At 36.9% G+C, this 127,523-nt stretch overlaps 12 protein-coding genes, 2 long non-coding RNA genes and 6 pseudogenes across 21 annotated transcripts; 8 read left to right on the top strand and 12 right to left on the bottom strand.

Moving 5' to 3' along the window:
- Positions 1-444: 444 nt before the first annotated feature.
- On the bottom strand, positions 445-2,152 carry LOC147500839 (uncharacterized). Its single transcript, XM_086559437.1, has 2 exons — positions 1,931-2,152; positions 445-1,819 (listed from the first exon to the last, which is right to left on the bottom strand). Exons 1-2 carry the CDS (start codon positions 2,057-2,059, stop codon positions 740-742), a joined length of 1,209 nt encoding a protein of 402 aa, XP_086415563.1. The 5' UTR covers positions 2,060-2,152; the 3' UTR covers positions 445-739.
- A 2,405-nt stretch (positions 2,153-4,557) lies between these two features.
- Positions 4,558-8,218, top strand: LOC147500838 (protein disulfide isomerase pTAC5, chloroplastic-like; annotated as a pseudogene). The gene is made up of 6 exons (XR_015196533.1): positions 4,558-5,205; positions 6,062-6,157; positions 6,315-6,407; positions 7,321-7,566; positions 7,841-7,878; positions 7,960-8,218. The product of XR_015196533.1 is annotated as a protein disulfide isomerase pTAC5, chloroplastic-like (transcript).
- A 1,961-nt stretch (positions 8,219-10,179) lies between these two features.
- On the bottom strand, positions 10,180-11,285 carry LOC147500837 (rust resistance kinase Lr10-like; the record flags this gene model as incomplete). Its single annotated transcript, XM_086560904.1, is given in 2 exon segments — positions 10,180-10,643; positions 10,645-11,285. Coding segments are annotated over 2 exon segments (855 nt in total), but the record flags the coding sequence as incomplete, so codon positions are not given.
- Positions 11,286-14,820: 3,535 nt separating this feature from the next.
- Positions 14,821-17,966, bottom strand: LOC147500836 (LEAF RUST 10 DISEASE-RESISTANCE LOCUS RECEPTOR-LIKE PROTEIN KINASE-like 2.1). The gene is made up of 3 exons (XM_086562410.1): positions 17,090-17,966; positions 16,248-16,289; positions 14,821-16,157 (listed from the first exon to the last, which is right to left on the bottom strand). The coding sequence occupies exons 1-3, from the start codon at positions 17,805-17,807 to the stop codon at positions 15,076-15,078; spliced, it is 1,842 nt and encodes a 613-aa protein (XP_086418536.1). The 5' UTR covers positions 17,808-17,966; the 3' UTR covers positions 14,821-15,075.
- Positions 17,967-18,387: 421 nt separating this feature from the next.
- Positions 18,388-89,889, top strand: LOC147500830 (protein disulfide isomerase pTAC5, chloroplastic-like). Of its 3 annotated transcripts, none has more exons than XM_086562412.1 (7): positions 18,388-18,552; positions 40,321-40,416; positions 40,599-40,691; positions 41,603-41,849; positions 44,648-44,685; positions 44,771-44,816; positions 89,851-89,889. In XM_086562412.1, exons 1-5 carry the CDS (start codon positions 18,508-18,510, stop codon positions 44,683-44,685), a joined length of 519 nt encoding a protein of 172 aa, XP_086418538.1. In that variant the 5' UTR covers positions 18,388-18,507; the 3' UTR covers positions 44,771-44,816; positions 89,851-89,889. The 3 variants fall into 3 exon arrangements, with proteins under 3 accessions (XP_086418538.1, XP_086418540.1, XP_086418539.1); XM_086562414.1 differs by having other exon boundaries at positions 18,392-18,520; XM_086562413.1 differs by lacking the exon at positions 18,388-18,552 and adding an exon at positions 37,981-39,319.
- On the bottom strand, positions 24,912-28,180 carry LOC147500835 (PR5-like receptor kinase; annotated as a pseudogene). Its single transcript, XR_015196531.1, has 4 exons — positions 27,693-28,180; positions 27,480-27,590; positions 26,377-26,412; positions 24,912-26,286 (listed from the first exon to the last, which is right to left on the bottom strand). The product of XR_015196531.1 is annotated as a PR5-like receptor kinase (transcript).
- On the bottom strand, positions 35,290-36,860 carry LOC147500834 (PR5-like receptor kinase pseudogene; annotated as a pseudogene).
- On the bottom strand, positions 45,681-47,496 carry LOC147500833 (uncharacterized). Its single transcript, XR_015194766.1, has 3 exons — positions 47,360-47,496; positions 46,993-47,281; positions 45,681-46,540 (listed from the first exon to the last, which is right to left on the bottom strand). It is a non-coding gene; the product is annotated as an uncharacterized LOC147500833 (long non-coding RNA).
- On the bottom strand, positions 79,174-86,796 carry LOC147500831 (LEAF RUST 10 DISEASE-RESISTANCE LOCUS RECEPTOR-LIKE PROTEIN KINASE-like 2.4). 2 transcript variants are annotated; one of them, XM_086562408.1, is made up of 7 exons: positions 85,700-86,796; positions 85,218-85,262; positions 85,073-85,125; positions 80,439-80,663; positions 80,080-80,146; positions 79,898-79,993; positions 79,174-79,785 (listed from the first exon to the last, which is right to left on the bottom strand). In XM_086562408.1, the coding sequence occupies exons 1-7, from the start codon at positions 86,535-86,537 to the stop codon at positions 79,346-79,348; spliced, it is 1,764 nt and encodes a 587-aa protein (XP_086418534.1). In that variant the 5' UTR covers positions 86,538-86,796; the 3' UTR covers positions 79,174-79,345. The 2 variants fall into 2 exon arrangements, with proteins under 2 accessions (XP_086418534.1, XP_086418533.1); XM_086562407.1 differs by lacking the exons at positions 79,174-79,785; positions 79,898-79,993; positions 80,080-80,146; positions 80,439-80,663 and having other exon boundaries at positions 83,823-85,125; positions 85,700-86,727.
- LOC147500832 (uncharacterized) lies at positions 80,786-83,611 on the top strand. Its single transcript, XM_086562409.1, has one exon. The coding sequence runs from the start codon at positions 80,801-80,803 to the stop codon at positions 81,971-81,973; it is 1,173 nt and encodes a 390-aa protein (XP_086418535.1). The 5' UTR covers positions 80,786-80,800; the 3' UTR covers positions 81,974-83,611.
- Positions 87,627-90,235, top strand: LOC147500829 (protein disulfide isomerase pTAC5, chloroplastic-like; annotated as a pseudogene). The gene is made up of 6 exons (XR_015197089.1): positions 87,627-87,632; positions 88,324-88,424; positions 88,765-88,912; positions 89,197-89,401; positions 89,640-89,690; positions 89,805-90,235. The product of XR_015197089.1 is annotated as a protein disulfide isomerase pTAC5, chloroplastic-like (transcript).
- A 158-nt stretch (positions 90,236-90,393) lies between these two features.
- On the bottom strand, positions 90,394-92,708 carry LOC147500828 (LEAF RUST 10 DISEASE-RESISTANCE LOCUS RECEPTOR-LIKE PROTEIN KINASE-like 2.4). Its single transcript, XM_086562411.1, has 3 exons — positions 92,304-92,708; positions 91,917-91,946; positions 90,394-91,830 (listed from the first exon to the last, which is right to left on the bottom strand). Exons 2-3 carry the CDS (start codon positions 91,921-91,923, stop codon positions 90,743-90,745), a joined length of 1,095 nt encoding a protein of 364 aa, XP_086418537.1. The 5' UTR covers positions 91,924-91,946; positions 92,304-92,708; the 3' UTR covers positions 90,394-90,742.
- Positions 92,709-94,435: 1,727 nt separating this feature from the next.
- Positions 94,436-96,328, bottom strand: LOC147500827 (PR5-like receptor kinase pseudogene; annotated as a pseudogene).
- Positions 96,329-97,390: 1,062 nt separating this feature from the next.
- Positions 97,391-105,779, bottom strand: LOC147500826 (uncharacterized; annotated as a pseudogene). Its single transcript, XR_015196530.1, has 18 exons — positions 105,545-105,779; positions 105,338-105,448; positions 105,206-105,262; positions 105,038-105,114; positions 104,860-104,959; positions 104,134-104,207; positions 103,394-103,494; positions 103,163-103,267; positions 102,939-102,992; positions 102,789-102,844; positions 102,656-102,694; positions 102,182-102,324; positions 101,242-101,426; positions 100,536-100,603; positions 100,254-100,326; positions 99,809-99,870; positions 98,238-99,552; positions 97,391-97,907 (listed from the first exon to the last, which is right to left on the bottom strand). The product of XR_015196530.1 is annotated as an uncharacterized LOC147500826 (transcript).
- Positions 105,780-106,944: 1,165 nt separating this feature from the next.
- Positions 106,945-109,734, top strand: LOC147500825 (uncharacterized). The gene is made up of 5 exons (XM_086562406.1): positions 106,945-107,069; positions 107,807-107,875; positions 108,008-108,105; positions 108,339-108,655; positions 109,026-109,734. Exons 2-5 carry the CDS (start codon positions 107,867-107,869, stop codon positions 109,511-109,513), a joined length of 912 nt encoding a protein of 303 aa, XP_086418532.1. The 5' UTR covers positions 106,945-107,069; positions 107,807-107,866; the 3' UTR covers positions 109,514-109,734.
- Positions 109,735-112,668: 2,934 nt separating this feature from the next.
- Positions 112,669-114,491, bottom strand: LOC147500824 (uncharacterized). The gene is made up of 2 exons (XM_086563689.1): positions 114,470-114,491; positions 112,669-113,772 (listed from the first exon to the last, which is right to left on the bottom strand). Exons 1-2 carry the CDS (start codon positions 114,489-114,491, stop codon positions 112,772-112,774), a joined length of 1,023 nt encoding a protein of 340 aa, XP_086419815.1. The 3' UTR covers positions 112,669-112,771.
- Positions 114,492-114,702: 211 nt separating this feature from the next.
- LOC147500823 (putative vacuolar membrane protein YML018C) lies at positions 114,703-118,034 on the bottom strand. Its single transcript, XM_086562405.1, has 3 exons — positions 117,257-118,034; positions 116,727-117,147; positions 114,703-115,999 (listed from the first exon to the last, which is right to left on the bottom strand). The coding sequence occupies exons 1-3, from the start codon at positions 117,821-117,823 to the stop codon at positions 115,716-115,718; spliced, it is 1,272 nt and encodes a 423-aa protein (XP_086418531.1). The 5' UTR covers positions 117,824-118,034; the 3' UTR covers positions 114,703-115,715.
- A 420-nt stretch (positions 118,035-118,454) lies between these two features.
- On the top strand, positions 118,455-120,445 carry LOC147500822 (uncharacterized). Its single transcript, XR_015194765.1, has 3 exons — positions 118,455-119,111; positions 119,588-120,174; positions 120,394-120,445. It is a non-coding gene; the product is annotated as an uncharacterized LOC147500822 (long non-coding RNA).
- A 2,558-nt stretch (positions 120,446-123,003) lies between these two features.
- On the top strand, positions 123,004-124,251 carry LOC147500821 (uncharacterized). Its single transcript, XM_086563688.1, has one exon. It carries the CDS (start codon positions 123,004-123,006, stop codon positions 124,249-124,251), a length of 1,248 nt encoding a protein of 415 aa, XP_086419814.1.
- A 90-nt stretch (positions 124,252-124,341) lies between these two features.
- On the top strand, positions 124,342-124,803 carry LOC147500820 (uncharacterized). The gene has a single exon (XM_086563687.1). It carries the CDS (start codon positions 124,342-124,344, stop codon positions 124,801-124,803), a length of 462 nt encoding a protein of 153 aa, XP_086419813.1.
- Positions 124,804-127,523: the final 2,720 nt, after the last annotated feature.

Below are 127,523 nucleotides of genomic sequence, written 5' to 3'. Positions count from 1 at the left end.
AGTCTAGTTTCTGCTTGTCACCCTCATTCTCAAATGCAACCTTATATCATGTCTCTGTAAATTAAAAGAAGCATAAACCGAATTCAGAATCCCGTTAAGAACAAAACTGTCACACACTAGTCATCTCAGTGTGATCCAGATTTTGTCAGAGAAGTTTAGTATACACGAGAGTGTATATTCGGTTAATCCACCATGTACTGAAGTCTTGTAAATCGGGTGCAGATTATAGGCAACAATAAGTAAGTAAGACTGCCACGGGTTTGTACCACATGGTATGTATAACACTATAATCACAACCCAACTGCATATAGTTCGGGACACATCTAATATATACGTTGCACCTTCAAGTAAGGGTAGTAATCAAAATCAACATTGAGACTAGTACAGAATGCTAGATGTATAGATTGAAGGAAAGATTAAGGGTACGATATAGAGAAAATTGCATCTGAAGATTAGCCGCTTCTGAATTCATACAGGCAAAAGTTCTAGCATCTGAAGTGACTACAACATAGAAGTGCATCTACTAAAAAAAGCTCGTCGGAGACCTGATTATACACACACATAAGTATCTATCAGAATACAACAGATATAACACCAGCCATTACAAAATAATTTGTCCCCGTGAGAGTGAAAACAACATCTAAACGGCGTACTATTAGTCTATTACATACCTAGACACATTTCCAACAGAAAAAAAACGTAAAAGAGCACAGAGTTACTTAAACCAACATTGAATTTCCTACTTCTTGGCCTTTCTAGAAGGCATCACTCTCGTGGGAACCTTAGCTGGTTTCGGGTTTGGTTTCTTTCCAGCCTTGGGCTTGGCAACCTGCTTGACCGGTTTAGCTTTGTGCTTTGTTGCTTGCTTTGGCTTTGGAGTCGACTTTGCCACAGTCTTTGGTGGCTCTGCCTTTCCCTTCCTAGCAGGCATTACCCTAGTCGGTTTCGGCTTTGGCTTCATTGCAGCTTTTGGTTGAGCAACCTTCTTCATACCTTTAGCTTTAGGCTTCAAAGCTGGACTTGGCTTTGATTTAGGCATAGTCTTTGGTTGCTTCATCTTTGCCTTTCTATCAAGCATTACTCTCTTCCTTGGAGCTGCTGGCACATATGTCTCCTTCTTCCTTGGAGCTGCTCGCGCCACTGTCTCAACAACCTTAGCTCGTTTAGCCACCTTTGGCTTCACCGCAGATTCTGGTTTCTTCACAACCTTCTTTACTTGGTTGGCTTTTGGCTTAGCAATTGCTTTTGCCTTCAATCCAGCCCTAGGCTGCGACGCTGCCTTCTTTACTTGCTTAGCTTTCAGCTTAGCAACTTCTTTTCCCTTCAATCCAGCTCTAGATTTCGTCGCTACCTTGGACTTCGCCTTAGCCACAGTCTTCTTCGGCTCAGATACTAACTTAGTTTTCTTTGCAGCTGGTTTCGCCTTAGCTACATTCATCGTTTTATTCGCAACTGATCCCGGTTTTTTCTTTATCACTGACCTAGTAGTAACCCTCTTCCTCACATCAACCGGCTTCCCCTTCTTCTTCTTATTCTTCGCAGCAACGGGTTTCTTCATTGGCATGTCCCTAAGAACAGAAACAACAGACTGACTGGAAGAAGACGGTTGATTACTCAGCATCGGAGCAAGCACATACCCACCATTCTTAAGCTTAACAACTTCCTCAGAAGCAACAAGTGTCTTAAGATAATAACAAACAAGACCTCTGTAATTTGGCGGGAGTTTAATACCTATGTATGTGTCTTCAAAGTGCTTCAAGATCATCTTTTGAGTTGAACCATTTTTGTCTTTCAAACAAACAATTGCAGTGATGATCATCTAATATTTGACCATGGTTATAAAAACACACATCATGGTATCAGAAAAAAAAAAATTAACATGATAAAACTTTAAAAGAAGTAAAAAGATGAAAACGTTATTTTATTTTACCTCCTTGTATGGTGGATGAGAGAAATAGCCTTTGTCTTTTGGAAATTCACGTTTTTTCTTAACAGTTTTGGGCTTCTCTTCTTCCCCTGCTTCAAGTTTTGGTACTTGGCTGCCTGTAATTCCCGACATTCTCTCTCAAACAAGATGAAAATGGTTTGGGTTTTTTGTGAGTGTGTGTGTGTGTGAGAGAGAGAGAGAGAGAGTAGATGAGAGTTTTAAGGTAAAGAAGAGTGAGTGAGAGAGTGAGAGAGAGTATGTGAGAGTGTATAAAGTGAAGAGTGAGAGAGAGTTGTGAGAAAGCAGGTTTTTGGTTGTGTTGGCGGGTACTGTCTGACTGACATTTGAATATGCTAAATATGGTAATTAGTCTGACTCAAATTAAGTGAAGAACCCTTGTTGTGTTGGACTGTTGGATTTTCAGTCACTTGAAATTTTGAATTTTGAATTGGTTTTTTTAAGAGAGAAAAAAAAAAGTTTAACTTGCATAGTTGCATTTTAGACGAAAAATTATTGAAATTTTAACAGATTTCAATGGCGTTCTGTTGAAATCGCTTTGAATATTTCATCATACACATACACGGTGTATAGAATTAGTGAAAGGTGATGAAAACGGGCAATATAAAAACTAGATATAGTATGGTGTATTTAGAGCATTTGCAATGCAGGCATAGTTCGGGATTTCGGAATTCTCGGAATTCCGGTAAATCCAAAAACCGAAATCCAGTAAATTTCGATCCTATAGAATTCGGAATTTCGATTATTTCGACACTATGTTTAAAATTTCGATTTTTTGAAAAACCGAAATTCCGAACGGAATTCCGGAGTTTCGTTCGGAATCACGAACTATGAATGCAGGTGAATATCAGGGGTTTGCGACTATAGTCACCAGTTTTTGGCCAAAAAGGCTGTGCAATGCAGGGATGAATAAGCCGTGACTTTATTCCCCAGTTCAAAACAAGGTGAAACCTTCCACCGAGATAGTGGCTGACTTGTTAATTTCCAACGGGATGTTGGATTCCGTCTGGTGTGTTTTTTTTCGATTTTTTTTTCGGACGGAATGTTTCATCCCGACTTCGAAAGTGTTTTTTAACTTCGGACAAAAATATGGGGACGGGATGTTACATTCCGTCTCAATCAAAATCCCGACCGAATTTTTTTTTTCACCTTGCATTGCACCGCTTCACTTTGCTTTTCACCGTTTTGATAAAATGAGGGGGAATAAGTGCCTACGTGGAGGTGAATTTGCATTGCAAATGCTCTTAGTGAACTGCGACAAAATTCGAAAACAAGTTTGCCAATAATTTTATAGATTATAAAGAATACAATTTTATTGAAAAGAATAGAGTTCTTGTCGGGCCACAAATATCTGCATAGACAAGTTCCAGTGTAACCGGTGCTGCTTCCCGTATATACAACTTTCACATACACCATCAACACAATCAATAAATTAGGCAAACCCAACCACCAATTTTTTCTGTCTTAATAACTTTAGTCCATTAGAATGCAAATGGCCATAATGTAAATGCCAAAGCCTTAACTTTCATTACAGAGCTCAAGAGAAAACGTACATCTTGTTTTTCGTCATCTGAAGATTAACAAGAGGCAAACCAGATTTGGGTTTTCTGATTTCAAATGCATCACCATTAAATAAAACTTGAAAACCTTTTTGAATCAATTGACCGACACTTAGCAAGTTATGAGCCAAACCAGGAACATAATAAACATCATTTATCAGACTTTTAATACCTGCACATGTTTATCATCACCAAGTCGGACTTGCAACTAACTTCCCAGACTCATCAATACAACGAAAAGAGTCTGTCCAAATGCCTGGTTGGGTTTTATTTTTTTTCTTTCTTGTTTTTTTTCTCGTGTGATGGTTCAAAAAATTGAGAGAGCGGAAGGTTAGAGAGGGGTGGAACTCGGGCGGGGTGGATCGGGTTGAGGCCTAATCCGAGCCCAACCCGAATTACAAATGTTTCAACCCGAGCCCGAGACCACGCTCTAGTCGGTCCTTAAATTTTCAACTCAAATTCAACTCGGGTTGGTCAAGTTTCTCGGGTTTCAATGTTAAACAGTATGGAACTGAACGTCTTTTTACTGTTAAATAAATAAATTAAGAAATAAATAACACTGAAATTCAATATTTTAACTAAATTAAAGGGATTTGATTATTTGAAAGAGAAATTAACCTGATTGATTCAATTATTCTCTCTAAAATTGATATTCTCAATCTTATTTTTGACAAAAATAAATCTTTATAAGAAAACAATATAACAGAATATAAGGAATGAAATATACACGTACATATATGCAGACGGGATCGGGCTTTTCAGTTATTTGATATTCTAACCCAAACCCAACTCGAAATTGATTCGGGTTTTGATTTTACAAGACCAACCCCGGACAAATGTTCGCCTAAAACCAACAAAAATCGGGTTTTAGCCCATTAGACTTGGACTAACCCGACCCAAATTCCACCCCTGGGTTAGACTGGGCAGATTTCATTGATATATTGGCAGTCAAAAAATTTTGACAGAGAAAATATCGGCAGATTATATTATGGTAACTTGCAGAACTTTCGCGTTGAAAGTTGAAATATGTGGAGCGCATTTCCTCATTTCAGAATTAACACTATCTTATCTCTCAATACACTTGACTCACTCTCCGTCCCTCTCACCATGGCAACTTCTTCTTCTCTTCTTCTCCTACATGCTCCATCACCACCACCTTCTCATTCCATGCTCTTTCACAGACTTCACACCCCTTCACAACTAAACTCACTTTCATTCCATATTCACAAACCAAGATGCTTCTCACTAGTTTCTGCTTCTTCTTCGAATAATCCATCTTCTTCTTGGGAAAGAGAAGAAATACGTTGGTTAAGAGAAGAACAAAGATGGATACGCGAAGAACAAAGATGGGTACGTGAAGAAACACGTTGGAGTGCCGAGAGAGAATCACTTCTTCAAGAGATTGATCATTTGAAAAAACAAGTACAAGCGTTAGAAAGACAGAAGTCGAGTTCAGTTTCGGAGAATGTATCGAGTGTAGATAACATTCTTAAGGTTTTGAAGGAAGTGGATTTGAGTACTGTGAATAAGAATATGATTTCGGAGAGTGGGTCAGGTCCTATTCCTATGATGTTGGAGTCAGAGAAGGAGGAAGTGAGGGCTTTCGATAGCGGCGTAAATGAAGAGATGAAAAAGACGAAGAATAAGAGGATTTCGTCTCTGAGGAAAGGCTCGGAAGGCGTGGAGGTTCATGCAATGCAGGTCTGCTTGCATTTCCGCTAAGAAATTTCAAGGCGAGTTTGGTTGATTGACTTTATTTATATATAATTTGAATTGAATAATTCCATATAAATTTTTTATGACACTTATAAGAACTGTTACAGATGAAAAAGAATTGCGCAAACAGTTTCATGAGTGAATTTTGCTATAGATGAGAAGTACATTGGAATGTAGCATGCAGTTATGAATTAAAATCTAAGGACAATTAACATAACCACAGAAATGAGGCTAGTCAAGACAGATTGACATGATGCTTTGTGACCATAGTGTTATTACTAGTTACCTGGTGCTCTGCACTTCTGCAGTAGTCAGATCTCTGTAGCTGCTTATAAACTTTTTTTTGCCTTTTATATGTAGAAAGTAGCGAACTATCTGAAACTTTCATAATCACATATCTTCTTATAGCCAGCTATTTAAGAGCATCGCTCACTGTTGAAGGATTTAGAATATTAAATGTAAAGGTGATGCTTAGCGCATTTTACTATTTGAACCAGCCAGAAGAGGTCTCATATAATGTAAATCGTGAGGATGAAAAGTTGGAGACGTTTTTTTGGACAAGAACTTGATTGTGACCAACTATGCAAGAGGGAAAATGCGCTTGATAATATGTATAAAACAAATATCCTTAATCGTCTGTGCTTACACTTTGTACTGGATGGCATCTCAGTTAGGATAGAGTTAAAATGTCATAGTAATGGGTGTATACTCGACAGGAGTAACCCAAGTTTGTTATGGTGGTAGCATGAATTTCTTTGGTTTCTCACCTATGAGTTGAAAGTGTTCAAACATAAATCTCTGAAGCAAAATTTGGATTCTAATAGGGGTGTGATCGTGACAGGAAGCATTACAAAACCTGGGATTTTATTCAGGTGAGGAAGATATGGAGTTTTCTAGCTTCTCGAGTGGGACTGAACGTGCTGTAAAAACTTGGCAAGTGAGTGGTGTCTTTGTTGCTTGCTCTGTCATTTTTCTTTATAAAATCAAAATGGTGGGAACTCAATCCTGTTTTTCACAAAAGAAAAAAAAAAGGGGCAAAAAGGAATGATATTAGTAACCAATATGTAACTTAACTACTTCGAAAACAATGACAGGCCTCATTAGGTGCTTGTGAGGATGGAATTATGACAGCTGAACTCTTGGAAAAGTTATTTATGGAGCAAGGAGCAGTTGATCCTAACTTTCATGTAAGTGCAGATCAGAGTTGGAAAGGTTTGTTTAGTTAATCTATTGTGGAGACCTTGTTAGTGGCGTCTTCATGGTTTGTTAGATAGTTGGCCTACAATGTCTTGCTGCCTGCTGTTGGATACTATTACCTATACTGTTGGAATGTCGTTTATTAGTACTTGTTCCACTGCAATGTAGCAAAGTATCTCCATATATGTCTCTTTTACCTTTCAAGATATTGTTGGAGGTTTTAAGATAGTAAGTAGAAAACAAGAATAGCCTAATCTTTCAATGGATAGTTTAAGAGGAAACATAACTTCACATACAGATATGTATAAATGCGACATGAATTGTCCATTTTGAAGTCTTTTTTAGTGAATAGTAACCCTTGGAACACCCAAAACCTGCGCTCGTTTTGCAGCAAACAAGAACTACTATACTTTGATGCTCAAGAAGTGAAGATTTGTACAAACCCATTGCCTCACGTACCAAGTTCAGGACCCTCAACCAATGCATCCTGCTAAGATTAAGATGGTTTCGATGGTGGCATTTGTATGGTGTGCTTTGGAAACGTATACAGCTAAGTCAGCAATGACGTTGAATACAACATTAGGGCGACATCATTTTACATAGTTTTTTGACACTGATGTAAAAGTAGAAGGAAATCCTTTTGTCGGTCCAACTAGTTGATTGAAAATTTCCGTAGTTCTTCCCATGAACAACATAATTGTTTCTACTACTGAAAATGTTAATGTACGTCTCATGGAATCCAATGGCTTTGAGTATCTACTTTTGGCTTGTAATTCGGATGTATTCACTGACATAACATAACTAACCCTTATGCACTAAAGCTGAAGAATATCACTGTTAATCTATGGTGGTGCATTGCTCAATTTCTATGTCACGATTGAAGAGGTTTTCTTTTTCTGCCAGGAAAGTACAAATGGAGCTTCAGTTGCTTCTGTGACAGAAGTTTTGGAGATAAAGCAGAACTTTATAAAGGAAAATGAAGTTGCAGAATTTGAGGCATCTCACCACCGTGTCTTCCTTCTTGGAGAGAATCGGTGGGAAGATTCATCCAGACTTGTGGGCAGAAACAAAGAGGTTTCAGCAAGCATGGTGGGGATTTCAACAACAAAGTGTATTGCTTGTCGTGGGAGGGGCGCGTATTATGCACTGGTATGTCTGTTATCTATTTGCTCAAGAATTAGACTCGTTAAGGCCGAAAGGCATTATATCCCCGTAAACTTTGCATTTTTGTGCCAGCATGCTGATGTTTTCATAGCATTATCCCTCTCTTTTGGAATAAATATCCATATCGATTGTACTAGGGATCAGACTGACTATATCTTACATATTAATAAGTGAGGAAGAAGCTAGATACAGATTCCTAAACCAGACTTTGGTTATAACTTATAACTTGAAACTAATAATGGTCATTATTCTGTTTCAGAATGTGATGGAACTGGCGAACCAAATATCGAGCCGCAGGTGAGTAGTATTTCAAAATGAATATATATTTGGTACACTAAATAATTTTTCCTCACACGCACATTTTCAATGTGTTAGCAGTTTCTGGAATGGGTTGACGAGGGAACAAAATGTCCGTACTGTGAAGGCCTTGGCTACAACATTTGCGATGTATGTGAAGGGAAAACACATCTCCGTGCCTGATTAATGACTACAAACATCTATATACATGCTGGATTTTAATATGTTAATTCACATGGGTGTTATTATGAGGACATCTTACCTTGACACAGTAATTATGGGATAGAGAAAATGGATGTATTTTTCAATAAAACGACACCAAAGATGCTCTTATTTTGAAGCATGGTTATGCCCCCGTTTTGTTTTCAAGAATGGGAAATGGCTTTGATGGAACCTCTCCAGAAGAAAGATTATTGTAAACCAGCTCCTCTATTTCATGAGCCAATTTTTTCGTTGATTTGTCATGACTCATGAGATTGAATCCTTTGAAGCTGCAGTTACAGACTTACAGCTTAAGTTTACCACGGGCAGTTTTTATTTTTAACTACAGATTTATAGTTTTGCTTTCTTAAAATTAGTCTAATTTGTCATTGAAGTAGTGATGTTGAGATGAACAATAATCATATGAAGTCACTACTGGGCCTTCACGACGGTATTTGAGTGGGGTTTGCGGGGATGGTTTAAAGCTGTGCAAGTTGTGCAAGTACTTCTTGCAGAATCAAGATCTAGAATTCAACCTTGGATCGCAAATTTACACGGGAACGATGAGACGCTACACAAATTCGTGTTAAGTACATCATATTATGAAAACAAAAATAGAAGAGATAATCTCTGCCACTATTTGGTCTCGATAAGTTGGCAATAACTTCAGAAGTAGAACATCTAGTGTAGTCACACTAAATCTACTACAGATCCAAATTTGGCGGTACACCAACTCTTACAACGACAAAGAAGAAAATAGTGAAGATAGATCAAGAAAAGGATTTGGAGGCATTACCAAGTGTCCAAGTCATCATTGTTTCCTTACAACATGTCTACCACCTTACTCATTGAAGGCCGATTTGTAGAGTTTGTTTGTATGCACCAAAGAGCCACTACGATCATCTTTTTGGTTGTTTCTTCCTCAAACATCTCATTGGATTCTTCTATATTAAAGTCTGGTTTAAGATGATTATATATCCACTGCAGAAAATATATCTCACTCATGTTCACTGCTGCTGCATCGATGTTCTTTCTTCCCCCAATCATTTCTAACACCATCATTCCATAACTATAAACATCCAACTTGTGAGAAACCCCACCACTGTCCGCCAGATCGCTCCCAATCCTCACAGTCACTAGGCGTCAAACAGTACCTCCATGCTCTACTCACAGTTTCTGTACCAGTTAAATCCTTTTGGAATGTTATCTCGAACGAAAGCATAAGAACGTTTACTGGTATTGTTGTTGTTGTAGTTGTTGTTCTCTAGACAAGGAAGACCCTTAATGTTTGTGCAATTATAGAAAATGATCACGTTGGCATGTTCATTATAGTAGTCTGACGGCATGGATTCTAATGAGACGTTCCTTCTTGGTAGAGGGCATTCTTGTTCTTCTATAACTATGTCCATCACAGTTATAATTTTCCCTTCATAATATATGCGATGCACATGATTGGTGTGGTTTGAGATCTCTACACTATATGATAGCCGGGTTTTCCATGATAGCCGGGTTTTCCGGAACTAACTCTCACCATCGAACAGGCAAATTTTAATCTCTATATTTATCTAATTGAGAAGTACCTCCCTCACTGAAATTATAACCAGCTCCTCTTTTATTAATAATTTAGAAACCACTCCCCCCCCTCCCTTTTTCAATTAGCCCCCCACTGTTTTTATTCCACACAATCAGAATCCATTGAAACCATGCTACGTATCAATCTTGAAAGACCGGTTTGAAGATTGAACAACTGATGTGTAGCTCAGTTTGCATACTTGTATTAATAAACAGACGATACTCTGAACATTTGATCAGTAATAACGCTGTATATCCATCATCACCGACAATAGCCCCATCATTATTTTAATACCGAAGTGGATATCGAATATTAGTCACTTCCGGGCAATAATTGGATGTCTCGCAAGAACTCCATTGACCGATAATCTTTGAGCGTAAGGAGTTGAAGCAACCGAAAAATTGACAACTTGGAATGTTGAGCACATACTACTTCCTTAATCTTCTTTTAATTCTTGGTCACCAACTCAGTTGACACAATGTTCTCAGTATTTCTAAGTCATCGTATACAAATCTAAGTAACAAGTGAAACAACAAAGTCAACTAGAAATTTCATTTAGCTTTACATGTCATTGGATAGTTTAATAAAACCCGGTAGCACCAAAGAGTTATATGGAGCTTGAAGATCGATCTTGCCATTGGAGGATAACAGGTTGAAAAAGGAACTATAATATATCTTTTATTGTTGCAGAAAATTAGTACGGTGAGACCCTTCCCTATCTAAATTTAAAGAGCGTGTTGTTGCACAAATCCCACTTTGGTCGTAGAGAGTAAACTCCTATGACGATGAGGAAGAAGATAGTGTAGGGTTTGGAGGCATTTGCAACTCTTCATTGTTTCCTTCTAACATCTCCACCACTTTGCTCATTGAAGGCCTATTTGATGGGTGTGTTTGTATGCACCATAGAGCCACTATGATCATCTTTTTGGTCGACTCCTCCTCAAACATCTCAGAAGATCCTTCTATGTTGAAGTCCGGGTTTAAGATGATTATATATCCTTTCGGGAAAGTAAATCTCACTCAAGTTCTCCACTGTTGCATCAATGTTCTTTCTCCCACCAATCATTTCTAACACCATCATTCCATAACTATAAACATCCGACTTGTGAGACACCCCTCCAAAGTTTCTAAACGAGACTTCAGGTGCAATGTAACCTGGAGTTCCTCGAGCTCCAAACCATGACAAAATACTGATATCTCTTGTTGGACAGAGTTTGGCCATCCCAAAATCAGAAATTTTTGGGCAGAAGTCTTCATCTAGAAGGATATTATGAGGTTTTATATCGAAATGCAAAATGCGAGTGTTACAACCACGATGCAAGTATTCCAACTCTCTAGCAATACCAAGTGCTATTTGGTAAAGCTTTTCCCATCCTAGAGGAGGCGTGATACTTGATTCCTTGTCTTTGTAAATAAATTGTTCGAGGGATCCATTCGGCGTGAACTCGTACACAAGAGCTCGTTTAGTTTTCTCAGTACAAAAGCCGAGGAGGTTGACCACATTGACATGGTTAGTCTTGCCAATGGTAACAACTTCATTAACAAAATCTTCTCCATTACCCTTTGACTCATTCAATACCTTAACTGCCACTAAACGCCCATCACGAAGCTGTCCTCTGAACACGCAACCATATTATAACACCCCGTGTTTTATCTCTTATTTTTCCTAGTACAATAAATAATAATAGATAATAATAGATAATAGATAAAATAAAATAGGATAAATGTTAATGGAAATAGGAGACGTGGGTTTATGGGATAAACCCTCTTCCTTATTTCGGGGGTTTTTAAAAGCAGAAAAGAAAGAAATAGGGTTACTAAAAAAAACACAGAGAGTTTTACAGAAAATAGAGTTTCACATAAAGGAAATGGAGAAGAGAAGTTTCTTGCTGGAGATTTTGCTGGCAACAGGAGCGTATCACGGTGAGTGAATTTTATCTCTCACGGACTACTATAACGATGATTTTTTTTCATCAATTTCAAATCTACGGATTTATTATCAAAATATATAAGTTTTATGTTTATTCTTCCCTGTTTCATTACGTTTCGCGTCCGTAATTTTTCGATCGGGCCGTCGAAACTCTTTAGTGGTTGTTCATGGAAGCGCGAGCCCTAAACACCATCACCTCCTTTATACTTTTGATACTGTGATATTGTGGTGGTGTAGATTTTGTTTCTTTTGAACTGTTAATTTGTGTTTTTGTTGGATGATGTTGGAATCGAGTTTGTTAGTATAGTACAGTGTTGGGTTTTGTTGGGGATCAAAACCCAACTGTTTCGATGGGTGGTACGGTGCTGTTGAAGCTTGACTGTCTATTAATGGCGTCAAGAATCCAGATCTATAGTTGGGGAAGTGTTTTTGAAACTTGTATTTGGAGTTTATTGGTGAGTTAAAGTTGTTTGGTTTTTGAAACTTGTATTTGGTCGGTTGGGCTTGTATTGGGCCAAAATCTATTTCTGTTTTGGGCCGAAATCTATTTTTGTTTTGGGCCTTAGATTGTTTAGTTGTTGGGCCGAGACATTAATTTTCTTTGGGCCGAAATCTATTGGTTTGGGTTGGGCCAGGTTCTATTTTATTCTTGGGTCAGACCACATTAGTTTTCTTTGGGCCGAACCAATTAAAGTTTTGGGCCAGTTTAAGTTTTTTTTTTAGTTGGCTTGGGCCGAAACCAATTAGCTTTCTTTGGGCTAGTTTCAAGTTTGTTTTGGGGGCGGTCCATACAACTTAATATAGATCCAAATAGAGTCTTTAAATATTTAGACTTTTGGCATGGGTTTTGGTTTTGAGCTTTGATTGTGGACTTTTGACTGTTTAATTGTGCTACGTTTTATGTTGTAAATTGTATGGACAAATCCAATGCTAAAATATTGCGAAAGCATGTATAAATTGGTTCGTCATTTTCTAAGAGAGAATTGACGTTGATATTATCAATTTTAGACACGTGACAAGATTTATATTTTAAGAGACATAGACATAAAGACCTTTGACTTGGCTATGATTAGGTCTATTGGGATAGGTATTTGGCTTTAGGCTAAGACCTATATATATATATATATATATATATATATATATATATATATATATATACGCACGTAATGATGTATTAACTACTATGTGAGATTTCTGTCTTTTATATATATGACGCTATGATACTTAGACATCGATATATTAATAATACATGAAACAAGATACTTTTCCGTTCTCTGAAATAATATATGCAATAAAGTTCAATAATGCATAAACAATTTACCGCACCCTTTTAGAACTCTCCACGCCTCAAGTTTTGGAAATGAGTTTTATGACTGAAGATGTCATGTGATAGGTGGGTATTTATTGAATGTGCCATAAATGGCCCGTTAGTGTTATAAAGGGGTATTCATTGACTGTGTCATGAATGACCCGGGTATTCATTGAATGTGCATGAATGACCAGATTATTTGGACTGTCCTAGAGAGGAACTAAGGTATTCGCCTTGCGGGTTAGTTGTATTCCTTGAGTATGCGGGAATATAGAATTGGGTATTCCTTGAAGGTGGCGGGAATGACCTAAGATACATAGGTTGTGAAATATGTGTATAAGAAAAGTAATTGATTTATTAATAAGATAAATTAATTTGCTTATGCGAGTATGTTTGGGCTTACATGTGAATACCTATAGGATATCTACATATGTTATATAAAAGTTTTAACTTTCTTTTGCAGGAGGGTAGGACTTAATAATATTTTGTGCAGAGACGCGGTCCTACCCTTAGACAGAAGTGGATATCGGTAAGTTTTAATTCAATTACTTAGTCATTAAAACGAGTTATTATAATGAGTTATATAATAGAAGTCTTGCTTGGGAAGAAATTATGTCGGTTAAAATGACGGAACTACCTGTCTTCCAAGCTGTGAATGATTAAGTTATAGGAAAATATAAAGTGATTGTTTGGATAATTAAAGTATGATAATGTTTATATGTGGTTAGTTTACTCATACCAGCAAATTCCATTTTGCTGACCCATGTTTGCTTTGTTTTGGCAACGAGGGTGTGTTCTTGGGAACATAAGTGGAATGCGGTGGAACCACGGCGTGTGATTTGGATTCTTGCCTGGAGCAGTCCGTTAGTTTTTATTAGGTCTGATCTTTTTGAAAGTATGTAATAACGTATTATCATATTCATATGACATGAGAATACGATATTGAAGACTATTATTCTTAGAGTTTATATTGATGTTTTATTGGGACGGAAGATAGTATTTTAATAAAGTGATGGTTGAGGAATTTTGGAGATTATTGTGGTTAAGTTGATTCTTTATGATGTGGGTTTTCGGGTTTTGACATGTGTTGTATCCACCCCGTCATAGCCTGGGTTTTTAGACAATTGAACATAGTGTTGTTTGAGATATTTATATTTCAAATATTCACTTTATAATTGTTTAGAAAATCGAGTTGTGACACATATACTCCTTTGCCTAATGTATCTTCGAAGGAATTAGTCATCTTCTTGACTTCTGAATATTTGTACCTTTGTAGACCAAAACATTCATAGTTCTCCAAAAACATTTCCACATCTGTTGAACTCTCCGTTTTACTCCTCCAACAAGAGCATAATGAGAAAATAATCTTCCTGTAAAGTACCAATAAGATTAGAAGTACTACTCCTCCAACTCCAGTGGATACACCTATAAACAGAGAGATAACTTTTAAATTCGCAAATGTTTTTATAAAGAGTTGATAAAGTGATATGTATGTATACAGTAAGCTCACCAATTATGACCTTTCGCCCAATAGTTAAGGATGAGCCTGCAATGCAAATATGTGGTTGACGTTAACATATACATGGCATGACCATAGTTACAAGCCCATTTTATTGAATTGCACAATCATTTTATTGATTATCTTCATCAACAAAATATGCGTCAGACCAGTTTAAATTTGGTCCTGACAAATGTACGTGTTGTAAAATGTCTAACAATTTGAGGCAGAATAGTCTACACTTTCAGTTTAACCAACCTCAGCATATAGAAATACAAAAATGTAAAGTAAATACTCCTTCGCATAAAGTTAAAACAATCGGGCTAAAGATGTCAAACACAGGAACCTGCAAGAGTTACCTCAAAAACAGGACAGGGTTGAGAAGAAATAGTTTATAGTCTAATACTTATTCAACTAAAAAAAATAAAACAAAAAACAAACACTTCTAAGTTTGCCATTGACAATGAGAGAAATAGCCATTATTGGATAATTTAATAAAGCTATGTAGCACCAAAGAGTCATATGGAGCTTAGAGATCGATCTTGCCATTGGAGGATAACAATCGAAAGAAGGAGCTAGAATATATCTTTTACAGTTGCTCAAAAATAGTACAATGAAACCCTTCCCTATCTAAATTTAAAGAGCAATGTCGTAGCACAAATCCAAATTTGGTGGTAGAGTAACCCTTATGACGATGAAGTAGAAGAGTGTATAGTTAGATGAAGAAAAGGATTTGGAGGCATTTCCAACTCTACACTGTTTCCTTCTAACATCTCTACCACCTTAGTCATAGAAGGCCGATATGTTGGGTGTGTTTGTATGCACCAAAGGGCCACTACAATCATCTTTTTGGTCGTTTCCTCCTTAAACACCTCACATAATGGTCCTTCTATATTGAAGTCTGGTTTAAGATGATTATATACCCACTGCGGAAAATATATCTCACTCATGTTCTCCACTTTTGTGTTAATGTTTTTTCTTTCCCCAATCATTTCAAACACCATCATTCCATAACTATATACATCCGACTTGTGAGACACCCTTCCAAAATTTCTGAAGCAAAATTCAGGTGCAATGTAACCTATAGTTCCTCGAGCTCCAGTCATAGACATGACACTGACATCTCTTGTTGGACAGAGTTTGGCCAGCCCAAAGTCGGAGATTTTTGGGCAGAAGTCTTCGTCTAGAAGGATGTTGTGAGGTTTTATGTCAAAATGTAAAATGCGTGTGTTACAACCACGATGAAGGTACTCCAAACCTTTGGCAATGCCAAGTGCTATTTGGTAAAGTTTTTTCGATCCCAAAGGAGGCGTGAAGCTTGATTCTTTCTCTTTGTAAATAAATCTTTCAAGTGATCCATTCGGCATGAACTCATACACAAGAGCTTGTTTAGTTTTCTCGGTACAAAAGCCTAGAAGGCTAACCACATTGACATGGTTAGTCCTGCCAATGGTAGAAACTTCATTGACAAAATCTTCTCCATTACCCTTGGACTCATTCAATACCTTAACTGCCACTAAACGACCATCACGAAGTTGTCCTTTGAACACGCAGCCATATCCTCCTTTGCCTAATGTATCTTTAAAGGAATTGGTCATCTTCTTAACTTCTGAATACTTGTACCTTTGTAGACCAAGACATCCAAGAACACTTGAAACATTTGTTGAAGTCTCCTTTTTATTCCACCAACAAGAGACAAATGAGAAAATTATCTTTCTGTAAAGTACCAATAAGATTGTAAGAACTATTCCAACTCCACAGGGTACACCTGTAAACAAAGAGGTAGCTTTTAAATTAAAAAACTGCAAATGTTTTTGTAAAGAGCCAATACATGATATATAGTATATAGTAAGCTCACCAATAGTAATTATCTTGCGTGCTATAATGGGTAAGCCGTGGCCTGCAATGGAAACATGTGGTTATCGTTAACATATACATGGCATGACCATAGTCACAAGCTCATTTTATTGAATCGTACAATCATTTTGTTGTTCTTTTTTTTCTTAGAATTCCAAGTGCATTACAAGCTCTATCTCCATATGTTCCTAATACCAACAACATTTGAACTGTTATCTGAAAAATGATTTTTCATACTAAATTCGCATTAGAATCACTTATAAACAATATGGATAATTACTTAAAAGAATGAATAACTTGTTTGATAATAGTGTAGAATTAAGAAAATATGATTAACAGGCTACTATAATCAAAGCAATAGAAATACACACTTATGGATTGAGGATGAATTTTGCTCCTGACCAAGTGCTAACAGTTATTCAAGCGTTGTCTAACCAGGATACAACAATCTATCTCTCTGTAACACATTCTTTTATTCGTAATACTACTCCTTACCCCCGTGCAAAAAAAAAAGGATACAACAATCATGAACTCAAAATTGTAGCACTACAAGTTCTGAGTCCTAATGAACCTTTTATTCTATTAATTGTCGGGCAGAAAATACACAAAAAACTATTTGATAGGAAAAAGTAATCAGGAAACGAGCTCTGGTGTTGAGACAATATATTTCCAAGAACGAATGCCAAAAACACCCTCCAGAATGATGGAACAAATAATTGGAACGGGTAATAGATAGAATATTGCAATAGCAAACCCAGAATTACATGATGTAGGCACACAAGTTTTTAAACTCGGGATTATTTGTAAGGATTAGAAATTAGAAATTAGAAATTAGAAACATACCTCTATCAGTATAGTAGATGCAACTACGAAAACTTGTACTATTAAACTGGCACCTCCTTCCTGATTTCTCGCAGTCCTGACATTCAGTAGGCGTAGACCAGGCGAGCTTAAACCCTTGTTTTATTTCCATTGTTAATTGTGGTGTCTGGTAACTAAACTTTGCCACTACACTCTCCGAACAGTTTTTGTACCCGCCAAATCCTATTGGAATGTTCCCTTCAGTGAAAGCATAAGAACGTTCATTTGTGGTGTTGTCTAGACAAGGAAGAAGATGCCCGACATTTTGGGTATTGTTGGTGCAATTGTAGAAAACAATAACACTGGTATATTCATCGAAGTAGCGCAAATACGGTGTGGATTGTAACGAGAAATTTCTTCGTGGTTGAGGACAATCTTGATCTATATCCACGTCCACTATTCTTACAAACTTATGATCGTAATTTATCTCTCGCACAAGATAGTGGTGGTTGGAGATATTAATGACCGGACGGGAGTCTAAACATTTTATCACTAATCCTGGATATCCACTATCATTCAAAGTATTATACCCAGAATCGATGATAGACCCGCCGTCATCCACAATCTGGTCACCTGAATTAAGTCGAAACGGGTATCCAACAGAAAAACCGGCTGTACAATTCTCGGAAGTGACTAGAAGAATTCCATTGAGGCCGATGAGAACTAGGACGAAAGAGAGGTACTGAAGCAATTGAAACATTATGACAACTCCAATCTCACACACACATACTATACTTTTGATCTGTTTACAACTCTTGAGCAGCTCAATGGAACAACAGGGACAAGATTTTAAATAATAGAGCTCATCTCCATAGACGACTTCATCAAGTCTTCTGCCGTTCAATTCCACATCTAATCTAACTTTTTTATATAATATATATCTAATCTAATCTAATCTAATTTTTTTAAAGAAAACGGTAGGAGGAACAGTGAAATTCATCACGCCATTAATTTTTTTTTTCAATTTTGTCTCTTTCCAAACACGAATATTACAGCTCATGCCATTTGTTTGTTTTATTTTTTTATTTTGTTTTTTACATAGGTAAAATAATAGTTTCACGTCTATAAATTAATGAAAAATAAAATAAAATCAGAAATTGTTAAAAAAAAAAGAGTTTTAACAGTAAATTCATCACACTATTATTTTTTTTTTCCGATTTTGCCCCTTGCCAAATCCGAATATTACATGTCATGCCATTTTTTTTTGTTTACGTGGCAGAGACACGTACAAAGAGGCTAGTAATCATAATTGTTTTAGGCCCACTTGGTACAAAGAGACCAAGTTATATTTCACAAACTTGACAAACCAAGAAATAAGTGACACGTTGGAATGCCGAAAGAGAATTCACTTCTTCAAGAGATTGGTCATTTGAGGAAAGGCTCAGAAGGCGTGGAGGTTCATGGGCAATGCAGGTCTGCTTGCATTTCCTCTAAGAAATTTCAAGGTGAGTTTGGTTGATTGATTTTATTTATATATAATTTGAATTGAATAAGTCCATATAATTTTTTTTCTGACACTTATGTATAAGATCTGTTACTGATGAAAAAGAATTGCGCAGACAGTTTCATGTTTTGGTGAATTTTGCTATAGATGAGAAGTCGGACATTGGAATGTAGCATGTACTTATGAATAATAATAATTAAAGGACAGTTAACATAACCACAGAAATGAGGCTAGTCAAGACAGACTGACATGATGCTTTGTGACCATAGTGTTATTACTGGTTTTAATATAGTAAGTCGAAAACAAGAATAGCCTTCCCTTTCAATGGATAGATTAAGAGGAAACATAACTTGACACACAGATATGTATAAATCCGACATGGATTGTCCATTTTGAAGTCTTATATTAAGGAATGGCAACCCTTGGAACACCCAAGACCTGCTCGTTTTGCAGCAAGCAAGAACTATTGTATTTTTGATGCTCAAGAAGTGAAGATTTGTACAAACCCATTGCCTCACGTACCAAGTTCAGGATCCTCAACCAATCCATGCTGCTAAGATTAAGATGGTTTTGATGGGGCCATTTGTATGGTGTGCTTTGGAAACGTGTACAGCCAAGTCAGCAATGACATTGAATACAACGTTAGGGCGACGCCAGTTTTCATAGTGTTTTGACACTGATATAAAAGTAGACGGAAATCCTTTTGTCGGTTGAACTAGTTGATTGAAAATTTCTGTAGTTCTTCCCATGAACAACATAATTGTTTCTACTACTGAAAATGTGAATGGTACTTCTCATGGAACCCAATGGATTTGAGTATCTACTTTTGGCTTGTAATTCGGATGTATTCCCTGACATAACATAACCATATGTGCTAAATCTGAAGAATATCACTGTTAAGCTATGGTGCATTACTCAATTTCTATGTCACAATTGAAGAGCTTTTCCTTTTCTGCCAGGAGAGTGCAAATGGAGCTTCAGTTGCTTCTGTGACAGAAGTCTTGGAGATCAAGCAGAATGTTATAAAGGAAAGTGAAGACGCATAATTTGAGGCATCTCACCACCGCGTCTTCCTTCTTGGAGAGAATCGGTGGGAAGATTCATCCAGACTTGTGGGCAGAAACAAAGAGGTTTCAGCAAGCAAGGTGGGAATTTCAACAACAAAGTGTATTGCTTGTCGTGGGGAGGGGCGCGTATTATGCACTGGTATGTCTGTTGTCTATTTGCTCAAGAATTTGACTTGTTAAGGCCGAAGGGAATTTATCTATTATAAATATTTTAAAGCATAGTTATGTCCTTCTCCGTTTTGTTCTCAAGAATGGGAATTGGCTTTGATGGAACCTCTCCAGAAGGAAGATTACCGTATATCTCCCGTGTTTCTACTACATGTGTTTACATTGCCATTTGAAAGCAACCTAGTTTTCATTGATTTGTCATGAGATTGAATCCTTTGACGTTGCAGTTACAGATATAGTTTTGTGCAATTTTTATTTTTAACTACAGAGCTAAAGTTTTGCTTTCTAAAAATTAGTCTAATTTGTCATTGAAGTAGTGACGTTGAGATGAACAATAATCGTAGGAAGTCATTGCTGGGACTTCAAGATGGTATCTGAAGTGAAGTTAGCAAGACTTCAAGAGTGGGGTTCACGGGGAGGGTTTCATGTCCTGTAAGTCTCCACAATGACTTCTTGCAGAATCAAAGTCTAGAATTGAGAACTTGGATCATACATTTATACGTTAACCACAACACACTACAAAAATTTGTGTAACAACGTTAAGGTTTTGTAGATCGTATTATGAAAACAGAAATAGAACAGATAACTTTTGCCAAACTTAATTGGTTTTGAATAAGTTGGCAATAACTTCATAAGTAGAACATCTAATGTAGTGACAGTGTGACACTATATCTTCCTACAAATCCAAAGTTGGCAGTAGACCAACTCTTATAACGACAAAGAAGAAAAATAGTGAAGATGGATCAAGAAAAGGATTAGGAAGCATTACCAAGTCATCAGTGTTCCTTCCAACATGTCTAGATGACATAATCTCGTGAAGATTCTAGATGACATAATCTGTGTATAAAGAAAGAAAATATACTAGGAATATACACAGATTATATCATCTAGAATCTTCACGAGATGAGCTGGAATTGCCATCTAGAATCTTCATTCAATGGGCTGGAGTGTCATCTCTTTCATTTTGATGCTCAAGAAGTGAAGATTTGTACAAACCCATTGCCTCACGTACCAAGTTCAGGATCCTCAACCAATGCATGCTGCTAAGAATAAGATAATTTTGATGGGGCCATTTGTATGGTGTGCTTTGGAAATGTATACAGCCAAGTCAGCAATGGCGTTGAATACAACGTTAGGGCGAAATCAGTGTACACAATTTTTTTACACTGATATATAAAAGTAGAAGGAAATCCTTTTGTTGGTTGAACTAGTTGATTGAAAATTTCCATAGTTCTTCCCATGATCAACATAATTGTTTCTACTACTGAAAATGTGAATGGCTTCTCATGGAATCCAATGGATTTGAGTATCTACTTTTGGCTTGTAATGCGGATGTATTCACTAACATAACATAACCATATGCGCTAAAACTGAAGAACATCACTGTTAAAACATGGTGCATTACTCAATTTCTATGTCACGATTGAAGAGGTTTTCCTTTTCTGTCAGGAGAATGCAAATAGGGCTTCAGTTGCTTCTGTGACAGAAGTCTTGGAGATCAAGCAGAATGTTATTAAGGAAAGTGAAGATGCAGAATTTGAGGCATCTCACCAATGTGTCTTCCTTCTTGAGAGAATGGGTGGGAAGATTCATCCAGACTTGTGGGCAGAAACAAAGAGGTTTCAGCAAGCAAGGTGGAATTTCAACAACAAAGTGTATTGATTGTCGTGGGGAGGGGTGTATTATGTACAGGTATGTCTGTTATCTATTTGCTCAAGAATTCGACTTGTTAAGGCCGAAGAGCATTTGCCTTCTTATAAATATCCCCGTAAGCTTTGCATTTTGAATGAGTGTTATCCCTCTCTTCTGGAAATAAATGTCCTTTGTACTAGTGATCAGACTGTCTATATCTAGCATATTTAGAAGTTAACAAGGAAGAAGCTAGATACAGATTCCCAAACTAGACTTTGGTTATAACTTGAAACTAATAATGGTCATTATTCTGTTTCAGAATGTGATGGAACTGGCGAACCAATATATATGTGGTACACTAAATAATTTTGCCTCACAGGCACATTTTCAATTTGTTTGCAGTTTCTGGAATGGGTTGACAAGGGAACAAAATGTCCATACTGTGAAGGCCTTGGTTACAACATTTGCGATGTATGTGAAGGGAAAACACTTATCCGTGCATGATTAGTGACTACAAACATGTATATGCATGCTGGATTTTAAAATGTATAATTCACATGGATGTTATTATGAGGACATCTTACCTTGTCACAGTAATTACGGTGGCATAGGAACAGTAGTCTATGCATTACAATAAGATTTCGGATAGAGAAAATGGATGCATTTTTCAATAATATCCACACCAAAGATGCTCTTTTTAAAGCATGGGTATGTCCCCGTTTTGTTTTCAAGAATGGGAAATGGCTTTGATGGAACCTCTCCAGAAGAACGATTATTGTGATTATTGTATACCTCCTCTGTTTCCACTACATATGTTTACATTGCTATTTGAGAAACTAAATTGAGGTTCATGAGCCAATTATTTTTCATTGATTTGTCATGAGATTGAATCCTTTGAAGTTGCAGTCAGAGACTTATTACAGCCAAAGATTACCATGGGCAGTTTTTATTTTTAACTACAGATTTATAGTTTTACTTTCTAAAAATTTGTCTAATTTGTAAAGTAGTAATATTGAGATGAACAATAATCATATGAAGTTCCTGCTGGGACTTCATGACGGTATTTGCCGTTAAGTTAGCAAAAGTGGGGTTTCAAGCTGTGCAAGCTGTACAAGGACTTCTTGCAAAATCAAGGTCTAGAATTCAACCTCAGATCACAAATTTACACGGGAACCACGACACACTACATAAATTTGTGCTACAACGTTAAGGTTCTGTACATCGTATTATGAAAACAAAAATAGAAGAGATAATCTTTGCCACTTATTTGGTTTCGATAAGTTGGCAATAACTTCAGAAGTAGAACATCTAATGTAGTCACACTAAATCTACTACAAATCCAAATTTGGCTGTACACCAACTCTTATAACGACGAAGAAGAAAATAGTGAAGATAGATCAAGAAAAGGATTTGGAGGCATTACCAAGTCATCATTGTTTCCTTCCAACAGGTCTACCACTTTACTCATTGAAGGCCGATTTGTTGGGTGTGTTTGTAAGCACCAAAGAGCCACTACAATCATCTTTTTGGTCGTTTCTTCCTCAAACATCCCATTGGATTCTTCTATATTAAAGTCTAATTTAAGATGATTATATATCCACTGCGGAAAATATATCTCATTCATGTTCTCTGCGGATGCATCGATGTTCTTTCTTCCCCCAATCATTTCTAACACCATCATTCCATAACTATAAACGTCCAACTTGTGAGAAACCCCACCAAAGTTCCTCGAGCTCCAACCATGGACACAACACTAATTTCTCTAGTTGGATAGAGCTTAGCCATCCCAAAGTCGGAGATTTTAAGGCAGAAGTCTTCGTCTAGAAGGATATTGTGAGGCTATATATCGAAATGCAAAATGCAGGTGTTACAACCTTGATGCAAGTACTCCAACCCTCTAGCAATGCCAAGTGCTATTCGGTAAAACTTTTCCCATCCCAAAGGAGGAGTTGTGGTGCTTGAGTTCTTCTCATAGATAAATCTTTCGAGAGACCCATTTGACATGAATTAATACACAAGCGCTCTTTTGCTCCCCTCGTTACTAAAGGCCAACGACATTAACATGGTTAGTCCTGCCAATTGTAGCGACTTCATTGATAAATTCTTCTCCATTCTACTTGGAATCTTTGAACACCTTAACTGCCACTAGGCGGCCATCACAAAGCTTGCCTTTGAGAATACACAGCCATAACCTCCTTGGCCCAATGTGTCCTTGAAAGAATTCGTCATCTTCTTAATATTTGAATATCTGAATGTCTGTAGACCAACACATCCATAGTTCTCCAAGAACACTTCCACATTTGTTGAACTTTTGCATCCGTTCCTCCAATGAGAGACTACTAAGTATAATGATGAGGAAACATTTCTCCCATAAAGAGTAAGATGAGACATAATACTCCAACTCCAGTAGAGACACCTATAAGTAGAAAAGGCACACTAAGCTACATCTTAAAAGTATCAAAGAAAGTAGGACTCTGTGAAGCATATACATAGTACGATCACCGATCATGACCTTTGATCCACTATTTTTTTTTTTCAGAAGTAATGATACTGAATTTAATACTGAAACTAGTTTGTTGAGGTAAGAACCATAGGAAAACAAATCCACCACTCTATCAAGTGAAACTTTAAAAAAAGATGAATCCTCCCTTCTATGATAGAAGTATGAATATTTGGGTTTACCTTTCGGTAAACTGCAACGGTCAAGAGGGAAAGAAGTTGGACGTATACCCAGACGCGTCTGTGGACAAGTTCTATCTCTGAACTCTCCATTGTTGCAGTGGAAACGAGAAGCACAAGCACCGTACCAGTAGTATTGTACTGGCACTGTCCACCAGATCGCTCCCAATCCTCAGTCACTAGCTAGGCGTCAAAGTAGAAGGCGTCAAACAGTACCTCCATGCTCTCCTCACAGTTTCTGTACCAGTTAAATCCTTTTGGAATGTTATCTCGAACGAAAGCACAAGAACATTTACTGGTATTGTTGTGTCGTCGTTGTTGTTCTCTGTCGTTGTTGTTCTCTAGACAAGGAAGACCCTTAATGTTTGTGCAATTATAGAAATTGATCACGCTGGCATGTTCATTATAGTAGTCTGACGGCATGGATTCTAATGAGACGTTCCTTCTTGGTAGAGGGCATTCTTCTTCTTCTATAACTATGTCCATCACAGTTATAATTTTCCCTTCATAATATATGCGATGCACATGATTGGTGTGGTTTGAGATATTAATAAACAGACGATACTCTGAACATTTGATCAGTAATAATCCTGGATATCCATCATCACCGACAATAGCCCCATCATTATTTTAATACCGAAGTGGATATCGAATATTAGTCACTTCCGGGCAATAATTGGATGTCTCTGCAAGAACTCCATTCAGACTGATAATGCTGAACGTAAGGAGTTGAAGCAACTGAAAATTGACAACTTGGAATGTTGAGCACATACTACTCCCTTAATCTTCTTTTAATTCTTGGTCACCAACTCAGTTGACACAATGTTCTGTATTTCTAAGTCATCTGTATACAAATCTAAGTAACAAGTGAAACAACAAAGTCAACTAGAAATTTCATTTAGCTTTACATGTCATTGGATAGTTTAATAAAACCCGGTAGCACCAAAGAGTCATATGGAGCTTGAAGATCGATCTTGCCATTGGAGGATAACAGTTGAAAAAGGAACTATAATATATCTTTTACTGTTGCAGAAAATTAGTACAGTGAGACCCTTCCCTATCTAAATTTAAAGAGCGTGTTGTTGCACAAATCCCACTTTGGTCGTAGAGTAACTCCTATGACGATGAGGAAGAAGATAGTGTAGGGTTTGGAGGCATTTGCAACTCTTCATTGTTTCCTTCTAACATCTCCACCACTTTGCTCATTGAAGGCCTATTTGATGGGTGTGTTTGTATGCACCATAGAGCCACTATGATCATCTTTTTGGTCGACTCCTCCTCAAACATCTCAGAAGATCCTTCTATGTTGAAGTCTGGTTTAAGATGATTATATATCCACTGCGGAAAGTAAATCTCACTCAAGTTCTCCACTGTTGCATCAATGTTCTTTCTCCCACCAATCATTTCTAACACCATCATTCCATAACTATAAACATCCGACTTGTGAGACACCCCTCCAAAGTTTTTAAACGAGACTTGGGTGCAATGTAAACCGGAGTTCCTCGAGCTCAAACCATGACAAAATCTTGATATCTCTTGTTGGGATGAGTTTGGCCATCCCAAAATCAGAAATTTTTGGGCAGTAAGTCTTCATCTAGAAGGATATTATGAGGTTTTATATCGAAATGCAAAATCGAAAGTGTTACAACCACGATGCAAGTATTCCAACCCTCTAGCAATACCAAGTGCTATTTGGTAAAGCTTTTCCCATCCTAGAGGAGGCGTGATACTTGATTCCTTGTCTTTGTAAATAAACTGTTCGAGGGATCCATTCGGCATGAACTCGTACACAAGAGCTCGTTTAGTTTTCTCAGTACAAAAGCCGAGGAGGTTGACCACATTAACATGGTTAGTCTTGCCAATGGTAGCAACTTCATTAACAAAATCTTCTCCATTACCCTTTGACTCATTCAATACCTTAACTGCCACTAAACGGCCATCACGAAGCTGTCCTTTGAACACGCAACCATATCCTCCTTTGCCTAATGTATCTTTAAAGGAATTGGTCATCTTCTTGACTTCTGAATACTTGTACCTTTGTAGACCAAGACATCCATAGTTCTCCAAGAACACTTTCACATTTGTTGAAGTCTCCTTTTTATTCCACCAACAAAAGACAAATGAGAAAATTATCTTTCTGTAAAGTACCAATAAAATTGTAAGAACTATTCCAACTCCACAGGGTACACCTGTAAACAAAGAGGTAGTTTTTAAATTAAAAAACTGCAAATGTTTTTGTAAAGAATCGACACATGATATATAGTATATAGTAAGCTCACCAATAGTAATTATCTTGCGTGCTATAATGGGTAAGCCTGCAATGCAAACATGTGGTTATCGTTAACATATACATGGCATGACCATAGTCACAAGCTCATTTTATTGAATCGTACAATCATTTTATTGTTCATTATTTTCTTAGAATTCCGAGTGCATTACAAGCTCTATCTCCATTCCTAAATCCTAATACCAACAATATTTGAACTGTTATTTGAAAAATGATTTTTCATACTAAATTCGCGTTAGAAATTAGAATCACTTAAAAACAATATGGATAATTACTTAAAAGAATGAATAACTTGTTTGATAATAGTGTAGAATTAAGAAAATATGATTAACAGACTACTATAATCAAAGTAATAGAAATACACACTTATGGATTGAGGATGAATTTTGCTCTGACCCGAAGTGCTACTTGGTTCTTCAAGTGTTGTCTAATCAGGATAAAACAATCAGACACTCAAAATTGTAGCACTACAAGTTCTGAGTCCTAGTGAACCTTTTAATGTTTTGCTTGTTTCTTACAACCTTTTATTCTATTAATTGCGTTCCGGGCAGAAAATACACAAAAAGCTATTTGACAGGAAAAATTAATTAGGAAACGAGCTATGGTGTATTCATAAACTATGTGGTGCTTGGTAATGAGTTTCCATCAAATCAAATGTATCTATATTTTTCTTTTTCAATTTGTCTGTTCGAAAATAATATAGTATAAGTACGAAGGACCATTCTCTTCTATATAAAATTCAATCACTCTACCTGACAGTTGAGACAATATATTTACTAGAACAAATGCCAAAAACACCCTCCAGAATGGTGGAACAAATAATTGGAACGTGATAATAGATAGACAATATGGCAACAAGAAATTGGTCCCATTTTCAAGTGAAAATCACTCTCAAAACTAGTGATTTTTTTTAATCACTCTCAAAGACAAATTTCGGATGAAAATAAGTCGGAAAACCAATTTTCGAGTAAAAATAACCCTTAAGGACAAATTGCCCGGATTTGAAATAAATATTTTCCAATTTTACCTTTTGTTATAAACAATGAGTATTCATTGATGTATGAACAATTTGTTATAAACAATGAGTATTCATACCTTTTCCCCCTGTCGGTGGTCCTGGAGAGTCAGCCCCTTTTCCCCCTGTCGGTCCTGGAGAGTCAGCCCCTGATATTGCTTTACCCCCTGTCGGTCCTGTAGAGTTATGAACTGGTAGTGCAATAGCAAACCCAACATTACATGATGTATACACACAATTTGTTAAAATCGGGATTATTTGTAGGGATTAGAAATTAGAAATTAGAAACATACCTATAACATAACCATAGGAATCCTGGTTGCAACTACGAAAACTTGTACTATTAAACTGGCACCGGCCATATGATTTCTCGCAGTACTGACAGTCAGTAGTAGGCGCAGACCAGTCGAGCTTAACCCCTAGTTTTAATTCCTGTGTTATGTTTGTAGTTGCCGGGTAACTAAACGTTGCCACTACACTCTCCGAACAGGTTTTGTACCCGTCAAATCCTATTGGAATCTTACCTTCAGCGAAAGCATAAGAACGTTCATTTGTGTGGCTGCTGTTGTTGTATATGTCTAGACAAGGAAGAAGCTGCTGGACATTTTGGGTATTGTTGGTGCAATTGTAGAAAAAGGTCATATTGGTATATCCACCGTAGTAGCGCAAATACGGTGTGGATTGTAACGAGAAATTTCTTCGTGGTTGAGGACAATCTTGGTCTACTATATCCACGTCCACTATTGTTAACTAGTGAATGCCCGTGCCAGTCGGCACTCTAGACACATTGCTTTTGAACAACACCCCAAGAGAGACCATCTCTATGGTAGCATTGTATCGATGATATAACCATTTCCAACAGTTTTATACTTCATAATCATTTCATACGCATACTCAAGTGAGTTTAATTATTGCAATTCTATGCATTTCATTTCTCACAAACCAACTCATTACACATACTCTTATACATTCATTAATTTAATACATATCAGAATGAGAATGATGAAAATAAAGGGAGAGAGTCTTAATATCATCATTTTTTTAAAAAAATAAAAAAATCCAGCAGAGTCTCCTTTGTATTTTCAACATTTCAAAAACCTAAATCCTGTCATAACCTGAAAATCAAACAATACAATTCTCATAGATCAACCATACCAAAATATATAACTTCATATTTATACATAACACAAATTACTTCTAAAACTAAAAGACAACTCATTAAACATTAAAGAAGACTTTGCATAATTTTTTCACCGGGGCTAATTCTAGTAACGAAAGGGGAAAAATAAAATAAAATAAATACTCCATTTCCACTTATCGAAGTTCCTCATTTCTCTCATTCTCCTCTCTATGCATAATCGTTCACACCATTCTCGCTACCATATGGATAAATCCGCCATGGAGCAAAGACTACAATCATGTTCTTTGAAAAATTATGGCAATTTAACTTGGTACCGCAAAACAAACCACATACACATGATTTTTTTAGACTTGATACATTTAGCATATTGTTTGCAAAAGAGATGGTTTTCAAAATAAAATAATATCTATTCTTATTTTTAAGTATCCACGCTTATCATCAAAAAAAACTATCATAAAACTTACATAGCATATATATGGATACAATATATTCTTTATTTTCTAAACCAATAAAAGTAACATTCTTTAATTTCTCACTTGCCTTTTCTCATTGGTATCAATGTCCTTAGAGAAGAACTTACGGGTATCGACATTTGTAGTACAATTTCTTGCATTAGGTGGAAGAAAACGGATATTCTTTTTGAAGAAGTACATCCGGACATGGCCACATAGAGTTGCCCATGGTGAAAACCGGTGTCCTCAAATCAATGCCAACATATTTCATCGACCGCCTTGCGACTTATTAATTGTCATGGCATAAGCTAGTCGAGCAGGGGAATTGTCGTCTTGATAGTTTGAAAGGCAACTCTGCATTTGAGGGAGCGAGATATTCTTGGGATGAGTACCGGATTTCCGACTTTCTCTCGGTCAAAAATTTTAGCTTGAAGGACTTTATCAAGCACATTGAAGCACCATAAGTCGTGGTCCCATTGCAAAGGCCATCTTTAGGTGCTATGTTCCCGAAAGCAACATTATAGGGCATCCGGGTTTTAACTTGAGATTGAAAGGTGGTAAGCTAGAAGGGTCGAGGAGTTCGTAAACTTCGGTGGGATAGTGAGCCCCACTTGGACTATCAATATCATCTTCGATGATTTTATCTGCCGCCAAATACTCAAGCCGCTTCACGGGAAACAAATTCAGTGCAACCTCATTAATTGCACTCACATCATCATTACGGGCGCAAGAATAGTGCGTCGGTTAAGAAATTTGGAGGCGGTGTGTCCATAACATCCAATTGGGGATAGACAGAGAAGATGAGTTCTTGGATATTGGTACATTTGGCGTATTCCATTCGGCAATTATGCGCATTCTTTGGGATTCGAACCAATCTAAATGAATCAAAGCAAAAATGAATTCATTAGTTTCTAAAATAGTTCGTTTATATATGGAACTAATGGAGAAAAAACATTCTAATTAGAAGGCATTAGTAGCACACCTCCAACAAAAATCGGGCGAATTCGACATTCTCGGACTCTGCCATTTCAAGCCGCATGTTACGTACCAAGTGCAAAACTTCTAAATAACTCCAAAGAAAAGAGTGCGTAGTGATGCACCAACAAATTGCTCTCTCGACCTAAGCGTATAATAGCAGGGTGTTTGTCGAAAATCACCACCAAGAAGCGTAGTGATACCACCAAATATCTTCTTGTTTCCACAAATATCTTGAAGTGTTCTATCCACGGCCTCAACACGGTATCTATGTTGCATGGGCACCTCGTCCCAAACAATTAGTTTTGTTTCTTTAAATAGGTCGACAAGGTCGGAATGTTTAGTGAAGCAAAAAAGTGGTATCCATCACATCAATTGGAATTTTAAATGTAGAATGAAGCGGTCGTCCACCGCATAATAATGTGAGATGCAATTCGATGATGCCACCGTGATGACAATAAGACCCGTCTTTCGCGGTGCCTTTGCAATTGTATTATACAAAAAGTTTTCCACGTACCCAATTTGCTCCATTCAAAAAGAAAAGTTTGCCCTTGTCACCATATCTTGAATCGATCCGCGATGGTATAAGCATGAAGTTGTTCGGCATTAAAGGCGACTCACATCAACTATGACCTCTTCTCCTATGCCTTCATCTTTGAAGTTGGCGTTGCTCCCAAATGAGCCTATTGCCAACAATTTTGCTCCAATCCTCCTTTTTGCTTTGGCATGGGCGGAAATCTTCCAATGTCTTCCCGATTCTAAAAGGATTTGTTCCACCGGATATAAGCCGTGTCGTTATTTGCTCATCGGTTGGATCCGGGATGTCGTGCTTTGTTGAAGCCGATTGTCAAAGATCATCACATATACTTTCGATGCAAATTTGCTCCAAAGTAGATCCGGTCGTAACGGATGACACTCTAAAAGAATTACACAAAACAACCTCCGTAGTTGATATCCGGTTTTCATTATCGCCGCCTCTTCTAGGCATTGTATCCACTTATCATCGACTTCCAACAGCCCGGGCAATACATGCTTCTTTTGTAATGTTTGTACACGGTATCACCAACTTTATAAAGATATGCAAAGGAGGTAGGCCCTTTTACAATGATAAGTAGCAAACGTAGATAAAACCTCTCCCGACATTGGGGCTTGCAAAATACATCCTACCAATGGAAGGTCCCGAGTCCTAGGAGTCCACTCTTGAGAGTCTTTGTGAAAAACATAGTGTCTTGGAAATTCTTGATAGGTAAATGCTCGTGCATTTGGATCTTCAAAGACAACACTTAAAGAAAGTCGGTGTTGAGGTTTGGTCTCGGCTCGGGCAAGAATTGCATCCATGGGCTCTTTGCTATTGAAAACAACCCTATGCATGCCTTCTAAATGAAGCGCCAATCGTTGGACACTTGGAAACTCTTTATGCATTGGATTACGAAATAGATGCCATGCACCGGTCACGGTCCAATGTACCTTGCATCGATATATTCTTTGAATCTCATCATTTGTTCCTGCCACCACCGCATTTGCTTTGTCATAGCCTTTGTAGATGTACTTGTTAATATATTTAACGACTTGACACGATGCACAAACTTCAACATTGATATGGCGGTCAAACATTTCGCACGGATATGCATTGTAGGGAACAACATCTCCATTATCAACTTTAACCATTTTATTCCTCCTCTTCACAAAATATTTCTTGCCGATTAATTTCCGGTAAATGGAGTACCCTTTTTATCCATAATTGTTTCCTCCACAAACTCTTTTGGATAGGCTTTGGTGCATCGACCATTTTCCATACATGAAGCACTTTCGGATCTTGATCACCACGGGGCCATGAACCATGCACTTCTTCATTGCTTCAAACAATGCAGGGGTGGGTGTGGTGCGGGAATTCGCACATACAAATTTATCCACTTGCTCATTTGTTTGGGGGATCTTGTCATCATCATGCGCGAGAAATAAAAGGCAATGCATGTGTGGAAGACCGCTTCGAAATTCAATGGTATAGACATATGCAACCACCGGCCGAAGATATCATTCTTCAAGATTTCTTTCATAATTGCTTTTTCGTTTTATTTCGAATACCGTGCAACTATTTCAGGGTCAAGTGTCGAAGTCTAGTGTTCCTTGAGCGCATCTTTAATTTCCTGCCAATTAGGGTTTGCATTGGAAATTTTCATGAAATAATCTACTCCGTTCATGAAAATGACACTTAATGAATTTACTACCACAATTACATGCAATGTGGCTAATTAGCACTCGTCCAATGGTCGACATTATTCGTACTGTTCTCCCTTTGGGATTGGTACGGTGAAAAAGTGAGCAAATCATATGTTGCATGCGAAATTAATAATGAATAAAGATATTTAGGAAATGAAAATGAGGATGACGTCGTAGGAGGTAGGTCCACGTCCACCCACTGGCCAATTATTCAACATTCAAAAATGAAGACAGAGAATAGATTTCTCCGCCAAATTCCTCGCGAAAAAATTGAATTTTTTCTTCTTCTCTTCTTCAAAGGTAATAAGAAATAGAAATGGCCACGTTGGCATTCAAATCGACTACCAAGAGGAGCAGTAATTCCAACTCTTCATCTTCTCAATCTTCTTCTAGAAACAACACTAATAATAATTCAAGCCGTCTACTCCGCTCATTAAGTGTCGAAACTCGGGGGATTTCCTGCTTCATCGAATGATGATCTTGAAGCTGTTAAGATTATTGCCAAAGAAGTCGGTAATGCTATTGATGATGATGGGCATGTTCCTGTTATTTGTGGTCTTGCTAGATGTAATAAAGCTGATATTGATGCTGCTTGGGAAGCTGTTAAGTATGCCAAGAGGCCTAGGATTTATACTTTTATTCATACTTTTACTTGCATTGGAAACCCGCATCTCTACCATTAGATCTTGGTCAAACAGATCTGGACCGTTCTTTATTATAGTTTTGTCTTTTAGTGAAAAAAAAAAAACCCTATCTTATTATTAGATAGATAATTTCTGAACATAATCTATATCTCGCACATGATAGTGGTGGTTGGAGATATTAATGACCGGACGGGAGTCTAAACATTTTATCACTAATCCTGGATATCCACTATCATTGGGAGTATACACGGGATCGATGGACCCGCCATATTTCACAATCTCGTCACCCGAATTAAGTCGAAACGGGTATCGAACAAAAAAATCGCCTGGACACATCTCGGAAGTGACTAGAAGAATTCCATTGAGGCCGATGAGAACTAGGACGAAAGAGAGGTACTGAAGCAATTGAAACATTATGACAACTTCTGATCTGTTTACAACTCTTGAGCAGGTCAGTGGAACAACAGGGACAAGATTTTTAATAATAGAGCTCATCTCCATAGACGACTTCATCAAGTCTTCTGCCATTCAATTCCACATAATGAATGTGTGGTCATAATTGTTTTAGGCCCACTTGGTTTGAACCTTGTGCTCTCGTGGTAAAACCCAGCGGCTGAGACCAAGTTATATTTCACGAACTTCACAAACCAAGAAATAAGTGACACGTTGGAATGCTGAAAGAGAATTCACTTCTTCAAGAGATTGGTCAGTTTCGGAGAAATGAAGAGATGAAAAAGCCGAAGAATAAGAGGGTTTCGTCTTTGAGGAAAGGCTCAGAAGCCGATCTAGGTTTGAAAACTCAGTTATGCAGTTCTGGGATGTTAGCCCTAGAGAAAAGTGTGCACCAAAGATTAAATCATGTATTTGGATTCCCCCTGAACCTGATGTACTCAAACTAAATACTGATGGCGCGGCTTCTGGCAATCCAGGCCCTGCGGGCATTGGTGTCTCTTATAGAGGAAGAATGGGGGATTTCAAGATGACAATGTGGAAAAGTATTGGAGTGGCAACAAGCTTCTGGGCAGAATGTATAGCTATCCTTGAAGGTGTAGAAATGGCTATATCTAGAGGTTGGTTAAGGCTTTGGGTAGAGACAGACTCAGAAGCTGCATCAAAAGCGTTTACTGGTGGCAGTGTGCCATGGCAACTTGAAGCAAGATGGACAAGTTGCACTGCTGCCACCCAGCAACTCAAGATAACCACTATCTTCAGGGAAGGAAATATCACTGCTGACGCCCTAGCAAAGGTTGGTACAACCCTTGCAGCCAATGGCAGAACTGTTTTTGAAGGCAAACCAGACTGGATTCACAAATGGGAAGGCCCTTTCCAAACATTCTACAGATTCCAGTGAAATGTATTTTACTCCATCGTAATAAATGGAAGTAATAGCTTGATAGATTGAGTTTGACCTTAGAGAGTGCAGCATGTTGCCTCCCTAAACACCTTTTACTACTTTTTTTAATACAATTAAATTAAACTCAGCAAAAAAAAAAAAAAAAAAGGCGTGGAGGTTCATGGGCAATGCAGGTCTGCTTGCATTAATTTCCTCTAAGAAATTTCAAGGCGAGTTTGGTTGATTGATTTTATTTATATATAATTTGAATTAAATAAGCTGACCACATTGACATGGTTAGTCCTGCCAATGGTAGCAACTTCATTAACAAAATCTTCTCCATTACCCTTGGACTCATTCAATACCTTAATTGCCACTAAACGACCATCACGGAGCTGTCCTTTGAACACACAGCCATAGACTCCTTTGCCTAATGTATCCTTGAAGGAATTGGTAATCTTCTTGACTTCTGAATACTTGTACCTTTGTAGACCAAAACATTCATAGTTCTCCAAGAACATTTCCACATCTGTTGAACTCTCCGTTTTACTCCTCCAACAAGAGCATAATGAGAAAATAATCTTCTTGTAAAGTACCAATAAGATTAGAAGTACTACTCCAACTCCAGTAGATACACCTATAAACAGAGAGATAACTTTTAAATTCGCAAATGTTTTTATAAAGAGTTGATCAAGTGATATGTATGTATACAGTAAATTATGACCTTTCGCTCAATAGTTAAGGATGAGCCTGCAATGCAAATATGTGGTTGACGTTAACATATATTTTATTGAATTGCACAATCATTTTGTTGATTATCTTCATCAACAAAATATGCGTCAGACCAGTTTAAATTTGGTCCTGACAAATGTACGTGTTGTAAAATGTCTAACAGTTTGAGGCAGAATAGTCTACACTTTCAGTTTCACCAACCTCAGCATATAGAAATACAAAAATGTAAAGTAAATACTCCTTCACATAAAGTTAAAACAATCGGGCTAAAGATGTCAAACACAGAACCTGCAAGAGTTGCCTCAAAAACAGGACGGGTTGAGAAGAAATAATTTATAGTCTAATACTTATCCAACTAAAAAAAATAAAACAAAAAACAAACACTTTTAAGTTTGCTATTAACAATGAGAGAAATAGCCATTATTGGATAATTTAATAAAGCCATGTAGCACCAAAGAGTCATATGGAACTTAGAGATCGATCTTGACATTGGAGGATAACAATCGAAAGAAGGAGCTAGAATATATCTTTTACAGTTGCTCAAAAATAGTTCAATGAGACCCTTCCCTATCTAAATTTAAAGAGCAATGTCATAGCACAAATCCAAATTTGGTGGTAGAGTAACCTTTATGACGATGAAGTAGAAGAGTGTATAGTTGGATGAAGAAAAGGATTTGGAGGCATTTCCAACTCTGCATTGTTTCCTTCTAACATCTCTACCACCTTAGTCATAGAAGGCCGATCTGTTGGGTGCGTTTGTATGCACCAAAGGGCCACTACAATCATCTTTTTGATCGTTTCCTCCTTAAACACCTCACATAATGGTCCTTCTATATTGAAGTCTGTTTAAGATGATTATATACCCACTGCGGAAAATATATCTCACTCATGTTCTCCACTTTTGTGTTAATGTTTTTTCTTTCCCCAATCATTTCAAACACCATCATTCCATAACTATAGACATCCGACTTGTGAGACACCCCTCCAAAGTTTCTGAAGCAAAATTCAGGTGCAATGTAACCTATAGTTCCTCGAGCTCTAGTCATAGACATGACACTGACATCTCTTGTTGGACAGAGTTTGGCCAGCCCAAAGTCGGAGATTTTTGGGCAGAAGTCTTCGTCTAGAAGGATGTTGTGAGGTTTTATGTCGAAATGTAAAATGCGTGTGTTACAACCACGATGAAGGTACTCCAAACCTCTGGCAATGCCAAGTGCTATTTGGTAAAGTTTTTCCGATCCCAAAGGAGGCGTGAAGCTTGATTCTTTCTCTTTGTAAATAAATCTTTCAAGTGATCCATTCGGCATGAACTCATACACAAGAGCTCATTTAGTTTTCTCGGTACAAAAGCCTAGAAGGCTAACCACATTGACATGGTTAGTCCTGCCAATGGTAGAAACTTCATTGACAAAATCTTCTCCATTACCCTTGGACTCATTCAATACCTTAACTGCCACTAAACGACCATCACGAAGTTGTCCTTTGAACACACATCCATATCCTCCTTTGCCTAATGTATATTTGAAGGAATTGGTCATCTCCTTGACTTCTGAATACTTGTACTTTTGTAGACCAAGACATCCATAGTTGTCCAAGAACACTTCCACATCTGTTGAACTCTCCGTTTTACTCTTCCAACAAGAGCATAATGAGAAAATTAAATAATCTTCCTGTAAATTACCAGTAAGATTAGAAGTACTACTCCTCCAACTGCAGTGGGTACACCTATAAACAGAGCGATAACTTTTAAATTTGCAAATGTTTTTATAAAGAGTTGATAAAGTGATATGTATGTATACAGTAAGCTCACCAATTATGAAGTTTCGCTCAGTAGTTGAGGATGAGCCTGCAATGCAAACATGTAGTTGACGTTAACATGTAGTTGAGAGCATATCATTACAAGCTCCATCTCCATTCCTAATACCAACGATAATTGCACGGCTGAATGAAAAGTGATTTTTCATATTAAGCACGTGTTGGAACCACTTTTAAACAATATGGAAAATTACATAAACAAAATGAATAACTTGTTTGATAAGAATTAAGAAAAGATGATTAACAGGCTACTATAATCAAAGTAATAGAAATACACACATATCGATTGAGGATTGCAGAGCAATGCCCTAGAGACAAATTTCGCACTACTTCAATACCAAAAATTAAGAAAACAAAAAGGGAAAGACAAACGGTGTGACCACTCTATGTTTTCCAAACCCAAAAAACTAGAGGTAGCTATGACCCTCGACCTGCGATTTAAACGATTTAAGATGGAAAACAAATATACACGTATATGTAAAATGTTTCTGACCATCCATAAAGACTTCAAGAGTATTTGTTAGAAAGATAACAAATTCTTATTGGCCAATATTTACCAATGGATTTACCAATAGCTAAACAGTCATCAACGAAGACGAAGCAAAATAATTATGCCAAAATAATTGATTTCTACGGTGTTGAGATGTTGATTAAATGTTTCTATGCTCATGGCAAGCTTTAATACAAAATCCACCACTATAAAACTTGTTTCTTATTGTCGGGAAGACCACTCTATCATGTTAGTTTTACAATGAAAAAAGAAATGCTCCCTTGGATGATAATCTAGTAGAAATATGAATGTTGGAGTTGCCTACAATGCAAGCATGAGATTTTCATTAGTAATGCATAGCAAACAACAGACCATGATTAACATCCCACAAAAGATTTTTCTTTGAAAAATATTGTACCCTTCCGTAGAAAGATGATAAAGGTCTAGAAGTCTAGCTAGGTTCATTGGCATGTAAGCTTTGCTTGTTTCCTACAACATCGTTATTAATGTGACAAAGTAAGACGCCTAACGTCGTCTGGGGCAGAAAATACACAAAAATGTACTTGACAGGAAACAATTCACATCGATCACAAGAATCAAGAAACAAGCTATGGTATATTCATAAACTATTTGGTGCATGGCAGTAATTACTTTCCATCAAATGTATCTATATTTTTCTTTTTCAATTTGTATGTTCAATAAACTAGAGTTGAGAACTTGAGACAATAATATATTTACTAGAACGAATAGTTTCCAGAATGAATATATTTCCAGAATGAAGGAACAAATAATTGGAACGGGGTAATCGATAGACAATATTGGGCAATAGCAAACCCAGCATTACATGATGTATACACGCAAGTAAGAATTCTACTCCACCATACTATGGAGTTGCTGTAAACACACAAGTTGTTAAAATCAGGATTATGTCTATGGATTAAGTTGAAACAAGAGAGTAAGCGGGGAAGAAATTAGAAACATACATATTCCATGCTCGAACAGTCCTCCATTTTGGCAGTGGCAACCAAGAAAATCATCCTGTTTTATGGCAGTTCTCACATTCACGGAAAGAAAAGCCGACCTTAAACCCTTTTTTTAATTCCTCTGCTAAGTTTATATCGGTATAATTGGGAAAGAATGTACATGAATACGGTACCTCCACACTCTCCGCACAGGTACTGTACCCATTAAAACCTTCTGGAATGAGGTTCCTTGTATCGAAACTGAAAGCATAAGAACGTAGTTTAGTATTGTTGTTGTCTTTGTCTAGACAAGGGAGAGACTGATTCACATTTTGGGTATTTGTTGGTGCAATTGTAGAATATGGTAGCCTCGGACAAAACACCGGTTAAGAAATAAAGTGTGGACGAATAATTTTTTCGTGGTTGAGGACAATCTGGTTTTTCTACTATATCCAAATCCACTATATCAAAATCTTTCTGGGCGTAATCTATGCCTAGCACAACATAGTAATGGTTGGAGATATTAATGACCAGACGGGAGTTTAAACACTTCAGCACTAAGCCTGGATATCCATCATCAGTATTTGAATTACCAAAATTGTTAACCCTGTCACCTGAATTAAGTTGAAATGGGTAATTAACATTAAAATTGGCTGAACAATTCTCGGAAGTGACTAGAAGAATTCCATTCAGGTCGATGAGAACTAGGACGAAAGTGAGGAACTGAAGCAATTGAAACATGACAACTATACTTCTGATCGATCACCAAAGCACCGTCTGAGCAGCTGAAGTGGACACGATTTTCAAATAATAGAGCTCATCTATCATCAAACATAGACGACTTCATCAAAGCAAATCCATATAATGTGTGGTCAGAGGTATTTTAGGCCCACTTTGTTTGAACCTTGTGCTCTCGTGGTCAAACCCAGCGGCTGAGATCAATAAGTGACACGTTGGAGTGCCGTAAGAGAATTCACTTTGTTCAAGAGATTGGTCATTTGAATTTTGAAAGACAGAACTCGAGTTCAGTTTTGGAGAATGTATCGAGTGTAGATAACATTCTTAAGGTTTTGAAGGAAGTGGATTTGAGTACTGTGAATAAGAATTTGATTTCGGAGAAGGAGGTTCAGAAGGCGTGGAGGTTCATGCAATGCAGGTCTGCTTGCATTTCCGCTAAGAAATTTCAAGGGCGAGTTTGGTTGATTGATTGATTTTATTTATATATGATTTGAATTGAATAATTCCATATAAATTTTTTATGACACTTATAAGAACTGTTACAGATGAAAAAGAATTGCGCAGACAGTGTCATGTTTTGGCGAATTTTGTTATAGATGAGAAGTCGTACATTGGAATGTAGCATGCACTTGTGAATAATAATAATCTAAAGACAATTAACATAACCACAGAAATGAAGCTAGTGAAGAAAGACCGAAATGATGCTTTGTGACCATTGTGTTATTACTAATTACCTAGTATTCTGAGTTGCGTAAGCTCTGCTTATAACCAATTTTTGCCTGTTTTTACATGTAGAAAGGAGCGAACTAGCTGAAACTCTCATAATCACATGTGGTCTTATAATTAGATATTTAAAAACATTCTGCACTTTCGAAGGATTTAGGATATTAGATGTAAAGGTGATGCTTAGCGCATTTTACTATTTGAACCGGTCAGAAGGGGTCTCATATATTGTAAATTGCGAGGATGAAAAGTTGGAGACAAGAACTTGATTATGACCCATTATGCAAGAGGGAAAATGCGCTTGATAAAATTTATAAAACAAATATACTTAATTGTCTGTACTTGCACTTTATACCGGATAGCATCTCAGTTACGATAGAGCTAAAATGTCATAGTAATGGGTGTATACTCGATAGGAGTAACCCAAGTTTGTTATGGTGGTAACATGAATTTCTTTGGTTTCTCACCTATAATTGTCTGTACTTGCAGTCTTGCACTTTATACCGGATAGCATCTCAGTTAGGATAGAGCTAAAATGTCATAGTAATGGGTGTATACTTGACAGGAGTAACCCAATTTTGTTATGGTGGTAACATGAATTTCTTTGGTTTCTCACCTATAAGTTGAAACTTGCAAGTGTTAAACCTAAATCTCTGAAGTGAAATTTGGATTCTAATAGGGATGTGATCATGACAGGAAGCATTACAAAAACTGGGATTTTATTCAGGTGAGGAAGATATGGAGTTCTCTAGCTTCTCGAGTGAGACTGAACGTGCTGTAAAAACTTGGCAAGTGAGTGGTGTATTTGTTGCTTGCTCAGTCATTTTTCTCTATAAAATCATCAAAATGGTGGGAACTCAATCCTGTTTTTCACAAAAGGAACAAAAAAAGGAGAGAAGAAAGAAAATGAAAAGGAAGAATAGTATTATAGTAATAACCAATATATAACTTAACTACTTCAAAAACGATGACAGGCCTCATTAGGTGCTTGTGAAGATGGAATTATGACAGATGAACTCTTGGAAAAGTTATTTATGGTGCAGGGAGCAGTTGTCCCTAACTTTCATGTAAGTGCAGATAAGAGCCGGAAAGGTTTGTTTAGTTAATCTATAGTGGAAACCTTGTTAATGCTTATGCTTCATGGTTTGTTAGATAGTTGGCCTATAATGTCTTGCTGCCTGCTGTTAGATACTATTACTTATACTGTTGGGATGTCGTCTATTAGACCTATTCCAGTGCAATGTAGCAAAGTATCTTCATGTGGCTCTTTTACTTTTCAAGATATTCTTGGAGGTTTTAAGATAGTAAGTAGAAAACAACAATAGCCTTACCTTTCAACGGATAGTTTAAGAGGAAACATAACTTGACACACAGATACGTATAATCTGACATGGCCATGGGTTGTCCATTTTGAAGTCCTATGTTAATGAATGGTAACCCTAGGACACCCAAGACCTGTTCATTTTGCAGCAAACAAGAACTATTGTATTTTGATGCTCCAGAAATGAAGATTTGTCCAAACCCATTGCCTCACGTACCAAGTTCAGGATCCTCAACCAATGCATGCTGTTAAGATTAAGATGGTTTTGATGAACACATTTGTACGGTGTGCTACGGAAACGTATACAGCCAAGTCAGCAATGATGTTGAAAACAACGTTAGGGCGACATCAGTTAGTTTACATAATTTTTCGACACTGATATAAAAGTAGAAGGAATCCTTTTTTCGGTTGAACTAGTTGATTGAAAATTTCCATAGTTCTTCCCATGAACAACATAATTGTTTTTACTACTGAAAATGTGAATGGTACTTCTCATGGAATCCAATGGATTTGGGTATCTACTTTTGGCTTGTAATGCGGTTGTATTCACTGACATAACACAACCATATGCACTAAAGCTGAAGAATATCACTGTTAAGATATGGTTCAATGCTCAATTTCTATGTCACGATTGAAGAGGTTTTCCTTTTCTGCTAGGAGAATGCAAATGGAGCTTCAGTTGCTTCTGTGACAGAAGTCTTGGAGATAAAGCAGAATGTTATAAAGGAAAGTGAAGTTGCAGAATTTGAGGCATCTCACCACCGTGTCTTTCTTCTTGGAGAGAATCGGTGGGAAGATTCATCCAGGCTTGTGGGCGGAAACAAGGAGGTTTCAGCAAGCAAGGTGGGAATTTCAACAACAAAGTGTATTGCTTGTCGTGGGGAGGGGCGCATATTATGCACAGGTATGTATGTTATCTATTCGCTCAAGAATTCAACTTGTTAAGGCCTTGCATTTTTGTGCCAGCGTGGTGATGTTTTTTTAGCATTAATGAGCATTATCCCTTTCTTCTAAAAGAAATATCCATATTGATTGTACTAGTGATAAGCCTCATTATCAATCTAACATAATAGAAGAGACTGATCTCGAGGTATTCTATTCTTAAGTGGTGGTTCAGATTTAATATGAGATAAAGTAATTTGTGACTGAGATCAAATATATTGTGAGAAAAGTTGCTTCTAATAAAAAAAAGAATGGGGTCACTCTTTGAGGCGATTCTAAGGCGACTAGCTGTTAGATAGGATATCTTGCAACCTGTGATCCAGTGCTCTAAAAGTTTCCTTTTCTAGCAAAAGTTAGTAGGTAAGAAACTCGTATCTTCTTCTTCGCTCTTCTTTTTTCCTTTTATGGTATCTCTCAAGACCGCGCAGGTTGAAGAAGATCCGAATTTTCTCTTCCAATATTCTGTTTGATCATGGGGGATTCTACCTCTCAACCGGTTTCAAGACAACCTATGTCTTGGAGCTCTCTTTTTAGTAATTCTTGTATTTCTAAAAATACTACACCTTTGAGAATTTATACACCTGAACTTACCGATGGAGTAGTTGTAGTACCTCAAGACCTCATTGATGAGGGCGTTGAGGAGTGGAAAGATACCTTGGTAGGGTATTTTCTAGAAAAAAGACTAGCTTTTCCTTATGTGAAAGCTTCACTTGAGAAAGCTTGGAAATTGAAGGGTTCGATGGAGCTAACTACTGAGATAGGGACTTGTTTTATTTTACCTTTCTTGTTGATGAGGATAGGAAGATGGCTCTAGAGGGGGTCAATCTTTATTCTTTGGGAGAATTTTCATTATCGGACCTTGGAATGTTGATTTTGAAAGGATGAGAAACAAAATCTCTCTTGTTCGGTATGGATTAAGATGTCGAATGTTCGAAAGAGTTGTGGACGAAAAATGGGTATCTTTTCTTGCAAGTTTGGTAGCGAAACCCATGTGTATGGATGAAGCCACATTAAAAAAAGCAAAGACTATCGCGTTTTGAGGGTATGTGTTGAGATTCCATTACTCTTTCACTACCCAAAATCTGTTAGTATTGAAGTTGGTGAGAGGGAAATGAGCATTGGTGTCCGGTATCCATGGAAACCTTCCTCTGCTCCCACGTATGAAGTTTGGACCACAGTACAAACAAATGCAATAGCTTGTAGTTAATACTTGGATTCGAGAAGAAATGTAAATGGTCGAGTAGTAATCTTTGGTGCTTTCGAAGAAACAACAACAAGGATTGGTCGACTTCCTACTCAAGTGGTGGTCCAAACCATTCTGAGAGAATGTTACTGCGGTTGCGAACTCTCCTCTTGCAGAGTCGGGTACCAATAGTTTGTGTGGGTCCTTCCAGCATTGTTAGAAGAAGAATCTAGCCGTAGTAGTGGTGCTCGGGGAATGGAGCAAGTGGTTGAAGAGCTCAATACTAGTGGACATGATCTTTGGAGCCGATCCTTCCATTGGACTTCAATTAGCACTTTATGTGCCTCTTGAGATAACAACTCCTATAGTAAATATGATTGGTGAAACTATGGATACTCCTCAATCGCAAAGAGGAGCTTCAAATAACCGTGAGAGATAAGAGTAATCTTGTTACACCAACACAAAGTCATCGACCTAGAGTTATTCCGATTAACCAACCGCCAAGTAGTAGAGAACGAAAACATGTATGAAGGGCTAGTTCTTTGGATATGAGGATGAAAGATGATGATCTCTCGGAGAATGAGGCTCGAGTTTTTTACGGATCTTTTGCTGATAGCCCCAACAATTGGCTTGCATAAGAGCTCAGCCTTCTAAGGATCAAAATCAATGGACTCTTGTGAAGCCAAAAAGAAGCAAAAGGATCCAAGAGCGTTCTTCAGGGAGAAATAGAGCCTACGCTTGCTATGATGAAGAAGGTAAAGTCGCTAATGAAAAACAAGAAGATGAGAAATCTTGAAGACTACACCAAAGAGTTTTGGGATGATACTTTGGGACTTACTTATGTGTGTTGTGCTTGCGAAGGTTTCTTTTGCATCTATGAGAAAGCACAGACTCATCTTAGAAAGGATCATTCTAAGATTATTAAAGAAATCATGACTAGAAAGTAGGATTATCATCTCTACTTTCTTAAGTTCGATTGTAGGATGACTAATATGTTATCTTATGTATGTTAGGTTTGAAGCCTGTCGATATAGTGTCTTTGTGCTCCTCCTTTCTATGATCTAACTCTTAGGGAGGCTTAGATTGTAAGGTTTAATCTTTTGCAATAATATCAGGTGGGGGTATACCTTAACCCCAGCTTACTTTTTCAAAAAAAATATATATATATTGCGAGATATGTGTTCTAACAAAGTCTTCAGAGTTTAAGTAGGAAACAAGTCCTACTTATCCAAATAACCGAATTATTAGGAAACAGTGCAACAAATAACTGAATTATTAGGAATTTATAATTCTTTACATATCACATACCTTACTTGAACGGACCACAAGATTTAATCTGAAATGCATGTATATTGCTTTTACTTTAGTAATTAGTAGTTTTTTTTTTTTTTTTTTTTTTTTTCGATAAACCAGTAATTAGTAGTTGAAAGAAACCAACGCCTCAAAAGAATAGTGACGAACGGGTAATTTCTAGTATCTAACATATTAAAAAGTTAACGAGGAAGAAACTAGATACAGATTCCCTAACTAGAATTTGGTTATAACTTGAAACTAGTAATGTCATTATTCTGTTTCAGAATGTGATGGAACTGGCGAACCAAACTTTGAGCCGTAGGTGAGTAGTATTTCAAAATCAATATATATTTGGTACATACGCTGAATAATTTTGCCTCACATCCACATTTTCAATGTGTTTGCAGTTTCTGGAATGGGTTGACGAGGGAACAAAATGTCCATACTGTGAAGGTCTTGGCTACAACATTTGCGATGTATGTCAAGGGAAAACACTTATCCGTGCATGATTAGTGACTACAAACATGTACATGCTGGATTTTGATATGTATAGTTCACATGGATGTTATTATGAGGACATCTTAACTTGTTTATGGTATGGGAACAGTAATCTATGCACTACAATAAGATTTTGGATAGAGAAAATGGATGTATTTATACAAAAAAAATTCCGTAATACCCACCCACACCAAAGGTGCTCTTATTTTAAAGCATAGTTATACCCTTTTCCGTTTTGTTTTCAAGAGTGGGAATTGGATTTGATCTCTCCAGAAGGAAGATTACTGTATACCTCCCCTGTTTCCACTACATATCTTTATGCCATTAGAAAGCAACCTACTTTTCATTGATTTGTCATGAAATTTTTTTTGATAGGTCATGAGATTGAATCCTTTGAAGTTGCAGTTACAGTTTTGTGCAATTTTTATTTTTAACTACAGATCTAAAGTTTTGCTTTCTAAAAACTAGTCTAATTTGTCATTGAAGTGGTGACGTCGAGATGAATAATAATCGTAGTAAGTCGTTGCTGGGACTTCAAGATGGTATCTGAAATGAAGTTAGCAAGACTTGAAGAGTGGGTTTCATGTCCTCGAAGAAAAACTACAAGTCTCCGCAATGACTTCTTGCATAATCAAAGTCTAGAATTGAGAACTTGGATCATAAATTTATACGTTAATTACAACACACTACAAAAATTTGTGCAACAACATTAAGGTTCTGTAGATCGTATTATGAAAACAGAAATAGAACAGATAATTTTTGCCACACTTATTTAGTTTTGAATAAGTTGACAATAACTCCATAAGTAGAACATCTAATGTAGTGACAGTGTGACACTATATCTTACTGCAAATCCAAATTTGGCAGTAGACTAACTCTTATAACGACGAAGAAGAAAATAGTGAAGATGGATCAAGAAAAGGATTAGGAGGCATTACCAAGTCATCAGTGTTTCCTTCCAACACGTCTACCACTTTACTCATATAAGGCCGATTTGTTGGGTGTGTTTGTACGCACCAAAGAGCCACTACGATCAACTTTTTGGTCGTTTCTTCCTCAAACATCCCATTGGATTCTTCTATATTTAAGTTTGGTTTAAGGCAGAGATTTTAGGGCAGAAGTCATATTGTGAGGCTTTATATCAAAATGCAAAATGCAGGTGTTACAACCTCAATCCCTCTAGCAATGCCAAGTGCAATTCGGTAAAGCTTTTCCCATCCCAAAAAGGCGTTGTGGTGCTTGAGTTCTCATTGTAGTTAACCTTTAGAGACCTATTTCACATGAATTCATACACAAGCGCTCTTTTGGTGCCCTTGTTGCAAAAGCCCAGCAGGCCAACGACATTAACATGGTTAGTCCTGCCAATCGTAGCGACTTCACTGATAAATTCTTTTCCATTCTGCTTGGAATCTTTCAACACCTTAACTACCACTAGGCGGTCATCACGAAGCTTACCTTTGAACACATAGCCATAACCTCCTTGGCCCAATGTGTCCTTGAAAGAATTGGTCATCTTCTTAATATCTGAATAATTGTATGTCTGTAGAGCAAGGTGCCCATAGTTCTCCTAGAACACTTCCACATTTGTTGGACTTTTGCTTCCGTTCCTCCAATGAGAGATCACTTAGTATAAATAACGAGTATGATGAGCCATAATACTCTAACTCCAGTAGAGACACCTATAAGCTTAAAAAAAATAGTTTTTTAGACTTTGGTCCTAACAATAGTTGGTTTATTAGGGTTTAGTCTAGAAAAACTTGAATATTAGGGTTTAGTTTTAGTTTTGGTTGTTGACTGTGGTCAATCTACTTGTATTTTGAAATTACAATAATACCCCTCGCATGCACGAATATATAAATTAGCCTTTGATACAAGAAATAAAGTCATTTTCTAGAACTTGATCCCTACTGTTATTTGACAAATTAGAATTTAGTCTTATTTGTCAACCATTAGAATTTACTTGTAAGTGAGATTTGCAAAGTATGAATGTTTTTTTTTTTAAAATCAATAAATGCGTTCTTTTAGAATATCATAAGAACTTTACGTGTGGTAATTATTGATATATTATACCAAAATTCCAATGCAATTAATATATAGCATTCCTGAAGAAAATGGAAATATTCTAATATACCTCTAGAGCGGTCAGAAGAATCCATAGCTTGTAAGCGGTCTTCATCAACCAACTACAGTTCCACAACAACAATACAAAATAAAAAAACAATTCTCCATTTAGCAACGAGAAGACAATAAAAACGAAAATACCTGATTCCATATAGTTTATTCACAGCAATTAAAGAATCATCATAAGAAGACTGTTTACTCAACTCTCTTAATCTGTCTTCTAAATCATGCAACTCATGTTTCTGAGCATCTAACTGCTGTACTAGCTTTTGATTCTGGTATTGCAGTACCGCATCAACCTGCAAAACGATCTAAATCATTTCGAGCACTAGTTTAACCCTATTAATTAGTGAATTTATTAATTAGAAGACACTTACAGGACGTTCATCGGGAGAAGTGGGTGGGCTTCGAGCCATTATGTTTGTTGTGGAAGACACAGATGTTGTTAATTGATGATGAGGCCTTTTGGAATCTGGCACTTCACTGCCATCTTCCTTTTCCATTACTTATTTTTCCACCATCAAAGCTGGATTGGATTCCTGCAAAAAAAAAATTACTCTAAATTATTTACAAAAATACGCAAGGGGTATTATTGCCATTTCAAAAATACAAATAGATTGACCAGAATCAACTTAGTTGCCTAACCATCAAAAACCAGAACTAATACTAAATCTTAATATTTAAGCTTTTATAGACCAAACCCTAATAAACCCACTATTATTAGGAACAAAGTCTAAATATCCCTAAAAACAATATAATAGAAAGTAGGATTTTGTGAAGCATATACATAGTACACTTACCGATCATGACCTTCCATCCAGTAGTTTTGCTTGTAAGAGCATTCCCAATGCAATTGAATTTTTTCCCTCTCTTATCACCTCTACATAGGCAGTTTTTCTCTTTCTTATCACTGTTTTGGTGAAAAGCAAGGTGAAGCTGCGCAATGCAAAAGTGAAAAAAAATCTCGGACGGGATGCTGGATTCCGTCTGGAGGTTTTTTGATCGAGACAGAATGTAACATCCCTTCTGGCATTTTGTCTGAAGTTAAAAAAAACAGAAAAAAAAAATCGAAAAAACACGCGAGACGGAATGAAACATTCCGTCCGGAAAAAAAAACCGGTTTTTAAAAAAAACAAACACACGAGACGGAATCCAACATCCCGCCCGAAGTTCACAAATCAGCCACTATCTCGGTTGAAGGTTTCACCCTGGGGATAACTTTAGAAAATAGTCACCATCTTTTTCACCTCTGCATTGGGCACTGGTTTTGCACCAAAATGAGGTGAAAATTTTCACGTCCTCCTCTTTTTCACCTGCATTGGGAATGCTCTAAGTGCAAGCATGAGCCAGAACTAATCACTTACTATTTAACCCCACTATTTATTTTTTCAGAAGTAAAAATACTTAATACTAAAACTAGTTTGTTGAGGTAATAACCATAAGAAAACAAATCGAAAAAAGTAAAATGGGTATCGAACTTTACAACTTTTGATAAGGTGGGGACCAAACTATTTTCTTTGTTCAAATTGGAGACAATTTTTTTTTAAATTTTTGCAATGTAGGGACTAGTTACACGCGTTTAAATTTCTCACACGGTGTTTCATAATTCCCACATCTTATTTTCACTTTCGATAACAGCCCAAGTTATTGGGTACAATTGGTTTTCTCATCTTTTCCCATTGCATTTAATAATATGAGAAATTTAGACATCCTATGCAATTAGTCCCCAACTCCCCATATTGCAAAAATTAAAAAATTTGGTCCCCGACCGAAACAAAAAATTTAGTCCACACCTTGTCAAAACTTATAAAGTTCAATACCCAAACAAATCCACTATTCTATCAACTAAAACAATAAAAAAAAAAAGTATGAATCCTCCCTTGTGTGATGTGATAGAGGTATGAACATTTGAGTTTACCTTTTGGTTAATTGCGATGCAATCACGAGGTCGGGGATAAATAAGATACTAGTTGTTGAATATCTATGGATTATAGTTGAGCAGAACGTCAAGAGGAAAAGAAGTTGGAGATGTACCCAGACGCGTCTTTGGACAAATTATATCCCTGTACTCTCCATTAATTGTTGCAGTGGCAACGAGAAGCACCAGTACCATTGTATTGGCACTGTCCACCTGATCGCTCGCAATTCTCAGAAGAGTCCGGCTCCTCTATAACCGGGTACAGGGATAGCATCTCTATAACTGTTACAAATTTTATGACATATGCCCACTTAAACAGCGTAATAATTAACTTCTGTTAGTTTCCATTTTTGCTTCATTTTTTAATTAGTATTATTACTAGTATACTGCTAAGCAGTGGGGGTGCAGTGAGCGGAGTGGGGGAGGAAGATGGAGGAGTGGAGATGGAGAAGGAGAGGGAGAGGAAAATGGAGAGTGAGAGAGACAAAAAGAGAAAAAACAGAAGGAAGAGATGAGGACAGACAGATTTAAACCAAACCAAGTTGGTTTTGTCTCAAGATAACCCCCCTTCTCCCAAAATGTTCGCTCCGCTCATGGATTATTACTAGATTTTTGGACCCGATCAACGAACGGGGTCCGTTTTTATATAATTTTTTTCATTTTATTACTATGTATCAAAAACTTACTTCCAAACTATAATAAAACTCATACAGTAAATTAATTGGTCAAAGTTTCTAACGCCAATTATTTGCCATATTTCATTCTAGACTTCAAATAATAAGGAAAATGATAAGCAATAAAGAATTATGCAAGACATTTATATTTTAAGAGAAGAAGCTCTTGAGTTCACACTACAAATAAAGACATACAACCACTGAATGTTTATAAGTATTTCATCTTAATTAACACTTTCCAAAAACTACCGTGGTTACTTAATTTCCAGTAGTTCAAATCACCTACAACCTATGTAATCTCTTGATCTTGCAATCTCTTAATCTCTTAAGTTTCATAAGAGTAGTGTTCTATGAAATTATATACGCAAGCATTGGAACTATTCACTATCCAAAAAAAAAGAGCATTGGAACTATGTTGTATTGTTAAATATTTGAGTTTCACTCCAACACGAACACAAAGATGTCTATTATGCTGCTAAATAACGCATCTTATGATATCGACTATCTTTTATTTCAAGTAATTAGATTTCACGGTTGAACAATGTATTGCCATTCATATAGCTCTATATATTTGGGGAACACTAATGTTGACATTTCCAAGTACTAATATCTTGTGTGCCCAAATCCTAGAGGAAAGGATTTCATTGATTGTAATATAAAATTTTGCACAATCAATTTAAAAACCATATGAAAGCGCACAATAACAATTTAATAACACACAATTGATCTTCATAGAACCCCTCTATTCTAAAATGTAGATATGGATCATTGCTACCCCATAAGAAAACAACGTCTCATGTCATATACCAAAGTTAAAACCAAAGCCCTTTCGGAGGGAAGATCGAAGACTTGTATTGACTATTGGTTGTGTTGTACAATTTTTTTAAACAACTAAAATAATTAAAGCATCGGGATATGACTATTGAACTAACTACAAAAACAATAATGGCAAAATATGTCTATTGTTAAATAATAGACAAAGATGTCTATTATTAAATAAGTTGACTGGCTTTAGAACACATTCATAAAAAAAAAAGCTGCTTATCCCATTGACTTCATCAGTAACTATAACCGGTCACGGTATAGCAGAGTGCACTCATCGATGCTTTTACTTCCAAATGATTGCCCTTGCTATGTCAGAAGCAATAATGAGGGGAAAATGGAAAATGTTAGCAAGCTAAAAGAAGGCATGCAGACACACATAAAGGAAAAGGAAAAGCTAAGTATACCTTTAAAAGTTTGAAGGTAGTAAGGATGTGATTTCACTATCTGGCAAGTCCCCACTTCAAGGTTCCAGACATAATACTTGTGTGTATAGTAGCAATTGTGATCAGCAGAGCAGGTAGCAGTTTCTAGTTCGCAACATCCCCATGCAAAGCAGTATCTCTCATATTCATTCACACAATAGCATGTGCTGCCCTTAGGGCAGGAGATCGAGAAGGGGAGGGGGACATGAGTACGTGGGAAAAGAAGGATCGACCCTTCCTTATGGGGTACAAATCCAGGTGATCCCACACTTGCTAGTGATATAGCTAATACCAACTACATTATGTACGCTCTAAATAAGTTTACCCATTTTATCCCTATAGTTGGCTCCCAAGCTGATTAATATGCCTCAAGTGCTAGAATTGTGCATGACATTAGAATGCTACAATGAGGGAATATAATTTAAACTTGAGACAACCATCTAGAAACTCAGAAAGGGACAAAAAATTATACTGATTTCTATTAGTATATTGCATATTTCACTAATCATGTGATACACATAAAAAATAATAATTGATCTACGGAAAAAATGAAGCAAGCAATACCAACCATACTTACTTGAGTGTTGGTGAAGTGTATCAAAGAGCCCCTCAAGAAGCACGTTTGTTTGTTTGGGCTTATTAATTAGAAACTTGATATTCTCCACCATGGTAATTGTGTTGTTCTTTAGCTCTTCTTGTATCCAAGAATTGAAAGGATGATCAATATGAATATTTACGTTGGGCATGACATGGACGATAATACAAATCATTAACTATCTCATCTTACTAAACAAAGGCATACAGAGAGAGAGAGAATAAGTTAAATGAAATATTAACAAAAATACCTCAATAAATTAGTAGAAAGTGTCATGGCCATAATTCCTTTTGGGTTGGAACTATAATCTCCTCGAGTATGTAAAGTTGAAGCTTCCTTTGTCTGAAAATTCATGTAAATAACCAAGTGAATGACCTGAGAGAGAGAGTATATGGCTAATGGAAGCATGTAGTAGATGTAGTGAGGAATCTAATGAGAATGAAAACAAAATCAAGTGATTGAATGTTAGAAACAAAAAACTCCTAAAGACAAATAGTTACTAAGAGCCTCATCTTGGAAGTCTATCTGCCATGACCTATGAGTTTCAACCACGTTTACAATCCAAACTTGAATAATGATCTAATGATAAGGAATGAGATTAAATCAGACCAAGTCTTCTTATTACTTTCCAAAAGTCAACTATTGTATCTTTCATATCTAATGATTCACTCTACATAAATTACCACGTCCCTTGAAGTTGTTTTAACCCTGAGTCCATCCTTAGGATGCCTAGGAATTTACTTCTGGAACAATTTTGAAGTTTTCACCCAATGAGATCTCAACAGTGCAGTCTTGTAGCTACTGAACTTACCATTGAGTTTCTTTCATCATAGGGCATGACATGCATTGTCTATGTACAAAATTCTATATGTAGCTTATTTTTGAACAATTATTTTGAGAAACAAAATGCCACATCAGTATTCTTGCATAACTGGACATTTAAGAAACAAACTTAAACTTTAAACGATGGCAATCTAAGGTACTTCATTGGGGTTTCGTGGGCACATCAATCATAAAAGTTTTCGATAGTCTTTATAAGAAACCAAATAATTGACTATTCGATCATGGTATCGAACATGCTGGTAGAGTCTTAATTAAATTGACAACGAAAAGGAAGTAGTAATCAGAAAGAAGTTCTCCCAATAAGACAGGAACAAAACTATAAAAATGCATGTAAAGCTTGTCTTGGACAATTGGCTTGTTTAGACTTGTAAATTGTAATGCCTTGAGACAGTATGACAGTATTTAGTAGACACGATTCACTAAACAGTCACAAATGCCCTGAAGCACTACATGGCGCATGCTTACGTAACATAGTGTTGAAGTTTAACAATTGTTAATACCTACACCAACATACATACATTTGCTACCAAATGTTCCATTAAATTTCTGAACACCTTAATGAAGTCCTTCATACAATATCTTCCATAAACTAAACTTCTCTTTCTTTAAGGCAAACACACCATGAAAAACCATTCCAGTTAACATTCTAGATCCAGGTTGTACAGCTCCTTGATAAATTTTCCTTAATATTCTGTGACCATCTATAAACTGATATTTATAAACAATCAATATACTTCGTATTCAACAATATGAATATAAGTAAGTTCACAAAAATTCATCTGCACTAATAGTTTAATAACTAATAGTTATATTCTTGTCATAACGACTCTGAGGAAGCACATTTATGTTAGTAAAACTATTCACTTCATTCAAATATTTTAAGAAATGACACCGACCATTAGCACATCTCACCCTACACAATTTGCAAGGGGGGTACAAACTGAGGAAGCCAAAACCTAGAGGCATGATCCGATCCAAGCACATATTTAACTTAGAAACCTAACTTACAAAGAAATTAAAGCGAACAAATTAAAAACTGTAAGGAAAAAAAATGCTTCAATTGTAGTTAAAATACCTATTGTTGTGCGAGTTTAGTTTACGCTTGATTATATTTAAATGCATTTAATTGGCTGCAGAAAAGAAGATGAAAAAAAAAAGATGAAAACACAATTAAATTTTATAGGATTTTAGTTCAGTTGGTGCATATGAAAATTCAATCTACATCATTGTAATCACAACATTGATTATTTATAGTAATTTTGCAACAAAATCGAAGGTAAGCAAAGGGGAAAAAACATAAATTGTGCAACCCCTAACCTCAAAAAGAAATCATGGGTTTTCACAGAAATTGAGTATTAGTATTGAATTTTTTTAAGAGATTGAGAAGTTGATGAAGATGGTAAATATGGTGATCAAACATCTTGTTCTATAAAACCTTAACAGTCGAAATTCAAGTACCTTGCTACATGGTCAAAGAGAGAAAACAGAGCAAAGAGAGAGAACCACAGCACATTATCAAGCCAAAAAAAAAAATCAAATGAAAAACTTTGGACTGTTTGATTAATTTTCATGGGAGGGGAGAGGAAGAAAAATAATGGGTTATGGAAAGAGGTACGGTGGGTTTATTAGATAGTATTTTGTTTGTCGTGAGTTTTTTGTAGCAATTTCTCTATTGCCTAGCTTAATACTAATCTCGTTTAATACTAATCTCTTAAAACTAACATCGTATTTGTAACACTTTTAGGATGTCAAGTTTCTTGCTCTAACAATTATTGGTGAAGAAAACAAAGGTCTTCTACTTGATCTTACCAAATGGAATGCACTTTTATTACAATATGATGCATTGATAAGTGGGGGGGGGGGGAGGGAATTGAATGTTCGTTAGATGGGGAATTGAATGTTCGTTAGATACATTAGTGTATTTCAAAACTTGATGACATTGAATAGACTTCCAACGACCTGATGGTTTGTAGTTATGAATAGAGGGAATTACTTGAGCTATAGGTGACCCACAACTTGACACTCCCAAACAAAATCAACATAGCACCGAAATCCCAATTTTTTATTAGCTAAATCAGATCTAATTAAATGTTCCATTTTCTATTCATTTATAAGAGCCCAAATAAATCCTAAAAGTTCAATCCTATAAAAATCCAATCAATTTCAATGAAAAAAACACCTTAGTGGAGCTGGAGAATGTGATCGAATACCCTGATTAAAGATGTTGGTTTAATTACAAAACATAAATTTTATAAAGAAAGAAGAAAACGCATACCTTGACTTAGAACGGTAGTGAGAAATGCTCCAAATGGATACACATCAATATGTGCACTTGCTTTGCCAGTTATAGCAAGTTTTTGTGCAATATAATCGAGAGCACCTGCATGGCAAGAAGTTTGAAGATCAACTCCATGATCACATAATTTAGCAAGGTCGAAGTCCCCTAACTTTGGGAGTAGTATATTACACTTTTACATCTCTATGAATAACCACTTATAGCCATTGTTGATGCAAGTAAAAGGGCGCCAAACTTAAGTATAGGCTTAGATTGATCGAAGGGGAATTTGTCGAGATTACACTACACCAGAAATGGCAAAAAACGACGGTTAAATCCGTCTTAAATCGAGATTTACGACGGGAAATGGTGTTCCAGTCTCCGTCGCAAATAGGGCTGTCGTTAATATTAACGACGGGAATGAGTGTGGTAAGCTGAATTAGAACTGCGACGGGCTTGAGACAGTTTATGCCGTCGTTAAATATAGGACACTCAAAACCGTCGTATATATGTTTTCCACATTTTCAAAACTGGAACTCTACCAACCGTCGTAAATTTGTGTCCTTAGTTTAGGACAGGCATTTCCGTCGTACAAGTTTAGGTAATTTTTTTAATAAAATTTTTTTTTTTGTAGAATCTATTTTTCTAGACCCCCACCTGATTTAAGGTTTCTCAGATGATAAAATCAATTAGTCAAACAACATACTAAAACAACACATTTCAAAAATTGATATATACATTGATAATTTCCAATTTACAATATTTTCAAGCTTATGATTGCCAACAACTAGGCTTTCAAAGTATACAAAGAAGAATAAGAACATAATGAAAAAAACAATTTGAAATTCCTATCTTCATCATCTTTGCATGCACATTTTGTTATTTCGTGTGAATCACATAGCCTTTCATGACGGTGCTGACTTTTAGAGTTTTCTAGGAGCTAGCCCACATAGAGGAAAACAACACGGCAAGAGTATTATCAATTCGACGCCACTCCACACAGAGAAGTGAGTTCACAAGAGTTGACTTCATTCAATTCATTTCGTCTTTCCGAATGAAACTGGAAGTTATTGTACAAGACTACTTATGGCCATATCCAACTTGCTTTTGGTCCGCCAAGATCCAACTTCTCTTGGTAAAGCTAGCCTAACATGGTAGGAACTGCGGGTATATCTTAGTTGTTGATGTACCTTTACATAAGATAACCATACTCTTATAGATGTCTTTTCTAAGTCAAGTACCACATGCAACAACTATGAAGTTTGTACCAAATTCTCATATCACAACCACGTGCAAAGCTTCTTAATAAATATGCATAGTCTAAATTCATGTCCACTTAGCAACCACGTCACCACATAAATAAAAGGTCTAAACGAAACAATTAATTATTAAACACAAACAATCCCAGCCCTCTGTATACAACAAAGTATAAAGAGGCTCTGTAGGGAGAAAATAGAATGTAAAGAAACACCAACAAAGTCGACAAAACAACTTTCCAAGCAAGCTATAAGCAGATCAGTAGGTGTTTAAGTGTAGTGTGTGGCAAGCTATTCCAAATAAAGCGTCTATCAACACCATCGGCATGCCCCGTATTCCTTTCAAGCGACATAACGCATTGAATTGCAAACTGAGTAACAAAAGCTAATCACAGACTAATCACACACTTGCATAGTATTTCTAGAATAAACTAATGCACATTGGCTTGGAAATGAGAAAGGGAAAGCATGCAGATCAAGAAGTGCCTACTATAAAATAAAACTACATAGAAACTTGCAGCTTAGATGATGAGAATTAGTTATAGCAAGCCTTACTTGAAAGATAGACCAAGGTCATAGTCACTTGATTGAAAAACACGTCTAAGAGAATCTTTGAAAACAGAATGACCAAAGCTTTCTTCCAACACGACAAGGCCCCCAGTTCTTTCAACTGCAACTTTTCGGCCCGGACCCACCGGAAAAGAATATGCGGTGTGGTGAGGATATCCAGTATGAATCTAGATCTGGAAAAGGATCATCTACAAACTTACATATAAGCATGTAAGTAACTCTTTTCTGAAGTGGAGTTTCACAACCAATCAAACTACAAAATACAAATAATAAAGTACTTTTATCAATGATATCAACAAACTTTTTAGCCAAGATGTGGCTAGGAAAAAAATTACCTGATCAAGAGCACAAGCAAACACATCCAGAACATGACCTTGGTTCACAAGCTGCTTTGAAAGTCCCTCGTAAAACTTAACAGCTTTATGATAAAAGAGCAGAATCTTTATCAAGGTCCTTGTCGAACGAATTGGTTTCGGATAGACTCTTAGACACAATCTGCAATTGTTATTTATTCCATAAGTGAATCAATAAGCCTCCATATATTAATCAATAATGAATTCATTCCCAACAAAATCCTTAAGAGGGGCATATTCAAACAACAGAGTAAACAAGGACAACACTTTTTGTGCATTTGATCCCAAGTATAACAAAAGGCTTTACAGTCAAGGATGTATATACAAACACGAGTAGAAAGAATATACTCCATCTATCTCATGGTTTAGTAAGGGAAGGGAAAGTTTATTGAGAGTTTCTTCGATTGTTTTGTCTTTTTATCCTTTTCTCTTGTCTTTACACTTACATTTGATTGATTAAAAGAGAAACTTTATTACTAATGAAATACAATAGAAATCACATTTCAACTTTAACGATTAAAGAGAAGTAGAGAACCACTATGACAACTAGACAAGAGTGGTGAAGTTCAATGGCAGCCAGATGATGATGGTGGTTGTGGTAGTGTATAGGTGGTGTGATGGTTAAGAGTTGGTAATGGGATTGGTCAGCAGCGGTAGACAAAAATGCGGGAGTAGTAGAGTAGCAGCTTTTCTGGTGGTGGGGTGGAAAAAGTGCCACCGTGACGATGGTGTTGGTTTGAGCAGCCGAGAGTGATGGTATTGTGATGGCATAGGTGATGGTGGGAATGGTATACTACTAGTTTGAGTGGGGAAGATGATGCTAGTGAGTTGTTTGTTGGTAGGGTAATGGTAGAAATGTGAAAAGATTAAATTTTTGTACTTTCTAAAAGTATTTCTATAGTTTTAAAAAGTAAAACCTCAAACCACAAAATCTTGAACCACATTTAAACACGCTTCTTAACGTTAAAATGTGAAGAGCTTGAGTTCTCGTATCCAAAAGGGCACCAAACCTTGAGCTAATTTGTGTGGATGCATCCCATTTTGGATGTCCCAATCATTGAAGCGGAACCCAAGATAGAAAAAAAAAAATGTATCAACCTCCCATATATAGACCCCCTTTGGTATCTTATTCATGCACATGTTCTTACTCACCCTTGGGTGATCGATCTCCAAGCGTTATATCTCAAACAAGATTTTCAACCCACTACCAACCTTGAACTTCACAAGTTTAGAGAACTATTCGTTATAAGTAATGAAGCCTCCCCACAAGGTATGTCCATAAGAAAAATAAAGACACAAAGTGTAACATTCTCAACCGGTCTGAATCTCGTCATATTCTGTTTTCCTAGCCACAAGAAAAAAAAAACGGAAAAGGAGAGATGATACACACATTTTGTCCAGGAATCATGTGATAAAAATGACACATACCATTATACAATATGCCTCCATGTATAACTTATTTCATGTCATTCACGTGACATAATTTGTATCAAGCTCTAACCGAGGAAAAGTAGGCTTTGTCGTTAAAATTATGTATCACCCTACTCAAAATACAAGTAACCAATGGCTCTTATAATCTAACAGATACTTGATAGGAAATTCACTGTTACTCATTTGATTTAGTACTAACAATTCATGTAAGCAACTGTTGGTGGAGTTTGGGCAAAGACAAACACAAGGCGATTGGTGAAAAGGGAATTACGGGCGCAAAAGGGGATGAGAGCGATGAAAAATCCTATTACTTATTCTTACCTATACGGTTTCTACCCACTCTTTGAGGAGAGTTCTAATGGTGATATCATTCATTTCATAAAGTGATTTCAGGTTTGCCAAGAACATTCTGAGACTTCTAGAGTAGAGAGTTCTAGATTTTTTGGAACCGTGGGAAGGATCAATCCCTACATTGACATCGCTACTTCCGGATAATTTTTTGGTCGACCGAGGGACAAATGTGTCACTCGATGTTCAAATTTTGGTTAACAAGCCCGAAATTTCAGATTTCTTGATGTCGAAAAAGTCCCCCTGAATCACAAAATATTATGTCAACAACTTGTGTCGATCTGTCGTGGGGGATTTTATAGATCATTGAGACGGACATGTTTCTCCCAAGATCTCGAGAGGCGTCGGCCAAAGATTCGGATGAAGTCGGATTTGAACTTTCATACTAGTTCACGTACTTCACGGTTATTTGAGCCCTCGTGTTTGCTAATGCATTGCTTTGCAAAACGAATTGTTTCAAAGATACGATTAATTGCTTTTACGTGTTCCAATAGCTTGGCTATAACGTCTACTTCCAAAGATATATCATTGGGAGATTGGAAGTATAATTCGAGTATCACTCTGGATTTTCTTGATCCGGAGAACATATACAAAGGCAAAGCTCGTGGTTCAATCCTTCTAAGCAAGGGGAGAAGGATGTGAGTGCCACTCATGAAGTCATCCTTTTAATCCCCTTTCCCCGGTGAAGGTGCGAACCGAACCCAAAACCTTTGTGCCGAACAAGGTTTGACCAAAGACTCCACTATAGGTTTATAAAAGTTTTATCCTTAACTTTATGCACCAAGCAACATTCCGAGTGACTCCTTATTGGTGGCGACCCTTCCTCAAGCCCGAAGCTCGAGTGCTAGCCGTAACCTTTATAAAAATCTATACCAGCTGCCAGGCACGATCGTAAGATTACCATCTCTCTCTGAAACCTTTGAGCCCCACATCAACTGATGGAGAGGGCTAGGCGAGCCAAGCCAATAGAGACTCGTATGAGAACACGTTATTAGAGAAGGATTCATCAAATGGATCCCAGTAGAAAATTTTCTCTTTTACAATGTAGTGAGAAACACTATAATTGAAACTCCGCTCTCTTAGCCAATAAAAGATTAACATATTGAGGAAGAAAAAATTTGTGACTTATAAATTTAATAATCTTTGATATTGTTTTTAACCCAGTCGTGAGGGGTCCCCAAGGGCTTTAGCTAGCTGTTCGACAAGTGACAATGTCTTGAGTGAAGGGGAGGTCAAGGAGGGACGAAAGGTTCACCCTGTCAAAAGAAATTCTCACCTTGAGAACAAGGGCGTACTAACGGGCCACCCTATCCCACCTCCCCTTTTTCTAGATAAGCCGGATATTCAAACTTCTCTCTAACAATTAGCATACTCACTTGAGCATGTAAAAACTTGTTCTTGACTATTTAGCCTTTCTCCATTACACCTATCATGCAGTAGCGTGCCTATGTTGTTATGGTTGACCACACTCAACAAAAGAATGATTAAACCCATCGACCCAACCCATCTACGCGAGCCCGTGGAAACAATATTACTATATTGAGATGCAAATCATATATCTCTCAAGGCAGTAGAGTCGCCCAAAACTGTGTCGACAAATTAATGAAGGAGTTTATTCACTTTTTCAACAACAGGGAGCTCCCTCAGTCCACAACGTCATTTTCAAATTTGTATTCAGTATTTACTGAAAATCAATATCTTAAAAAAAACACTCGTCTTTCCAAGTTTTCATTTCATGTACAATAGATACTAGTTTTAAGTTAATCCTCATTAATCTATCCACAAAAGAATAATAACATATCTAAAATTAGGAAAGAACAAAAAAAAAAAAAGTTACCTTGAAGTGAACACGTAGAGCAGACCCTCTAACCTTGCAAGCTGAAAATAAAGTAAACATCATAATATATATATCAGAAACCCTAGACTGGAAATTGGGGTTTAGAAATTGAGGTCTGGAAAAAAAAGCACGAAAATTGATGATAGAGAGAGAGGGGGAATACCAAAACTTTAGAGAGAGATTAGCCCATACCGATTTGAGTATACAACACAAACTTTTCTCTATTCTAAACTTTTCACATACATCTAAACAATAGTTTTCTCAATGAACATTAGAAAAGTTCCATAAAAAGAAAGAAAATAAAATATACACAAACTCTCTCCTGGAGAAGCTAATTAGGAAAAAAAAACACAACAAATAGGAATTATCTCTGTTTTTTTCCAATATTTTCCAATTTTTGCAAACCACAAAATCCTAAGCTAAGCAAAAATCTCATCAGCCATTAAATCTGTAAATTGCAAGGTGGAGAAGAATAAAGTAGGGGGTTAAAATGTTGTGTCTGGCCAAATGGATGCGTCTTAGAAAACAAAATAGACAAAAAAAAAAACTCCCAATGTGTACATTTTTGCTCAAATCTCTCAAATCTCTAGCTTATCTCTCTCTCCACAAATCTCAAAACGCACTCATCTTCCATATCACAACCTAACTGAATTATTGATGATCTCTCGCAACCAGCAACGCCCTCGGAACCAATCAATACAGTTCTTCTTAAAAGAATCACTGTAACATTGTATTTCTCTTTGTATCACGTTGTGCAACTAACGGTCCGTCAACACATATTAGAACTCAACCATTCAATAATCTCCACCATTTCCGACAATTCAAGTTTCATCATAGCAAACACTCATACAATGCATGTGTCTATGTATCATTTCTTCACATTTCAACAATTCAACCCATACTAAAATGAAAGCATTCAAGAAAACTCACCATTTTCGACAATCGATTTTTCCTCTTAGCATTCTTTTTAGCAAGCAAATGCTGTTTACGAGCTCTCCTTCTCACTATCTTCCAATTACCACACCAAAACCGCGAGAAGCCTAAAAAATCCAAAACCAACTAAAAAAAACCCTTCATTTTCAACACAAACATAGGATTAAACACAGATTGGGCAGTCATAATATGAGCTCAAATCTTTAAAAACATACTTTACCTTGTGTGTTTTCATTTTATAACCTTTAGCTGCAAAAACAATTGAAAGAAGGGGTGTTTTGAGGTGGAGAAAGTTTGATGGGAAGAACTGGGTGAAACCGAAAATGCTTTGTGAAGAAGTAAGATTCAAGGAAAGGGTTTTGTTGTGAGAGAGTGAGAAATGGAAGGAAGCGAGTTTTGGAGTGAAGGAAGTGAGGAAGGGAAGAAGTTGAGTGAACACTTGAGAGAGAGATGTAGCTCTTACCGATTTGAGAGAGACTTGAAGCTCTCCTTGTTAAATCTCTCACGCCAAAGCTTTGCTTAAGTAGCCCTCCCACCAAAGCCCTCAATTTCCTTACACTAGGGTTAGGGTTCTTGAAAAAAAAAAAAAAAAATATTGAAACGGGATAGTGACATATTGGGCTCACTTTCCGTCTGAAAATTCATCTACGACGGTCACCGAAAATGGGAAAGACAATAAATCTCGTCTCTAATTTGGGACGATAACTAATGTCTTGTAGTCAACCTTAGTTAACCTAAACAGCAAATACGACGAGGTCCAAACAATTTAGGACGGCATTTCTCATTCTTAATTTGAGACGGGGTATATAGTCCTTAGAGTGTGTCCTATTTCCAGAATTCTGGTGTAGTGTTACCATCGGACAGGAAAATCGTATACCAACAAAAGCTCTCACTTAAGTACCTATTAAGATATTGTATGGGTTTTAGTTAAATTCTCTCGTGAAAATCGTGCTCATTTGATTCCTTCTTTTTATTTTTCCTTATTTTTCTTAAAAGGTAATAAAATATTAGTCATATGATTTGTAGATCCTTAGTAGTACTCATAAGATTTGTAGATTATTAGACTATAAGTGCCTAACTTCCATTCTCAAAGAATTTGATTCCTACTTTTCCTTCTTTTTTTTTTCTTTTATATATACAAACAATCAAGAACAATTGGCACAGTACATGGCCTTGTATCCGGAAAAAGAAACAATGGAAAAAGGCTTAAAAAAAACAAAAAAGGAATTGGAATATGTGTTTATAAGTTTAGGGTAACCAATTTTTGAGTGACACACTCAAAGTATTAATTAATATCACTAAGAGTTAATTGTGGAAGGACTCATTGTGGAACAAAGTAGTACTGGACAATTAGATTCCAAATTCCAAATATTAAATGTAGAGTGTGGAGTGTGGAGTAGTGGAGTACAATGTGGAAAGTTAGAATGGTGGAGTCTGAGGGTTAGCCAGGGTGTAACCTCAACCCCCGGCTCATGCCAACGTGTAGTGGAACTCTTTTGACTGGTAATATCCCTATGCAACATCATGAGAGGACAATTTCTGCATACAATTAGATAAATAACTATTGCCGGCCGGGCAGTAGGGCAAACGGTGAGCCTATAAGTCGTATATTATCATTTATGAAGACAACTTGGTATTCCATCCTATGCTCATCTATGTTGGGATTCTTCCAAGCTAGGTCAGCTTTGCGCATATCTATTACAGCTAAACCTCGGGAATATATCATTTAAAAGGGAACTGGATTAAGAGTTTATTACATTTCCCACAACCTATTGTAATAGAACTTGTGCAAGATATGGTGTGTATACTTGAATAGAAAAGTATACACAATGTTATACAATTTCAGGTTAACCTAAGCATTTGTCAAAGCATATTGCGTATACTTTATTAAGTGTTAAAAACCAACTTAAATACAGCAAGAAAGTCAGAGCATATCGTATACTTTATCAAGTGTTAAAAACCAACTTAAATACATCAAGAAAACCAAGTGTTATTACCTTCTCTTTCGCTCTTTCGGAGATTAACGACTTTGTCGAAAAGAATGTTGTTCCCCGAAAGCGGACTACATACAAAAACACAAATAATCACAATTCATAACCAACAAAACACCAACTCCATTATTTAAATAAAACAATTGGGGAGCTAATTTGGAAGGGTGCATTATGATAATCTGTTTAGTAAGTTTAGGGTAACCAATTTTTGAGTGACACACTCAAAATATTAATTAATATCACTAAGAGTTAATTATGGAAGGATTCATTGTGGAATTGAACAAAGTAGTACTGGACAATTAGATTCCAAATTCCAAATATTAAATGTATAGTGTGGAGTAGTGGAGTACAATATGGAAAGTTAGAATGGTGGAGTCTGAGGGGTTAGCGTGGTGTAACCTCAACCCTCGGCTCCGCCACTGCAGTAGTGGAACTCTTTTGACTGGTAATATCCCTATGCAACATCATGAGAGGACAATTTCTGCATACAATTAGATAAATAACTATTAAAGGCGAGGCAAGAGGGGCAAGCGGTGAGCCTATAAGTCGTATATTATCATTTATGAAGACAACTTGGTATTCCATTCTATGCTCATCTATGTTGGGATTCTTCTAAGGTCAGCTTTGAGCATATCTATTACAGCCAAACCTCGGGAATATATCATTTAAAAGGGAACTGGATTAAGAGCTTATTACATTTCCCACAACCTATTGTAATAGAACTTGTGCAAGATATGGTGTGTATACTTCAATAGAAAAGTATACACAATGTTATACAATTTCAGGCTAACCTAAGCATTCGTCAGAGCATATGGTATACTTTATTAAGTGTTAAAAACCTACTTAAATACACAGCAAGAAAACCAAGTGTTATTACCTTCTCTTTCTCTTTTTCGAAGATTAACACACTTTGTCGAAAGAATGTTTGTTCCTGAGCAGACTGCATACAAAAACACAAATAATCACAATTCACAACCAACAAAACACCAATTCCATTATTTAAATAAAATAGTTGTGGAGCTAATTTGGAAGGGTGCATTATGATAATTCGTTTAGTTAGATTCCTCGCAAACGCGTCTCGACCGGGCTTGAGTTAAAGTGTTCAAATTCGATATATGACTAATGCGCAATTAAGTGATGGCACAGTGCAGTAGTGATAGCACATACAATCAGAGTGTTGCAAATTCAAAACACGTCCAGCGGATGCAATCATGACAACTAAAAAAATAACCCCTATCAAAGAAGAGAAAACCCACAACCAAAAACGCAGAGTTGGGGAAAAAAATAAAAAATAAAAAACTTGCTTTTACCTCGCGATTAATGGAAGCAGTGTGTTTAGTCCCTGCAAGTTATAATGAATATTTAAGCCCCGCCATTATCAAGTTAATTCTTAGTAGATTAATATTCATGGGATGGGAGAGGAAGAAAAATTACGGGTTTTGGGAAGAAGTATGGTGGATTAGTTATTACTTATTAGTTAGTGTTTTGTTTACCGTGGATTCATTTAATTTGTAGGTTTTGTTTCCATTTTTCGTCCCCTGATTTCTTGTGTGCGCAAACTTCCTTTTTTGTTGTTGTTGACGAAGGCATGCAATGACACACTAAATTGTAAGGAAACCCTAACACCTTCCTTCTACATGAGAAGTGATAAAACATAATTAAAACTCATTCAAATATGAGAATTAAAATCCGCAGGAAGGCAACCACTGATTGAAAAGAAAAATACCAAAACATTTATTTATAAGGATAAATTGTTATCTAAGTTGTGAATGTCGACAGTGCTGACCATGTAACCACTACTTGACCTGCACATCCTAACTTGGGATCGTTAGGTAACCATATTGCAATTATATAACCTTGTAGTTTAGAATGGTGTACTTGCTTGGTGGTAAGCATAAAGTCATTTTGTAACTGAGATAGGAATATTACCATTGGTGACAGACTGATAGGCACAAAGTCTAGATTTTCCAACGCTTTTAAAGAAAAAAAGAACAGAATCAGAAATAAACCAAATTGAAAAGCTCAGATATAGATTTAAGGTAATGCAAGTGAAAACATTTTTTGATTCAATAGTGATAGTACTTGTTGACATTGTGTCACAAAACAAAGAAGACACATGCATTGATATTTAAGTCTAGTCATGAAACTTATACAGTGAGCACGGCTAGTCAATAACTAACCAATGTGTGCATGGTCACCTTATAAACTACCCATGCTATGTCAAGGCAATATGGAAACCTCTAAAACTTACTCTTGAGAAGAATGGTCTCACACTTCCTCATTTTCTAATGTATCTAATTTAGTTCAAGAAAATGCCATGACCTGAGCAGTCCTTCCTAAAGTAGAGAAAACAATCAATAAGGGCACAACAATCACCATACATTTTGGTCTCATTACCTCTAACTACATTGGGTGAAACCTTAAAGTACCACAGTGAATTCAGCTAAGGGCTAAGGCTACACTAATTATCAATCAAAACAGAAGAGAAAATAGTCAATATGGAGGAAAATAAATTTAATAGTGTAGAAATTGATTGATTATAGGGTCAAGCTAAAAGTTTATTGAGGTGACACATAAACTTTGGACGTCCTATCTCAAGATGAAATCACAAAAAGAACAACATAAAGTTTATGAACAAATCAAAGTCGTTCTTACTTCTTCTCAAAATAAGAAAACGCATATGCATTTAATCTCTTCGATCTTCCAGGATTTAGATGCCTCTAAACTATGTAGAAGAACTGTAGCATCCCTCATATCATTAAAGTTGGAAAAAAAACATTTATGCATGAACTTCCGCTTCTTAACAACGTTTCAGCTTTAGTAGAAATAATAAATCACTGACTTAGTTCTGATGTTCCCTTCTTTGTTTTTTTTCTTCTACTCAGTGAGACATTGTCACAAACACTTAGACCCAAATCAATTCAACACAAACAATGATAAAATCAGAACCCATAAAGGCTACAATTTTACACCTTATAACATCATAAAATAGGGATAATGAATCTAAAATGAGAATACTAAATATAGTATGTTGCACTATTTGGTTCGAAGAAGAGGACCATACCTAGTTGCTAGTTACCTTTGGGAGATTGAAAGAGCACAAACCAACAAACACACCCAAATTTTTTCGAGATGGGTTTCGGGTTTGGTATTGTCCGATGGATGAATTCAGAGATGCGATGTGAGCATGTGAGGTACCTAACACAATATTAACAATAATTGATAAAGGTTTTATCCCTTGTCGTTTCTGTTTCTCATCACCACATATTGAAGCATCATTACCAAAACAAAAACAACTATAACATTTATAAAGAGATCAAAAAAATAAATAAGAGTCGGATCATCTAAATTATATACAATGCTTCTCTAGTAGCTAGCTTGTTCAACCTATTTTTCATCAAATCATGTACTAAGATTATATATGCTGCAAACACCTAGGAAAATAAAATAAAGATAAACATACAGCATGGCCTGCTGTATATTTTTTCATTTATTTAGCAGGCGACTAACTTAAAACAAAATGTATTAGCTTGGAAAAGTATCCAACCATGTGGCATCCTCGCTCATCACATTCACATAAAACATTAAGGAGAAACAGATCGACATCATAATAAAGAGTCTTGTGATCAAGAAACAATTTTGCCAAACAGCACAGATTCTGGCCATACACCTTGTTCTTCTTGCCATGAACTTGCTTGAAAATGTTTTTAAGTTTTAGAGACCCACACACTAAATCATTTGCATAATATGATTTCAAGCAAACCTTGGTTGAAAATCACAAAACCTGCCAAACTTTAAGTGGCGCTTCATGAAATTGAGAAAAAAATCACTGAAGTACAACTTTAGAGAGTCATTGTATTCTGGCGGGAAATGGGAGAAATACCATGTCTCGGTCTCATTTAGCTTTTAAATGGTGATTTGGACTTGAAAAACTGTTTCGTTAACAAAATACACAACTTTTGAAATGAGTGACTTTTCGTCACTCATATACCTAGATATGCCACCAGAATTTTCCATATTGATTCTTGAAATTTTTATCATTTAAGTCCAAGTAGTTTGTGAAATGACACTGAATTCCATCAAGAGTTATACCGAAAATAGAAAACCTCAAGATTTAATTTATTTTTTTAAAAAAAAGGAAAAGAAAACCTGAAAAGTAAATCATTGCAATTTAGAACTACCTTCAGTTATGATCTATCAAGTATCGAAGAGAGCACCTTCAAAAGTAGAGGTAGTTACCGATCATTTCGATTGATTTTTTGTTTGCTATTTGAATTTTCAATTTATCTTTTTGGAGAGACTGACAAACTCGCGGGTTTTTTTTGGTTCTTTGCATAAGCTGCCCTACTATTAAGTCAAGTTAAGATGATTTAATGTCCCATAAACTTGCATAAAACACATTTGAAAACGATAATCGTATGACACCATTTCAAACCCACTCTCATAAGCTTGCAAAAGAATAATGAACTACGAAGAATCGGTTTTGGCATTGGCGAGAGATGTCGGATAAGGTGAAGACTTCTTGGATGAATCACCAACATCTGAAGAAAGCTTAGGATGTATTGGAATTACTATTATTCCAATTAAATATGATGGTGGGTGAATAAACATGTTCATGCAACTTTGCAAAAATGGTCGAGCTCAAGTATGTACTTAGTTATTGAAGGCAACCATAATGCATATGTTGACAGAGGATGTGTGAATGGTGTGTAGGCATACCTGCGAACTGGCTTTGGCTTTTAACATATGCAAGTATACCCCTACTTGATCTATCATCTAGTGCAACATATGGTGGTTAAATAAATACAAATAAGTAGTGGTTTATGCAAGCTTATGGTGTCAATATCATTATCTAAGACTGAACATTGCAACAATATATTATTTCAGAATAGTCAAGCAAAACTATCAATCACTCGCTAAAAGTAAAAGCGTCGCTTTCTAAAACAACTCACTTTCTATTATTGTCATAGTAACCAAGTTCTAAGGAAATTTCATAACCAAGTTCTAAATAAAATGCCATAACCAACACTTTCTAAGGAAATTTCTTAAAAGCTATTAAATTGTAAAAAGGTTTCAAAATCAAGTACAACCAAATAACAACAACAAAATATCCCATCAATTACATTTTGGGGCCGGGTATAGTTCTGTAATGATCGGGTTTAGTTGATTGATGCCATCATATCCCATCAATTACATAGTTAGAATCATTCTTACAAAAAGACCAATAGAGTTCTAGGTTTAGCTCGGACCGATAGCATCGTACTTCACTTAATTGTACACCTACTAACCTAACAATAAAAGTTTAGGTGTTGATATAACATTTGTCTAATGGCTTCGCATTATTCTCGTTAAGCTCTTTTGTTAATGCCGGTGAACCTTTTTCCCCATACTTGGAGAAGACATCTGCTAGAATAGCCTTCTCCTTGACCTTGAATCTTCACAACAAACAGAAATGTGAAGAATGTGTTCCGAGACCTATAGTTAGCATTAAGAACTGAACACGACATGTATGCATAGTCTACCTCTTTCGATCCGGGAATGTTAGACTTTGGAGACTTATGTGATCTTCCTTTGATGAGTTGGCTTTTTCTTAATAGTTGGCTTTTTCATTTGTTGCTTCACGGGCAAAGGGTCAATTTTATCTGCGCTTTTGGTCCTGCATTTTCATTGTCTTCATCTCTCGCCAAGGTTATATGTGCAACACCCTCTTCTATTGCTTGGGAGGTTGCCGATATAGACTCATTAACGACCATCGGTATCAACAGAGGAGCTTACGCCACTTTCGAGTCCAAGGAGATATCTACAGGGTCGGAATCTGCATAAGAGTGTGGTTCCATACTTGGAAGCAATTGTTCGGGAGCGGATGTATGAATATCATCTGGCGAATGTTGAAAGGTCGGAAGATTTGGGTGGATTTGTTATCTCACACGTTATCGCTTTTCAACTTTACCAAAAGTTATACATCTCCAGGAATAAGTTTGGACGAACCTACAAAGGTTAATCACCGAAGTTTGAACTGAGCTTGTTTTCATTTCCGAACATCACTAACTAAAGCCGAGTGCCCGAGTTCGACTTGATTGCGGATTGGTTTCACTAACCTTGCTTGTGCTTTTCCAATTAGCGGCGAGAGCTCCTTCACTGCTCCTTGTGAAATTTGACCCACCACGTCCGTGCTCATTAATGCCTCTAGAATTACTATTATGAGATCCATCAAATCCTCCAACTCTACTATCATCATTCCGGAGACTTCCTACTTGAGGAAACTTTCGCCTTCAACATCATTGGTTATAAGCTTTTAAAAAAAGAGATACAAAGAATAGTGTTCCGAGTATTTATGATTAGGGAATGGTTTTTCTTTTGTTTAGTTTGTGTATCTCTTTGTTTTTTTTTTCGTTATTTCTTCTTTGTTAGGTATTTGGTAGAATTTGTATAAAGTTTATTTAATTTGTTATTTCTTTTAAAAAAAAATTGAGGAGTCCATAAAAAATTAAGAATAGATTAGGGAGATTTAAACAAACTTGGGGAGGTGTCACTAATTATTATTCCATCCGATTTTTTAGGAGCCAATTATATTGCTCTAGGTGCAAAATTGAGCGATATGGTGAGGAGAGAGAATGTGCGTGAGCTTTTATATATATATATATAGATTATTATTATTTTATGGAAAAATCACGTATCAAAATTAAAAGAGACCAATCCATCGTCTTTAATTCTTTCTGTCTTTAAAGTCTTAACTAGCTAACCTCCATCCCCAAGCCTAATTACCCATATGATTATATTAATTTCAATAGTAGGGGCAAACCATACATTTCATTCATGTCAATTAGAGTTATTCAACAAAGGCAACATTCTACAACCATATATCTATATCAAACAACTAAAACCGGCTACAAGCCATAATAAACATACACCACCCCGCAAGGGTATAGATCAGGTTGCAATGTGAATTTTAGATCAACGTCTCGCTTCGTATCGTAATGGTCGTGCAACACCCGCAAACAATGCAACTATTTTGACGCAATAGCTGCAATTAGCAAATGAGTAGAACATATAAAACACTGGCATCGGATTAAGATCTTTGGACTGAAATTTAATAACTGAAAGTGTTTAGGATGTGCCAACTAATTGAGTTTAAGAAGAAATGGGTTGGTACTCGAGTTGGTTTTTTACTTTTTAAAGGAAAAACTTTTGAAGAGAAAGATGAATAGTAGACTGTGGAAGACAAGAGCTTTTGTTGCAGAGAAATAACTATTTTAAGAGAGTAAAAAATAAAAGAGAAACTAATGAAAATGGAAACTAACATAAGTTAATTGCACTGTTTAAGTAGACAGATGTCATCAAATTTGTAACAGTTACAGAGATGCTATCCCTGTACCCGGTTATAGAGTAGTCGGACTCTTTTCAGAGTCACTAGGCGTAGACCAACTTAGCAGAAAGCCCAATTTTAATGTTTGTGTGATATTTATGTTTAAACTTTAAAGAGACGTCAAAGTACGTAGAAGGCATCAAACAGTACCTCCACGCTCTCCTCACAGTTTTTGTACCAGTTAAATCCTTTTGGAATGTAATCTTGAACGAAAGCATACGAACGTTTACTAGTATTGTTGTTGTTGTTCTCTAGACAAGGAAGACCCTGCTCCATATATATTTTCAGTTTGGGTAATGTTTGTGCAACACAGTTATAGAAAATGATCACACTGGCATGTTCATTGTAGTAGTCTAAAGACCGAAAGATGGTATGGATTCTAATGCAACGTTCCTTCTTGGTAGAGGGCATTCCTCGATCGATCTTCTTCTACATCTACGTCCACCACTGTTATAATTTCCCCTCATACTGTATGCGCTGTACATGATTGATAGATGTGGTTTGAGATATTAATGAACATACGATATGGATACTCTGAACATTATTTGATCAGTAGACCTGGATATCCATCATCACCAACAATAGCCCCATCGTTATATTCATACCGAAATGGATATCGAATATTTAATATTTGCCTCCGGACAATAACTGGATATCTCTGCAAGAACTCCATTCAAGGTGATAATGATGAACGTAAGGAGTTGAAGCAACTGGAACATGACGTATGTACTACTTAAATGTTAAGCACACACTGCTCTTGCAATCTTCTTTTATTTCTTGGTCACCAACTCAGTTCAGTCAGTTGACAAAATTCTAAGCAAAAACTAAACAACAAAGCCAACTACTTTCGTAAACTTCATAAACAAAAGAGTTTACCACTTTATATCGATGCATTTGATTTCTATAACGCACCTCTCATATTGTTCTCTCACTTCTTATTTATGCTAATGTTTAAGCACTTATATATATATCGGTCTGGCTACGTTGACATACGGAATTGACATACATGCGCAATCATACCTACCTACACAATAAACTAAAAGCTGATTTTATGGGGATGTGATCTCCACAAAAAATCAACTCCTTTGAACATGTCTAATCCTACCAAAAGTTGAGTTCAAGTTAGAAATTTATCTGACGGTCTAGAATTTTAACACTTTTTTTATAAGAGTAGACACATCCAATTAAGCTGATTTTTTGTAGAGATACTATCCATGGTAGGGAGGTAATATCTACAAAAAAATCAGCCCTTAGAACAATGTGCAAATCTGCTTTTGGATTACGTATGTCAATTCCCTATGTCATTTCTGTATGTCGACGTAGCCAACCATATATATATATAAAGCTTCTCCAATTACTAATTAATACAAAATTGCTAATTATAAACTTATAATACCAACCCAATTCTAATCTTACTTGTATTTCCAATATCAACTTGGTTTTCTAATAACACCTCATACTTGCTAATCACACGTCTTTCTAATTAATTAAGGGGTTATTTAGTTTTTGTCCCACTTTTTAATTGGATAATTTGCAGTTGGTCACAAATTGATCGTTTATTTGCGTTTGGGCCAAAATTGATAGTTGATTGCGTTGACTTTGAGTTGACCGTCTTGTTCTATCTATAATTTTCTATAAATAGCTAAAATGCCCTGCACATGCCATACACGTGACTTACTTTTAGACTAAACACAAATATTACTATTAACAGTATGACCAAATGCTAAAAATTCCAATTAATAGTCAGACACTTGACAAGATCTAAGATTTGATTGAATGGCCATATAAGAATCTTTTTGCGACCACAACTTAACCAGTTTACATCCTGCGCCTAAGAAAAGTTAATTAACATATACACGCAAATACAACTGAAAAATTATGGGTAGAAGTAAAACAAAATGCATATTATTAATTTTTGCATAATTATTGTACGAATTAAATATTCTTGATCATTACACATATTTTTTTGTAGTAGGAGCAAAACGAAACTTCACGAATATTATTATGAACATGTTTAGAATTGTGATAATATAATTCAATTACTATACTTAGAGGTTAGAAGGTGTTTGATTTTAATTAGTTTTTATACTAAAATAATTGTGAGGTATTATTGTTCAAATTGGACTATCTCAAGCCTAAATTTGAACAAGATTTTACATCTATATAAAGATGACCGATTGCAGAACACTTCGTACGATTTATTACCAGTGTTAGTCATAGGGTTGAACAATCTATTAATTGTTGATTCAATCGCTATCATCAGGTATAAACTATAATATAATAAAAGTTGGTAAAAGAGAGTACATATTTGAGTGGCCAGTTTATCCAATTAGAGAGTTTTAATTAACTTTCAAAGAGATAGTGGTGAGTTTATGCTAATGGGGGAGGTGGAAGAATAGAGTAATATAATAGATAATATATTTTTTTTAAGGGTGAGTTTATAGACGTAACAAGGAGAGAATATTAGCACTCTAAAATTATTATTTAATAATACCAAAAACATAAAATTGTACACCCTAAGTAACGGCTAATTTTATGTCAATTTAGAGTTGGTTATTGTATTTAGGGTCAACTACCAATTACGTTGTACATGAAAGATGCACTATAATTTTAGAGCATACAATCGGAATTATAACAAATTTAGGCCCTTTATTAAATGCCCAAGTCTTATCTCAAAATTAGGAGTTGGCCCCCAAACTTTAACTGTAAACTAGCCATTTGGCCCGGCCTATGGCCGGACTTGCTACATAGATAGTTAATGACTCAAAAACTTAAAGTCCACTTGAATAAATAATATATGTATATTGATAGCTAATAATTCACTACATACTTTGTTTGAAGGGTTTATGTTTTTCTATTTTTTTAAGAGATTGCAATCAAAATACTATACACACACAATATTTGTATAGATGAAAAAATTCCGTTTAAAGAATAAAATATCTCGTCCTCACTTGGCATGCAAAGAAACACCAACAAAGAGAATAATGGATTACATGCATGAGTAAATAAACCTATATTAATGGTACGTCGTTGGCATATATTCAGGGTTTAACTAAGAATAGGGAGGCATGTTGTCTTGGATTGTGGGAGCAAGAGCATGTCATCACTTTCCGGTAGAACTCTTTCAAAGTTTTAAAATCAAATAACACATCAACAACCATAGGCAATACCACCATCTTGGTAATCACTTTCTTTATGACCAACTATGAAGTTGATTGATGTTAATTTAATTTGTAATCAAATTTACATGTGCAACAATTTAGAATACAGATTAGCCAAGAGTGATGAAATCAATGCGAACTTGATTACAATCTGACGCAGCTGAATGCAACTTATTGCAACGTTGGGTAGACCTATAAATGATACTCTGTGAAATGTCATATATTATTCATCTTAATTACAGTCTTACATCAGTTTACTCTGTAGGCAGTAAACTACAACCAAGATATGGGCCATATACTACGAATCCATCATCGTTGTGAACACCCAACCTTCCTAGATGATCTGCTGCTTTGTTTACTTCTATGTGAACATTCTTGTAAGTAACCTCCTCTAAGAAGAAAGTAAATAGAACATATAAAGTATAAAGTGCTTTGTATGGGCACATTTGTATGTGGGTATGTCTTTTTCATACAGTCAGCAACATCAATTTCAACGAAGTATTTGCATACATTTAGTAACATTAAATTCAACAAAGCATTTGCATCCAATGGCACGTTCAAGATTGAAAGAAACCATAACACCAAAGTTGTCAGGCATGTAAAAGTCTCCTCCACCAATACCGCAACCACCACCAAGAACTTTCTGGCCAGTTTTAAGATCCAACTTTGCAATGAACTCTTTCGTTGTCTTTGCCCAATATATGAAAGTCCACTTACACATTTATCATGAGACAAAAGGCAAAAAATATAAAATAAACTCTGAAAGAAAAGAAAGTTCAAAGAAGATTGCATGCTTTCGAAATAGCGACCAAGATGTCAAGACATTTCTCCTTGATTGGGCTTCTGCAAGTGCTCTGGTTCGAGGATTGAAATCCTAAGGCAGTGTCTTTAAGTGGAGCTCCAATATGTTGAAATAATCATAACTGAGACTTTATTGTTTACCTTACTGCCTTGCTAAGGAACATGACACATAGTGGGCTAAGAGATGAGCCTAGCTGGGATGTCTTAGTTATCAATATAGATTCCTTAAGACCCTTTTGTTGATTGTTACTTATCTATTATTACCAATCAACAAATTGATCTGGTTTTAGGTAGAGACATCTTAGCATTTTGGCCCCTAGAGACCAAATCCCATCGTCTTGACCACATGTATTTGGTAATTTATGACATTTCTCGTCAAGTCATACTTTTTTAAGAATTGGAAGGAACATATTTGGCTTACCAATTCCGCCAATTTTTACAAATCCTTCTCGAATAGTTTTTTCACTATCCTTTAGTTTATATTGAACATTGGCCAAGTAGCACTGAAATCTCTTATCGTCATCTGTACCGACCTTTCTAAATAACCAAGAAATCTACAATTTTGAAGATAAATTTAAACCCTCCAACCATTTATATCAGATTTCAATCAATTTAAATTTAAACCCTCGATCAAGTCCTCAACCAAACATGTATATAGTTCTCTACTATTAAGCACAATATAATTTCAACTAAATCTCCACATTTTAGATCTAAAAAGATTACTTAAAATGATAAGATACATAGCCCGCTGATATTTTGTGAGGGAAAAAAAAAATACATATTATCATTGTAACCAAAAGCATATATGAATATGTTAAGAAAACTAACATCTCACTGGAAAATTCACCCCTTCACGAAAAGCATATATGAATTGGTTGACCCTTTCCATCCAATTTATGTAGGGGGCCAGGTAAACAACAAATAATACATGGTGTACTTTTGGCCCTTCAGCCACTTCACACCCCTCTGCTACTCCATGTAAATTTATTGAACACCCCTTCAATTAACAATCTAAGTTTCCTCCAACATAGATTTATGAGTTAACTAACTCAACATCCAAATTAAGAGACAAAAGAATATCATGATTTTTTTTATAGTACATGGATGAAAAGTGCAAGATGCAACCATCTCTTCTCAACAAACCATGGGAAAAAGGATATATCAAATAAGTTAAAGTAGAAGATGTAATAGCAAAAAGAAAAGAATGCAATTACAGACCATCGTCTCTTTTCAAGAAACTCATAGAAACCAAGATATAAAGGAAGCTAGTGAATTGAATTAAACAAATGGGTTGACCACCCCTCATTTTCTGTTGGAATGAGATATTTCTTGTCTTTGGAGAATGAATTGCTATCTAGGGGATACTTGACTGATCTTGCCTAAATGGTTTGACATTTAAAACAATTTCTCGACCAGTTTGAAGAAATAAGCAATTGTAACACAGATGGCATCTAATATGGTTCTCACATTACAAATAGTTCTACATATACCAGAAAAAGAAATATATAATACTTATATCATTCTCAAAAAAAAATCTCACACAATGACCAATTTTACAATAAAACATTTTGAAAAATACCTAAGAGAAAGGAAAACACAAATATCAACATGTAAAGATTCTAAATTAAAGCATTTTATTACCTTTGATAACTTTCGGTTTCGGTGGCGGCAAAGATGGACGATTCATTGAATCCCATAGACTCCACCATATGAATCCGTGTGATGCACATCATCTTTGAGTTACCCCAGTTCCATTTCTGAGTTGATGGCCATGACTGCTGCTCCCAAAACCTACCACATATATGCAGCACCACACTAAAAGTAGAATCTTGGTATCTCTACAGCTCCTTTATCTTGTTCCTTGCCATCTCAAGCTCCTTTCTTGCTGCCGCTCCCTCTGCGATCTCATCTTGAAGCTTCTTCCTCTCCGCTTGCAATGAATTAATGCTGATATTCAGCATGTTGATCTCAACTATCTTGATCTTGAGTTGCCTTTGTAATTCCACAATGTCTGATTTCTGCTCCTTCAGACCATAGTACTCGAGTAACTCACCTTCGAGTTTATCAAATAGGTCTCTACTAATGTACAATTTACCATGAGGAAAGAAACCAAAAGCTCAGGGTGCTATGGTCAAGAAATCTATGGGAAAACCTATATCGTGCAAGATTTCCTTGCACGTTGCACAGGAGATTCCATTCATCAAGTAGTTCGATTCCCATTCATCTTGCACTCTTCGACTCCATTCACCTAGGGTAGGGTAGTATAAATATTACTCTTTCTGCTCCAAACGAAAAACAAAAAAACCTTTCGGAGGAGTTAAAATATTTTACTCAACATACTTGCACAGTCGTAGTTCATATTTACCTCATACTTTCAGGTGCCGGATTTTAGTGTCCTAATCAGAGGTGCTTGTGATTGCCTAAAATGAACTTTGGGGTCTAGATGAATAATCTGTGTCAAGTTGAGGGGCCAAAACTACCTTTTTTCTAAGTAATGTCTATGTTGATCGATCGACCAATATACCAAATAATCAATTTGATTCGAAATAATGAACATTAACAAAAAAGGATTAAAAAATAATGTAAACTTGATGACCTAAGGAAATTGCACTGTCCAAATATTATGGACTTATTATCTGTTGGAGGCAGAGCCAGACAATTGCAATGACAATAATCAATCCAAGTCATCTTCGCAATAGTTTAGATGAAAAGAAATTACATTGTTTTCCCAATCATAGCCAACATTATAGTTTTGTTGTTGAAAGCTTCCTAGTACGGACCTATCATCTGTTGGAAGCATAGCCAGGCAGACAGTATTAGGATCAGTTTGTATCCATGTATTCCACACGGGTAATGCCATATATATCTGCATCTTTAAAATGAAACGTTACCGATTGAGAGGGCAAATAAGCAGTCCTATAGCATAGTTGGAACGATTTATGTGGATGATCTACTCTGACATAATCTACTTTTTTGACCATCTCATCGATCAATATATTTAAGCCGGTCCTGTTAAGATGAGTAAATTCTGCACCTGAATCAATGAAAACCCCTCCTGTTTCATTATAATCACCTTTCAGACTAAAAGTCCCTTCTGGAATAGGAATTCTCGAGCCACTGATACTTATGCCTTCTAAGTCTATGAAATAACTTGAATCATCCAAATTCTTAAACGATAGTTGAGGAGTTTTGAACCCAGTTATGGAAGCGGCCTTGCCGAACTTTATATATCCTGAGGTCTCCCACTCTCCCCCATTTAGAAGTCTTTTAACTGTTAACTACCAACACTCTTAGATTTACTTCAAAGCCAAGTTTCAACTTTTCTATCCAGCTAATTTTGATGTTTGATTGCCTAACTAATTCTCAATATAGAAGAAGCTCTGCATCATTGTACACTTGTATATAAATAATTAATTATTGTCTCATAAAGTTGAATTACCACCCTTTCTTTTGAAACCAAGTTACCAACTTCTCAAGTTTATTTCAGTTTAACTGACTTATCTGATGTTTCACCGACCCCCAAACTAAGAGATTGTGCACGTCATTTTTTTTTTTTTTTTTTTTTTTTTTTTTTTTTTTTTTTTTTTTTTTGTAATAATCTAGTATTGTGTTTGCATCCCTAGAAACATAGACTTACTATCAAGCACAGCTAACCAACATCATTCCAACTGTGTTCAAGTGTGCACAGCTCAAAATGGAACCTGCAATAATAGCTAGGCAAACAGAAATGCAAGCAGGCAAAGTTGTGCATTGAGCTGCACTCATGCCCCCACTAATCCACCTTTTATTAGGATTAAGGGGTCTGCTTATATTATTCGCTTAACTTGCTTTGAATTTGTTGTCATACTTTTTCATTAAGTACATCACATCATAAGCGCAGCAATAGGTAGGTTGGTAGGGGTAGATATATGGAGATAAAAATAGTTCTTGTACGTTGTAACTCTAATTTAATCAGCAGTGTGCCAAAAAATGACAAATCTTTACTTTTGTCTTGTTTAGTTTTGTAATGAAGCTAATTGCTCCGACTCCACAAGACTGCTAAAAGCATTTTTAAGACAATCTAGCGTCCTTGGATATGGAAGCCTGCAGATTTGTCCCAGTTTCATCTAGTCAACCAAATAGAGCATTTTGCTTTTGTCACGAAAGTGATGATGAATTCATAGGGTTTTATCCCCCCAAAAAAATGAATTCTTAGGGAAAAAGAAAATAAGTGACATAGGAGATAACCAATAATTCGTTATCAAAGAAAAAGGGGAGACCAACTTTTTGATGTTCCTAATAACTAATACTACGTATTTTCTTGAGTCGAGCTGGTGAACTTTCCTTGTTGGTACATGAACCATTCTGAAATCTATACTGAAAGTTAACACATTCCTTGTTGAACTTATGAACCATATTCATAGCATTTGATCCTTTATAACCGTGTGGACCATCTGTTTTTGAACTCTTCAACAACAGCAATTAGAAAAAAAAATAAAAATAAAAATAAAAAATAAATATCTATACAAATTTAAAATCTCTAGAGACTGGAGCTGGATAACAAATCAGTATATATATATATATATATATATATATGTATTTTATTATCGCTGGTTCAATGCGAGTAGCATACATTTGTAAGACCAGATACTAAAACCAGGCACCACGCCAGCAATATGCAAATTGCTTGATAACCAATTGCATTTGTAATGGGCATGACTGATAAAAAAACAGGCAAGGCATCGAAGTCTGATAGAGTAGGCTATTATATTGCACCTGAGGTGTCTACATGAAGAGATACTCAACGGACTTTCCAGATCTTCCAAACTCCAACATGCTGAGAGCAACTTCACAGCTTCGGGAGACAATGGGTTCAGCATCTTTTGCAAACTCCTCAAGAAGCTCGACACTTTGGCTATCTGCAATTGATCCAAGTGCTTCAGCTGCTTCATGTCTAACCATCGGATGCTCACTAACATTCTTAAGTACTCTAGAAAGGGCAGCAGTGGCAGCTTTATTTTGAAGCTGGCCTAAGACATATGCTACCTCATGTCGCAAAAGAGCACTTCTAGCACCTAACGAATCAACTATGGCACTGACAGCTACATCTTCACAACGATTTTGAAGAGCAAAGAGAGCCGCATATCGTTGATACATGTCTCTCTCTTCATCCAGAAGAACTTCCCTTAGTTGATCTACAGAAGAACAGCAAGAAGCAGGTGCGGCTGGATCAACAGAAAGAAACGGTGATGCAACCTCTTTTGTTGAATCCTCATTTTGACAAATATTCTTCTGTTGCTATATTCTTTCAAGAGCCAATTCACATGTTTCTCTCACCTCCTGAGCAGGGATCTGACACCAATGTCTTTTCTAGAAGGGGAATATTACCTTCCAAACCAATTGCCCCAAGAGCTTCACTTAAACAACATTCCACTGCATTCCAACAACATAAAAGTATCAGTTAAACCTCAGATTCAGATCATCTCATCAAAACACAAAGCTAATCTTAGAGATATTACCTATAGCTCGGAAGTGAGATTTTGACAGCAGGTCCCATCCAGTTGCTAGCGGAGGATTCTTGTTGCTCTGCAATCACGAAGGTCAAACCCATAAAATGAAAAGGAGAAGTAATAAGGTGTGTGCTGTAGATACTTGCATTTGTCTTATAATTTATTTTGGAGAAACATGGATGTTCTGGACAGTCACAAAAACAAAGCACAAAGCATATTGCTCGGTTTTAGAGCGGTAAATCATTTCAAAACTTTTTGTCTATCAGGTAATACGATTTTTTCAAGCATTGTTGTCAGAGAGAATTAAACTAACTGAAAATACATGGAACCAATTGATTGACGGAAGCAGATCCTTTTAGCACACTCACCGGAAACTGGAAGCTTGATACTACAAAATTCGACCTCTGCCGAGCCATTAATATCAGTGACTTGAATATCGGTGTGGTGCTTTGTATTAGAACAACTTCGCCATCACTTCCATAGTAATACTCTTCGTCTGTTGCATCTCCAACGACATTACCACCCATGTCTTCCTCATCGTCTGTCATGTAATCAAACTCCTCTGCTCTAACTTGAGACATGATACAGACCCTCTGAAATCAAAGATGAGCCAATACATCAATCAATACGGTTAGTAATTGAAACTGTACTGAATTACCCTAACTCATACTTCAATAAATAATATTAATTTATAAATCAATTAAATCATACTACCATAATACTGTTGACCATGTTTGATCACGATAGTCAGTCGGTAAATTGGATGGCTCAATGTGCCAAAGAAAAGGGTGCAAAAACTAACAGTGCTTGTTTCAAATGGCCAACCCTGAAACTCTGCTCGACAGATTTGAGAAAGCAGATTGTTACTAAAAAGAGGAAGAAGAAGGATTCCGCAGTCGGCCTTTTTGTGTTCCCTGTTCAATCCAGGGTTACTGGGGCTAAGTATTCTTACCAGTGGATGGCATTGGCTCAGCAGAACAACTGGCATGTCTTGCTTGATGCAGGTTCTCTCGGTCCCAAGGACATGGACTCACTCGGGTTGTCGCTCTTCCGTCCAGATTTTATTATTACATCATTTTACCGGGTATTTGGCTCTGATCCAATTGGATTTGGATGCCTTCTGATCAAGAAATCTTTGATGGGAAAACTACAAAACCAAAGCGGGTGCGCTGGTTCTGGAATGGTGAGGATTGTTCCAGTCTTCCCCCAATATCTATGTGACTCCATAGATGGTCTGGATGGGTTAGCAGGAATTGAAGACCAGGGTGATGATGCAAGTGATGAATTGACGCCTGAAACTAATACGGGTCCACAGCTGCCTCCTTTTTCTGGTGTGTTCAGTTCTTCTCAGGTGAGGGATGTTTTTGAGACTGATATGGATCAAGATAACAGCTCAGACAGGGATGGGGCAAGCACCATTTTTGAAGAAGGGAACAGCATCTCAGTTGGGGAGGTCATGAGGAGTCCACTTTTTAGTGAAGACGAATCGTCAGACAACTCAATTTGGATTGATTTGGGTCAGAGTCCATACAGATCTGACAATTCTGGTCAGTTGAATGGAAGATTGGGCTCCCCTTTACCTCCTTCTTGGTTTACGGGCATAAATAACCATAAGCAGCTCTCTCCAAAACCAGCTTTGAAGATATCTAGGAGCCCAATCTACGATGGTAGAGAAGTAAATTTTGGACGAAATGGAGATCACATATTGTCTTTTGATGCAGCTGTTTTGTCCGTAACCCAAGAACTGCACCATGTTAAAGAAGTGCCTGAAGAAGAGCTCGTTGAAACTGCTCCATCTTCAGAGAGTAACAGGAAATGTGCAAATTTTGGGCATGATGGGTTCAGAGAAAAACTTGGTAATAGAATCAGGGCTTTTTCCTTGTACTACTTCTCTTATTCTTAGGTTAAGGGGGAAAAAATAACTTGCATCAAAAAGTAAAAGAAAAAACTTATGGCATAGAGACCACCAAGATCAGCAAGGAAGCTCAATATCAGATTACTCGTGAATACTATGAAGCTTGAGCATGAATAAATAGTATCCCCCTAGACTGCATCCTCCAAATTTAAATAGTATATATTCTAGAGAGAGAGATTCAAATGTCTGCAGATTTAATCTATCATTGCAGTAAGTTAGTTACTACTTAGCTCTCACTTTTCAGGTTTCCTTTTGTTTAAGAACGGAGATAAGATTTAAGAATAGAGATTTAAGAAAGGAGATAAGATTTAAGAAAGAAGTTTTTATCTACTTATCTATTTTGGGTTTTTATGTATTTTGGGCTACGAACAATTGAAATCGCTAAAAAAAGGGCGTAGAATTCATTTTTTTAGGTAAAATCTGATGTGTCAGTCTGAGAGAAAAAAGGAGGGCTGACGTGGGTCACTGGGAGCATTCTCAACTACTCAGTATTAATGGTCTTTGATTAGGGTTTGGTCCTAAGGGTAAATGTGTCAATATGTAAATTATGGATGAGCAACCGTCAATTTTGGCCCAAATGCAAATAAATGATCAATTGGTGACCAACTGTAAATTATCCAATTAAAAAGTGGCCCAAAAACTAAATAGCCCACCTCGAATTCTAATTTAACTAATTTAGCTAGATCTAAAATTTACTAATTCTAATATTCATTTTAGTTGTACATTTGGTAATAGCCTAATATGGATGTATATGATTGTTCTTACACATTGTAACTGAAACCAGCAAGAACGCTCTTATTATGAATGCCAAAAACCACCGACCTTATAGAACTGCATTATACTGCATTCTCATGTGGCACCCACTCTAACCCAGGCTGCTGCAACAACTATATAGTTAAGTATGTATCTTGACTTGAGGAGAATCTCCTTCACAGATTTTAAGTATGTACTCAGTTTATAGTTAAGTATGTACTCAGATTTTTTTTCTTTCTATATGTTGTGCTACCTGTTAACTACATGCCAGACAGTAAATATATTAGGCTCCCTAACTACAGTACATGGAGCCTTTAAATTCGATAAGATGACAGAGGACAGGTGCCTGTTGCCTTACACAAATTCACACTGTTATGTGCGTAAATCTATTTTTCAGCTGCTGATCATTTTTAGGCCAAAAATGTGCATAATCTAAATAATCAGTCACGGCGGTTGTGCAATGTGTTGTAAATGTCTAACAGTTTGAGGCAGAATAGTCTACAATTTCAGTTTAACCAACCTCAGCATATAGAAATACAAAAATGTAAAGTAAATATTCCTTTGCATAAAGTTAAAAAAATCGGGCTAAAGATGTCAAACACAGGAACCTGCAAGAGTTACCTCAAAAACAGGACAGGGTTGAGAAGAAATAGTTTATAGTCTAATGCTTATTCAACTAATAAAAATAAACTGAAAATAAAACAAAAAACAAACACTTCTAAGTTTGTAATTGACAATGAGAGAAATTGTCAGTATTGGATAGTTTAATAAAGCCCTATAGCACCGAAGAGTCCAAATTTGGATAGTTTAATAAAAGGCTAAATCTACCGTGCGCGAGATGTATGGTGCGCCATTACATCTCGGCCACTCATCAAGGGGTGTGTATTTGAGGCGTAGAAATCTTGAATCCAAAGCGCTTGGACGACCTGCGACTTTACGACTACAAGACTGAAGAAGTGCTCTTAATAAAACCCTATAGCACCGAAGAGTCCAAATTTGGATAGTTTAATAAAGCCCTATAGCACCAAAGAGTCCAAATAGCACCGAAGAGTCCAAATTTGGATAGTTTAATAAAGCCCTATAGCACCAAAGAGTCCAAATTTGGATAGTTTAATAAAGCCATGTAGTTTAATAAAAGCTTGGAGATTGATCTTGCCATTGGAGGATAACAATCGAAAAAAGCTAAGGAGCCAGAATCCAAATTTGGTGGTAGAGAAATCCTTATGACGATGAAGTAGAAGAGTGTATAGTTGGATGAAGAAAAGGATTTGGAGGCATTTCCAACTCTTCGTTGTTTCCTTCTAACATCTCTACCACCTTAGTCATAGAAGGCCGATCTGTTGGGTGTGTTTGTATGCACCAAAGGGCGACTACAATCATCTTTTTGGTCGTTTCCTCCTTAAACACCTCACATGGTCCTTCTATACTGAAGTCTGGTTTAAGATGATTATATATCCACTGCGGAAAATATATCTCACTCATGTTCTCCACTCTTGTGTTAATGTTTTTTCTTTCCCCAATTATTTCAAACACCATCATTCCATAACTATAAACATCCGACTTGTGAGACACCCCTCCAAAGTTTCTGAAGCAAAATTCAGGTGCAATGTAACCTATAGTTCCTCGAGCTCCAGCCATGGACATGACACTGACATCTCTCGTTGGACAGAGTTTGGCCAGCCCAAAGTCGGAGATTTTTGGGCAGAAGTCTTCATCTAGAAGGATGTTGTGAGGTTTTATGTCGAAATGTAAAATGCGTGTGTTACAACCACGATGAAGGTACTCCAAACCTCTGGCAATGCCAAGTGCTATTTGGTAAAGTTTTTCCGATCCCAAAGGAGGCGTGAAGCTTGATTCATTCTCTTTGTAAATAAATCTTTCAAGTGATCCATTTGGCATGAACTCATACACAAGAGCTCGTTTAGTTTTCTCGGTACAAAAGCCTAGAAGGCTAACCACATTGACATGGTTAGTCCTGCCAATGGTAGAAACTTCATTGACAAAATCTTCTCCATTACCCTTGGACTCATTCAATACCTTAACTGCCACTAAACGACCATCACGAAGCTGTCCTTTGAACACACATCCATATCCTCCTTTGCCTAATGTTTCTTTGAAGGAATTGGTCATCTTCTTGATTGATGAATAGTTGTACCTTTGCGGACCACATTTGTAGTTCTCTGAGAACACTTCCTCGTTTTCTAAACTCTCCATTATATCCTTCCACCAAGAGCATAATGAAGAGATAATCTTCCTATAAAGTACCAATAAGATTAGAAGTACAACTCCTCCAACTCTAGAGCATAGTGAGGAGATAATCTTCCTGTAACGTACCAATAAGATCAGAAGTACAACTCCTACTAATCCTCCAACTCCAGTGAATACACCTATAAACAGAGAGATAGCTTTTAAATTTAAAATCTGCAATTGGTTTTGTTAAAGAGTTGATCAAGTGACATGTAGTATATAATAAGCTCACCAATTATGACCTTTACACCAGTAGTTAAGCCTTTTACGCGATGGTCTGCAATGCAAACATGTGGTTGTCGTTAATATATACATGGCATGACTATAGTTACAAGCCCATTTTATTGAATTATACAATTATTATTTTGTATGTTGTGCTTCTTCTTTTTTTATAGAATTCTGAGTGCATTACAAGCTCTACCTCCATTCCTAATACGAACAATATGTGAACTGCTGTCTGAAAAGTGATTTTTCATGCTAAACTCGTGTTGGAACCACTTTTAAAGTTTAAACAGTATGCAAAATTACTTAAAACAGTGAATAACTTGTTTGATAACAATGTAGAATTAAGAAAAGATGATTAACAGGCTACTATAATCAAAGTAACTTAACCCAGCATTACATGATGTATACACACAAGTTATTGAAATAGGGATCAGGTTTAAGTATTAAGTTGAAACAAGAGAGTAAGCAAGGAAGAATTTAGAAACATACCTGCTGGATAATGAAACTGGGGGCAGTTATATTGAAAGTTGTAATAGCAGCGGCAATGGCGGAAACCTGTACTATTATATTGGCACCTCCCGTTGGAACTCTCGCAGTCCTGACATTCAGTAGTAGGTGTAGACCAGCTGAGCTGAAACCCTTGTTTTAATCCCTGCGTTAGGTTTAGTGCCAGATCAATACTATTAGGATAGGTTATAGCGTAAACAAACTGTAACACCACACTCTCCAAACAGTTTCTGTACCCGTTAAAACCTTTTGGAATGTCAGCCTCAAGGAGAGCATAAGACCGTAGATTGGTATTGTTGTTGTTGTTGTTGTTGTTATATTTGTCTAGACAAGGGAGAGACTGCTTCACATTTTGGGTATTGTTGGTGCAATTGTAGAAAAAGGTCATATTGTCAAATAGTAAAGGATTAACAACGTGTAAGAACGGTGTGGATTGTAACGAGACATTTGTTCGTGGTTGAGGACAATCTGGCTCATCTACTATATCCACATCCACTACTGTTACAACTCGGGAATTGTAATTTATGTCTCGCACATGATAGAAGTGGTTGGAGATACTAATGACCAGACGGGAGTTTAAACACTTCAGCACTAAGCCTGGGTATCCTTCATCAGCATATGTTTCATCCCCGCCAACTGAATAGATAAGCCCGTCACCTGAATAGCCCCTTCTTGAATAGATAACCCTGTCACCTGAATTAAGTCGAAACGGGTATTTAACATAAAAATCGGCTGGACACGTCTCGGAAGTGACTAGAAGAATTCCATTCAGGCCGATGAGAACTAGGACAAAAGTGAGGAACTGAAGCAATTGAAACATGACAACTATATTTCTGATCGATCACCAAAGCACCGTCTGTTTACAACTCCTGAGCAACTGAAGTGGACACGATTTTCAAATAATAGAGCTCATCTATCATCAAACATAGACGACTTCATCAAGTCTTCTGCCAATCAAACATAGACGACTTCATCAAGTCTTCCACCATTCAATCAAAGCAAATCAATATAATGTGTGGTCAGAGTTATTTTAGGCCCACTTGGTTTGCATGGAGGTATCCCCTCACTGTTCAGGAGGGGGAGATTCTTGTCGTTATCCCTCACATGAGGAGAGAAAACGAGTTGATTTCTGCTTGGAGAAGTCAATCAAAGCAAATCAATATAATGTGTGGTCAGAGTTATTTTAGGCCCACTTGGTTTGCATGGAGGTATCCCCTCACTGTTCAGGAGGGGGAGATTCTTGTCGTTATCCCTCACATGAGGAGAGAAAACGAGTTGATTTCTGCTTGGAGAAGTTTGAGTGCGACCCGCGCTCAGATTGGTCTTGACCCAAGTGCGACCCGCACTCATGCCTTGGCCGACCTCCAATACCTTCAGCGCGAATTAACGCTCGACAGAAATCTTGAAGAAAGATCGAAATGATGCTTTGTGATCATAGTTTCAAAGAAATTGTGGATTCGCGAGTTTTGATAATAAGAGTTAGAGTTTTTGGCGAAAACCTAACACCCCTTAAAACACACGAGAGCAAAGACAAAAGTCGAGAAAACCCAATCTTGAAATTTTCTATCAAGATTGGGAGATAACATTTACAAAAATACAATTCAGAAAAGAGATAAGAGTGATCAAGTAAGGTGTAGACCGAAAGGAGATCAGACGTAATCTTCCTTCCCACTTTACTAGCTCTTGGAAAAAGGCACCATGGTAGAGCCACGATATCTTTGTATTGTGGTATGCGTTTAATTCTGTTTTACATTATTATTTGTTGTTAATAGTTGTTTAGTGAGTTGGGCATGTTAATATAGATTGTAGTTGATATTTAGAATTTGTATGAAGTTAAATTAAGTTCAAATACAAGTTACCTGTGTAGTGGGGGAATCAATTGGTATTGGTATAAACCCCAACACATGCAATGCAGGTCTGCTTGCATTTCCGCTAAGAAATTTCAAGGCGAGTTTGGTTGATTGATTGATTTTATTTATATATGATTTGAATTGAATAATTCCATATAAATTTTTTATGACACTTATAAGAAATGTTACAGATGAAAAAAATTGCGCGACAGTTTCATATTTTGCTCTAGATGAGAAGTACATTGGAATGTAGCATGCACTGATGAATAAAAATTCTGAGGACAATTAACATAACCACAGAAATGAGGGTAGTCAAGACAGATTGGCATGATGCTTTGTGACCATGGTGTTATTACTAATTACATTGTGTTCTGCACTTCTGCAGTAGTCAGATCTCTATAGCATTCAATTCTGTGTTGCGGAAAGCGCGCTGGTTATAAACTTTTTTTTGCCTGGCAAGTGAGTGGTGAAGGGGCCTCATATATACTATAGTGAAAAGTTGGAGACGTTTTTTTTTGGAACAAGAACTTGATTGTGACCCACTATGCAACAGGGATCCAAATGTAATGCGCTTGATAAAATGTATAAAGCAAATATCCTTAATTGTCTGTTGTTACACTTTATACCGGATAGCAGTAACCCAAGTTTGTTATGTGGTAACATGAATTTCTTTGGTTTCTCACCTATGAGTTGAAAGTGTTCAAACTTAATCTCTGAAGTAAAATTTGGATTCTAATAGGGGTGTGATCGTGATAGGAAGCATTACAGAAACTGGGATTTTATTCAAGTGAGGAAGATATGGCCTGGAGTTCTCTAGCTTCTCGAGTGGGACTGATCGTGCTGTAAAAACTTGGCAAGTGAGTGGTGTATTTGTTGCTTGCTCAGTCATTTTTCTTTATAAAATCATCAAAATGGTGGGAAATCTTAATCCTGTTTTTCACAAAAAAATAAAAATAAAAAAGAAATAAAAGAAAATGGAAGAATATTAGTAACCAATATATAAATTAAATACTTCATTAGGTGCTTGTGAAGATGGAATTATGACAGCTGAACTCTTGAAAAAGTTATTTATGGCGCAAGGAGCAGTTGCCCCTAACTTTCATGTAAGTGCAGATCAGAGTCGGAAAGGTTTGTTTAGTTAATCTATGGTGGAAACCTTGTTAATGCTTATGAAATGCTTCATGGTTTGTTAGATAGTTGGCCTATAATGTCTTGCTACCTTCTGTTGGATACTATTGCTTATATAGTTATACTGTTGGGATGTCGTCTATTAGTATGTACCTGTTCCACTGCAATGTAGCAAAGTATCTCCATGTGTCTTTTACTCTGCAAGATATTCTTGGAGGTTTTAAGATAGTAAGTAGAAAACAAGAATAACCCTACCTTTCAACGGATTGTTTAAGCAGAAACATAACTTGACACCCAAATATGTATAAATCCGACACGGATTGTCCATTTTGAAGTCTTATATTAATGGATGGTAGCCCTTGGAACAACCCAAGACCTGCTCGTTTTGCAGCAAACAAGAACTATTGTATTTTGGTGCTCAAGAAGTGAAGATTTGTACAAACCCATTGCCTCACGTACCAAGTTCAGGATCCTCAACCAATGCATGCTGCTAAGAATAAGATAATTTTGATGGGGCCATTTGTATGGTGTGCTTTGGAAATGTATACAGCCAAGTCAGCAATGGTGTTGAATACAAACATGTCTTCCTTCTTGGAGAGAATCCGTGGGAAGATTCATCCAGACTTGTGGGCAGAAACAAAAAGGTTTCAGCAAGCAAGGTGGAATTTCAACAACAAAGTGTATTGCTTGTCGTGGGGAGGGGGGTATTATGCACAGGTATGTCTGTTATCAATTCGCTTAAGAATTCGACTTGTTAAGGCCGAAGAGCATTTGCCTTCTTATAAATATCCCCGTAAGCTTTGCATTTTTGAATGAGCGTTATCCCTCTCTTCTGGAAATAAATGTCCATTGTACTAGTGATCTGACTGTCTATATCTAACATATTAAGAAGTTAACAAGGAATAAGCTAGATACAGATTCCCAAACTGGACTTTGGTTATAACTTGAAACTAATAATGGTCATTGGAACTGGCGAGCCAAACATCGAGCCGCACGTGAGTAGTATTCAAAATCAATATATCAATATTTTCAATTTGTTTGCCTCACAGGCACATTTTCAATACACTAAATAATTTTGCCTCACAGGCACATTTTCAATTTGTTTGCAGTTTCTGGAATGGGTTGACAAGGGAACAAAATGTCCATACTGTGAAGGCCTTGGCTACAACATTTGCGATGTATGTGAAGGGAAAACACTTATCCGTGCATGATTAGTGACTACAAACATGTATATGCATACTGGATTTTAAAATGTATAATTCACATGGATGTTATTACGAGGACATCTTACCTTGTCACAGTAATTATGGTGGCATAGGAACAGTAGTGACAATAAGATTTCGGATAGAGAAAATGGATGTATTTTTCAATAATACCCACACCAAATATGCTCTTTTTAAAGCATGGGTATGCCCCCGTTTTGTTTTCAAGAATGGGAAATGGCTTTGATGGAACCTCTCCAGAAGAACAATTATTGTATACCTCCTCTGTTTCCACTACATATGTTTACATTTGCTATTTGAGAAACTAAATTGAGGTTCATGAGCCAATTATTTTTCATTGATTTGTCATGAGATTGAATCCTTTGAAGTTGCAGTCACAGACTTATTACAGCCAAAGATTACCATGGGCAGTTTTTATTTTTAACTACAGATTTATAGTTTTACTTTCTAAAAATTTGTCTAATTTGTTAAGTAGTAATATTGAGATGAACAATAATCATATGAAGTTCCTGCTGGGACTTCATAACGGTATTTGCCGTCAAGTTAGCAAGAGTGGGGTTTCAAGCTGTACAAGGACTTCTTGCAAAATCAAAAGGTCTAGAATTCAACCTCAGATCACAAATTTACACGGGAACCACGACACACTACACAAATTTGTGCTACAACGTTAAGGTTCTGTACATCGTATTATGAAAACAAAAATAGAAGAGATAATCTTTGCCACTCATTTGGTTTCGATAAGTTGGCAATAACTTCAGAAGTAGAACATCTAATGTAGTCACACTAAATCTACTACAAATCCAAATTTGGCGGTACACCAACTCTTATAACCACGAAGAAGAAAATAGTGAAGATAGATCAAGAAAAGGATTTGGAGGCATTACCAAGTCATCATTGTTTCCTTCCAACAGGTCTACTACTTTACTCATTGAAGGCCGATTTGTTGGGTGTGTTTGTACGCACCAAAGTGCCACTACAATCATCTTTTTGGTCGTTTCTTCCTCAAACATCCCATTGGATTCTTCTATATTAAAGTCTGGTTTAAGATGATTATATATCCACTGCGGAAAATATATCTCACTCATGTTCTCTGCGGCTGCATCGATGTTCTTTCTTCCCCCAATCATTTCTAACACCATCATTCCATAACTATAAACATCCGACTTGTGAGAAACCCCACCAAAGTTTCTACAACAGACTTCAGGTGCAATGTAACCAATAGTTCCTCGAGCTCCAACCATGGACACAACACTAATTTCTCTCGTTGGACAGAAGTCGGAGATTTTAGGGCAGAAGTCTTCATCTAGGAGGATATTGTGAGGTTTTATATCGAAATGCAAAATGCAGGTGTTACAACCTCGATGCAAGTACTCCAACCCTCTAGCAATGCCAAGTGCTATGTGGTATAGCTTTTCCCATCCCAAAGGAGGAGGTGTGGTGCTTGAGTTGTTCTCATTGTAGATAAACCTTTCGAGAGATCCATTTGACATGAATTCATACACAAGCGCTCTTTTGGTCCCCTCACTACAAAAGCCCAGCAGGCCAACGACATTAACATGGTTCGTCCTGCCAATCGTAGCGACTTCATTGATAAATTCTTCTCCATTCTGCTTGGAATCTTTCAACACCTTAACTGCCACTAGGCGGCCATCACAAAGCTTACCTTTGAATACACAGCCATAACCTCCTTGGCCCAATGTATCCTTGAAAGAATTGGTCATTTTCTTAATATCTGAATATTTGTATGTCTGTAGAGCAAGACATCCATAGTTCTCCAAAAACACTTCCACATTTATTGGACTTTTGTTTCCATTCCTCCAATGAGAGATTACTAAGTATAATGATGAAGAAACAGTCCTCCCATAAATAACGAGTAAGATGAAACATAATACTCCAACTCCAGTAGAGACACCTATAAGCAGAAAAGGTAAAATAAGCTACATCTTAGAAGTATCAAAGAAGGTAGGATTCTGTGAAGTATATTCATAGTACACTCACCGATCATGACCTTTGATCCGGTAGTTTTGCCTGTAAGTGCAAGCATGAAATTTTCATTAACAATACATTAAATGAATGACCGTCACTTACTAATTTACCCTACTATTTTTTTCAGAAGTAAAGATAACTGAATTTAATACTGAAACTATTTTGTTGAGGTAAAAACCATAAAAAAACAAATACACCACTCTATCAACTGAAACCTTATCAAACAAAAAAAAATGAATTCTCCCTTCTATGATAGAAGTATGAATATTTGGGTTTACCTTTTGGTTGCGGATAAAATAATCAGTACAGAGGATAAATAAGATTCTCGATCAATAAGACATTAGTTGTTGAATATCTATGGATTAAAGTTGAACAGATCGTCAAGAGGGAAAGATATACCCGGATGCGTCTGTGGACAGATTCTATCCCTGAACTCTCCATTGTTGCGGTGGCAACGAGAAGCACCAGTACTATTGTACTGGCACTGTCCACCAGATCGCTCGCAATCCTCACAGTCACTAGGCGCCGACCAGCTTAGCGGAAATCCCAATTTTAATGCCTGTGTGATATTCCTGTTTAAAGAGACATCAAAGTAGAAGGCGTCAAATAGTACCTCCACACTCTCCTCACAGTTTCTGTACCAGTTAAATCCTTTTGGAATGTTATCTCGAACGAAAGCATAAGAACGTTTACTGGTATTCCTGTTGTTGTTGGTTGTTGTTATTCTCTAGACAAGGAAGAGCCTGCTCAACATTTCCAATGTTTGTGCAATTATAGAAAATGTTCATATTGGCTTGTTTACTATAGTAGTGTAAAGACGGTATGGATTCTAATGAGACGTTCCTTCTTGGTAGAGGGCATTCTTCTTTTTTTTCTATATCTACGTCCACCACTGTTACAATTTTCGCTTCATAATATATGCGTTGCACATGATAGATGTGGTTTGAGATATTAATGAACAGACGATATGGATACTCTGAACATTTGATCAGTAGTCCTGGATATCCATCATCACCGACAATAGCCCCATCATTAATTTGATACCGAAATGGATATCGAATATTAGTAGCTTCGGACAATAACTGGATGTTTCTGCAAGAACTCCATTCAGGCTGATAATGATGAACGTAAGGAGTTGAAGCAACTGAAACATGACTACTTGAATGTTGAGCACATACTACTCCTCTAGTCCTCTGCTAATCTTCTTTTATTTCTTGGTCACCAACTCAGTTGACACAATGTTCTGTATTTCTAAGTCATCTGTATACAATTTTAAGCAAGAAGTGAAACAACAAAGCCAACTAGAAACTTCAATTCATTTAGCTTTACATGTGCTAAGATGGAAATGAATGTTCTTAGACATTGTAACTGAACCAGCAAGAACGCTCCGATTATGAATGCCAAAAGCCACCTACCTTATAGAGCTGCATTATACTACATCCTCATGTGGCACCCACTTTAACCTTCACAAAATTTATGAATTCATTACTCATGGTAGGTTGCTGCAACAACTGCATAGCATCCAATAAGTAATAACTTGTATACTTTAGACGTGGTGGAATTTTTTTTGATATCTCTGATCTTATCTTGACTTGAATCTCCTTTACTATACGAATGTATTTTGATTTTTTTTCTCACTCTATATATTGAGTTATCTGTGAACTATATACGAGGCCGTAAATATATATTAGGGTCCCTAGTGGCACCACATGGAGCCTTTAAATTCGATAAGATGACAGAGGACAGGTGCCTGTCGCCTTACACATTCTTAATTGGGTTTACACTATAGTGTAAAGCTATCATTTTTAGGCCAAAAATTTGCGTAAATCTAAATATTCGGTTGTGTCATGTGTTGTAAAATGTCTAACAGTTTGAGGCAGAATAGAATACAATATATCAGTTTAACCAACCTCAACCTATAGAAAGTTAGAAACACAAAAATGAAAAGTACATATTCCTTTGCATCAAGTTACACCATCGGGCTAAAGATGTCAAACACAGAACCTGCAAAAATTACCTCAAAAACAGGGTTGAGAAGAAATAAAAAATAGCCTAATACGTTTAATTTAACTAAAAAATAAGAGAAACAAAGTCCGAGCAATCCTAAATTTACCATTGACATTGAGAGAAATTGACATCATTGGATTGTTTAATAAAGCCCTGTATCACCGAAGAGTCATATGCAATTATGCATGTAGCTTGAAGATCGATCTTGTCATTAGATAAAGTTTGAAAAAAGAAGCTATAATATATCTTTTACTGTTGCTGAAAATTAGTACAATAAGACCCTTCTCTGTCTAAATTTCTTTTCATTTGCTGGGTAAGTTAAATTGTATTAAAAATAAAACAAAAAAAGGACAAAAGGTGTTTAGGAAGGCAGCAACAGGCTGCTTCTCTAAGGTCTAAGCTCAGGCTCAATCAAGCATCCATTACTTCCATTTATAACTATGGAATAAAGTATATTTCACTGAAATCTATAAGAAATTTGGAAAGGCTCTTCCCATTTGTGAATCCACTCTGGTTTGCCTTCATAAACAACTCACTCATTCTCTGTAAGAGTTGTAGCAGTCTTTGCCAAGGTGTCAAGTGTCAACAGTGAAATTGTCTTCCCTAAAGATAGTAAATTTCAAGAGCAATGTCGTAGCACAAATCCCAATTCGGCTGTAGAGTAACTCTTATAATGATGAAGAAGAAGATTGTGAAGGATTTGGAGGCATTTGCAACTCTTCATTGTTTCCTTCTAACATCTCCACCACCTTGCTTATTGAAGGCCTATTTGTTGGGTGTGTTTGTATGCACCAAAGAGCCACAATGATCATCTTTTTGTTGTCTCCTCCTCAAACATCTCTGAGGATCCTTCTATATTGAAGTCTGGTTTAAGATGGTTATATATCCACTGCGGAAAGTAAATCTCACTTATGTTCTCCACTGTTGCATCAATGTTCTTTCTCCCACCAATCATTTCTAACACCATCATTCCATAACTATAAACATCCGACTTGTGAGACACCCCTCCGAAGTTTCTAAACGAGACTTCAGGTGCAATGTAACCTGGAGTTCCTCGAGCTCCAAACCATGACAAAATACTGATATCTCTTGTTGGACAGAGTTTAGCCATCCCAAAATCGGAGATTTTTGGGCAGAAGTCTTCGTCTAGAAGGATATTGTGAGGTTTTATATCTAAATGCAAAATGCGGGTGTTACAACCACGGTGCAAGTATACCAACCCTCTAGCAACACCAAGTGCTATTTGATAAAGTTTTTCCCATTCTAGAGGAGGTGTGATACTTGATTCCTTGTCTTTGTAAATAAACTGTTCGAGTGATCCATTCGGCATGTACTCATATACAAGAGCTCGTTTAGTTTTCTCAGTACAAAAGCCGAGAAGGCTGACCACATTTACATGGTTTGTTCTGCCAATGGTAGCAACTTCATTGACAAAATCTTCACCCTTGCCCTTGGATTCATTTAATACCTTAACGGCCACTAAACGGCCATCACGAAGCTGTCCTTTGAACACACAGCCATATCCTCCTTTGCCTAATGTATTCTTGAATGAATTGGTCATCTTCTTGACATCTGAATATTTATATCTTTGTAGACCAAGACATCCATAGTTCTCCAAGAACACATCCACATTCGTTGAACTCTCCGCTTTATTCCTCCAACAAGAGCATAACAAGGAAATAATCCTCATGTAGTTCTCCAAGAACACTGCTTCTACAGTTTTTGAACTCTCTGTTTTATTCCTCAAACAAGAGCATAATGAGAAAATAATCTTGCCGTAAAGTACCAATAAGATTAGAAGTACTACTCCTCCGACTCCAGTGGATACCCCTATAAACAAGAGATTGCTTTTAGATTTAAACCAGCAAATGTTTTTATAAATAGTTGATCAATTAAGTGATATGTAGTATATAATAAGCTCACCAATTATGACCTTCAGTGTAGTTTTTGAGCCTGCAATGCAAACATGTGGTTTTCGTTAACATATACATGGCATGACCATAGTTACGAGTTCATTTTATTGAATTGTATAAATATTTTGTTGTGCTTTTTTCTGTTAGAATTTTGAGTGCATTATATGATGATTATGCTCTCTATTTCCATTCCTAATACCATCCATATTTGAACTGCTGTCTGAGAAGTGAGTTTACATATATTCTAGATTTGTGGAAATTAAATTTAAAAATCATAATTATAATTTTCTCTGTAAGACTGAAACTTCGCCAAAAATTGATATTTAGAGTTGTAGTTTTGTACAGGTTAAATCCTTCTGAAATGTTATTTAGAGTGAAAGCATAAGAACGTTCATTTCTGTTGTTGTTGTTGTATCTGTCTGGACAAGGAAGAAGTTGCTCCACAGTTGGGGTACGAGTATTGTTGGTGCAATTGTAGAAGATGGTCATATTGGCAGTAGACATTTCTTCGTGGTTGAGGACAATCTGGTTCAGCTATATCCACGTCCACTACTGTTACAAGTTTCCGATTATGATCTATGCATTGCACACGATAAAGATGGTCGGAAACATTAATGACAATTCGGTTGGCTAAGTATTTGAGCGCTAATGCTGGATATCCATTGTCACCAAATTTCAAGGGATCACCAAACGGGTATGGAAGATGAAACCCAGCCGAACAATTAGTGGAAGAAGACAGTAGAAGAATTTCATTCAAGCTAATGACGATGAAAGAGAAGAATAAAAGCAATTGAAACATGACCACTTGAATCCTACACCCACAATCTACTTATTCCGTATCACCAAAGCATCATTCTAAGCAACGAGAAGAACAACTGTGATAAAATTTGCAATAACTGGTCTTCATTCTTATATATTTAAGAAAAGTAAGGAAACAACAAGAACATTGCAACAAAAGATACCAAGAAATGCCCAAGACTCCCCCGTATGTAACCTCAATTCTTTATTCCGTAGCTTACACTGCAACCAGTCAGTCAATCACGAGGGTGTTTCTAGCTTACAGTAATGTGGTTGGTAGTTCAGATATTGCGCGCGTATCATGTCGACGAGGAATATGCAACTTGTGTCATTGTATTGGTCTTTGCGCGTTATGTCGAGGTCCAACTGTCCAACTCGGTGGCTGAAACTTCAGATGTAGACATATTTCTGGCCAAGTCTATCCTCATCATTCATTAATTATCAGAGCCCACTGATACAAAAATATTTCCAACCTCACAAAGAAGCCTGATTGTGACTTCCAAGTTCCAAAGATTTCCAAACAAACGCAGGTTCCAGGAATGAGATTTTTTTTTTTTTTTTAAGACCCGGATGTCCAGCTACAGCCTCCTACAGGATGCCTCGGTGGTGTAATTGATCTTCTGCAACTAAATGCGTTGGTAAAGTTCCTACCTAGCAGATACCCTTTTGAAAATGAAAAAGGAAGTTTGGGCCAACTGCTAGTGACCTCAGGAAGTGTAGTCCCATCTAGCATCAGTGCAGAGAAGAAACCGCCCAGCCACCAAGAAAGAACAGAAGATAAAACATGTATAAATTCAGCTACTGAGAACTATTTTATCATTCAGTGTCCTCTATATGGGAAAATATTATTTACATGAAATAATTAACCGAGACCCTCTTCAAGTTTTATTACATGCTTTCCAAGAGACTCCCCATCCCCAGTATTTATTTCCTCCGGAAGGGTTACAGGGGAGCAACAAAGATTAGTATCTTCTTACTTTACAAAAATAACCTCCCTCAGCAGAGAGCTTCTGTTAACAATAATCAACATGAGCAGTGAAACACTGCATTGCTGAAACACTTTGTTTTCTTTACTAGTTTCCGGACACCACCAATGTCATTTGTCGAGGCTTTCCCATTGCTTGATGTGTACATTTTGTCCATCATATTGATCCCCGGGGCCTGAAGAATAGCCTTCGGCAAAGCTAAGGCCCATTGCATGGCCCAAATTGCAAGTGGTCTCATATATATTAGTGACCTGTAATGACCATCAACTGTCCAACCTTCCGGTGTCTGGAACCAATAACTGCACAGGTTACAGGATTTTCCATGAATAAATCAATAAACAATGAATAGTTGCAGTTAACAAAAAAGCATGCAAGTTACAATACACTCCTGCTCCCAAGCATCAAGTTAAATGGATATAATGCAAGGAATCTTATAGCATCAAGTCAGATAGGATTCAGGTTATTTGGCAATCCTGTGGTTAGAGGTCCACGGATGTTACATGCGAAGGCATTGACATAGGAAGTTAAAAACAATTATTAAGGTGGAAACAGATGTTAAAAAAACACTAACAATACTTCCTGCAAATTGACAAGTTAGAAACATTGTATTATACAGCAGAAGAGCTTACCCGTATCCCTCCTCTGACCAGCCAGCAGTGAAAATTCCTTCTGCAGTAGTGAAGGCTTCATCTTTCATTTCAGTCAGGATCATGGTAGCGGCCAGGCCATAGGTGACACCAGTCCAAATTTCACGCGACTGCATGCAGGACTCGTCCACCTTTCCATTAGGATACATCCCGTTAACAGCACCTATCCTCCCTCCTTTCACTCTCATAACATTGAAATCAAATATTTTTTGTAAAGCACTTCTGATTTTGGAATCATCAAAGAGAGAAGGCAAGCCTGATGAAGCTATATACCACTGGCCAGCTAGTTGGTCAGCTTGTATAGATCTACTGTTACTACTTGACCCACTATCATAGTTAAAATATGACCCATTCCACAGTTTTTCCTCAAAAACTGGTTTAGCCTTCAAGAACTTACTCCTACACCTCTCAGCAAATGCCTTGTCCCCAAGCTGATGAGCCATAGCAGCTGCAGCTTCAAGAGCAGCAAGCCAAAGGCATCCACAGTAAGCACTAATTCCATGAACCGTCCAAGCATCATATGTTTGATCTGGGAATCCATCATTCTCAATGAGACCATCACCATCTTTGTCGAATTGTTCCATGTACTCAATTGCAGCACAAACAGCTGGCCACACATCCACAGCAAAGGACATGTTCCCAGTCGCTGCAAAATCCCTATAGACTTGAAGAACAAACTTCGGGTTGAGGTCTTTCCATCTACTTGTATCGTGTATGTTGTAAGCATTCATCTCATGCCAAGGATCATGGGTGCCCAGATCATGAGGTACTGCTCCTCTAGCCTTACGAATTCCCGAAGTACCATCTGCCAGAAACTTGACTTTCCTTCCATCCTCTGATAAGACGGCCTTAGCAAAGTCACGCTGAATGCTCAGCTCAATTTTGGGGAAGAGAGCTAAAAGAGCAAACGATGCATAGAAATGCACATCGTACGTACACCACATTATGTACTCCACCCCTTCCAAGTACAAAAACCTACCAACATCCTCATCATCATCTTTTGGTCCATGCAAACTGTTGGTTCTTCTAGTTTCCTCAAGATCCACCGACTCGCTACTGTGTAGAGATCCTTGGTATGTGTCTTCATTTTCATCAATCACACCATTACTTGAGAAACCATTGATCCTATCAAGCTCTTTACTTGAGAAACCATTTATTCTGTCATGCTGAACCACCACACCCTGATTGACGTTCACCTTTGCTGTAATTATTTTAGCATCTAAATTATCCACATCTTTTAATTTATGTCGATAACCATCCAAATTCGATTTATCATCTGCAGCTGGTAAGTGACCATCTGTCTCCAAAAAATTCATTTCAGAAAGCTTGTTGATGGTACAAATAAGTAATATAGCACAAATCTATACATCTGTGCATTCAAATCTATATTATTATGGATAATTCATATATATGAACTGTCAGTAAAAAAAAAGTTCACCAAAATTCTGTATCATTATGATCGAAATTGCAAACTAATGGGCAGCCCAAACAGGAGCTGAATATGCCAAATCCAAAATTAGTCGCAAGAATGCACATTATCAAGACAAATGTACCTATCCAAACGGTTCCTCCTGCAACCAAGAAATAAAGCTCATTGAACAACGTGAATTTGTACCTGCAACCATTAAGAAAAGTTTAAGATGTATCATGCAAACTTATAAAACGATCTAAGCCTTAACTTAAATTTTGATATGAAATAGGTTCCACATCAAAGGATAAGAACATATCCCCAGACTGCGGTCTATATAGTCCATATGAAAATTGTTAGAAACCTTGGTTAGCAGTCATCATATAACATACAATACCTGTTTCAATATCATTCAGTGACTGACAAGAGTCAAAGACCAGACAGAATCAAATATAGTTCCAACTTCTAACGGGAAGATGTACCAAAACTTTACATATCATATTATGTAGTTTATTCCTTAAATCCAAACTAACAACAGGGTGACTCGAATTCAAAAGGCAAAAGATAAGGCTTTCATGTGCCAAATATACCATTCTGGAAGACTGTCATCTCTGAGTATCGGATTTTGCCATTTCTCAATCTCTTCCTCCCACTGCTTATAATCTGCTAAAATCACATCATAATATTAAAGGACAGTTCCAAGTCCTAATCATGCTTAAAAACAAATAACAAGTTCAACTATGACATGCATAAAATGCAAACAGGACTATCAGTTTCAAAAGATTTCCGTGGATAAAGGATCCACCGTATCTTTGAAAGATCTCTTGTATGCAAATTTTGAGATAAGATTGGATGCATTCACAAAAACATACTCATTAATGCATCATGAACCAAGTTAACGGCGGATCTCTCGGAAGTGCCATAGAACTTTGTGTACCTCCTGCCAGAAATAAATAAGTCAAAAGAGGAATGCAAATTAACAACTACTGGTGACTAAGTACTCCAAAAGTGAGGACAATATTTAACATGATTGAAAATGTCCAAGCAAACTGAAATTTTTGCAACGGTGATCTACCAAAGAGATCATCTACGAAAAAAATCAGCCCCATTTTGTAGGTATCCTTCGTACAATACCCTTTCTGTATATATGTATGTACCTGTGAATATTGTGTCATTAGCAGGTGGGGGTATGTTTTAGACAGGGCAGACAAATACAGAACGATAAACTGCTTTCTTCTACAGAAGACACTCGTCTTACTCATTACTCATTAGGAAAAACTGCTTCCGTTAATAAACCCATATGCCAATTGGTGATAAGTGGAGAGGCCCAGGAACATTTATACTATACTACAAGGCTTCACATATCCCATGTGGGACTATAACAAACATCTCAACACTACCCTAAGAAGAAAATCAAAGGACTTTTATTCATCCCATAAGGAAGTGTGGCTGCACTAACGCCGATACAGAAAAATTACAATAACAAAATTCTTGAAGAAACCCTGTGCAAATTTTCCTTAAATTTAAGGGAAAATGTTGATAATGAGTTCAATAAAATAAACCCATATGAGAGATCACCTGTTATAGGTACTCCCCTTTAGAAATTTTACTTTTGGAGATGACCAAGCTAAAGAAAAGGCAACAGTGCACTTTCCATGAGCTTCTACCCATGCCGAGGCTGAAACTGCCGCACAAAGTGTATCTCCAGGTGACGATGGTATGCTTGCGCCGACATTGATGTTTTCTCGGTCAAAATGACCACCCTTAAAAGACATTAGAACTATCATAAGCGAAAAAAAATATATATATATATATTGAGAGAAACATATTCACAAAATATAAAAATGGGGGCGGGTGTCGGGTGTCAGGGAAGAAAGGAAGGAAGGACAAACAGCAACAGTCTTAATATCACCATCGTCTGATTCGTCTCTATATCTCTCTCTCACACACACACAGGAAGACACCAATGCAAACATATCTCCACAGTTAAGCATTGCCTTGGCAGGAGCAGTACTATGATTAGTGACTAACTAACTAAGTGACAGTCTGGACATAAAGTTATCAGGTGGATCGTTAGATCGTTAAAAAGTGGTACCAAAGCGAATGATGACTCGTTCCTAAGCCTATCATATAACTCGAAGGGGGTATGCTGGAAAGGCACCTAGCCCATGATAGGTGATGGTAACGCCAATGTTTAGTCCCCATTTAGGAACTGCACAGCCCTAGACCCTGGATACATCCTATCAATCTACGACATACTAATCTTGAGACTTTTGAGAAAACCCCACAGCAGAGGATGACCAATGACAGCCAAATTATGCCAATCAAAAAAAAAATGACAGCCAAATTATGGGTTTGGATCTAAGTGAAAAAGCGGGTACAAGTGACATGCCAGTATTGGGTGGATCACTAAAACAGACACATAAGATATAAAAGAACAAAAGTCAAAACCCACCAAACTATTCAGATATAAAAATGTGTGCCAGTGATAAGCACATAACATACGATTTGGTAATACCTGTACCATGGTGCCCCACATATCCTTAGCTGTAACATTGACTTTGTTCAGTCAGGCCAAAACATGGCAGAACAGTCACATCTACATTCTGAGTTTCGCATGCAGCTATAGCAAAAGTAACAGGAGGGTTATCTTTCGCAGTCCTGCATATTTGTATCAGTCAAAAACTCATACCCGATAAATCTTTAGAAATGGATAAACAATTCCTTATGATACCAACATAATGAATGGCAAAGCCAATGATAGAAAGAGTGATAAATGGAAATTTCAGTAACCTCCTACATATCAAAGATCTACCAAAGTTCAACCTCCTAATAATAATTAAAGGAGGCATGCAAAACATTTTTCACAAGAAAGCAGCCTGTTTAAGTCAACACACAAGTGGGTGATGGAACTCTCCATCATCACAAAAAAAATAACCTAAGGGGTATCTGCTAACCAGCATACAAGAACAATCAAGGGTTGACAACTTGCTTGTGATGTAGAAGTACACCAGATACTCCATCTTCGCCTCTATCAAATAACAAAAGAAGAAAAAAGGATCAATCAGTTTCAAAAGTGACGTGTAACTACCATTTCGTACGAAGCACAAATCACATGTACTAACATGAATGGTTCATTAAAATGATCACCAGACAAATGTGAGGTTCCTCCAATTGAATTCTGCAAACACAAAAAACTTTTAGATGACATCTCTCAGATGATATAAGCAGAACTGATGAGACAAAATAAGGTAGGCAGGGAAACTTTTGCTTACAGCCCAAGTGAGAAGAAGGCTGACTTTTGCCCTTTCTTTTCCGGTGTTCACCAACTGAAAAGAAGACAAGATTAACTTAATGAGCACGCAACTATATTTGTTTGCCTTATCCATTGAAAACATACAATAAACTCATAGCTGGCATTTCTGTAGAAGCAGATCACTGGAAAATAGCTTCACTATCTACATGGGAATTAGTGATGGAAACAAGCAATTATACATACCGTGTACACAAATCACGGCAGCAGGGAGACTGCTGTCTCGATAATTATTAGGTATGAACGGTGATATTTGACGACAAGAGACCTTTAATTCTGGGTCTGGTTCACCTGGAGAAATAATTTCAAAATCAAGAGACATTATTGTGGTTTGGTCCAAGAACAGAGGTGAGGTCATTCTTAATGCAAATGGAAATTTGAATAACACATTTAGACAATATTATTAGTAAACCTTACCATCATATATTGTCCATGCCCTTGGGAACAGGGCATGGTACGTAGAATGCTGACCACTCAAATTCCATCCCCATGAAGACGTACCCTGACCATCAGATTTTCTGGAAGAAGACAAGACATCTTAGGACCAGATACAAACTAGAGAAGTTACCCATGCTAAATGTTAACAAGGATCTATCTCTAGACATCCGAAATTCTGAATACTAATTAAGCTAAAACCAAATCCAGTAATAGGATGGAAACAACAGAGAACCTCATTCTCACTATCTCCTTGTTCTTGAACAAGTTCAGATTTTGAAATGAAAAGGGGTTCTCTGCCTTACTAAGATCATTTGAGGCTGATTACATAGAAAAAACTTCCAAAGGACGTCAATAAGACTGTAGACACGGGGTGTAATAATAACAAGGCCCTACAACTGTGTCGGGTATCTTTTCCTATCCTTTTATTCCACTTTTTTTTCTTTTCCTGGAATAAATGTTTATACTTTGATGCAACACATTAGTCATCACTGTTAGAAACTGTGAATCATCCAAGAAGGTAAATAAATAGAGTTTCATCAGTCAAACAATGTAAATATTAGCAACAGATTCCTCATGTATGCTAATCAGATAGTTATTAACGTATCAGACAAAACCTTAGTCCTTAGCAATGTATTTTGAAATATGCCTCATGTTTCAAACAGGTCGATACATGGATCTTTCATATAAAACCTCTCCCGAGCCAAAAGAAAACATCTTACCCTAAACCTTCATGTTGTCCTGGAGCTAAAACTGATGCGTATTTTTTTTTCCCTTGATCTCTAGATATAAAAATCTGCAGCATAAAAGATTTATAAGCGAGGCTAGCAGATTAGCATGTCTCAAACACACCAACCAAATCCCAGCCACAACCCAAAGCATAATAGTACTACAACAATGCGATTCATCAGACAGATCATATATAATATGTGCACTTTTCCAACCTATGATGAGTTACATGCAAGGTAATGAAAGCCAAATATAAGTATATAACTAGGATTGGCTATTTAAATACAGATTTCTAGAATGGTGAGCAATCCACAAGTTTTTGTTACCTACTTGGATCAATTGCAACAATTTTTCTTTATCTAGTGTTCTGATAAGTGGTTGCTGGTAAAATTTGACTCAACAGGACATGAGAAGGGACATACCTAACCTTGCAGAAAAAAAAATTAAGTTTTACAATTGGTGACTGGTAAAACGGGATAGTGGTTGTGAGAAATAAAACTAAATACTTGTTGAAGGAGAATGTTCCAGTAGCAATCCAGTAGAGAACAGTAAATTTATTTAAAACACCTATTTAACGTGAATGATATTGATATGGCCAGATAAATTGTTCCGTCAGTGGTTCATCTTAACTAAATAATTACATTGGCATAGACATGTTGCAAAGATCAAAATGGAAAAGACCACCTAGTTAAATAAGTAATAATAGGGGAGAAACTTACAGAAAATTGATTGGCCATAATGGGAGAAGCTTCACACAAACCCGGAACTATTTGCAACTGTCTGAATTCTCCTCTAAAGCCTCTTGATATGCTACCACTTCTGCATATACCACAAAAACCAATATCATCAATAGAAGTAAAAAATTTATCGCATTGTAATAGCCCGCTGGCTACATACCCCATCCCTCCAAGCGGAACTCCTTGTGACGCTGAGGGTTTACAGCTTTCTCGAGTAAATGGATCAATAGGTGCTTTCTACAAAATACAGAACCTCAAATTGGTAACAATGAACTCAAACTTATCCAAGACATTATACATTTTAATAACAAGTCAAAAAGATATTTACCCTTCCTTGAGAAGCTTCTTCTCTTACATATGACCAAAGTCGAACACCAAGTCGCATCTGAAATACACAAGAAACAAAAGTTAGAGTGAACAACTAACAATATATATATAAAAACCAATAAATATACTTAACCATTTTAAGTGCCTCCATAAATGTGACACTAAACTCTTTAAGTATATTAGCATGACTATTTAATCTCCTCCTCCAAGCATGTTTCGGTGGGGCAGCACTATCGAAGTCGAACTATATATAACCATGTCCAAAAAAAAACATGCAATCAGTATAAGTTTAAACTAAGTTATAAAAATCAGTGGCAAAAAAAAAAAAAAAAAAACTTACCAACTGCAAAGTAGTTTTGCTGATGTATTCTTCAGATGGCCATGAATGTTTTCTACAATGAAAAATATTTCCACTAACCATATCTATCATATTAATCTTTTAAAACTTCAACTGCAGATCGCTTTCTTTCAGTGCAAGTAAATTTTTCTGGAAAAATGAAAGAAAGAAGGAAAGAAAACGCGATCTAGGAGAGAGAAGTGTGGCACGTGGCAAGCGGAGAAACTGCCGCCTGTACAGCAAAGCAAATAAGGCATGTGACAATTGTTTTTTAACTTTTAAAGTTGTCAAAAGTTGGATTATTAATAACGAACGATTATTTGTGTTTTGTTTTCTATGGTGAAAAATAGGAAAAGATATGTTATTTTGTTGTCTTGCCAATCCCAAAATAGCGATATCTTCTTGATTTTATATATATATCGGGATAAATAAGTCACGAAATGAAAATTGTTGGACTCAAATATGTCAAAAGTATTAATAATACCCGTTTATATGAATTCGCTTACATGAATTTAGGGGTGTAAAATTTATACAGATCGAATCTAAAAATTTATACATATATCACAATCCGAATTGAATAGATATTAAAAATTTATTCGAATCCGATTTCAAATATCCGAATCGGATATCGGATAATATCAGATCCAAAAATTAAAATTGAATAATTTATTTTATCACTATAAAAACTAATATAAATATATATATTTGTCATTTATTATTATTATTTTGTTATTATAGTTTTATATTATTAATTTATAATTTTATATAAAAATAATAATTAATTATATATATAATAACTATTAATTTTTTAAATTGGATGTGGATATCAATATCCGAAACCAAAACCATTTATGACATAAAAAATTATCTGAATCCGAATCCGAATCCGAATCCAAAATTTTCAGATAATATTCGATTTCGAATACAAATTCCAATCGAATTCGAATATTTAGATATCCACCCCTACTTGAATTACCATTTACCAGTATCTATTGTGGAAATTTTGGTATAGTTTTTGGAATATTTCGGGTCAAAGTTGGCGATTGGTCTGACTTATCAATTGTCATACTTTTGACCGATTGTGCCATTTTCTTTGTTTTTCCTGATTTAAAGAAGGATCACACTATTTTCATTGTTTTATGGTGTGAACAAATTCGACAAACTATGTTTACAAATCAGTGCTATAACTTGTTCTTTCGAGACCAGTTCCACCTTGGAAATCTACTGCAGATACACGTTGACTTACAAAGTCACAGACGTGTGGAAACTGGAAAGTACAAAAGTGGTCAGTAGTAACTTGGGAAACAAATCTACCACACTTTAAACACACAACTCCTCAAACGTGTCAAAGTAAGTACCTTCTAGAAAACTATCGAACCACAAGTCTATTTTGGAACCTTTTTATATATAACAAGTGTGATAGAATCTGTTATACGCCTATAAAATTGGAAACAAATAACTCTTCTTCTTCTTCAAATCTTCATCCCCCTCAAAACACAAAAACTCAAATTTATCCTGTGTTTTCAATGTAAGTCTCATCTTTCTCTCCTTCTTTTATATTATTAAAAAATAGATCCTTTAATCATGTAACATGTTTGAATCATTGTTTATGGTTATGTTTTTATTCAACTTATATATATTGTTTCTGAATATAAAGTCAGTATCTTTTTCTATTGCTTAGATCCCTGAAGGGTTTTAGTTTTCATAGTTTATCTACATTCCACCTGTTTTTCTGAGTTAAGAGAACATAATGCAGCATTAATATGAAATAAAGAGTGGGCCTTTATTTAGTTTTTTCGATATTGTCAGATTTTTCTGTGTAAACTAGAGCTGGATAATAAGAGTTAAACAGTGAAACAATGTTTGTTCTGTGAGAAACTCCACATTGCTAGGATTATTAGTAATTAGCTAAAATGTTAGGAACTAGCATTGTTTCTTAAAAGTTCTAGCTGTTAAGATTTAAAAGCTTTGTTACCAAATGTTTGGAATTTATCGAAAAGATTGAAAAGATTGAGTTGCAAAAGAGTGGAAAGCTAATTACTTAATCTATTATACCTTAGTAGTGTGCACCCATTAAAAAGAAAAGAAAAACGGGGCGTAAGGAAGTTAAATCAGTATAGATCAAACATTTGTGCTCTAATAATATGGTGAACTGTATTCTGGATTTATATTTGTTTGTGAATGATGATAATATGAGAATTCAGATGGTCTGTTTAGATTTATCTTAATCCAATTCTATTTGTTTTTGGACTATGTTTTAAACAGAAATTTAAGATTACGCCCAGTATTTCTGTCTGAAGTACCTTACATTTGAGCAGTTGGAAAATGGCAGAGGTATGTAGTCCTTGTCGCATCTTTTGTCTCTCTTTTATCTATGTCAGGTTGATTAGTGCATATTGCCACTCTTTTAGCCCACTAATTTCTTGTAATTTATTTTTTCTTGACATTTGTTCAATGTCTCAACAGGATGGTCAGAAGGTGTCACTGAATGTGTATGACCTAAGCCAAGGACTTGCACGTCAACTATCTACAAGTTTTTTGGGGAAAGCTATTGAAGGAATTTGGTAGGGATCTTATCTTCTCAGTCCACTGCACTGAGACAATTGTACTACATTATGTTTAGCACATTTAGTTTTGCTATGGTAACTGTGAACGAAGAGAAATTTCTTCGGAATTACTACTGCAGTATTGCATAATGGATAATGATAATAGATCTACACATATCATTAAATTGGGAAATCACTTTATTTTTGCATCTTATTTATTTGATGTTTATTATTGATGACTACCGCAACAGGCACACTGGAGTAGTGGTGTATGGTAACGAGTACTACTTTGGAGGAGGAATTCAGCATGCCCCAGTTGGGACGACGCCCTACGGAAATCCAATCCGGGTAGTAGACCTGGGTTTCACACATGTACCAAAAGAACTTTTTGAAGAGTATTTGCAGGAGATAAGCCCACGTTATACTGCTGAGACCTACAGTTTACTCAAGCATAACTGCAATAACTTTAGCAATGAAGTTGCCCAGTTTTTAGTTGGCACTGACATTCCAGACTACATTCTGCAACTTCCTAATGAAGTCCTTAACAGCCCTATGGGTGCTTTGATTTGTGAGTATTTCTTCTCTTCACACTTTTTGGTTGGATCCTATTGACGTTATCTTATTCATGGATTTGCAATATTATCCTTGTGATGCTTGTACGTGTAACTAGATGTTGACATCATCAATAGTTTATGGATCTTTTGTTGTTGCAACATGCTTTCCCTGATAAACACTCTTCCTCTTGTCAATTGCACGACAATTTTGGGTAGTGACCTCTTATATTTTCTATACAGGAGATGCTATGATATTCGGCTTTAGCCCTTTTTTTCATTAGTTTAAAGAGAAAACTGTAATAAACGATTTTCATATTTTTGATGAATTTTGGGAAAGCATGAGTTTCATACAACTGATTGTGATCTGCTTTTGTTTCACTACAGTGCCTATGATTCAGCAACTGGAAACGACGCTCAGGTCAGGTGCTGTTCCTCAAGCTCCTCAGTTCAGGCCTACGCCCTTGACCCAACCGCGTCCTTTTATGTCTACAACTGTGAATTCAAATGCTGACAAAACCACTACCACGACTAGTGCAACTATCACAGAATCCCGGGAAACAAAATCAGGCAGTGCTGCAGAGGTTCCAGTAAAATCTGTTGGGGATTCTGCAAAGGCGTCTGAGAAATTATGTACTTCGAATAACACAAAGACAATTACTCCCGAATCAACAGTAGGGGCACCAAAGAAGAAGGTCGATGGTGTTGCTGGTGACCCTCTTGGAAATGCGAGATCAAAAATTCAGGAAGAGATCGGTCGTGAGTTTGCTGCAATCATGGCAAGCGGAACACTAAGGGCAAGTGAGGCAGCAGCACTGGCTACTAGGAAAGTCATGGAAAGATATGGTCGGATGAATGCAGGCGTACAGAGTTAGGAGAGTTGAGGGAGAAAAACTCTCAAGGGTTGAGAATTTATTTATTTTATGTATGGATAAATTATGATCCAGAAGAATTGTATTCCCTTCCCGTACTTCAGAAGCAATAGGCTCTGGAACTTTTGGGGAGGGGGGTTACATCCCTTCATATCTATTGTAATTCCAAACTCGGTGACACTGTTTCCGACTAATTTATTCCAATTAAATTGGTATTGGTTCCACCTGGTGACAATGTCAAATATCTCCTGATATTGGTTACAAGAAGTTTCAACCCTCTTTCGTGTCTGGAGGTTAATCTGGTGCTTAACCATGTTATTATGGGATGATAAAAATCCAAAATATAGTGATACCATGTAAACATTTCCTTTTCTTAGGCTAAGTCCAATGGTTTGGTCGAATCCAATGGTTATTTTCATAACCGCCAATGCCTATGGCGGAAAGGATTTTTTTTTTTTTTTTTTTTTCGGACTTTCCAACCACCATTCCCACAGGCGTGTGGGGAAAAAAAATTAAAAATAAAAAAGTTTTTTTTTTTGGACTCTCAACCGCCAGTGCTTATGGCGGATAGGATTTTTTTTTTTTTTTTGAACTCTCCAACCGCTTTTTTTGAACTCTCCAACCGCCATTCCCACAGGAGTGTGGGAAAAAAAAAGGATTTTTTTTTGTTTGGACTCTCAAGCCATTCTCAAAGGCGTGTGGGAAAAAAAATAAATAGATTTCTTTTACCCGCCACTCATAGTGGCGTGTAGACTTGATGCTATCTCTTAGCGTTGGCAGGTTAGCGTTTTGACGCACCATTGGATCAAAATTTCCGTGATATTTGGTGTTTTGCCGCACCATTGGACTTAGCCTTAGTCATTCTAATATTTGCATCATTCTAATATTTGCAGCTTGCAAATGCTGTGATAAACCATCACTATCTACAATCCCACAGCTGCAATTTTACAGGAAACTTAAGGAGTTTGGCGCTCAACTCTGACTTAGCTAGACTTGGGTAATTGGGTTCAGTTTCCATCCTATATACTTAAGAATTAAGAGTCGCGTTTTTACTTTCAATAATTCGCATGTACAATTGTTCGAGTGTATACGGACCTGAAATGTATATCTATATATTTTTCGGAAATTGAAATCATACCCTATTATTTCTGTATGTTATCCTTTTCCTACATGTGGGACGAAAGAATTAATATTCAAAGACAAAATCTTCAGTTTAGTCATTAGTGGATGCTATTACTCAACAAATGGATGGACTGTGGCAATGTAGCACATGTAAATATTTCTGCAAAGAAGACTTATTGTGACACTAAGCTAACTGTCGGCAGTGTATGGATCGAGTTTCATTAGAAGCGCCATTCATAATTTGTTCTCTCTGGCTTGCAATTCGAGATGTTCTCTGGCAGTTTTGACAGGGGACAATAATACCCCACCAGGCACCAGTACATCGCTTGATAATTTCCATGAAAAATTACATTAAATATTTCTACGTACAATCTGTGTATCCATGAAGTTTGGGTTGGAAACTTCCAGCAACTTCCAGAGATGTTGATGAAGGTTCACTGTATACCCTGACACCTTCTGAATGAAAGCCCTTAGAGAAATAGGTTGCCAGTAAAGAAGTTGTGCCTTTATTACTAAATCTGTAGAATTTGAGTGCATTTTTCAGTCCACAATCTGATTGTTGTTTGCATATAAATATATAATCAAGAAAGTTATCTTGTATATCATATCATTTGAAAAAAAGGAAAGAAAGAGCACTATGGATATTGATCAAGGGCTTGGAATAGAAATTGCGAAGGTATCAAAGGAAGACGGAAAAATATGCGCAGGGGCAGAGTTTTTACGTGGGTGATATCATATAGGATTCAAGGCCCAACACTCGTCAGCATAAGACTACATCAAAACATTAATGAACCGCATAGCTGTATCCTTCATGTGCGCAATATCAGATGTATTCCCAGTCTTTAAACCAAAAAAGATATGGTGAAATACCCCCTCAAAAAAGAATAGATCGAAACCGCGTCTCAGTTAATATATCTGGTTGTGACATTGTGAAGTCATTTAATTTAATGAGACCATGTTATTAGAGTTGAAATACTAAAATTTCAACAATTCAACTTCAATGCTACTGCTACAGTGCTAGTACAATTGGCCCCAAGTGCAGTTGACTGTCTGCTCACTCCTTGCTAAGTTAAGGATAACTAGGCGTCCTTGTGTGAATTAGTGGACCTGGAGTTGAAAATATGTGCTTATGTAGAAGCTGGCAGTTGGCCAGAATAAATTATACTCGGCAGCTACGGGTGCCAAAACATGTGTAGGTAGGGTTGATTGTACTTAGTTCAAGTTCATTATCATAAAAAAAAAAGTACTTAGTTCAAGTCAAGGAAGCTTCGAATTACTCAATAGAACCTAACCTAATCTCAGTGTTGGAAGTTAGTGATGACTAGGCTCAACTACATACAGTCTACATTCCGCAGTATCTACGCCTTGTTTATTTTTCTGGCGTCAAGTTAAGGCGGAATAATCGTGTTTGTCTATCTGAATGTACTTCACCAAGTTTGATTCACTTTCCTATTTTATGAAGTCTACATCTAGTAAGATGTATAGGTGAATGAATTTTGTGAATAAGAACGGCCAGAAAGTACTGTTTAAAGATCATTAGCAACACCTCTTAAAAGACAATGTGTCAATCTTTGATTTTTAAAATGTAAATACTACTTACAATTCAAGAGACAAAACCCCCTTCTTCCTGTTATTATTATCTTTTTTTCAGTTAAGGTAAGAAATTAGAGGATTGCTAGCGTACGTCTTAATATGAAAGAGAAGAGGGAGATGATTATTATAAAGAACTGTCAAAATGGAGCATTCTCCACAAATGTGTTTTGACATAGGAAAAAAATAATCTCACTACGGAGCATAATTAGAATTATAAGATTAGTGTTTGGAGTTCAAAATGTTCAACAAGAAAAACTTTATAACATCATATATATTATATTGTAAACTTATCTTAAACTCATTATCGATCAGTTGACCCTAACTCCACGTTATATTATTTGGCCAATAAGAGATGATGAGGATGCATTAACTCTACACTGGTAGGTGGTGGGAGCCAGTGTAGTAACTCTGCTTCTGTTACGCTATATATACTTTGGCATTACAATGCTCTCATTCATGCAGACTACGTCTACAAGTACTCTTCACCATTTGCTTCTTGGGTAGAGCTTCTTGTTGTTTTGAAACTTGATAGTGGGGTTTCAGTGTTCAGTTAAAGATGACAAGTGTTTGTCGTCGTGTTTCATCTGCTGTTCTACTTGTTTTGCTTTTTAACCATTTGGTTCTTGCTGATGTTGGGGGTTTTGCTGAAGAAAAAAGCTTGCTAGGACGTAAAGGGTTTAGAAATAGCGGTGGTGGCTTAGGAGGAGGGCTTAATGGTGGAGCTGGTGGGGGTTTAGGTGGAGGTGGTGGACTTGGTGGTGGTGCAGGTGGAGGGCTTGGTGGTGGTGGTGGAGGAGGCTTAGGTGGAGGTGGTGGATTGGGTGGTGGCGCTGGAGGTGGTTTAGGTGGTGGAGCAGGTGGCGGTGGAGGTCTTGGTGGTGGAGGCGGTTTAGGTGGTGGTGGTGGACTGGGAAGTGGAGGCGGTTTAGGTGGTGGTGGTGGACTGGGAAGTGGAGGCGGTTTAGGTGGTGGTGGTGGACTGGGAAGTGGAGGAGGATTAGGAGGTGGAGCAGACGGTGGTGCTGGAGGTGGGTTTGGTGGTGGTGCTGGAGGAGGTAGTGGTGGGGGACTTGGAGGTGGAGCTGGCGGCGGTGGTGGATTGGGGAGGTGGTGGAGGATTAGGAGGTGGAGCAGGTGGTGGTTCTGGAGGTGGTTTTGGTGCTGGTGGAGGATCCGGTGGAGGCCTTGGTGGTGGGTCTGGAGGTGGTTTTGGTGCTGGTGGAGGATCCGGTGGAGGCCTTGGTGGTGGGTCTGGAGGTGGTTTTGGTGCTGGTGGAGGATCCGGTGGCGGCCTTGGTGGTGGGTCTGGAGGTGGAGGTGGTTTCGGAGGAGGTAGTGGAGGTGGTTTAGGGGGTGGAGCAGGTTCAGGAGGAGGCTTTGGTGCTGGAGGAGGATCAGGTGGTGGACTCGGAGGAGGCGCTGGTGGAGGTGGTGGTTTTGGTGGAGGAGGTGGCTCTGGAGGAGGCTTTGGTGCAGGTGGTGGTTCTGGATTTGGTGGTGGTGCAGGACTGGGTGGTGGTCTTGGTGGTGGACACTAAATCCAAATGCTTACACTACCAACATATATATACAGCAATACAGCATCAGTATGGCACTGTGGCTTCAGGCAGGATTGAAGAATTATGTTCTTTGTTAATATGATTTTTAAGCTTTTATGCTTCATTTTCTGTCCTAATTCAGAATCACTCTGTCTTCTAAGGGAACCTTGAGACGAAGTGTAAAATGCCTTATTATCTATATGTTTTGTCTGCATGAAAAGTACGTAGAAGTGTAATGTGAAATGTGTCTTTCAATAATATCATATAATTAAATATTCTGGAATCGTTTTCTGATTTGTGCCATTAGCTTCATAGTCCCTCAATTTTAATTCTAATGTCAGGGGTTGGGAGTTTGCTTTATTTGCAAGTTTCATCATGTCTCAACTCTTTAAGCATAGAAAAATTGTCTACAGCCTCTTAACAATGTGATTCTGTTGACATTACTCAGTCATCAACAAAGTTTTCATTATTTATTGATCAGTAGGAAGCAATTCACAGATCGACTTCATCAAGGAGATTCGATCGACAGACAGACGACAGTAGTACTCGGGAAAATCAAGGGAGCAACGATTATTTATTGAAGTAGAAATAAAGAAGAAAAGAAAATAAAGAGAGCAACTTTGATCTGTTTAGACTTTGTTTGGCCTTCAATTTCAATAATACTGAGAGGCCAGGGTACAATAAGTAATACCAAAGGTCAATATACAGCACCCACAGTCCCACACCATCACGAAGGTAGACAAAACTTCACTCTTCCACCAGGAAAACGTACGTGTGGTAGGTTTTATATTAACTGGTCTTGAAGGCAATGTGTACAACACGAGGAGTCGGGACACTTGTGTTTTTACTTGGCATGCAAGTTTCAAGAAAAATCACCTTTAGGAGTTTGTGGTAGCAGGAGCAGAGGAAAAAATTTGTAGAAAATGCAAAAACTCTAAATTGGTGAAAGACTCAAGCATTAGCATATTAAGACCATTAATCGGCCATCACAAGCAACCTATATGAATTATTAGAAGAAGAAAAAATAAAAATAATACTTCAAATTAATATTCAACACTTTTCATACCAATGCTTCCCTTGTATTTTCTTTCCCTCTGGAAGGCATGAATGTGTGAGCCGAAAAGTTACATGTTGGGAGCAGCACGCTAGGTGAGTAACGACGCAAATACCATACCAATCAGAATGTGAGCTTGGTAAATTTAAAGAGGACAGATCAATAGCAGATGGAAATAGCAAACGACTTGTTAAAATCCTGATATTTGTGAATAGAATGTAGAGGCATTGACGGGGAACCTTTCATATATATTGTCGTAGCAGCAGAAGCAGTCTACTCTGAAATCCATTTGAGAAGTGGCCAACACACCAAAACAATGAAAGTTAAGCTCTAAAGGCTGTGTCCTGATCGCTAAATTCAAATTCAGACTCTTAGTCTAACCTTTGGAGTCAGTGTCCTGTGAGACCCTTGGAAGGTGCATTCAGTCTCTTTCTTCTCTAGTGCTCCTGAAAACCTCGATGGACTCGCAAACCTTTGCCTTTGTCATTCAAATTGCACATCAAACTTGTTAGCAATCCGGACTGACGATCATCATATATTATCAGCTTCTTGAGCAACTAATTCTAGCAATGGAAACAAATTCTTGTGGGCTATATTCTGCCAGACTGCTAGTGCTTTGATTTGGGTCTCAGAGGAGATGGCTTCGACACAAAACATAGAGTCGATCAACCAAGTTGATAAGAACACAGAGAGCTAGAAGTCTGTGCATCAGCGCATATACAATCTTCTTAAGTTAATGATGCCACTCGTGTACTAATTTTGAACTGGAGTACAATTCAATGCAGCTACCAATCATATGACACAACTGAATCGACCTACATGTTTTCCCAAATGGATAGGCCAGGACATAAGCTACTTGATTACGTATCGCATCCACAGTATTCTACAAGATGTTCTACTAATTATGATCTTCATTTTCTGTAACCACATTTGTATCGGCTATCCCTGGACCTACATCCTTTGTACTGCAACAAGCATCAGAGGGGATGTTGATGCCAGCGAACCCGACCATGACAGCCGCAGCTCCAAAGTAATCCATGAGATGAGGGGCATGGCCTGTTATTGAATCCACAATAGCTGCCAAGGGAACCTGAATTGTGAGACCAGCAGTTGCCACAGTAGTGCTTGTTAAAAGAACAGCCTTCGCCCATAGGTAGTCGCTGAGAACATTATCAAGAAGACCTGAACATGAAGATCAAAACGTATTGGTGTTAAGTGTAAACATCTCTGACAAAATAAAATCTTTCCATTGGAAGGAAAAGCATAATGAACAAAAATGAAAGTCTTTGATTCCAAATATCCAACAACCTTAACTTCAAGGAAATGAGAAGAAAGTGATAGAAAATCATTTTTTTTTTCCATGTATGATATAGGATAATAGAAGTCAAAATTCACAACCTCATCTAATTTTGGCACTTAGTATGATTTTGGTTGTTTAACTAGGACCACCAATAACAATGAAAGAAAATGATGTACACTTCCCTGTATGATACTTTCGAGGAATTGTAGACTAAACCACTAAGAAAGACCTGGCTTCTGAAACCATTGTTTCGAATTATAATATATTTTCCTATAAACCTTTATACGATGCCTATGTCAAAGTTTTGAGTTTTTGACATATCATTGATCTTGGGAGGCCATCCAACTATAAGATGGCGTACACATATAAATACAGAACATGTGTGCTTTTCTTCTAGTTCAGCGAATAAATATTACCACGATTACTAGCTATAATCAAGATACTGGGAATTGTGAGCTAAGGAGATACTGTACTAGAATAGAGAGGCTTATTGACTATTGTAAACTATCAAAAATTGCTCTACTAATATCACCTCATCACCTGAAAGTACTACTACTAGACATAATATGAAAGATATATCAGACAAGCATTTCAGGACCTATAACGAACCTTTGCCAATAATGAGACCAATCTGCTTCCAGCTGAGTGCATGGAAGGGCTCCAACCTTGCAAAGTTCAGAACAAGAGCAACAGGTAGAAAAATCAAGAGATTGAACAGCCCAAGAAATCCTAGAAACTGTGCCATACTGGCTTTCCCAACCTTATCGTCCTCATCTGGTAACTTTTTCCGGATGAGAGTAATATACACAGCGTAAAAGCCTGCCGAAACAAGAGCTAGAATGTCTCCAAGAACAGGATTTGTAGCAACAGCACTTGACCCGGACTCAGAATCACCCAAGCTGACTATAATTGTCCCTCCCATGCAGAGAAGCACACTAATCAGTTTAATCCACGTAAACCTCTCCCCCAAGAAAATCAGAGCTAGAAAAAAGGTGAAAAGGCTAGATGCAGTGCTTAAGATCGTATTTGACTGCAAGAAGATCGAAAACATTATTATAACACCAAAATAATTCAATCTAAAACTGACTAAAAGAAACAAATAACTAAAGGGAAAATTGCTAAAATGTCGAGATGCTTACAGTCACAGTAGTATACTTGAGAGAGAGATTAAAAGTGAGCTGTGCAAGAAACCAAAAGGGGCATATCAATAGGCTAACTTTAGCTGTCCTAGTACGCGTCCAACGCCCTTTCGAATCCAATCCTCCACTAATATCTTCTATTATGTTAACTATTCCACTATCAACTTCACTGGGCAATGTCATTTCGGGCTCATACAATACAATCTCTGCTCTCTCACTCGTTCCTCCTTCTTCAATGGATCCCAAAGGAACTAAACTCTCCAATTTGGTACTCAAATCACTCCCACCAAGAAGAACTACTTCCTCTGTCTCTCCTAATTTTTCCAAATAACTACTATCCTTATCCTTATTGCCACGCCAAGACCCAAAAGAGTCCTCCACGTAACGGGCAATTTCAACCAAGGGAAGGTAAACAATAAACAAAGAATTGCAAATGTAAGTAATGAGAAACGGGGAAACACCTGAATCAACTACTGACTGAACAACAAAACTAGCAGCTATCCAGATTATAGCAACAGCTATTATATAAGACAATCCCAAACTCCATCTCCATACTTTACTAGTCATTTCTTTCAATCAAACTTACCTATCAAACATACACAAAAAAAAAAACAAACTTTATAATCTAGTACACTTTCCAATTATGAATCATAGATTAAAAAATGGATTTGAAATAGGGTGTTACTCTTTTCTAGATCTTTTTGGGCTCTACTTGAATTGGAAAATTCGGATATGAATGGAAGGAAGGGAGAAAGAATGTTTCTGACTTTCTGTTATTACTGTTATATTGTTGACTTGTTGTTGTTGGGTAGTTGGTTATATGGGCCGGGCCGGGCCGACACACCAGGTGTTGAATAGAGCTTCAGAGTGAGCTTTGGGCCATCAGATACACAAACTTAAAAGACACCATCTGTTTCCGAACTTCCTATTTTCTATATTCAAATATTCAATACCTAGGTGCTAGGTGTTGATAATTTTTAAGTCAAAAATTCAAATGCCATTTCAATATCTAAAGGCTAGGCTTGATCAACACATCATGGAATTTTGACTACTAAAGAATTTAGGATATTACCTAATCAACTACTAGAGATTTACAAGATATGTTGTATTGGAATTCACCACTTACAACTTAATATTTAGCTAACAACAATTCTCAATATGATAATCATCATTCAACAACATATACCCTGTCATCTATATAATAAGCTAAGGTTTTATTTGGCGCTACAGGACAAAATAATAAACAAAGGACGGTCAAGATCTTTTTAGACAAATCTAACGGCTGTGCAAAACCCAACAATTTCTCTTTAGAAAAACCCCTTCCTTTCTTCTCCAACAGGCGTAAATTAAACCCCAACAATTTCTCTTCCCCCTCTTTGAAAGCAAGGTGCTGCAAACAGTAAAATCTGAGCTGAACCTTTTCGATTCAAGTAAAGATAAAATCTGAACTGAACCTTTTCGATCTGAATTGAACCTTTTCGATTCAAGTAAAGATGAAGGGTTGAATATTCATTGATATGCTATTATCCCCTGGTCGAGAGAGTACGATACATCGGTGATTACGAACTTATCATCCGAATTGAAGAAGGAAGAAGGAAGTAGCTGCTTTCAAAGTCTTGACCAGTCCACAGCGATTACGACTCCCAGTCACTAAGTTACGAAGGAGCAACACTTGAGGGAAAGAATTGATGTTGTGATTACCAGCATTTGAATTTGAATTTAATTTCACCTAACAGTCCCCCCTTTTCTTCATAACCTGGTCTTGAACCAATAAAGGAGGAATAATAGGGCCACAACCAAAGAGAGAGTTGTCAACAAGCCTTAGTGATCTTTTGGCATAGACTTCATTTGTGAGGTTGGTAAGAATTTTGTATTTGATGTATGTGTTCTGTATATCCATGAGATAAACTGAGTTGTTTTCACATGTTCTTATGGAGCTATTAATTAAAAAAAAAAAAAAAAAGGTAGCCATTATTACAAAGTGGGATTTTACCAAAAGGAAACTTCAAAATAGAACCTCCACATGCTGTTGGAGCACACCGGTTGTAGTAATAGCTTATTGAGTCGTTGGTGGTGGTGTTATTGACTGAGTTAATTGTTTGGAAGAGAGTTGAGAAGCAGAAGATGATTTGTTTTAGGGTTCATGGGTTACTTAGGAGTTAGTGTTTTGAAGTATACTGATGTACGTGGTTTTGTTCATTGCTTTTTAATGCTGCTACATATATGTGATATTAGGAACTCATTCCATGCGCTTCGTACAAATAAGTACGTGTAAGTTGTATGAGATAGGCATTTGTTGTTTTGAATGTTGTTATTCTAATTTGTGCGTAGTCACCATGGACCAATAGAGAACAGTGTTGATGCATTGGGCAAGGCCGTGGGATCATATTCAAAACAAATGGTTGACAAAGTTAAGTTATGTTAATTCTTGATATCATTATTGTCTTCCCCAGTTATATTTGTTTAGTTCTAAATAAAAGTATCAATACATAATATATTCTTATTGTTTTCCATTTAATTTTATCTAATTTTCATGTCATTTTGTGGTGCTTAGGTTGTCAGTATAGAAATAAAATCTTTAGCATTTTAGATGGTTGCAGTCTAAATTTATTCACACTTCTTTTATTCCTTTAGTGCCTCATATTGGTTGGCATTGTAAACACTTGGAGAGCCTACTAGGATTTTTGAGAGAATTCAATTTCAATTGTCAATCTCGCAGCAAGACCAATTTTGGGTGAATTTGAGGGTTTATTGTCCTACCACTCTGTTCGACTCTTTGGCACTTGCATTTGCTCTTTGGAAATTGCAAAGCATAATATATTTTTTTCTCTTTTAATGGCACAGATGATATCATCAAGATGATCAAGAAATCTACTGCAAAAGTGCCAAAAAACACCTCCGGTTAGTGTGGTTTTAACGTAAGTAGTCATAATCCCTTTCGACTCAATTTTGTTTCTAATTCATTCATCACAAAAATATTCCAGGTATAATATTTCACCCGCTTTTGTCCAGTTACATATCTATCATTATATTGATTGTTTGTTATTTACGGGAATCGAAATGTCATTTGAATATTGTCTATCATGAAAATCAGTCTATTACAACATTGTTTTGAACTTAATTTGATTTTTGTTCAGGAGGATATTCATAAGCTTCTCTTGAGTTTCACATAAGTTGGTTAGAAATCCCTAAACCAATATTTAGGGGTATAATATTTCACCGCTTTTGTTCTCAGAACTCCCCTTATTAAACCATCATTTCAATTATTATACCATTTAACTTTCTGCATAATTTCCTTCCTAGGCAATCATGGTGAAAGAGTTTAATTCAAAAACATGCAAGAGCGAATTACCTTGCAACAGTATGAAATACTATTATATGTGATTTCACTTTGTCTATCACACACATATATTTGTTCACACATATATATTTGTCCAGTTACATATCTATCATTATATTGATTGTTTGTTATTTACGAGTACAACTATATCAACATATTAACGGGTGTATCTTAGGTCGCGACTTCATTACCACAAACTGGAGAAATGAAAGAGAGGGGAAAGGAGTCGTTAATTCACACAGTCAATTCCACAGCACGACATCCTGTTACGCCTCCCAATCCGATATATGTGCCTCCCCATCGAAGATATGCTACGCCCCCCAATTTAGTATATGTGCCTCCTAATCGAAGATCTACTCCTTCTCCATCTGATGTTCCTCATAATCGAAGATATACTCCTTCTCCATCGGTTGTGCCTCATAATCGAAGATCTACTCCTTCTCCATCGGTTGTGCCTCATAATCAAAGATCTAATGCAGCTCCTAATAGACTATCTGTTGTGCCTCCTAATCGAAAATTTACTGCATCTCCCAATAGGCTATCTGTTGTGCCTCCTAATCGAAGATCCACTGCAGTTCTCACTAGGCTATATGTTATGCCTCCTAATCGAAGTTTTATTACGGTTCCCAATATGTTATCTGTTGTGCCTCCCAGTCAAAGATCTATTGCACCTCCTAATCGGAGATCTGTTGCACAACGTCTTCGAAGAGAAAGGGAAATGCAAGTGCCTCTAAATCACGATCAAATTACTATAGCACAACAAAATCGGAGACAGAGAGAAAAAGATGTTATGTCTGATTACATTGCAGATTCCTTTAAGAAGACGAGGTCAACGTACGAAGTTGGGTCATCTTCATCAATGTATGATATCTCTTACAGAGAAAGCCAGCCTCCAGTCACAAAAGATGTAACAATGCAAAGTTGTGAGAATAACACTATGTAAGTTAAGCGCTTAAATTCTCACTCTTATGTTAGGTTTCAACATATCGTAAAACGTGATATATCATAGGTCTATTTTTGCAGTGATCATGATATGACTAGATTTGACGAAAGTGAAGAAGAAATTCTTAATTCTCATAGAGGTCATGCGCTTCCAGTTCCAAATCGCCGTCACTTTTTGGGAAAGATGGATGTTCTTTGTCCATTTTGTTCGGCCCTTCATTGGAAAGATGAACAGTTATCGAAATCAAGGCGCAACCGACCTTTATTTGGAACTTGCTGTTTACAAGGAAAAGTTAAGCTACCGCTTCTTTCTCCTTGCCTCCGGCACTTAAATCTTTATTGAAGGATCTAATAAGCGTGCAAGATTATTCCGTGCAGCAGATTCGGCAATACAATGTGTGTAATGCCTTTACCCGGTCTTGGTTGCAAATTTAACGATCGTGGTGTTACATGGGCGTGGTCCAACCTCATTCATCGTCCATGGGGAGTTCGCGGCACCAAATCGGTTCATTGTTGCCCGATCCGGGATGGAACCTAAGTTTTCGCAACTTTATATTTATGATCCCCTAGCTGCTTTAGATCACCGCCACAATCGCAACCCGAATTTGTCAAGGGAAGTGTTGAAAACTATACAAGAAACTCTTCGCAGACCCACAAGTTTTGTGATATCTATAAGCAAGCATTTTGAGGTTTTAACCGAAAATGCTTCTGAGAATAACAATGTTCCGGTCCATCTACACTATGATCCGCGTTCGGATAGACGAAGGTACAATCTTCCAACAACTGATGAGATCGCAGTGATATTGCCTGGAGATGGGAGTAAGGTTGATGCCATGCGTGATATTGTACTTCGCTTGAAAGGAGGGCATGAGTTGGAACGGATAAGCGAATGTCATCCCGCTTATTTGCCTTTGCATTATGTTCTTCTGTTTCCTTATGGGGATTTGGGTTGGTCACCTGATTTAAAGTTGTGGGACGTCAAGAGAAATGCTCCAAGCAATGCAAGACTCACCCAATTATTGTATTACGCCTACCGTTTGTTTGAACGACCCACAGAGTACTCATCCATCTTACTGGGGTGTAAATTGTTGCATGAATTTTTGGTTGATGCTTGGGCTGCATATGAACAGAACCGTCTGCGATATATTAGACTAAATCAAGACACCATCCGTTCGGATGTGTACAAATGCTTGACAGATGTTGCACTTGAGGGATTAAGTCCTGATCAAATTGGCCAACGGTTCATTTTGCCTTCCTCGCATGTTGGAAGTCCAAGGCACATGTACGAGATTTTTCAGGATTCAATGGCTATCACCCGGCACTATAAGCACCCAGATATTTTTCTTACGGTGACTGCAAACCCTAATTGGCAGGAAATTAAAGATGCGCTCAAGGAACACCAAACTTCAACACTTCGGCCTGAAATAGTTGTAACGGGGTATTCGAGCTGAAACGAAAAGCAATTATGAAAGAAATCTTGAAGAATGATATCTTCGGTCGGGTGGTTGCATATGTTTATACCATTGAATTTCAGAAGCGCGGTCTTCCACACATGCATTGCCTTTTATTTCTCGCGCATGATGATAAGATTCGAAACAGTGAGCAAGTGGATAAATTTGTATGTGCTGAATTCCCAGACCCCGACACCCACCCTGCATTGTTTGAAACAGTGAAGAAGTGCATGGTTCATGGCCCCTGTGGTGATCGAGATCCGAGTGCTTCATGTATGGAAAATGGTCGATGCACCAAAGGCTATCCAAAAGAGTTTGTGGAGGAAACAATTATGGATAAAAAAGGGTACTCCATTTACCGAAGGCGTGACACTGGCAAGAAATATTTTGTGAAGAGGAAGAATAAAATGGTTAAAGTTGATAATGGAGATGTTGTTCCCTATAATGCATATCTGTCTGAAATGTTTGACTGCCATATCAATGTTGAAGTTTGTGCATCGTGTCAAGCTGTTAAATATATTAACAAGTACATCTACAAAGGCTATGACAAAGCAACAGTGGTGGCAGCAGGAACAAATGATGAGATTCAGCAATATATCGATGCAAGGTACATTGGACCAACAGAAGCTGCATGGCATCTATTTCAGAATCCAATGCATAAAGAGTTTCCAAGTGTCCAACGATTGGCGCTTCATTTGGAAGGTATGCATAGGGTTGTTTTCAATAGCAAAGATCCTATGGATGCAATTTGCCCAGAGCGAGACCAAACTTCAACACTGACAGCTTTCTTTAAACGTTGTGATGAAGATCCAGATGCACGAGCATATACCTATCAAGAATTTCCACGACACTATGTTTTCCACAAAGACTCTCAAGAGTGGACTCCTAGGACTCAGGGACCTTCCATTGGTAGGATGTATTTTGCAAGCCCTAATGCCGGGGAGAGGTTTTATCTACGCTTGCTACTTACTGTTGTAAAAGGGCCTACCTCCTTTGCATATCTTTATAAAGTTGGTGATACCGTGTACAACAAATACAAAGAAGCATGTATTGCCCGTGGGCTGTTGGAAGCTGATGATGAGTGGATACAATGCCTAGAAGAGGCGGCGATAATGAAAACTGGATATCAACTGCGGAGGTTGTTTTGTGTAATTCTTTTAGAGTGTCATCCGTTACGACCAGATCTACTTTGGAGCAAATTTGCATCGAGTATATGTGATGATCTTGGACACTGGCTTCGAACAAAACATGGCATCCCGTGATCCAACGATGAGCAAATAACAGATTACGGCTTATATTTGGTGGAACAAATCCTTTTAGAATCTGGGAAGACATTGGAAGATTTCCCGCCCATGCCAAAGCAAAAGGAGGATTGGAGCAAAATTGTTGGCAATAGGCTCATTTGGGAGCAACGCCAACTTCAGCATGAAGGCATAGGAGAAGAGGCTGCAGTTGATGTGAGTCGTCTTAATGACGAACAACTTCATGCTTACACTGCTGTGACTGATTCAGTATATGGTGACAAGGGCAAACTTTTCTTTTTGAATGGAGCAGCTGGTACAGGAAAAACTTTTTTGTATAATACAATTGCAAAGGCCTGCCGCAGCATGGGCCTTATTGTTATCATGGTGGCATCATCAGGAATTGCATCTTTGTTATTGTCTGGTGGACGCACTGCTCATTCTACATTTAAAATTCCAATTGATGTGATGGATACCACTTTTTGCGGCTTTGCTAAACATTCCGACCTTGCTGACCTATTTAAAGAAACAAAACTAATTGTTTGGGACGAGGTGCCCATGCAACATAGATAGATCCGTGTTGAGGTCGTGGATAGAACACTTCAAGATATTTTGCGAAACAAGAAGATATTTGGTGGTATCACTACAGTTCTTGGTGGTGATTTTCGACAAACACTACCTGTTATACCGTTAGGCCAGAGAGAGCAATTTGTTGGTGCATCACTACGGCGCTCTTTCCTTTGGAGTTATTTAGAAGTTTTGCACTTGGTACGTAACATGCGGCTTGAAATGGCGGAGTCCGAGAATGTCTAAAGTCGCCAATTTTTGTTGGAGGTGTGTTATTAATGCCTTCTAATTATAATGGTTTTTCTCTATTAGTTCCATATATAAACGAACTATTTTAGAAACTAATGAATTCATTTTTGCTTTGATTCATTTAGATTGGTTCAATCCCAAAGAATGCGCATACAATTGCGAATGGAATCCGCCAAAGTGTACCAATATCCAAGAACTCATATTCTATGTATATCCCTAATTGGATGTTATGGACACACCGCTCCAACTTTCTTAACCGATCGTACTATTCTTGCGCCCGTAATGATGATGTGAGTGCAATTAATGAGGTTGCACTGAATTTGTTCCCCGGTGAAGCTTCGAGTATTTGGTGCAGATAAAATTATCGAAGATGATATTGATAATCCAAGTGGGGCTCACTATCCCCACCGAAGTTTTCAACTCCCTCGACCCTTCTAGCTTACCACCTTTCAATCTCAAGTTAAAACCGGATGCCCTATAATGTTGCTTTCGGGAACATAGCACCTAAAGATGGCCTTTGCAATGGGACACGACTTATGGTGCTTCAATGTGCTAGTAAAGTCCTTCAAGCCAAAATTTTGACTCCGAGAGAAATTTGGAAATCCGGTACTCATCCCAAGAATATCTCGGCTCCCTCAAATGCAGAGTTGCCTTTCAAACTATCAAGGCGACAATTCCCTATTCGACTAGCTTATGCCATGACAATTAATAAGTCGCAAGGTCGGTCGCTGAAATATGTTGGCATTGATTTGAGGACACCGGTTTGGTCATGGGCAACTCTATGTGGCCATGTCCGGATGTACTTCTTCAAAAGAATATCCATTTTTCTTCCACCTAATGCAAGAAATTGTACTACAAATGTCGTATACCCAGAAGTTCTTCTCTAAGGACATCGATACCAATGAGAAAAGGCAAGTGAGAAATTAAAGAATGTTACTTTTATTGGTTTAGAAAATAAATAATATATTGTATCCATATATATGCTATGTAAGTTTTTATGATAGTTTTTTTTTTGTTGATGATAGCGTGGATACTTAAAAATAAGAATAGAGATTATTTTATTTTGAGAACCATCTCTTTTGTAAACAATATGCTAAATGTATCAAGTCTAAAAAAATCATGTGTATGTGGTTTGTTTGCAGGTACCAAGTTAAATTGCCATAATTTTTCAGTGACATGATTGTAGTCTTTGCTCCATGGCGCATTTATCCATATGGTAGCAGAATTGTGTGAACAGTATGCATAGAGGGGAGAATGAGATAAATGAGGAACTCGATCGATGAGAAATGGAGTATTTATTTTATTTTATTTTTCCCTTTCGTTACTATAATTAGTCATAGGTGAAAAATTATGCAAAGTCTTCTTTAATATTTAATGAGTTGTCTTTTAGTTTTAGAAGTAATTTGTGTTATGTATAAATATGAAGTTATATATTTTGGTATGGTTGATCTATGAGAATTGTATTGTTTGATTTTTCAGGTTATGACAGGATTTAGGTTTTGAAATGTTGAAAATACAAAGGAAACTCTATTTGGATTTTTTTTTTTTTTTTAAAAAAATGACGATGCTCTTAATTGAAGACTCTCTCCCTTTATTTTCATCATTCTCATTTTGATATGTATTGAATTAATGAATGTATAAGGGTATGTGTAATGAGTTGGTTTGTGAGAAATGAAATGCATAGAATTGCAATAATTAAACTCACTTGAGTATGCGTATGAAATGATTATGAAGTATAAAACTGTTGGAAATGGTTATATCATCGATCTAATGCTACCATAGAGATGGTCTCTCTTAGGGTGTTGTTCAAAAGTAATGTGTCTAGAGTGCCGACTGGCACGGGCATTCACTAGTACTAAAGAAACTAAGGTCGGTATGTTATGGAAACATCACATGACTACTTTATTTCCTCCCTCAAATATAATGTATGGTCAGAATCTTGCCTTTGGTTAGAATGAACTTCCTTCAAACGGTTAAATGCGAGTAACTACACAGGTCTCAAATATCATCAAACAATTTTTGTAAATTTCATGCTATTATATTTTTCTTCACATTTTTTTTTCTTCTAATTTCTAAATTTTAACCATATGCACCAACTTAATTGTAAAAGAATGAAGAATGAAGAGTCATGATATAATAGTCATGATACTAGTTCGGGGTTGGCATTTAATTTGAGCCATGATTTAATTTTAACTAGTTCGGAGTTGGCATTTAAAAGAAGAGTCCGGCTACACAGTAACCGGTTACTGGGATCAAATCCCAGCAACCATTACAAGTTGTTGTTGGATTGTCTCGGTTACGCGGATCTCGATACACACACAGATCTCGGCACACACACACGGATCTCGAATCTAAATCAACGGTGACGTGTAACGGTTGCTGGGATTTGATCCCAGTAACCGGTTACTGGAAAGCCGAACTCTTAAAAGAATGAAGAGTCATGATATTTTACTTCTTTAAAGAAAACTTCTAGCTCT

This window comes from Coptis chinensis, chromosome 5, assembly GCF_015680905.1.
Source record: "Coptis chinensis isolate HL-2020 chromosome 5, ASM1568090v1, whole genome shotgun sequence".
Taxonomy (NCBI): domain Eukaryota; kingdom Viridiplantae; phylum Streptophyta; class Magnoliopsida; order Ranunculales; family Ranunculaceae; genus Coptis; species Coptis chinensis.
The sequence above is the reverse complement of the archived record's forward strand: the minus strand, read 5'-3'. Positions and strand labels throughout refer to the sequence as shown.

Excerpts from the sequence above, each read along its gene's own strand:
- LOC147500832 (XM_086562409.1), top strand. The coding sequence starts at position 80,801 with ATGTTTGATCACGATAGTCAGTCGGTAAATTGGATGGCTCAATGTGCC.
- LOC147500830 (XM_086562412.1), top strand. The coding sequence starts at position 18,508 with ATGGGCAATGCAGGTCTGCTTGCATTTCCTCTAAGAAATTTCAAG. Across the intron at positions 40,417-40,598 it reads GTGCTGTAAAAACTTGGCAA|GCCTCATTAGGTGCTTGTGA; the intron begins GTGAGTGGTGTA and ends AAACGATGACAG. Across the intron at positions 40,692-41,602 it reads CAGTTGTCCCTAACTTTCAT|GAGAATGCAAATGGAGCTTC; the intron begins GTAAGTGCAGAT and ends CTTTTCTGCTAG.
- LOC147500836 (XM_086562410.1), bottom strand. The coding sequence starts at position 17,807 with ATGTTTCAATTGCTTCAGTACCTCTCTTTCGTCCTAGTTCTCATCGGC. Across the intron at positions 16,290-17,089 it reads CATCTACTATACTGATAGAG|GCCACGGCTTACCCATTATA; the intron begins GTATGTTTCTAA and ends TTTCCATTGCAG. Across the intron at positions 16,158-16,247 it reads ACGCAAGATAATTACTATTG|GTGTACCCTGTGGAGTTGGA; the intron begins GTGAGCTTACTA and ends CTTTGTTTACAG.
- LOC147500823 (XM_086562405.1), bottom strand. The coding sequence starts at position 117,823 with ATGACTAGTAAAGTATGGAGATGGAGTTTGGGATTGTCTTATATAATA. Across the intron at positions 117,148-117,256 it reads TCAAGTATACTACTGTGACT|TCAAATACGATCTTAAGCAC; the intron begins GTAAGCATCTCG and ends ATCTTCTTGCAG. Across the intron at positions 116,000-116,726 it reads TGGTCTCATTATTGGCAAAG|GTCTTCTTGATAATGTTCTC; the intron begins GTTCGTTATAGG and ends CTTCATGTTCAG.
- LOC147500821 (XM_086563688.1), top strand. The coding sequence starts at position 123,004 with ATGAAAGAAATCTTGAAGAATGATATCTTCGGTCGGGTGGTTGCATAT.
- LOC147500820 (XM_086563687.1), top strand. The coding sequence starts at position 124,342 with ATGCCAAAGCAAAAGGAGGATTGGAGCAAAATTGTTGGCAATAGGCTC.
- LOC147500839 (XM_086559437.1), bottom strand. The coding sequence starts at position 2,059 with ATGTCGGGAATTACAGGCAGCCAAGTACCAAAACTTGAAGCAGGGGAA. Across the intron at positions 1,820-1,930 it reads CTCATCCACCATACAAGGAG|ATGATCATCACTGCAATTGT; the intron begins GTAAAATAAAAT and ends GTCAAATATTAG.
- LOC147500824 (XM_086563689.1), bottom strand. The coding sequence starts at position 114,491 with ATGGTGTGGGACTGTGGGTGCT. Across the intron at positions 113,773-114,469 it reads GGTGTGGGACTGTGGGTGCT|CATTTGGATTTAGTGTCCAC; the intron begins GTATATTGACCT and ends TGGTAGTGTAAG.
- LOC147500831 (XM_086562407.1), bottom strand. The coding sequence starts at position 86,537 with ATGTTTCAATTGCTTCAGTTCCTCACTTTTGTCCTAGTTCTCATCGGC. Across the intron at positions 85,263-85,699 it reads CCAGTTTCATTATCCAGCAG|ACCATCGCGTAAAAGGCTTA; the intron begins GTATGTTTCTAA and ends TTTGCATTGCAG. Across the intron at positions 85,126-85,217 it reads TGGTGTAAAGGTCATAATTG|GTGTATTCACTGGAGTTGGA; the intron begins GTGAGCTTATTA and ends CTCTGTTTATAG.
- LOC147500825 (XM_086562406.1), top strand. Across the intron at positions 108,106-108,338 it reads AAAGCTATTGAAGGAATTTG|GCACACTGGAGTAGTGGTGT; the intron begins GTAGGGATCTTA and ends CTACCGCAACAG. Across the intron at positions 108,656-109,025 it reads CCCTATGGGTGCTTTGATTT|TGCCTATGATTCAGCAACTG; the intron begins GTGAGTATTTCT and ends GTTTCACTACAG.